Below are 111836 nucleotides of genomic sequence, written 5' to 3'. Positions count from 1 at the left end.
ATGAAAATCTTAATAAAAAGGCTAGAAAAGGATTGAAACTCGAAAGCACCTCTAAATTTACTTATCAATTTAAAAGTATGTTTCGCTCGTATTATAAAATTATCAATATATTTAAATTTCTTAACCAAGTAAATATATATTTTTAAAATTTTTAATAGTTTGAGAATAAAATTAAGGATAATGCACAAGTACCCTTACACTTATGCCTGAAATCTCAAAGACACACTTACACTAGTAAATAGTAGTGTTACACGGGGAATTGTTATTTATGGTGTATTGTATCATATTATATTATTTTAATAAATACATTATTTGGATTGATTGTATCGCTTTTCATCATTATATAGTTTCATCCCATAATTTAAAGGATAAACCTACCAGAAATGTAAGACAGGTAGCAGAGCTACGATTGAAAAGGTAAGCTAAGAGATTGAAATATTATTAAATAATAAATAAATTCAAAATTAAAAGAAAATATCAAGGTAACGACGTGATCACACTAAATGAGACATCACATAGGTTTTTTCGTTACCTAACTATGAATTTGAGCAATACAATACAAACACTAATCAAAACAAGCATCGTACTTAAACTAACAATATGATGCAATAGGTAGCAATCATCCTAACAAGGACAATGATTAAACGATGGGAGTGCATATAAACTAGCGTTTTGCACATGTTGCTAATGATAATAGAGTAGCAGAGAAAATTACCTAAATGTATGCTGTATTTTACTTTAAATGCATAACTAGAGGATTTTCTGTTTTGTTATGGGAGCTTTTTTTATTTATTTTCTTTACCATGTTTTTCAACATGCAAGTACAACTGTACAAGTTTCAAGAGTGGATGTGTATTGGATTCAAAGGTATTTGCGACAGCTAAATAAAAGAGCAAAGGGGATGGGAGGCAAAACCAGCTACTCTTTGGTCAGAATTCGCAATTTTTCGACCAGGAGAATAAGCTTCACATCTAGATTCTGATAATACAAAAATATAATAGCAACTTACAATGCTCCATATGCATAGACATTCATTCCTCTGCTGAGAAAATGGGCCACAATTTAAATGTTCTTCAAATTAATTACACCTCTCATAACATCCATAGCACTTAGAGTTGCACCAAACACACTACTTTTACCAAAACCATGCGGCCACACCAGGCCTTACTACAGCTCACCCGCGTCGCATTGGCCAACAACTTCTCTCTTCTACCATGACAAAAGCTATCACCTAAGACTGGACCACCAGATATCCTGTCAAACAAAGACAAGACTATCTGGTAAGGTTGCGGTTCATCACAAGCTAAAAGACCTAAAACCGCATTTTGGCCCTCTCCATCAATCATAATTGGCATTCACTCTGCCAGATCCACCTTGCCTACCGTGGAAATTTGTACCTCCGCGCCTTGACTGAACCTGACCCCTCTCTCTGTATCTTTTTTGGTCGACACTGTGAGAACCATCAGCTGCCTCTTCAAAATTACTTGGTTTGCTATTATTGTATTGCCCAACTGGCTGGTACTCATAGTGCATGTTGTTCCTCTGCCTTTCTCGACCGCCGGAGGTGTTGTGCTGCCAATTATCTTTAACCGAGAACAAATTTTCATGAGATTCCTGGGTCCGGCCAGAACGATTGTTTTGGTTTACATTCCTCCTTAAGCCTGAGTTGCTCCGCTCTTGCACAGCTTCGGCACTTTCAGCAGGAGCAGATTCAGCTTTGATAACAGGACCTTGGTTAGGGGAGTAGGGGCGTCCCCTAAATGAAGCAGGCTTCCTCTCTCTTCTTGGATCCAGATTTCGAATGTTTGGCACCTCTGAAACAATTTTATCTTCAGATGAAAATGAATCTGCTTGACCTGCACCTATATCATGGCTCTCCTTCTCACTGCGTAGGGGGATACTCACTTTATCATGATGATAATCTCTCTTATTTCCCCGATCGCCTTCCATAGTAATATGTTGGGCTCCAGTAGACACACCTTCATGTTGATTATTAACTGCAAGCATGTGGGACTTTGGCTGCCAATGTGGAGGAGTGCGATTGCCCATGCCACGGCTTTCCTTTGCTGCAACTCTTCTGTCCATCTGGTTTATTTCAGTTGCTCCTGACAGAGTGTGATTTTGCTGATGCCCCACACTGTTGTTTTTGTATTCATACCCAAAATTTCCTGTGCTTCTGTGACCCTTGGAAGGGTACCGTTTCCCTTTACCCCTAGTTCCCTCATCTGGTACAACAGGAATGGTGGTACGTTGACCTTCAAAATCATCTGGCATGTTCCAACCATCTGATACATCAAACTCACTGGAACACTTGGACTCATATCTCAGAGAATCTCCATCAGGCTTCAAAGACTGAGTCTGATCCAAAGACTTGCAATCGTTCTTGCTGGTGTCCAATGCCAATTCAGTTGAACCCCTTTGCCTCCACACTCCATGAGCTTTTCCTTGCTTATTATTGTGCTTTCCATCACCATCCCTGGACTCTATGGAGAAACTCTCAGTTGCAGATCCAGTTGGTACAGAACATCCAGCGTTTTCAGTTCTAGATTCTGCCCTGCCAGTTGTCCCATCTGGACCGGGAGAATTGCCTGACAACAAAAGTGGCTGTTGACTACTACCATGCTGGGCAAGTTCTTTGGCCACCGGTTTGGGAACGTATCTCTCCATTTCAGCTCTCTTGCTTTTTGAATTACTCTGCACCACGTTATCACTCTTCAGAGGACCAATGGAATTAGATCCAGTTTTCTGACTTGCTTCAGCAACATCTTCAGTTTTGCTTTGAGATCGCACAGGTGCCCACACAACCGTATCACCTCCCTGAAACTTATCAGTATGAATATTAGAGTGCTGATTTCTCTGTGTCCTCCGAGGGTGCTGAGGTTTCCATTGATTAACTACTCGACCATGACCTTCTTCTGTAGGCAAAGGGGGACTCTGGTCAGAAGGTTGCACAACATTGTCACCACTTGCTGCCTGATTTGAGCTCACATCCAGAACCAACTGAGAAGAATTCAACTTCTCCTGTTGAGTACGAACTTTAACAGGATTACTATCATTTGGCACCGGTGATGGAGAGGCAGGGCGAGGCAGCACAGCATCAAGCTTCTGCTTGTTCTTGTTGGTCCTATTACCTTTCCTTCTCGGCTGCACGGAAGAGTCGACCGCAACCTTGGCATTATTGACCATGTTTAATTCAGCATTTAAACCAACTTCATGAGCCTCCGTAGATTGAACTTTATTAATAATAACATCAGTAGGGCCCTTAGATACCTCAGTAATGCAAACAGGGACTGATTTTTCATTGATATTCTTAGGTGTCATATTTGGCCTTTGCTTGAAGCTAGTACGCTTATGCCTGATGAGACCCCCATCACTCGACTGACAAGTCTCTTTTCCATGAGAGGCAGAAACCCTATTAGCATCTTGCTTGGATAAAAAAGCCTGGGGTTGTGGGATGGCTATTTCTGACTGGACCATAATAGAAGTGCCGAATTCTAACACAACAGGTGGATTAATATACTGACTGTCCTTGTTGAGCATGCGCCCACTAGCATCAATTACGTCACCGTGAGCTGCTAAAGTTGCATTGCGTGCTTGAGGTTTGACAGTGGACACCACTGTTTCAGGAGCTGAGGAGCCTTGTAGATCTTGCTTGATAACATCGGCGGGCGAATCCTTTTCAGTCTTCTGACACGAAGCATCACCTGCCTGCATACGACGATTCAATTCCTCTAATTTAGCAAGAGCTTTAGCTTTCTGTTGTTTAATTCGTTCTTCCTCTTCTTTCTGCAACTGTAAGGCACGCTGCCTGGCCAACTCTTTCATCTTTGTGCGCTAATTGAAAACAAGTAGCATATATATACATAAGATAAAAGGGAATAAACAACTAAAGTTAAAGAGAAAAAGTAAGCAAACTACCTGAGCCTGGGTATCTGCTGAATCATGCAATTCTGACAAGGATTCTTTTTCAACACTTGCGCTTATATCAATTAAAGCTTGCTCAACAGCCTCAACTTGTGGACCTGACTCACATGCTTGAACACTAGAAGCAGGTTCTAAGCATGTTCCAGAAGCCACGGCAGATGAGCCGGCTGCAACAGGCTTCTTTCTCCAACCATCATCATGACTATCAACTTTGGGTTTACCAGGATGATCATTTCTGTTTTGCGCACCGTGATATGGCCTCCTGCAAGAAAGATGTTTTTAGTAAAGGAAATAGCAGATCCATGAAGTACCACACACAATATAAACAGCCACCTTGACATGGCAGCTATTGAATGACCACCCTTGTTCCCTGTGGTTACAGAAGTATGAGTTCTTTCCGATGACATAAGACCACCTCTAGCTTCATTTACTGAATTGGTAACCTTAGAATTCAGTTCTGACTTATTCATATCCTCTTCTGATGAAACATAAGACGCTTCAAAACGTCCATCAGATGCTCGTGCTTTTGCATTTAGACCTTCAATCTTCTGCATCAAGGATGAATCTTTGGCAGTCACCGCAGGGGCTGAAACCTTTTCAGGAGCCAAGGAAGATGGAGGCACTCCACCAGATGATTCAACATACCCTGATTTCTTTGCCCAACTGCCATCAGCTACCTTCATTGTATTTACACTTTCAAGTGAATTCGCATTTGTGGTATCTGAAGAATCACCTCCTCGATCACCATAGCTACGCGGATAACAGTTCCCACTCCCTGTTGTTCTCCTCGACTGTGATTCCTTCTCACTGCCATGCTCACCTCCCCACTCATGTTTCTGCAATGATCTCTGAGAGCTTCTATCATGATATGGGCCATTGGTGGGTGCAGCATGTTCCCAAGTCTCTCTTTCATCTCTTGCATCATGCTTTAAAAGAACTTTAAATGGCCCTTTAGCATCATCAGGACGAGAAGACTCCAGTGCCTCTTGCATTGCTTTGGTATTAGAACCGTGGCTACCAATCCTGGCATGAGAATTGCTCGGATCAGGAGTCGTTGGGCCTGGATATCTATTATAGACTGGAGGACCAGGAGGCATGCCCATAAGAGGAATTTCCCGTTCATTGGAATTGCAATAACCCATTGGCGGTCCAAAATAGCCCTCATAGGCCACTGGACCAGAGTAAAAACCAGGTCTAAATGGCATATTTGGACGAATATAAGCATCAGCAATCTGGGGTCTATACATGTCTCCGCCTCTGGGATGATGCCCTCTGGATCCAGGCCCTGGAGGAGGACCTGGCTGTGAATTTGCAATAGCAGGAGGTGGCATCTGGGGTGGGAAGTAGGGGAATGGTTCAATTGGGAAACCACCGGGAGGAACTGGAGCTCCATAAGGTGGCCCTCCGGGTGGCCCTCTATACCAAAGAGCAGCTGGACTATTCATAGGAGGACCTCGCCATGCATCAAAATGCTGTGGCGGAACATTAGGACTGTGATACTGGTGGGGATCCCCTTGCCATTTCTCCATACCATGCTGAGGAGGATCCTCAGCACTTCGACCATCTCTTTTCCATGCATCAAATGATCCACCCTTCATATCTGCACTCGTAGAATTACCCTACCAGCATCAGAAAGCATATTCCACGAATTTTCTGTAGCAACTGACAAGAGTACCAAGTAATGATCACTTAAAAGTTTCAACAAAATAGACAAACCTGAGTGAGAAGCAATTGTCTTCTCTAGGGGCTGTGCTACTTTGCCAGAAGCTGAGCTAGGACGGCTACAAGAACCATGATCTATCAAAAGAAAATGAACAAGCAATCAGTTAAGAGATCAATCCCAACAAAATAATCTGGCAAGGTTTCATTGCAGCAACAGGATAAACACTACAAAAATATTTTTTTTCCTTTTTTCTTCCTTTTCCTAGGGTTTAGGGGGAGACGGGATTCTTGGGATTGAGACGTAGGTGTTGTTGAAGGAGTGAGGGGATTGAACAAAGGAAAGAATTATAATGTTTTAACTAGAGTTTATGGCATCACAGAAATGGATGCTTTGAAGATTTAAACAAATATGGCCTGTTCTTAATAATTGCCAGCAGAATCACAAGTTCTAAACTCCAAGTACACAAACTGCCAAAGAAACCAGTAAAAGATGAAATGAAAAAATCTATACAAATTCATTTTAAAGAAAACATATCATTCCACAAAGCATAGTATAACAATGATATATGGGTTGGAAAATCTTAAGGCACCAGCAGTCACCTTGTGACTCGGTAGTCTTCCCAGAAGCATCTTTATCCGACCCAAGAGTTGGAAAATCCCCAGAAGCCAGAGAAAAGCCTTCATTCTTAGTTGACAGTACTCCCTGTATGTACAATTAAGCTCACCAATCAGCAGAGTGACACAATTTTTATTTGGGGAAGAAAAGAGAGAACAAGCAGAATTACAGAATAGAGAGGAATAAAATAGAAGAAAAAAATGAAGAGAACGTCAATTATTCATTATATAATTACAGAACAATCTTCTTAACACAAGCGCGTTGATCTTCTTGTAGACCTTCCTATTTGTTTACCTCAACTGATTAACTCATTCAACTATTAGATTGCAGAAATAAAATTTTAAAATCAAGTGTGAGAAAAGGAAAACTCACTCCTCTTACTCTCACTCTGTGTCCCCTAAAAACAACATACAGAGGAAGCACAATAGGAATAAAAGATATTTGGCAAAATATGTGGGGCTTACTCGGTTGGGTCATTCACCACTTAAAGACCATTTCTTAGCTTTTTATAAACTATCAACACAGTCGCAGGCGGAATTAGAGTTTTAGAAGGATCACAAATGACAAAGAGGTCATGTGTTTCACTTCAAATGCTAACAAACATTGTTTTGGATAACAAGAAAATAGACACTATCAGTTGGAAGGGTCATTGCAAGGGTATTTGTCAGTAAAAAAAATTGTTGCAGTATCTTGAATTTTAGCAACAACTACTGAGAGTTATGGCCTTGCAAAAAAAAGGTACAACATTGCACCTTTAAAGCAAGGGCTTATCCAGGGGGGTTCCCCATGTTGAACCCATGCTCCCCTACCTAGATCATATATAGCAGTATTATATTTTTTTTAAAAAAAATACTTAAATAAAGATGTGTGAGCCCATGCTCAAAGTTATATTATGATGATTGGCTGCATCGCTCTAAGTGAGGTTAGAAATTCAAAACTTATATATATCTTGTTTTTGTTCTTGCTAAAATTGTGTAACACCTCTATAAGTGATTATCGGTAGCACTTTCGGCATTTGAATTAATAATTTTATCTTTTGCTTTGGTCTTTCAAAATTCTCAAGACTGTCATATTGGAAACTCGTCAACATTTTAGAACTGTAAACTTTTCGTATGATTAAACCAAATGTGCATTTAAAACTATTCGTATTTGATGATATAGCATACTGTGATGGGTTCAACCGATCTCAATAAAACATAATATATATATATATGTGTGTGTGTGTGTGTGTGTGTGTGTGTATTAATTTTGGACCTATAAGTTTAAAAGGTTCAACTGGTCAGTGATAAGAACCAAGGTCAAACCGGTAAAATTTATATAGTAGATCCACCTTTTCATAATAGTGCACCCATCCCCTCAAAATTCAGGATAGGCCTCTGCTTTAAGGTCTCTTGCTTCTCCTAGATAACGGCTAAGGAGGCATGCCTCAAACAAACCATCTCCAAAAGAAGGGTTTTCAATTGTGCAGCAGATGTCCATTATCTGAAGAACAATCTGAAGTCACCCACATTTTTTTGCATTGCAAGGTTACAAGTCAGTTATGGAATTTCTTTTTGTCAATATTTGGTACATCATGGACCATGCCAAACTCCATTACAGAAATGTTGAAGTGTTGGACCAGGGAGGGTCTGTGCAGGAAAGCTCAAAAGACCTGGAAGACTATTCCTCAAGTTATATGGTGGTCAGTTTGGTTAGAAGGAAATACCAAAATTATTCAGGGCCATAGAAAAAAAACATACAGAGCCTTAGAACTTAGATGTCTTTTGTTAATTTCTTTTTGGTGCAAACTAGCTTTCAATCCAGAATTTAGAAACAATAGCTTATCTGCACAACTAGTACAATAGCTTAGTACATTTCATACAATTTGTCCCCCCCACCCCCCAACAAAAAAAAGAGACATTTGGTAAAAGAACAACTAAGAGATATTCATCACAAAGGGAACAGAACATCAAATAGCAACAAACAACGTACCAAACGCTCTGCGGTGGTTGTTGCTCCCCATGCTACAGGATGTTCAGAAACAGGCTCAGCAAATCGTGAAAGCTGCGAGCTGCCGGGCCTTGTCTCTGCACTGTGTGGGCGTGCCAATGTCGATGGTACTTTGTTTGATGATAATGGCCCAGAAGCTGACAAAGGCCTAGAACTGGTACCCCATGCACTAGTTGTAGGTTCTTGTGTTCTATCACTACCAGCAGTTGAAGGTCGAGTGCCACTCCCAGATGAAGGGCGTGATCTAAGATGACTTGGTGAGCTTGATCCACCATCAGCATTTGGAGAGTGTGTTGAGGAACCCCATGGATTTGACGTAGAGGAAGATGTACGGCTACCCCAGCTCAATGTACCCCTATGTCAAAAGAGGAGAGAGGGGCCTAGATCAAATCAACAAAGAAACAACACATACCAGACAGCTCTCCCCAAGGCAGGAAACCCGAATAAGTAACGCACAGAAGTGCCAATGCCAGCGGCAGGCGGACACCAATATAAGAAGGGCTTGAAAAGAAAATAAGAATTGAAAAAGAACACAGGTACTCACTTGGGAACAATTTCAACATTTGGGTCCAAACCATGGTTCTCTAACCTTCAAAAGATTCAAGTACATACAAATTTAGAAACACATATAATTAGATCAAAAAACCAAAAGTTCAAATCAGCCAATATTTCATACCGCTGACTGGGTAAGTTCAATGGTTTTGGGACAGCCACTTTTCCAAGGACAGTCATGCCACCTCTTCTTGCAGAAACCCACCTATAATGATGGAATTAAAGGGCAACTTAAGGAAATAACACAACCACACCAGTAAAACAATGTCATCACACCAACTTCATTGTATGTGACACAATCTAATAACAACTTAGCAATTTGATAACACCATAAACTACAACAAAATGCAAAAAAGGTTAATTTGTCGTAGAAATCAAAGGAAAATTTTAGAAACCTTCCACTTTGACCCCAAAAAAGGACTTTACAATATATTTGCAAGTTTTAACGCCACACCATTGAAACATCACCTTTTGAGAAATTTTTACAACAATTGTTCAATAGACTGAAAATGTCACACTGGGGCTCATTTCTAGCCCCTAACTAGAGAAATCCACAAGCATCATGGTTTTCCTAAAAACATGTAGAAGATTTGGAATTTAAGCAAACAACAATACCAAATTTTTTGGAGAGAACAGCTTATGCAGAGGAACCTTTGTAAAAGAGAATTATGACTTTTGGAACGCAAAACTTAACAAGGAAATTCGGATCACGAAAAGAAGAATATGAGATCCTCCTCAAATGGGTTGGTCTACATTGCTTTGCATTTCTGACCTTAATATATTCAATATTTGATTAAAAAAAAAACCAATACTACCGGTCTGCACCATTAAACATGTTAACAAACATAAAAACCTTCTTCACAATATTTGGCCATTGAAGCGACATATTTCCAGTATATAAACCACTTTAGAAACTGACCTACTCCATCATTCTATTTATTTGATAGTATTTGACAAGGACGAATTTTAAGATGCCAATTTCACTTACATATAAGACTAGTGATTGTATAAGAGAATCTTAAATGTGATCATTGAAAAGTTACTGATCCTGAAAAGTTATGGCCATGACAATTTTGTTCTTTCTTCCAGATCTTTTTCACTTTATTTGAAAATCAGTGGGCATGAAAAATGGATTTAGAGAACACCCAAAACCTTGTTTTCACTTTTACTATATTTTCTTTTTCAAATTTCTCCTAACTTTTTAAATTTATAAAAATAGCCCCATTTAATAATATATTTCATTTTATTAGGAACAGTTCATTTAAACAATAAAATATTAATTGCAAAAACTATAACCAAATACAATTCCATCTTCAGCTCCAATTTCAAAAATTTCAAATGAAGTGAACTAACATTTCTAATATTATGTAGTAGCTCGTATATGGATTTAATCTATGACATTATGTAACTACCCATTATGAGACATTACTCTTTTAAAGAAAAATTGGGGTTTTCAAATAAATTAGTCAAGTTGGGTGATTTACTAGTTTTTACAAATTTAGGGGTATACACCATGTTTAGAAGGAAAAAAAAAACTTAAATTCTAAATAGTCTTTGCAAAAAGTATGGTCAAACAGAACTCCAACTTTTGAAAATTCCAAATAAAGTGAATATTCTTTTGTTTTCATGGTCGAACAACCACTTAATGAATTGAAAATTGTATAAAAATGGGATACTTTCAGTCTGTCAATCATCTTGGAACGTCACAAAATGAAAAGAGTATCACATAAAGGACCATGGTCATAAAAAAAGAGTCATATAAAGGACTATCAAGAAATTCTTTTATAGTATAATTTTGTCCATAATCAGCATAACAGACAAAGAGGGCCAGAGAGAAAAAGATGGAAAAATGTATAGTTTTGGATTTATAATGGTTTTTTAAAAACAAAATAACAGAGGGAGCCATAAAGTTAACTAGGAATGGAGAACAAAACTCAAATAAAGCAACATAAGGAGCATTTATGGAAAGTAAAAAAATTCTTGTGAGAGAAGGATCTCTTCATACCTTCTCTCCCCTGCCAACATATTTGAAGTCATTATCCAAATATTGATCTACGTTCATCCAAACAGCTTCACAACCTAATTCAGCTAGAATCTGGAAAATATTTGCAACAGCACCTCTTTCCATTAACAAGAGTCATCAAATTAGTAGAAATGATACCAAAAAATATTTTCAAGATGAAACGTTACACCATAAACTTCAGACACAATTTCTACTTCATGGAAAAAAGTGGACATACGATTTAGAGTGCCAATGCCCAAATCAATTGGATTTGGGAAAGTGGTGATAAAACACACATATCGAATGTTTGTCCAAAACTTCAGAATCTGCTTATACTGAAAAGTGTTTTTCGGAATATACTTCGTAAGTAGCAATTTGTTTTTTGCTAATCAATTTGAAAAGCACTTTTGTCAATATTAGAGCATCAATTTGTGTTTGGCCAAGCTACCGGAAAGAAAACTTTTTCAGCCTACCAGTCAAAAGCACTTACTTTTTCCTTAAAAACTTGGCTAAGCACTTCAACTCACTAAAATAAGCACTTTTGGTTCCCAGAAGCTTTGGCCAAACAGGCTAGACAGTTTCACTAAACAATTTCCTTCTATGGGATCTCCAAGAGAAACTTAACTTTTATTAAAACTACACTACTGTACAATGGTGGCTACAACAACGAAAGAAAATGAAACATAATAAGATCCAGGTATGACAAGTGATGCATTCTGATTTGTGTGTACACGATATCAAAGATAGATATTCCTATATGATATTCATCATTTTTCTTTTCCCTTCTTTTTAAGTACAATACTACAATCTTGGCTGATTATTACCCCACCCCCAAGGATGTTTGGCTGCACATGGAGTTTAAGGAAATAAAAAACACTTGCCACACGTAAACCAAATGTAACCATTGTAAAATGCCAAAAGATTGCTGAAAGGACTGTTTTACCTGATAACCCACAGGCTCCAAAAATCATTAACCTCAATTGTAATTGCTTTAAATTTTGAGGTTAAGATAATTAAACTCTGCCTAATCGACTATAAATTATTTTTAGATTACCTAAAGGTATTTGCATATTCCCAGGAAACCAACTATTTTAGGTCATTAGGTAACTAGATAAGAGCAAAGCCATTCTCAAAAAGTTAACTAGATAAGAGAAAAACTAACCATAGTAACAACTTTAAGCATTAAGAACTGTATCAACCCGGTGGACACATCTTTAAATTATTTTCCTATTTTCTAGCATAACTCAATGGCCTTTTTTTTAAGTAAAAATTAGGTTAACGTTTACATATATTCAGTTATGGAAACCACATAATGGTTTTGGTCCCTAACCAAGCTTCAATGCATATTTCCCTCTGTTTCCACAAATAAATTAACATCTTACAACAAAATATGTAACAGAAAGTCAGAAACAACATAGGAGAATATAGGAGATCGATCTAGCCACTTTTTTATCTCTACTCAATTTTGCTTTAGAAATTTTTCAAGATTATTCCTTTCAGAAATCTATATATAACATGATTTTATTCCAGGCAGTGGAACGAGATGATACAATATCACCACAACATGCACATGAATGAGAAAAGCATTTCTTACTGCCTCCCATCTCAGGCTACATAATACATACCTTTCCTAAGCTTAACTATGCCTTGCACAAAACTTTGGGGAAACAAGTGATGACAGGCTTATTCCTTAAATTACATATTAATTCCTAAAAGCCAGTAAGTATCAAGTAAAAGTAGCTGAACTTCTCTCAACTAGATGATTGGCTTCACTACCAACCAGCTTAATACAGTGTTCTTTGGAGTATGTTGCCTTCTCATTTCAATTATGGCGTCAAAATCAAAGAAACTCCAAGAAGGTGAATTGTACAAAATCATTAACATCACATTTAGAAAGTTTTGAGGTATACAATACAAGTCTTAACTTGAGATACTCTGAACATACATGTGAAGAACAGCATACTAACAAAAAAAAACAGAATATGTCAAAACCAAAGAAACTCCAAACTAGATTAACCGCATATTCAATTAAACTTAACTCTATCTTGCACTTTATTTCTTTTCTTCCTTTTTCCCCCTTTCGTTGTACTTCATTTCTTTGCTTCCTTTTTTTCCCCTTAGAAGAAAAGATAAGGAAGTTGGGTCTCATAACAAGCAAAAGAGCAAGGAAAGAAAACCCTTGCTAGTGAAAACTAATGGCCAAGCTACAAATAGAAATCTCCACATAAACATAATTCTATCTGTAAAGCCTAGTCCTTCCTCTATTATCACGTTAAACAACGAATACAATCCTCTCATAGCATAAAGCCTAATACTTTACTGAACAATAATGTTACTACACTGTAATTAGAAACCCCATCAAATTCCTACCAACAACCCTTTTACCAATTGCAGCTCCAGAGATTAATTTACACATCCAAACGAAAAACACTGTTCCATAACCCACAACAATGACGCCTAGAACACACAAAAAATAATTCTAAAAACCAAACGTTTACCTCCACAAAATTCAGTGCAATTACAGAGTAGTTACACAATGCTCATAGCTCAGGACTCGATATTTTTCCCTAAAGGCAGCACACTCGATGAAACACATAGTGTAAATATCCATATTCCTAAATCCCCTAACCCTAGAATCCATTTTTTTCTTAATAATTTCATTAAAATCTCTTAAAATCATGATAAACACGAGAGAATGCCGAAAAATCATATTTTTATAAGAAAGAACCACCGATATAGCTTACCAAACGAAAAAAAAAGAATTGAATCGGATCTGCGAGAAGCTCCGATCTGCAACAGGTAAATATAAGTGTTTTTGTGTATTTTAGAGAGGCGATGATGAGTGTGTGTGAATTTGTTAGTAATCTTTTTTTGGATTTGAAGGGGAAAGAGATCGAAGGAGGAGAACAGAGAGAGAAAAGGGGGAAGTGGAGAAGAAGGGAGAATAAGGAAGAAGGGGAATATTGATTTTTGATTGAACCCCAAAACAAAAGGATGAGTAAAGTCTTTAATTAAACTAACACGGGTCCACTGTTAAATTTTCGGATTCACGTTAATCTCTTTCTTTTTTCTATTATTATAAATCTTTTTATTTATTACGTCATTCTAACTTTCACCTCATCGCGTGATTTATGGATGGAAAATAAGTTTTTTTTAAAAATACTTGTACTTTTCATATTCTCATTTGTTTGCACTTTATGAATATGATCAATTATTTATGGATGTTAAGATTTAAATATTTATTTAATCTGAATAAATTTTAATTATTATTATATTAAACAAAAATTTAATGTTATCCAATAATATTTTTGTATATGAATAATTTCATCATTATTTTATTCACTATCGTTAATCACTTTTGTCATCACAATGATCATTATCGTTGCTAAACGCTATCAAAAAGAGTCACCCCACACCTACCATCATAGTCATTGATGTCATATTTTCTATTAGGAAAAGGCGTAAATTTTCTCACAAACTTATATCGAAAAGTCAGTTTCACACTTCAAGTATTATGATGACATATTACACATTCTTACTATTTGAAAGTAAATTTAATATCACCTTGAAATGCATAACACCACTCTCACAGTATGTAATGTGTTACACTCGGTGCCACACCAGCATCACGTCAGCGCCACGTTAGAAATTATAATTCTTTAATTTTTTATTTTATTTTCTTTATTATTTTTTTAACTCTATTTTACACTAATTAATTCCTAACTAATTATTAAAATTCTTTAATAATCATATCTTCTTCCAATCTAAAGTCTTTCTACTTCTATCTCAACAAGAAAAATTATTCATTTGAATTTATATCACAATTCTCTTTGTCTTCTCTGGCGAAGAATAACCAACGACCACCACCACCACAAACGTACCTCCATAATGTCATCCCCTTTTTTCCTAACAACTTACCCATCCCCGATAAAGAACAACCACCAAACAACTACCTCAGCCACCCAAAACACTAAATCGTTCATTGACAAACACCAAATCAAACCCCTTTACCTTATCCCTTTCGATATATTTAAGATCCATAAGCTTCGTTTCAATTAGCTTCCCCCCTCAAATTTGAGTACAAAAGATATTTTTTCAAATTCATGGCATCTCTAGAATAGATTGTTTTATCTTTCGACCCATTTATAATCCATGGTGTTTGAGTAAGCTTTGTATAAAAATTTAAAGAAGAATTAACATAAATTAACTTTACTATCAGAATCACTATCAACCATCATCATTATTAGCTGACATCAACCATCACTGCCATCATTACCACAAACTATCCCTCATTAGTGAACATTAGTATTTATTTTTTGTCAAATGATTATATTGTTTAGTAAATTTATATATTTTTTATCAACAACGTGGAGTTAAATGCCGTACAGGAACAACACGCATGGTAATGTCAAAGTTCTTTATCAAGGGAATTACAGAATTTATCACACTTCCATGAAGTCCCAAATTTGCAGAACACGAACATGATAATATATGAACATAAGAAACAACCATTAATGTCTCTCTGGTCTCTATAACGGGAGATGTAAAACAACGATCCAAGAAGCTTCAAGCTCACACTCATAATCAGTATGCAGCAATTGGATTGGATTCGCAACCATTCGCTCGAGATCCAGTGACATCCACCCACACTTCATTGACACGCCCAATAATCCGGAAGGGAGAATTATACTGCGCTATAGAGTAAGCATATTCACTTGTAGAAGCAGTGGAGTTTGCCCATGGAGATCTACTCAAGCTCAGAGCCAGTTTCTCAGCTTCTTTAACAATGTTGCTGTCTCTTGCAAATCCTGAAAACTTCCTAACAGCAATGCAATGGCTGGTCCATGGATCAGGTTGAAGGTTTAGCTCCGGAAGGGGAAGAGGTGGATCGGCCTGGAACTTATCAGGCAAGTAGAACTTAACAAAGTATGCCGATGAGTGAAGAGGACCAGCTCCTGGGACAATGCTAGTCAAAACTGGCTTTGTCATATAGATACGAGAAAAGTTTAAATTTGCACCTTGAATGAACTGAAACAACCTGTACGACAATGAGCGAACATATAAACGTAAGCTTTCAATTTATCCACACATGAACTCTGCTTATACCAAAGCAGTCCTAAATTCAGACAAAGTAGGGTAGCTGCAATAGGTAGTTGGACAACATAAAAATAGTGAAATTATGATAGATTCTCTGAATACTATGTTCGTGCCTACGTATTCACCTAGATATACGTAAGCCGAATCAAAACAAAGGATTTATATGGCTGATTCATACCAATTGAGATTGAGTCTTAGCTGATTGATTTATATTTAAGAGAGACGGAATTTTTCTTGTGCATTGTTCTGTTCAACGGCTTCAACTGTATTTGTTCATATTTGCAACCAAAACTGAGTTTAATCTACTAAAAGAAACATCTGTGAATCTTCATACAGCACTAGTAGAGCCACAAACCTACCTCTGCTTGCATTTACTAGAAGTCTATGTATCTGGTAAGCCAGGAACAGCTTCTTATTAACACTTAACATTAAGCAACTAGTTCAGACTTCAGAATGACACATCTGACACACAGTGCTTAATGATGACCAACCATCTAGAGTTGTCCATAGCCACAAAAGACCTCCATGATCAAAGTCCCAACCCCATAAAAAACTATATGACTTGACAGACCCTTGCTAAATCTCCAATTGTCAAAACTTCCATTCATTACTGTTATATATAACCTAGAATAGCTGTAGCAGCCCAATCGCTTGAGAAATAGAAGAAAGAACATTGAACACAGTTGACAGTGCGTTCGAAGAGAACCTAAGAGTCAAATCAACATTAAAAGACTTTAGTAGTCTTTAAAGGTGCTTAATCCACAAATAACTCTGTCTACTGCCTCTTATACTAAGAGTTGAGAAAATTACATCTAAGCATGATTTCTTTGTTTGATAACTGCTGTGTTTGAGACAGTTGTGTCCGGACCAGCTTGTACCTACCTCAATTAATTCCAAGAACACCTGCTATCTCCCATGGACCCAGTGTCCAGACCATCTTGTGCACGCATTAACTAATTCCATGAACACCTGCTCTCTCCCATTCGAGCTGGTGTCAAAGACCAGCTTGTACACACCTCAATTAATTCCACGGATACCTGCTATCTCCCATTCGAGCCGGTGTCAAAGACCAACTTGTACACACCTCAACTATTCCACCCACGGATACCTGCTATCTCCCACCAATATATATTTCGGGTAACTCTATCCAACCACCCAGATTTTAACATATGGGAAGAAATCACCTACTGTTTTTGCCTCCAACAGCCCTCATCTAGGTGTCTGCGACTATCACACAGGAAATTCGCAACTGAAATATCCTGAATTTGACTTTCTATACCAAAAATATTTCCTGAATTTACTCTCTATATTCTCTTAAGGTAGTGACTACATTGATCACTAGGCCGCACCACAGGTTGCTAGACCTAAGATTGAAATGTATTCTTGATTATATAATTCTGTTTTGGTACATGCAAATCTCGCTTACAAACTAGTAAGCAGCTTATGTATAACGAATGATGACTTAGGAAAAGCCTATAAGATTAGAGATCAAATTGGGGATCACCAATAAGTTAAAACCTGCAAAAAAGCCATCAACTCTAATTTCGAAAAGCTATGGGTAACTCCAATCACTGGTTAGTAAAGAATAAGAAGAAACAGTGAACAAATGAAAAAAAAATGAGGAAAAGGGTACCTGTGAAAACCATTTCTGGTTGCTTTTTCGAAGGATATTTCGTTGACGGGTGCCACCATCCATACCGACTCTCTGTAATGTCTGATTTCAAAATCTGATTCTGAGTGCACTATTCTGTACTCTGGTGATTCAATTGCTTTGGAGAATTCCGCTGAACACGCAATAGTTATTGCAAATACGATTATTAAACCATTCTTCAACCTTGACTTTTCCATTTCCTTACAACAGAGCTTACCCTTTCAACAGTAACGAACTGATGATAATATTAATGACTTGTTTGCTTGTTTCAAGGAAACTTCACTATGGCCCCCCTAACTAAGATTTAATTGCAAAATCATTCGGTCTCACAACTTGTGAATTTATGATTTAGCCCCTAAAGTTCTATATTTCATCACTATTCTACTGTAATTTTTTTTATGTTTTACTAACCATCTCAACATTTGACATTGTTCATTTGAAAATTGAAATCAACACATTTTGATACATTATTATACGTATTTTAGTTTTAAAACCACAAGATTGAAAAGATTGTTTAACTACCTTTTTTTGTTATGTTATTTTATGTATTAAAACAAGAGAAATGAAGTTTTGGAAGATAACTCCTCATACAATATTGTATGCCATTTTCTTTCATAAAGGAGCACCATCTCCAGATGGCCTTTTCATCATAAAATGAGCTGTATGGCCTGTATTCTCATTTCTCAAAACCATTAGGTAGTGATATGACATTCTGAAGTGAGCATATGAGTAAAAACAACAGCATTACTCTAAGAGAGTGAGAATAGTTTTGCTTAGTAGCAAATGATATAAACAAGTACCTTACCTTAAAATGTCATTCAATTTGCAGTAGTCCTTCTCCCTTGGGAAAACTGAGAAATTCGGTGTTTACAACTTCAAAACTCGGTGAATAATGGACTCTCGCCCTTCTACCCTAGTCAACTTCAATAGCAAACTTGGTTCATAACAGGATTAAAGGGTGACAAGCTTTATGGTTGAGCATCGGGACTGGAGCCTCATAACAGTAACTTTCAAGGAGACTTTTATTGTATATATGAATCGAACCAAGTATACATTGTATGAGCTTTTTTTTGGATACATCATTAATGTTGTAAATGATCGTAACTATAACACAGGGATTTAGGAAAGATTGTCTTCAATTCAAGTAAATTTGAACGACTAGAGTAAGATTTCACTAGCCTATTCCAACATTGAGCTTGTCATCGTCATCTTGGACAAGCTTCTACGTATCAAGTACCTGTCTTTTCTATTTTTACGGTATATCAAACCATTGGTGTAACAGTGTTCTTTGTCTTCATTTTCTAAAGCTAGCTGGGAGTGTCTCTTCTGTAAAATACTCCTCCCTGACCTCTTTTGCTGAGCAAAATCTCACCTTTGAAATTGCAAATACAAGTGTAAGACAATATGATATCAGCAGCTGAAAATATAGAACTATTTTTGTTCTGTCAAAAATAAAATGAAGATTACGTAATCAAGATATATATAGTCATTTCTTATGTTGTCCAATTTATTAATGGCAAAGCATAAAAGGTTTGAATGACATAAATAACTAATCATGAAATGGAAGTTATGAGAAACTGAGGACTATTGCTTCAAAGACGCCAAATCATATGGATATTTTATGCTTGCTTTAACCTAGAGGCTCACTGTATAATGGCTAAAAGCAGACATAACAAGTGAGGTTACAGGCAGTAACTATACTATCTCAGTGTGTCTGTATAAACACAGGCATAAATAGCAACCATGACGAGCTGATGCATAGGGGAAATAACTTCAAGAACTTGCCTAGTTCTTCGAATAAAATCATAATGGACTATGTTTACTATATAGTGAGGATATAAGACAGGCTTTTGGATATAAGATTTATAACTCAAACCAAAACAATACACGTGAGAAGTCATTTAACTCCTTAACTGATATAGCATGGAAATTCTTACCAATGAAGCGTATTGCTTGAGCATGGGTTTGACAAGCTGCCACAGTGGTTTGAACACAAAAGGAGCGTCAACAAAAAGAACCTGACTCACTCGTCTTGGATAATAGTAGTAGAATACATCAAACTGTGTTGGAATGAATAAAAGGAACTCAGCAGGCAATTTTAAACTGTTCAAGATTCTGATGAAAAGTGCTAAATGCTACATACAAAAATACAAGTAAATACCATGAGGAACACCATTAAGTTTCTCACACTGAACTTTCAAGCATACTTTTTCATGATGTATCAGCATCATGAAAGTTGAGTTTTACTTGACAAAGGTGATAAAACAAGTATTGTATCAGCATAGTTTAGCCACAAAAGAAAAAAGAGATAGAAGGTGGAAAACCTTACGACTTAAAATCGTCCTGAACTAAGGTACGGAGAGATAAACCATGCAAAATATGTAAAAGAGCAACTACAAAGGACATTACCAAAAAAGTAAGGAACTTAAGATCTGCATTCTCTGTTCCAAACCCTCTCAGATCAAATATACCAAGTATATCTTGTTTGCCAGCAGGAAGTCTACTCAATGCCTTCTCAATTAGAAAGACACATAACTTCTCATCTTCATCGGGATCCTGCTTCTGTGGTACCAAATTTTAGTGTATAGATTAGAACAGCTAAACAGGATCTACAGGGTAAAAATTTTGTTTCATAAGAAATCTCTAGTTCCAAACATTCTATTTCTTTTCCACCCAAAATCACAAGTTTCGATGAACACTTTATCCTCCTTAAGAAATTATAGTAGTTAGATAAGTTTTATATTTCCAATTAGTACAATTGGAAGCATTCTGAAAAAGTACTTCAATAAATATAAAGAATCAGATCTAGCTAATGGTCAAATTCAGAAGTTCCATCATAGCAAAATCCACTCATGCATGAATTAACTAGGAGAAAGTACAAATGCATGTTTCATTGTCTACATCATTAATACTTCAAATTTCACTCACTCAAGTTAACAAAATTAAAAAAATTCTTCAAGCTTTTACTTAAACAATGAAATCAGGCACGTAGGACCTAAGAAATTCTGATCAGTCAAAATAGAGGTGGGTTCAAAGTTTAGTTCTCTGAATGAAAAGCAAATGGTAAAGATACAGCATTTCTGGTGTTACTAAACTAGTTTTAAGATAAGCAGGGTCACATTGTTACCTGAGGAAAATGCTTTGATGCGTCCACTATCAAGACTGGTCTTCCATTGACATCAAAACTGTCATGCACATATGCTTTTCCAGTTTCAGCACTATTTTTAACTGACTCTTCTGACAAGTCTGATACACCAAATTCATGACGCCATCTCTGATATGAAAGTTTGGGAGATACATCATTGTAAGTGTCCCTTCTTACTCTTGAAGCTTACAGTAACTATTATAGCATTGTAAATATTCAGCTCAGATGCAGCTCTTAAGTAATTTCATGATAATTGAAATGAAGGATTGTCACAGCAAAACAAGTCTACTGGCAGGAAGGAGGAAAAATACTCCCATTCTTCTCATAACCATGAGGAAATGAAATGTTTGTAGTAATCCTAGGCTCTTAGCAATACAGTGTCCCATGTTTTATATAGCCACTTCATGAGAAATTCTTTTGACACAGTGTGGACAAGTCAATGAAAGGCAGAGGAAGAATAAATCTATTCTCTCCACCTTCAGAAACCAGATGGAAGGAGGAAAATAAATCAGAGAAGAGTAAAAAGAAGAAGATAGCTGATGCCTTATGGGTGAAGATATGATGATGTGCTAATCAACATTAGAGAAGCTACATTTTATTTTCCTTTAAATAAAAAAGTCAGAGTATGACAGTCAAATTATCGTGATGATTCAAGTAACATAAACAACATAATTACAATGGCTTTATGCAGCTTGGAAACAGCATCATCAACTGAGAATTTACGATCCTTCAAGAACCATAGAATCATCTCCTCATCGTCTCTTCCATTTCTTCCAACAGGGAGATCTGCATATTCCCTTTTAAGTCTCTCCTTTACATCCAACACTAACTGCAAAGTACAAATGTGGCACCATCAGATTTTATCGCAGCATTGTTTGTGTGAGAAGGGCATATATGCTGAGTCTCATGAGATGGAATTTAACTAACAAATTGTCTAGTATTCAACTAAGAATTTTTATTTAAAAAGGGGGGGGGGGGGGGTTTATCTCATATTCCAGTCAAATTCAGTACAACATGATCAGAGTTACATAGTCTCCTTTTTGAACTGAGTTGTGGAGAATCCATAATTATTCATGGAATCGCAAAGTTTGATTACACAGTCAGAATGACCTTTTGGATTGAAATTACTTCATAACAATTTTCCACAGATTTCATGAAAAATAAAATAGTTCAAGAGCACACACTAAAAATATCAATAGAAAACTGAAAATCATTGCATAGAAATCAATCCCTTCAGTTAGAATCTGAGAATAAGATGTCAAAGATTTGTCCTGCAGGCACTCGAGCGAATTTTCAGTAGATAGTTAATTGAAGAACAAACAGAGAAATCTATGCAGTCCAACACATCACTCCTTTCTATTCAACGACTGCAAAAACCTAATAATAGGTCAACTCCAAAACATAATATTTGATTTTACTGGAAACACAAATTCCCGATAAATTGAAGTATCAAAGTTAGTGGTTGGGAGACTACTTACACCTTTTGCGATTTGTGAGGGTCCATATTGAGGCAATTCCGAATACGTAATCTGCTATATCCAGTGGCAACAATCGGTGTAGCTTTGACAAGATGACGACCTAGTAATGGAGGTCTAAGAACCAACTGGAATGACATTTTCTCAACTTCGCTTTTGAATTCCCCTTCTTCTTCTTCTACATAGATAGAAAGAGACACAGTTATATATGTATGATGCCACCTATTCTGGCTCACCCATCTTTCACATGTGATTTTTGTATTTAATTATGAATTATGATACACTAGTCTATTACTCATTGATCCAAAAAAATAAAATACTAAAATATTATTTATGAGCTTCCTTTATTTGGTAAGAGTATATTTTTCTCCGTAGATAGTGTTTATTGTCCACAAATTTGATGACAGGAGCTCAAAAATGTGTTAGTTAATATGAGGTTATAATTCAGAGTAAATATTTTATGTTTTTTGCCTTTGTATATTGAAATATATAAATAAACTCAAATATAATCGAAATATGTAAATGCAGGACTTATTTGTATATCAAAATATACAAATGCAGAACTCATTTATATAACAAAATATACAAATAGATTCAAAAATAATTTTTTTTTATGTATATGCATATCGAGATATACAAATTTATAGTCATAAAGTTTGTTGAGGAGCGTAATTATATTAACTATAACTATAATATACAAATATAATTTTTATATTCTTCAAACCTAAAATTAAACTTCATTCACAAAAGAATTATCGATAGCTCAAATAAAATATTTTCCAAATTTTTATAGGGTGCTTCAGAACAATAATATAAGAATACATATTCATAATATCACTAAGAAAGAAAAAACCTATAGCAAAATACTTACAGCTGAAACATAATTGAGAAATGAAATAAGATATCTCTTAAATAATATCTACTGGTAGAGTATGACTAGAGCCACAAAATTCTTTGATTTGTCTTGTCAAAACAAGCTGCTCATACTATATGATTTACAAAAAATAATTAAATAAATATTTATTTGAAAATCAAAATTTTAGTTTCTTTTTGTAAAATATCCTTAATCGCTTTGCAATTGATTCTGAATAAAAAAAAAGATTATTCAATTATCTTAAAATTTGATGATACTTAATATTATTATAATTAATATTTTTTGGATAGTGTTATATTTTTTAATATTAATTTTAATTCGTGAAGTGAATTCCACTTATTGTTGTAGAATTTTTGTGATTTTTTTTTTATGGATGCCTTTTAAGCCTTATGGAATATGAATTTTTAAGACATTGATAGAGGGTACAAACCTTCCTGTAGTTTCTTTAAGTAAACCATTCTTTAGGTTGTCAAAATGAGTTCAAAGGTAGGTAAATTGTTCAATGTATTCAAAATTTTATGGATTGAACTCGAGATAATTAGAACTGTGTTCAATTTTAATCTATTTAAATATTAATTAATTTAAAAGAATTTTTAATTGAATCTAATTTAATCTCTAATTCCAATATGTTTTAAGATTATTGATTTGCATTGATGTAATTTAGTTCTACATTAATTGTAGGGAAAAACGTCTGATATACCCTCAGCTATACCCCTTGTTATCAAAATGTCTCATATATGCCTCTGCTTGTAAACAAATGACTCACATATACTCTTTTCCTCTAATGGAAATGAAAAAAAATTATTTTAATCTAAATTATTTTTATTATTTTCTAAAAAATATAATTTCATATGAGTAAATTTAATTCTCGTCAAACATATTTTTTTTGACTTTTTTTTTGTTTCAATGACTAATTTATATTTTGATAATCAAATTTATTTATGTTTCACTAATATTCTTGTAAAACTTATTGTACAATACACAGAAAAAATAGTTTAATTCTTTTTAAAACTAAGAAATGAAAGAAAAAAAATAGAATAAGAAACTCAAATAATTATAATAAAAGAAGTCAAAAAATAATTTATGTATGAAAAAATTTAAAATATACCTTGAACTTTGATAGAAGAATCATATATACCCCTAAATAATTTTTTAAAAAAAATTAGAAGTAACAAATATAAATTTAAAACTAATTTTTTAACTTCCGTTAAATGAAGAGTATATGTAAGTCATTTTGTAATAGCAGAGGCATATGTGAGTCGTTTGTATAACGGTAAGGGCATATATAAGTCACTTTTATAACAAAAGTATATGAGCTCCAAATAACAAAGTTGAGGGGTATATCAAACTCCTTTCCATTATTGTATGGATCACTATCTTTTTGCATCTTCTAGGATTTACCTATCAATTTGCAATTATTTTTTTTTGAAATTCAAATTATGGTTATAAAAGTACAATGTATTAAAATTATTGAAATTTAGCTAGTCAAATTGAACGGGTCATGACCTAACTCAATTTTTAACCCATTTGATCTTATTCATTTGAACTCAAAGTAAACTCCTGCATATCATTACCCAACATGTTTTCTATTTCAAACCAATACTTTTAATATCTTTAATTTTAACCCCCGCTCATTTGACACCCCCAACTGCACTACATCCTTCGGTGATAGTGGTATCATGACCCAAACAATTTTTAGTTTCAAACCATTTTAATATCTTTAATTTCAATCCCGCCTATTTGACACATCTAACTGCACTTACACTACGCTCTTTGGCGATAGAAATCATTTAAATCAACATTGGTCTATAATTAAAAATTTAAAATTAAGCTTCATGAGTTTCTCGCTTAGCTCTGAAATGCATGAGTAATGATTTTATCATTGAAATTATTTACGTAAGAAAATTAATGAAATACTATCGAAACAAATATGTATTAAACTATAGAGTATCAGATAAATCATTATAGCTCTTAGCATTGAACCTATCCTTACATACCAACATGGATTGTGGTGCACTGGTCAGTGTTTCACCCTTAATTAGAGGTTTCGGGTTCAAGCCCTGAATAGTGCGTGATCCAAGTTTAGTCAGCCCTCCAATGTAAGCTTCCGAACACCAAACCCAAAAAAAAAAAAAAAACTTATCCTTACATAAATCTTAGGGCTGCTGCAATACATACATCAAGATAGTAATGTATAATTTGCACGTATAATGTCATATACGCTTTGCTACAGAGTATGATACCAAATATTTCGACTCTATGACGATTAATTGTAACTTCAAAGAAGCTCTAAGAAGAGACTTGCTTTGGGATGAAGGCCTGCATCTTTGAGTGTTACTCCCATTTGATCCACACCATACACTTTCCTTGGAAAGTTTGATATCAGTCTGTAATTTCCAACTCCAGGCAATCCTAGTGAATCGACGTACCTAAATATTGCTTGAATCTTGTCTGTCGATGAGAAGCTCTGCTCCCTCCTCTCACCATTTGGAAATCGAATTGCAATCTGCACGAATTCATCAAGAAAGTTGAGTATACCAATCATCAGTATGTCACGGATTTTAAGTTATATACACTGACATGTTACTTGACATTTATTCTAAGTTAACAATCATGTAATTTACGCTACCCATATATATAACTCATATGCAACACCAAGAGATGAGAGTACTGTGCTATTACCTGAGTCATTTGAGTATTTTTTCCTGCAGTCGCATTGGTGGACTCTTTCTTCATACTAGAATGGGATTGATTAGGATTTTGCATAGTTACTTTGGCAAAGATAGAATCTTTTTTCTTGCTAGATTGGGATAGTGGCGGATTTTGCGTAGTTGCTATGGTAGAAGTAGCTTCTTTTTGCTTACTGGATTGGATCTGTGTTGGATTCGGTTTAGGTTTCTCTTGATTTGATTTATTTGGAACATGTTCTGGTTTTGAATTACGCTGCGAGGGCATTATGTTCTTGAGTTTTTCTTTCTCCTGAAAAGAAGTGAAGGAAGTTGGTTTGATATCGAGTTTTCTCTCGATAAGAAGACATGTAGAGCTAGTAATATAATAAACAGAAATGGACCTCATCAATCTGAAGAGATGCAATGTAAGCTACATCTTGTTCTTCCCTTAGTCGACGATCCGCCCTTAAATTTTCTTGTTCTCTGACCCTTCCACTGCCAAAAGCCAATCCTTGTTCTTCCATTGTTCTTTGTAGTATCTCCACTAATTCAGCTGGAGAAACTGGACCTTCCAACTATTCAAAGTATGTGAGGAGAAAAAAGTGTAAGTACCATCTAAAGTACATTACCTACTTCACAAAAAATGTTTTCTTTGATAATGGTGGCGTTCATGGCTAGTTTACGGAGATCTCGACTAGTTTCACAAGATACCTAACGCCTCCCACCAGCAACAACAACTAGGTAACTTTGTCAATCAAGGCTAAAATAGATAGAAAGAAATCACCTAGTTTATTGTCTTGGAAATTGAACCTAACATCTCATAGTACCTAATCTACTCATTGACCACTAGGTCACACCCTTGGTGCGCTTTGCCTAAATTCTAGTTGAGTCTTGTTATAGATAGATATCTAAATTCTAAGTCATTTCATCAATACTGAAGCAGGGGAAATTTCTATTCTTCTGTTTTATTTTTGGTTGTTAGATACATTAAGCTCCCGCTATGTATAGGATTTGGGGAAATGGTTGGACCATGTGGGGTCTATTACACATATCCTCACAAGGTTTGTTTCTATATTTCGAACCTATGACCTCTGAGTCACACGACAACAACTCTTACCGTCTTGGAGTTATACACAAATAGGAGGACAATACAACAAAAAATGAACTGAAATTGAAAATAACACTCTAGTTAACCTGTTGCAGCACAGCTATGCTATCTCCAGGAGCAGGAACTACAAGGGCACAAAAAGGGAAACTTGAAGCCCTTAGACTTGTAGCCATCTGCAAACCCTCTCCTCTATCAGCAAGTGCACCCCAACAAACATAATTTGCATCAAGAAACTGCACCACAAGATCACAACACAAAGTCTCACTGCAGAAAGAAGGGGTAAAAGGGTGGTGTGGAGAGTGAAAGTACACAAACAAGAACTTATGCTCATCCTTTGCTATCTTTAGTGCATCCATAAACTTACAAGCATAGAAAAATGGATGTTGAGTTCCATATTCTTGCTCAAAATTGTTCAAAAATGCCCATTCTTCTTGGACCACTGAAGGAGGAAAATCAAATGAATCTTGAAAAGGGAATTCATAAGGGTGTTGATAAGGAAAATTAGGATGAGGTAATTGTTCTTGATGATTTCTTCTTCCTCCCATTCTCATTAAGTCCAATCCTTGATCCATTACTCTCGAAAATCCTCCCATTATACTACGAGGAAGACTCACCATCCTTCTAACAATCCCATTATAAGATTGTCCTGTTGATCTTCCACTTGAAAAAGACATTACTAATCAAGAATATTGTTATTGTTTTTGTGTACTCACAAGAGAGAAAAGATTGAATCTTTAAACTCAATTTGCAAAGAGTGAGTCTTGTAAGTGTCAAATGGTTTAAGGGGGGGAATCCAAGAAATAACTTTTACTGTATCAAATGAAGGGACATAATTTCTTCTTGATGTTAGTCAAAATTACTTTTGGGAATTTTTGCTTTTTATCAGACTTTAAGAAAAGTAAATTCTGGGAATATTTTCTTAAGCCAAAATTTTTCATTTTTTTGTCTTCTTTTACATGATTTCAACAAGGGTACTTTGTACTTGGAATAAATCTAGTGGTGATATTTTTTTTTTGTTATAGAAGGAGTAAATAAAAATAGTCTTTCGGAGAGATGGCCGAGTGATTGATAGTTTCGATCTTGAAAATTGATATAATTTTGAATAATAACTATCTTGATTTATAGAGTTTTTCTTGACGTGGAAAGAAAATTCTCCTATAGATATTAAATAGTACTATGGCATTTTGTTTGTCTCCATATCAAGATTAGATTCCAAGTTAGCTCACTGTACTACTCCTTTCTTGATCAACAACCACATTTAAAAGAGTAATTAAAGCAGACTTAAACATCTTTTTAAATCTCCTTTGATCTTTAGCTTATCTGTTAATTAAGATGTTTACCAAAAAGTGTTAACAGTGCTAGAAATTTGACAAATATTCCCATCCTTTACGGTGAGAATAGATAAGGTGAGACAATTAACGAGCGTATAAGAATAATATTGAATATGATATATTAATAAATTCAGAATATATAGTTTGTTTTATTAAATGAATAGGGTGTATTAGAGAAAACAACATTGAATAGAATATATTAGACTAGGATTAATTTTGGTATTATTACTAATGACATGGTTAATTATGTACTATAGCCAGTAGTATTGAAGAGAAATTTTTAGATAAATAGTATCAAAGTTGATTAATACTTGTATTATTTATCTAATCCCTCTTCCCAACCTACCCCTACCATAACATTTTACTTGTACAAGTATTATTAGTGCGGTGTAAAGTTTGGGCGTGAGGAACAAAGTGTTCAAAAGGAGTAAAAAATATGATGTGACAAAAGTATAGTTTGACAAATGTTATAAATTAGCTAAAGATGTCTATGGACTATGCAAACAAATATTTTTAAAAGTAGAATAAAGTATGAAGGTTCTTTGCAGGATATGTATGGAAAAAAGTGAGAGAAGACTTTGAATGGACAAAAGAAAAAGAAAAAACATGGAATATGAAACAAGGCCAGACACGTAGTTTTTTTTTTAAATATTTATTTTAAAGCTCGATTAATTTATATTCACGTCATATTGAACTCTATAAAAAGGTAACACTTCCTATGAAAAAAATAATAGCTAAAATAAAACTTTTAATTAAGAGAACACCACATCCTTCGATGGTGACACGTAGTTTGTTTTTTTGCCAGCTTGTTCTGTTTGTGATGAGTCGATAAAATATTAAGATGGGTGTTCTTGTCCCTTGGAAAATGTCACACGTGAAACAGTTGGTTATATTATTAGTTTAATTTTATTGAATTTAATCTTTTATTAAATCCTTTATTAGTTTTTGAATAATATTATATTAGTACATAAAATATTATATTTAAAATTAGTTATTACTAATCTAAGTTATCATTTAACTAATGTTCATAGTCTGTAAGGTTATTTTTTTTAGGTTGGCTGAACCCTGTTGCTATGAATTTTTTAGAGTTTACATTTTAAAAGGTCACTCAGCATTTGAAATAAGTCACTAAACTTTATTTTGGTATTAATAATATCATTCTAACTTAATTCTTTATATCAATAAAATCACTTAATCAATTTCTTATTAAAAACAATTTGCACCACAAATAAATTATTTTTTAATTATGTTCATGATTAATCTATTAAATACATGACTCGAAATTACTAATTCATTATGAAAAAAATAAAAATTCAAAATAAAAGAAAAATTTATCAAACTTTGAACCTAAAATTATCTAAACTGCCATCCATACATGGAACCTCACATTTGTTTATTTTTAAAACAATTAAAAAAAGAGATTCACACAAAAAAAAATTTGATTAAACCCTCACAACAAGTGTGGTTACCGTCGATTGAAGTAGTAGTAATTTATCAATGAATTATCGAAATTGATTAAACTACCGGTGCAAGTTCGGCATAAGCACTAGTAGTACACCAAATGAAATCTTTTATTATTTTATTTATAACACGTAATAAAATAGGAATTTTAAGTGATTTATTTATTATTTTAATTGTAATAAGATATCTTTAAAAAAAGAAAGATATTTTGTTTTTTAATGATAAATTTAGTTGAGTGACTTTATTGATATAAATGTCTAAATTGAGCGATTTTATTGATATACGCACTTAAGTTGAGTGATTTTAATGATACAAATAAAGTTTAATGACTTTGCTAGATATTTTTTAAAAGTTGAGTGACCTTTTAAGTTATTAACTTAATTTTTTAGGCATAATCAAATATTCATGATTGATAGTTAAAACGTAATTTTATTTGGAAAAATTGTATATAATAGCAAACTAATAACCTAAAATAAATAGAGTAGCTAGGGTTTGATTTAGTTGTGCTTCATAGCAAACGTTAGCTAAAGTTTGTCAGGCATCTCTCTCCCAAAAATCTCGCTAGCCACTCTCCATTCTCGCTCGCCTTTCTTGCTTTATACACAGAAGTGTATAAATTCTGTTTCTGTTTGTATAAAGCGAGAGAAAATTGTATATATACATGCAAAAATATATATCTCCGTGTTATACACTTAATTATACAATTTACAAACATTTTACTTCAAATATTGCAGAGAAAAAGGCCGACGAATTATACAATTGCGAATTATACAATTGCAGTGAAATACAATTTTCTCTAGCTTTATACAACAGAAGTGTATATATCGTGTTTCTGTTTTTGTATAAAGCGAGAGAAAAACATATATCTTCTTGCTATACACTTATAATTATGCAATATACATACATTTTAAATTTTTGATTCAACTGTATGCAAAACAAATTTTATAAAAATATCGCAGCGAAATAGACAGCGAATTCAATAATTATGCATTATACAATCGCAGTGAAATAGGATAGCGAATTATACAATTGCAGCGAAAAAGGCCAGCGAATCATACAATTTAGGCCAGCGAATTATACAATTGTATATGTATAGCGAATTACACAGTTTTATGTTTGCTATGGAGCGTAATTATGCAAACTTTGATATAGCATACAAATATGATTTTTTTGTTTGCTATATGTGAAAGTTGCCCATTTTATTTATCAAATAAATCTATAAAAGTATTTGATATTAAATGTAACTGTAATCTAGAAATGGATCGAAACATTTGGGCTTCAGGGAGTTATATAAAGCCCAAAGATCCCGTGAGTCCTTTTTTAACAGATTAAATTGAAGGCCCAATTTCGTATTTTTGAGCTCAGGGCCCGTTTATGTTCCACATCAATAAACACCGGAAAGCAAAGTGACGCGTTTGGTTTGTTTTGATTTTAAATTTTATAAATAGGTAAATTTGTTACGAGATCAAAATAGTTTTTCTTTTTCTGGTTCATACCTCAACGACACATTCAAACATTGGTGAAAATACTCTCTTTTTTTAGCAAAATAAAAATATCATAGCAACATTATATTTAAAATTAAAAACTCTCTACATAAATAAATACAAGCAAAAAACGTTATGCTTTGCTTTAAACTTTTAACCACCCTAATAAGGTAACAAATCTATGCTAATTCATAGGCATGAAAAATATATTGGTGAAAATATTAGAAAATTTTTACATATGAAAAAAGAAGAGGAACTTTTGTATATAGTCACTTAAAAACAGCCTAATTACGACTCGTAGTTATATGTTATAAGGAGGAGAGAGACGAGCGAGAATGAGAGAGAGAGGATAAAAAGTGGGAGAGAGGTGAATTGTATATGTATATCAGCTAGATAATTGTATATTATACATATGTATTGTATATACGGCGAGTGGGATTGGGAGAGGCGAGCGAGAATGGGAGAGGCAAGCGAGAGAGGGCAGAGTGGGAGAGAGGTGAATTTTATATGTATATCGGACATCGGGTTAGATATACATATGCATTTGTATATATGACAATTGAGATTGGGAGAGAGAGGAGAGAGGCGAACGAGAGAGGTGTATATATGACAGACATCTCATTTGTATAACTCACAGCTACGTTTGTATAGTTCAGTATTTTTGTATAATTGAATAATATAACGTCTAAAATTATACAAATATAATAAAACTTAAAACAACGCATCGATACAAACATAAACATATAAACTTCAAATAATTATACAAAATATATTATACAAATTACATTATATAAATTATATTATACAAGTTACGAAAACTATATGTTTATACAAATTTTAAAAATGCATACATAAAAAGATTGAATGTATTAGTGACAAAACTGAAAAATCAAAGGAATCATCATCATTTAGAAATGTAAATCATCATATACAAATACAAATCAAATAAAGAATTGTTAATTATGAACTATAAAAATATAATGAATTATACAAATATAACTAATTATACAATTTAAAATCGATCCTCATAATTAATATGGTAGAAAATAGTGAACTATATCTATAATTATGATACCTAATTAAATAATATAAATTCATAATTTTCCAAAAAAGAAGTGAAATGGTCACATCACATTTAGGTTCTTCCCTTAAAGCAATATTGGTGGTGTTGGTGCCGGCCGCTTTATTATTTTTCTGCCAAACTACCGTATAAACATTTAATATAATTTATTCATAACTAATTAATTAATTAGAAAAAAATTTATTCGCACTAAATATTTACATTAAGTTAATGTAATTTTTATTATTATATAATTTAATGAATTAAAATGAATAATAAATTTAAATACATGATATATTTATATTGACTTGATATAAATATGTTTGACTTTTACCCTCTCTGTCCTTTCCTTTCTTCCAATGCCCCTTCTATCACCAAAAAAATGAACTATACTTCAATATAATATTTATGTATGAATATTATTTTAAATATTTATTGCTAAAAATATAATCAATTATAATTTCAATTTCGATTCTAATTTTATATTTTTTAAACAGTAAAATAAAGTAAAATTGGACCCACTGCCAAGTATGTACTAAATAAATTGTTTAAGACAAATATAGCATTTAAATTAAAATTATTAAGTTCGGTCAAACTCGCGTAACAAGAAACTTATTTCTTCCTCTAACTGCATAAAAATTGATCTTTAGCAATAACTAATTGAAGGTGATAGTTCAATTGCTGCTATATATGTATTTTTAGTGGTAATTAATATTCTTTGTATATATCTCTAAAGTCTTTAGCGAAATTAGATCTAATGACAGATAACTAATGCCGATAAAAACTTCAGTACTTTTTATTAATGTGTTTATTTATTACCGCTAGAAATTACGTTTGAGGTTGTGGATATAAACACAGCACACGCGTTAATTTGGCTCAACACTCTATCAAACTCTTTGTTCCTATATTCATGTAGGCCTTCCCTACAAAGCTACTCAAAAAAAAATTGTTTAATTAAGTGTAGCTTAGCCAGCTACCTCTAATTAACTTTGAAAACCTTTGAGGATATGCCTTCACTATATTGCAATTAGCAAACTCACATTGTATAAACAAAATTTTGTGAATAAAGTTTACTGCATGCACAAGTTCTAAGAAGATATAGACCAATGCTCATGAGTCATGAAATTTGAACAACTTGTTAAGTAATAAATAATTAAAGAAAAATAAAGAATAATAATATCAAGGCAATGTGAGTGGGGAATCTTATACAGGGCATGCAACTTTATAAAAGTTGTAAAATGATGATAATTGTCCTCTAAAAGATGGCTTAAAATCTCAGCTTACAAGTTTGAAATTTTAGAGGTGACATTTCATAACAAAAACCTATATTCTCCCTTCTAACTCACAAAAGTTCTTCCCCCCTCAATCTAGAAGCGAATACATCATCACGACTCAAAATTCATCTGAATTCAGTATTTGCAGTACGCAACATAATTTTATGTAGTAAAAATTCACTTATAAATCGTAAATTCTGAATCTGTCACTGATCGTCGCTAACTATCTGATCTCTCACTTCTCCCCCCACACCTATTGGTTTGCCTTAGCAGCCAAGCTGGCAGGGGTGTGGATGGGTCTCACTCTTTTCTTTATTTTGATTGTGAAAAGAAGTGATTTTTTTTTTAAAAAGGGTGAAGTGGGAAGCAGCAAGTGCCCCAAAACCCCATAAAGATGTTAAAAGTGTGTAAAAGTATGTCCTCCATACCTTTGTGCTTCCTATACCAAATAGTGGCATACCACATGCTATTTCAATTACCCCCACTGTATATTCATTGCCTCTTTAAACTTTCATCATCATCATCACCTCTTTAGTGCACTCTTGCAAATGCCAATCATCTTCCTTAACTTACTTTTTTCATTAAAAAAAAATAATTTTTTTTGTCTTCTTCCCCTAATAAAAAGATTAATGCCAACAAAACTTAGATATAATAAGATTTGATCATCATGAAGCCTAATCAGGGTTATGAATAATGATAAACCACTTGATTGAAAAAATAATTGACCTTTTAGGCATATGGCTAGGATCTAACAACTAAAACATTTATTCTTTTCTAGTTTATCCTCAAAATTAAAGATGTCTCTATGATTAATAGTTACACAATTATAAACGAGTAAGCTTTAGATTATAAATTTTAAAGGGTACTGTTCTTTCCTTCTTAAACTTTATATTCGATCAAATAATGTTACATAATCAGTAATCTTACAATGTTTTAGAAGTTCTTAGAACTTTTTTTTAAGATATTGGCGTGTCAGTTTTTTTTATTGATTAGTAAGAATTTATTCGACTTAGCTAAATGAAAAGGAGTCGCTATTAGAATTTGTTTGGATTGATTAAAATACGGTAAGTTTTAATTTAAAAAATGAAAAATGAAACTTAAATAACTTTTAAGTTAGAAAAAAGTAGGAGACTCCTACGTTTTATTTTAATTTTTAACTTATTTTAAGTTACTTTTAACTTTTTCAAACACTCTCAAAAGCCAAAAATAAGTTGAATGTATATTTGACCAATTTTTATATCAATCTAAAGCTTTTAGTATCAAATGTAGAAAGTCATTAGATGTGTCAAATTAATGGAAAAAAAGGATCTCAAAAATACTTTAATTTTAGTCGAAATTGATGTTAAGATATTAAATTTTATGGAGGATATTTTATCCTTACACTATTTAATAGTGTATTTAAAAGTATATATATGTCCACGTGGACACATTGCTATTCATAATGATGCAATATTTATGATGTCCACTTGGATACATATATACCTTCAAAATACATTATTAAATAGTGCAAAGGAACAAATAATCTTTTTTATAGTTCGATATTATTACAATAATTTTGATTAAAATTTAAATATATTTCAGACATTTTTTCTAAATAAATAATTAGTAAGTGCTAAATCTATAGAAATTTATTTTGTGTTAATGTATCCATAAAATAAAGTCCAGTTGCCCTATCTTTATTTTTAACTTTATTTTTTTACTTTTTTGTGGCTCAAAAGACAATATGTTCACTTTTTTTCACTTCCTTATGGGACTATCACTATCCCAACCATCTGGTCAGATTTATCTATTACTTAACAATTTCATTTATTCCTTGGTTGAATGAAACATTTTGTTTGTTACTATTAATAAACTTTTCATATTTCAGAAATTATTTATTAAACAACATGCATAAAGTGAAGGAGAAAAGTTCGACAGTAGACTGACAAATAATTTACAATATTTCAACTTCTATAATAATGAAATGAAATAAAATAAATCCCTTTTCTGATATCCAATTTATTCGTTTTTTCTACTGTTAATAAACATGATTGGAACTTTTCATATGATTCCCAAAATCAAACAAATTCCAAAAAAGTACTAAAAGTCTATAATATTTAACCAAAGTTTTATAACTATACGCAATTACAAAGTTTTATAAAAATAAAGGTGGTCTCACTGTTCCTCAACCTTTAAATCAATTTTCAATTTTGAACTTTAATTAAGTCCCACGTTAAAAAAAAGGAAAATAATTCAAATGTACATTAATTAGTCAAGATTCATTAAGCCTAATGGAATAATTACATCATTGTTCATGAATTTCTCAAGTCAATTTTTGATATGAAAGAGAAGAAAAAAACAATCCAAAGTGCCTGGGGCCAAATTTGAGACTTTGAAAAGTTGAGTGTGTAAACGCATTTTTATCATGCATTGATTAAAAATCAATGGTAGGACCTAGGATGGTAAATTATTAATGAATTTAATACCGACACGATTCGCATATATAAACCAATTGTAGGAAATATTTGCCATATTTGTAATAGAAATTCCTAAAAGAAAATAACTTAAACATACATTGAAAAATACGATAGGCAATTTTTTTAAAGACAACTTTTATATATAGCAAATAAAAAATTTATATTTGTATGCTATAGCAAAGTTTGTATAATTGCGCTCTATAGCAAACATATAAACTGTATAATTCGCTATACAAATACAGTTGAAGCAAATTGTATAAAACAAATTGTATAAAACAAGAAAAAGAAAGACACTTGAGCAGAAAATTGTATAAAACGAATTATATTATTACAAGTGTATAGAACGATTATATACAATTTGAATTTGTATAAAATGAGAAAGAGAGAAAGACAAAAGAGACTTGACAAGGAATATACAATTGAATCGAATTGTATAAAACGAGAAAGAGAGAAATTAGATACAGTTTGAATATTGTATAAAACGAGAAAGAAAGAAAGGCAAAAGAAACTGGGCAGAGGAGTATTTTTATTGTATAATAATAAGTGTATAGGACGAAAATATATGTACTTGCACGTGTATATACAATTTTCTCAAACAGAAACACAATTTATACATTTCGCTTCTGTTTGTATAAGTGAGAAAGACGAGGGTGACAAGCGAGATTTGGGAGAGTGGCGAGCGAGATCATACAATTTTCTCTACTTTATACAATTAGAAACAATTTTTATACACTTGTGTTTGTATAAAAAGTGAGGAAGCGAGCGAGAGATTGGAGGAGAGTGGCGAGCGAGAGATTGGAGGAGAGTGGCGAGCGAGATATTTGGGAGAGAGGCTCCTGACAATTTTTTGCAAACGTTTTGCTATGTAGCATAATTAAATCAAACCTTAGCTACTCAATTTCTTTTAGATTATTAGTTTGCTATTATATATAATTTCCCCCCTTTTTAATCCAATTAACATGGATTTGCATAGCCTTATTTTAAGCCCATTTAGGCATTCAAATTTGTGAAAATTTTCAGACAACGTAACGTTGCAAATATGTAATCAGTCATGAAAAGAAGTTAAAAACTTTGTTTTTACTTAATTATTTTGGTGGTTAGTGTTCTCAAAGCAAGAGCAGGTTGACAAGTGAGATATCATAGTAAAATATTTTACCTTGTTTACTGCACAATAATACTAAATAATAAATTTGTTAAAATGGGACAAAAATATATTGTGCTGACAACCTACGAAACAAACAAGAACCTTGTGCATTGCGAACATACATATTACTACGCTAAATAAATATCGTCTTTATCTTAATTTATGTAACATTATTTTAATTCGATATGAAATTTAACATTTAAAATTTATTATCTAAATTAAAATTTTGAAGTCTATGATGCAAAAATAAAAGATAATAGTAATGTTAAAATAAGACAAAAATATTTTCCTTCCTTCATCACTGTGATATGTTGTGTTGGTGGTATTTTTTTTCTTCTTATTTTATATAGATGTATTAAATGGTGATCATAATTACGTTTGTAATAAGTATATCATTAAATGCAAAATTTGGTCCATTAGAAAGCGACCCCAATTTTTTGCAAAATAGAAATTGATCCAACAATTTCTGACGCTTTGCTTAAATTCTTGTTATTCATTACTGTTACATATAGTACATGGTAGGTTGTCTTTCCAGACAGTCTTTTAAAATAAATAAATAAAATAATTTATATATCATCAAAAATAATATATTCAGTGTAATGTCACATATAAAATTGAGAGAAAGTAAAAAATTGTGTTTTTAATCAACTCATTTTTTAAAAAATAATTCCAAAAAGAGAATACAAAAATAAGAGCAATAACAACAAAAGAATAACGTGGAATAGGAGCAACACACGTAAAGATAAAAGAACTTTAATGCGAGCTGAATAATGTGATAATCGAAGCACATAAAAACACGATTGATCAATCACATTGAAGTACAAAAAGTATAAGTGATAATTTAATCATAGAACAAGAAACTACGAGAATAGTGTTAATACACTGCATGACGGAGCTAAAACTTTTAATAAGGGGTTCAAAAACTAAACACACGAACTCATCAAAGAGGTTCAATATTTACAACATATATATAAAAAATAAGTTTAACCAGATCTTTCTCACCGAAGGAGCTTCGAATGAACCCCTAACAGAAGACTGGCTCCGTTCCTGAATAACGGTAAGAATGAAGGTTCATGTACTACCACCAATCCTACCTCAGCGAGAGAACACTCAACTATCAACTAACCTTCTGTCTTAAATCGCAATCTCTAACCCCATCATTAATCCATTTCTTTCTTGAAAACCAAGTGAAGCAACAATAGAAATCCATTTATTTCTTGAAAACCAAGTGAAGCAACAGTAGTAATGATTCCCCTTTCCCCACAGAAAAAATAAAAAGGAAGAAAGAATATAGAATACTATTCTCTTTGTCGTCGTAATTTATTTGATACTTTTTATTCTTTTAAATTTAAATTAGATAAATTTTGACAAATATTTTAATTATATTAACGTACAAATATTATAATTTATATTATTTTTAATATTTAAATTTTAATTTAATTTTAAAATATAAAAAAAATCACAAAAATCGTGACAGAATATATAATAAATCTGCTGAAACACCAAAATCTCAGTTTGTTAATATTTAATCAGTATCATTTGAGTGCCTGGAACTCTGTTAACACAGCTATTAGAATAAAGAACTGGTCCTTACTTTTGACTAGAAACAACAGTAAGTGGGGTTAACACTTAATTAACCCCCAACCCCACCCCCCTCCTTGTCTATTTTAATACAAATTCAGCCTGCGTGTCAGTACACAAAACCAAAGAAACACACACAAACATTTTAAAAAAAATAAAATCTATACAAATAGAATTATTTTTCTCTATCAAAAATAAAAATAAAAATTGAATCTTGAAAAATGTTGTGTGTGTAACCGTGTTTTAACTTACTCTTTGAATCTTTCTTCTTGTCTTGTACTCTTCTAAATTGTTTTGTTTCTTTTAGAATATGGAAGATCAAACAACAAGTATTTCTTCCATGGACAAAATTCTGGAATAAATCATCTTGTTGTGTTGCTTCTCATTACAGTAGAAGACAAGTTCAATACAACAAATATTAACAGAAGAAACAATCAGAAAAGGACATTCCATAAATCATGAATACTTCTTCTTCAATCATTTTCAAATTTGTTGCTTTCCTTGTTATTTTTTCTTCATTTAGTACTCATGTTTTGTCTACTCTCCAAGCAAATCAAACATTCAGGCCAAAGGAAGAATTGTTGAAACTCAAGAAAATAAAGGGTTATCTCAAGAAAATCAACAAGCGTCCTGTCAGAACGATTAAGGCATATCTTCTTAATATAATACTCTGTTTCTTTTTCAAGATTGTAAGAAAAAAAGATTTGATTTTTTTTTTTGGTTTTTATGATGCAGAGTCCAGATGGAGATTTAATAGATTGTGTTTTATCTCATCTTCAACCAGCTTTTGATCATCCTCAACTTAAAGGAATGAAGCCATTGGTAATTTGTTCAGAAAAAAAAAACATTTATTTTTACTTTTTTTTTTATAGTTATAAACAGAGTTGGAAGAACAACTTTTTTGATCTTTAAGAATCTTTTGATGCAATGTAGGAACCTCCAAAGAGGCCTAAAGCTAATGAATCAATGAATATAATGGAAGAAAGTTTACAACTTTGGACAGTATCTGGAGAATCATGCCCAGAAGGAACTGTTCCTATTAGGAGAACAACAGAGAAAGATGTATTGAGAAGTAATTCATTAAGAAGATTTGGTAGAAAAATTAGAAGAGGTGTTAGACATGACACATCAAGCAATGACCATGAGGTAATTTTAATTCTTTTTTTACAGTTCCGCATACCTTAGAACAAGGTAGTGATAAGTTTTGCGTATAAAGTCTAATTCAAAGATGTCACATTCAATAAGGAACAGATATTGCTTGTAAAAGCAAAGTAGGATTAAGACATTACAAAAGTTAATGTAAAATATGTCTAAAGGTGAAAATGAAGAAAAAAAAAATTGATGTGTGTGGTGTATGGCAGCATGCAGTAGCATTTGTGAATGGAGAACAATATTATGGAGCAAAAGCAAGTATTAATGTATGGACACCAAGAGTTACAGATCAATATGAATTCAGTCTGTCACAACTATGGGTCATTTCTGGTTCATTTGGTAATGATCTTAATACCATTGAAGCTGGTTGGCAGGTATGTACATTCATAAGCAATACATTTTCTAAGTCCTATGTACATTATTTTATCACTTTCCTTCTTAAAGTAGAGTCTAACTTTGTTTGTTCCGCTTTCTTAAAATCATTAGATTAAAAATCATTTTAATATATTTAATGTATCTTTTAATTTAAGAGATTTTTCTTAAAAATGGACTCATAAGAAGAGAATTGCCTTTTGGGGCTATGTAAATTTCAACTAATTCATATTGAGTACTTATTATGTTTCACCAATATATGTACCAAACAATTTTGCTCAATTTTTAGACAAATAACAAAAATCAACAATATTTTTCTTTTGTCTTTGTCCAGATAAATATTTTTCCTTCTTTAAAAAATTAAATCGTACTAATATTTTCTTGTTATAAATTAGACTGAATTTTTATGTTTGTTAATTTTCAACGAGTTTTTTTTTTGACTATTTTTTTTTAAAAGTAAAATACATATGATCGAAAATTTTCTATTTTTTTACATTGCTTTAAGTGCGATTTGAACCTACTTTAGTCTATTCAATTACCCGTTAAAGTAGTAGAAATCATTATTGCTGCTAAGCTGTAACAATCACTAGTACAAACAAATGATTAATTTTGAAAGTGAAATATCGACTAATTTAGTTGTCATAACAAACTAACATCCATATATCATAGTAACAGCTAATATTCTTTTATTAGTCAACATAAATTTTCAACTATAGTAAATATTAATTATGTCCCATGTTCATATTCAGGTCAGCCCGGAATTATACGGAGACAACTATCCTAGGTTCTTTACTTATTGGACGGTAAGTATTTTAAATTTTTCTTCGTATCTTAATATGTTAGTGTATAAAATTTAAATTTAATAATGTAATTTCGTAACGCAGACGGATGCATACCAAGCTACAGGATGTTACAACTTATTATGCTCAGGTTTTGTTCAAATAAATAATAGAATTGCTATGGGAGCTGCAATATCTCCAAGATCATCAGTTAATGGTAGACAATTTGATATTGGCATAATGATATGGAAGGTAATATTTTTTTTTAAAAAAAAAATTTGTAATATTTATATTCTTTCATTTTTTTTAATTAAAAAGTATTTTTAGCTGTTTTGCACTTCCCCCACCCACCAAAAAATGTTTATCAAGTACGTTTTCTTTTTTCTTTTAGGCATGCGTATAGGGACATTTTTGGTTGAGCTGACAAAAACGTAATAGTAATATATATTATATTATATTCCTCTACAATTTTTTATTTTTTTTTTAAAAAATAAAAATATTTAAGAATAGTAAATTGCAAGATTCTCCAAACATTGCTGAGTCAACTTCCCATTTTGCATCTTCAATTTAATATTCTATTTTCTTGCTAGCTGACATCTAACAGCTTTTAGGTCCAACAGTTTAATATTTTGGAACTATTACACTTCTTGTTTCCACACTTGTTTCATTTTTTTTAAGGGTCTTATGTATTTTAATATATTAGGTCATAGACACATTGATTAACGGAATAAATAAAATAACGTTAATAATTGTGGTATTTTATTTTTGTCTTTCGGCTCCGCTTATACTACACTAACGACTCGAAGACCTGGGACCTTGGCATAGTAACGAATGAAGGGAAGCTATTCGAGTTTTCTTTGTCAGCGCAAATTATGTAGTGGTTGACTTTATAAAGCTCTCCAAGACTCGATTCCCTCTCCCCTACACTTATTAAGTGGAAAATAGTTAGCGACTTCCTTCTCTAGTAGACATTAATGATATTCGTGAACCTATTACAGGGTCTCTACGGTATCTTTTAAATAATTCGATAACTAGAACAACTAATTAATTTGTCTTGTGTGTAGGATCCAAAGCATGGACACTGGTGGCTAGAATTCGGGTCGGGTCTATTAGTTGGATACTGGCCAGATTTCTTGTTTAGCCATTTAAGAGGACATGCAAGTATGGTACAATTTGGAGGTGAAGTAGTGAATTCAAGATCAATGGGGTATCACACTTCAACACAAATGGGAAGTGGACATTTTGCTGATGAAGGATTTGGAAAAGCTTCTTATTTTAGAAATTTGCAAGTTGTTGACTGGGATAATAACTTGATTCCTTTGTCAAATCTTCATCTATTAGCTGACCATCCAAATTGCTATGATATTAGAGCTGGAAAAAATAATGTTTGGGGTAATTATTTTTACTATGGTGGTCCTGGAAGAAGTTCAAGGTGTCCATAATGGAAAAGGAGTGCAATTAATTTCATTTTGGTCTTGTAGAGTGTCCTATTTTTAATTTTTTGGTCTTTTGTGTCCCTATTTTGACCTAGGATTTTAGAAGGGTTTGGGTCATTTCTATGATTCTTTCACATAAAAATCTTGGTTTGCTTAGAAATTTACTTATTTGACCATTATAAGCTGATGTAAATTTTTTGGTGAAAAGTTGATAGTATCGATTTACAATCTATATCTATGTTATTTTAGTTTATTTTTTCGTCAATTGTGTGTAGAAAAATTGAACCACCACACCTACCATTGGAACTTGGAAATTCAAAGTCCAAGGTGTATTAACCAAAATGATTTTAATAATCATGATCAACTTCTTTGCACATTCTCTCAATTAATTTTAATATCGAGTAACTCTATTAAGCAAGACTTAACTATAAAAATTGAATTTGAGACTTCGTGGAGCTAAATAGTAGGTTGGGGAACTCAATTACCCAATGTATCTGTCTTCTTCTGTGCCAGTGAGATTACAGATACAGAAAGCTAGAAAATTTTCATTTTTTTTTCAAATAATTTTTCTAGTGAGATAATGTTGATAGCAACGTTCATGTAGATATTGCATGTGGGAAGCATAGGGAGAATACAATTTAACTGGCCTAAGTCTTTTAAGTTATGATTTATGAACCTTCCCAGGCATTATAATAATCAAATAATACATATTTTTTTATTTTTATAAGAGAAGTTAGAGGCCTAGTCAACCCAACAAAAGCATCCCATAAATGAAGACAATCCAAGTTCACTAATCAAGAACATGGTTTTTATCAAGAAAATAATATAAAAAGACAACTTGTAGCAGGGATTTGGTTCCTTTGTTTAAAAAGTCCAAGTCAATTTTTAGGTAAGCTGAAGAACGTCATACTTGTGGATCATGCAGTCTTTGATTTTCATGTGCAGTAAAGTAGTTAAAATATATGTAGCCAGCCACAGTCAATTATTTTTGTCGGAACAAACTTCTAACTATATATGCACAAACTTCGATCATATGAAACTTCAAACATCCGTCAATAGTTAGGCAAGCCTAAATTCAAATAAACTGTTCCAAAGTGGTAGACGTACAATTTTCAAAGTTCAGACCATGACTAATACAAGTAAAATGCAGGAATATTTACTTCTCCAACATGTTCAAAGCATTTAAGAAAAAAATAGTAGTAGAATCATCCTAAAAACATTCAATTTTTCCTTGAGAATCAGGCGTGATGTCCTCTATCGATATGCAAAGAACATGAACTTCTTGCTTCATATATGTGTACAGATATTCCTAACAAGAAAAAGCACCACCTCGTTTAGTCAAAGCATCATTGATAAAGGCAACGAGGTCTTCAGAACTCTGAACTTGAGATCTAACAGAACTAGTACACTGCAATAATGTAGGGGTCGTCTCATCTTGGTCATGTATCAGTTCATATGTTTTTCTAACAGCTGCACAGAGCTCTATAAACGAGTGATCCTCCAAGTTTTTCCTCAAGTCAAGTAAAACACCTTGCCTGTCCCCTGTATTTATGGGCTTCATTTTCACAGCGACGTTTCTTATTGATTCGAGGTTAAAATATATATGCTGCAGTGCTTTTGATGGTTTCCGACTTGTTTCATTCTTTACATGGGCAAGTGTATGTAGTAGGACTACGTTTGCAAATGCAAAGCGCACAATGAAGATGAAGAAGTCATAGAAATTCATTCCTACAAAAGAAAAGGAAAAAATAGCCGGATTGTCAAGACTCAAGATGCTGGCGCCATCAATCAGAACTCAAACTATAATAATAAGACTGTTCAAACTATCCAAGAACTAAAAAGAGAAAAGTGAAAAACAGACGGCGGTAGATTTTATAAAATATAAGTTTTTTGATAGGTCAAGTAGATTTATATATGAGTAATATATTAGTATAATAAGATGATTACTGTTCTCCCTTCTTTAAGTGAACTCGCAAAGAATTTCAACAGAAGATAACAAAGCAGTCATGTTAGAAGACTCAGCTAAGCCAAAATTGTAAGTTCGTTACACAATGCTGTACACCCCCCAGGACCCCACCATTATCTCGCTATGATCAAGGGCAGACCTGTATTAGCGGCAAGATTTCGTTGGCAAAGCTCCTCAAAGTCATCACATCCCTTGAGGTCTTCAATGTATTCACTAGCCTCGTTGTAATCTTTTAAAAGCAAATCCCACTAATATCACATATATAGATATGATTAATTTCTGAGGAAAAGATAATAACTATATTCATGTAAAGGCTATTAAGCAAGATTTTATAGCAACTTTACTTACCACCCAAAATAAATTATATCCATTGAACCAGTTATGATTTATGGATATGGTATCCTCCTGCAATTCATGTAACATACTTTGATTCAGCAGAAATACAGGCCCTAGATCCTTAAAGTAAATACGAGAAAGTAGTATCTCAAATGCAATTTTCAGCTTAATAACATGTAAAGATTGATCCTATCTTCCTTCCAACAGCCATATACGAACAATTAAAATGATCCTTCTTTTACCAGAATCTATTGTCAATTGTTATGAGAAACAGATCCAAGTCAACAATGTATCCCCTTATAGAAATATATATGACCTGTCCGTGTTAAACAGTTATGTCCAGTATATGTGGAAGATATTTAATCTGAAACTAAAGTAATTCATCTTATCTAATATGTGATGGATGTAACTGGGATAGTAATCACCTCACTATTAGATCCCTTTATGGAACTCAAGATTAAAACCTTCCAAGAGAGCAAATTGCAGTTGTACATGTTTCAATTTTAGCACTAAACCCCATAAGCCATGGGTCAGCTTTATAGAAAGCACTAAGCAGTAAGCAGTGTAATAAAAATAGGAAGTTAGGATCTAATACAAGGTAGACTACTCAAGTTTTTCAGTTGAATGAAAAGCTGTAGATAATTATACGCTATGAAGAAACATAGGGAATAACAAATAAGATACATTTGATTAAAGCAACAATACCAGATTATGAACTTGATGATACCATCCACTGGGAACAAAGATTACTTCATTTTCCTCCTGGGTGCACTCCCACCAGACAGCCTGAACTCATGATGGAAAAAAATGAACACTTGAATCCCAAGGAAAAATTGCCAGAGAGACATACTTCATGGAAAAAGCAACTAGCGAATTACCTTTTCAAATCCAGGAAATTTTGATTGAGAAACTTCAGCAAAGATGTCATATACGGAACTTTTCATATTCCTGAGTAAACAAAGAGTATAGATTATGTGAACTCACCGAAGATAGCAAGCATCATTTGTTCCACTAACATCATTTTACCTGTTGAAGTAATTCACTTATAGCAATACAGGGAAACTTTATCACTTTAAATCAATCATAAGTGCCATTACAAGTTAATAGTTATCAATGAAAGTATGAAAGGAAACACATAAAACGTGTAGATTTGAATTTTGTATCATTTTGTAATGCATTGATCTAGGAAACTGATAGTTATACGTGTATGACGTTCCTATTTTAGTATTCTGTGACAGCCATCTATAGAAGATTGTGAATATATGTAAAACCAACATATAATATGTGCAAACTTCTTTTGAGATACATTTCTGTGTTGATATGGCGCATCTGCTAAGACCTTGACATCAGAACTTTCAGGGTTCCGCAGAGTACATTTCTTTCTCAGTCAATCAGACAATTTTTTCCAAACATTCACAGTTTCAACTCAGTATCATTTCCAAAGTCTATGGAAAATGTTGACAGGAAAAGAAAAGTGGTCTGAAGAAATCCATGGATAACAAAAGAATGTACTGCACCTGTCAAAAACCAAGTGTTGTTGACTTGGAGACAGAAAATACCACTGTTTTTTTCCACAGACATTTGCAGACCAACTGTATGACCTGAATACATCAGCATGAAGAGGTGTCCATGTTCCTACATCCATTTCAAAAGTTTGAAAACTTCCCAAAAGTATTAGATATTTGATTAAAACAAACTAATTTATTGCTAGAGCCATGAAAAATAACAACCGTGTCTTACAAGAAAGAAATTACCGCGACGATGGTCAGACCTTTTGATCCCATGTATACAAAACGATAGTCAGAGCAAGTTATATCATTTCTCTCACTATATGTATCAGGATCGTTATGCATATGAAATTTGTCAAGATAGAAATTCAGCCAGTCATCTGAAAAGTCCATGGGAGTTCTGTATGCAATATACTCCGGATATTCCTAAAAAGAAGTTTGCGTTTTCAAAATTAGCTACTATGCTGAAAAAAAAGAGATTTATCAGCTGACTTAAATCCTGAACAAACATTATCATAGCGAAAAGGAGTACAAAATTTCTGCAAGCAAAGCTTCTTAAAAATAGAGTCTCCCTCCACAATATGTTAAGTGCGGGGGTCAAACAATATGCTATAGCCATATATCGACCTGATTGTTAGGATCATAGATAATAACTATCCACAAACCATTATTTCAACACTCTTCATTCTACTTAATGTGTGCTGATAGCAATTAACAAAACTCATCTTTTTATTTGGACAGCATTTTTCTTTCTCCAAGAATAAATTATTAGTATTCCACTATTTCACAGCAGGAGTAGAGCAAACTTTACGAAATCAATGATCAGTAGCACATATATCAATTGCATCCATATGGCTAATTTTCCTTCAAGAAAGAGTTCTAATACAAAAAAAAAAAAGATTCACAAAAGCATCACAACATTGAATTTAGCTATTTCACATTTTAGCGGACCCAAAGTTGATACCTTTACAAAATGCCAATCCTTCAAATACAATAAAGACCCGCCACCAGCACCACCATCATGAAGCCAGCGATCAACAAATTCAGAAACAGTCATTTCTATTCTCTTCTGATCAGTGAACTCTCTAGTCCCACAATCTGCAACCTGCAAATCACCAGTAACTGACCACAAACCCAAAAACCTAAAAAAAAAGTCGAAATTAGGGGTTTTAACGAATTGGGTCGAAAAAAAGTAATATCTTACCTGAACTTTGGATTTCCCAAAATGGGTAGAGAAAAAGTGAAGATTGGGTTTTCCATTAGGTGAAACCCAGTCTTTGCAAGCCCTCCAATCGTCCATAAGTCCTGTAAGAAGCACAGGTTGGTTCTGGGACATATATTTCTCGGCGAACTCACTGTAAGTTAGTTCTCTACCGTTTACTTTTTCAATTCTCCCTCCAATTTTCAAACCCATTTCTATATCATTCAGTTATGGATCTTCCCTCGTCGTTTCTTTGCCTTATGTTGATGATATGAATCTTTATTCTTATGTAGTATTTAGTATAAGCCCTACCCTCTTATTTTATTTTATTTGATTTTAATTGAAATTCGATCAAATTCAAATTACATTTAAAATTATTCCTAAGAAAGGTTGTGGTTAAATAAATCCAAACTCGACACCTCTAACTAGGACAATTTATGGTTATAGTTAAAAAGTCAAAGTGAACCACAATTCGAATCAAACTAATTAAAAGAAATTAATATTTGATTTGATTTGATTTTGGTTTATTGGAAACCAACCACAAAAATAACCAAAATGAGGGATAAATTATATAATACAAATTTTATAATTATTTATATACTATTCATAAATAAGATACAAATATTTTGTTAAATTTTAGTGATGAACTTTCATATAGCCACTCAAAAATAGCTAAATTATTCCATAGCTATAGTTTGATAATTACAATTCAAAACTACATGTTACCCGTTAGAGAGGACAGAGAGTGATAGAGTGGTAGAGAGGTGAATTGTGTGTGTGTGTATATATATATATTACCGGTTAGATAATTATATATTATATATATATATATTTGTATATATATGGCGAGCGAGAGAGGGCCAAGTGTGGGAGAGAGGTGAACCGTGTGTGCGCGCGCGTATATATATATATATATATATATATATATATATCAGTTAGATAATTATACATTATACATACGTATTTGTATATTTGGCGAATTATACACATACAAACGTGACTAATTATACAAACTCAAAGTCAGCTAACATAATTAATGTATAATGTTAGTCGTGAGTGGTAATTATAACAAAATATAGCTATCATGAGTAATTAAGTAGTATAAATTTGCATAACCGCATAATTTTCCCAAATTTAGTTAACTTAAGTTTTTAACTTCATCATTTTCTCAAGCTCAATACTTAATTTTAGTCCAACTATTACAATCTTAAGTTTAAATCCATCAAAATTAATTACTTTAGTCTTTAATTACCATATCTCACATAGAATAGTTACACTTTATTTTAATTGAATCACTTTGTCTGTGTAATGATAACTCTAATATTCTTTAATGAAAAAATTACTTACATACACATCATTAGTTTATTTATTTTCATTATTTCCTTCCTTTTTAAAGCATTACTAAAATTCCTTTTTTTTATTCCTTAAACCCAACTCCCGAATACATAACCTCCCATCCCTAACCCACGTTTCTCTCTCCAATATATCACTCTTGAAATCGCGCCATGTTTTCTCTCTCGTGATTATATCATTCTAATTTTGAATTTCAATCTTATTTCTCTCTCCATACAAGGAATTTCTCATTCCTTCTAGATATTGTTTTTATTTTGTTACTTTTGCTCATAATTGATAGTTTTTTTTAAAAAAATTCAAAGTTCTGATATATTTATGCAGGATCCTCCTTCATTCAGTTTAGATATTACCCAGATAATGTCATCCGACACTAATTGTGTTTATGAACATGAAGACATAGGTTCGACTGAGAATAGATCGAAAAAATTGCATGATCCCCTAGTTATGGTCGATGATGAGAAGGTGAAGAAGGATGCGCTTTCTTCTTCAAAAGCAAAGATTGAAAAACCCCTAAAAAGGGGGTAGAAAAAAGTATAACCCCAATTTTCCGTTCGAATCTAATTGAGGCAATGAGTTCCTATCTGTTGTTGTTTTTTTTTGTTGCTCAATCTTTGAATCAATTGTTAATCTTTAATCAAGTGTTAATTTGAATCTTTTTTCTATGTAGTTAAAAATTGTTAAAATTAACAATTTCATCTTGTATCCAATTATTTGTGTACAAATTTACTTCCCTTATTTCATTTTAAATTTTCATGCTCATTAAAAAGTGTAGTTTAATAATTTATCTCTATAACATAAAAGTAAAATTGTTTGAACTATCATGTAGATTTTGTGTATTCTTTATAGTGAAAATTAATTATAATTTAAATTGAATACTTAAAGTGACAATTCTTATTTTTTTTTTAAAAAGTTTTTTAGAAAAATTGTTTATTCGTGATGAAAATAGTATACTTATTCATTGTATGTTTTTTTAGATGTTATATTATTTAAAAAATAATTCAAAAATTAAAGACTTAATTAATAGTCTCATATAATATAAATAACACTAAAATAATTTAAAATTACATTATTGAAGTGACAATATTTTCTTTAAAAAAAATTATTAATTCGGATAGAAATAGTAACTTGTCAATAAATATATTTTTAGATGTTATATTATATTAGAAAATTAATTGCATATAATAAAGACTAATGAATGATATAATAGAAATAATACTAAAATAATCAAAAAGTGAAATAGAGAACTACTATTCATCTCTCTATAAATGGAGATAGGGAGTAATATATAGGGGGAGTGAAGAATTCATCTCTATTTTACTCTCTAAATATAAAGAACAAAGAGTAAAATAGAGATGGGTTGGAGATAATCTAAAAAAGAAAATATGTTAGAAGAAAATTAACAAAGAAATTAAAAACTGTGAGGTGTGAAAAATACTATTTTGCAAAAGTTATTGTTTGTATATTATTTTAGTGATCACAAACAATTCTATATCAAGATACTACAAAGCCAAAACATATATGCAATTGAATTCGCTACTTTTATGAATGCTTTGTATTTTTATAAATTTTCATAATAGTCATGTTATGTTCTTTCATTAGTAGAGATGACTTTTAATTTCATAGAGTTATGTTCCTTCATAAATAAATAACTTTTTTCTGCCAAAAGACAATTATAATTGGAACAATCACTTTAGTTGCTCCCTTCTTGAAAAGACATCTTTTGTTACTTCCAAGCTATCTAAACATACAAAAGTTTTCATTTAAAATTTAAATATTAAATAAATAATTTGTTCAAAATAAATTACGAAAAAATAAAATTTTAAATTTAACTAAAAAAAAGTACTACGAAGTTACAATTAAAATTTATAAAAGTTAATTATTACCTTATATAGGCATGACTTTCAGAATGTAGTAATTTTTTTTAAAAAAATTTGAATTAAATAACGGTAAAACTATAACTACATTTTAGAACATTGAGTTAAACTACATAGAATTTATTATGTATCAATAAAATTTTGAAAACAAAAATCAAGGTGTTATATTATAACAAATGACTAAAATTTTATGATTTTGTAATGAATTAAAGAGATTAAGGTGCAAAACATTAAAAAAATAGGATAACATGTAAAGTATATGGACAATTTTCAAAAATGTCAAATAAATTATTATGTAGTAACACAAATAACTCCAAAAAAATAATAATAAATTATATATATTAATTGTTTGGAATTGTGTATTTCATAATGTAACAATTCCTCACAATATTTTATTCATATTTACTTCATATAACTATTTTATAACTATATTTTAAATTGTCAATCTCATTGCAATTAACGATTCCTTTACATACTTGAATGTAGATAACTTAAATAAATTTTATATTAAACAATAAAGTTCAAACTGTCTCCCGATAATTCACATAGAATATGACTCAAGAATTGATAAATGAATTATAGTGGATGCAGCATACTTGAATGTAGACAAACTATAAGGCCACTTGTTGCTTTTCGGATGAGGAAAAAGTGGTATTGCATCTATTATCTCTAAACACCAATTTTCAAGTAATTTCCCAGTTCACATGTATATCGATTGATTGAATTAATAGAAAATTGAAATTGAACTTGCTGTGAATTGAACTTGCTGACTGCAGTGTGCAAAAGATCAGGAGAAAAAAAATTGCACTTATCATAAGCAAAATTGAAATTGAACGGGACAAGAAGAGAAGAAGTAAAAAAGAAATTGCACTTAATAAAAGCAAAATTGAAATGCAAGCAAAATTGAGAATGAAATGTAAGCAAATTGAGATTGAAATGTAAGCAAAATTGAGAAATTTGAGAAGAGAGAGGAGCAAAAAAATTTCACTTACTGTAAGCACAAAATCGCAGAGGAGCAAAGCCGGAGAAATGCAGTGGGGTGAGAAGAGAGGTTATGTAAAGTGAAAGTGAAAGCACCTTCTTCACGTTGTTTGAATTGCATCTTTTTGTTTTTATAAATATTAGGAGTAGATTTTTCCGTGTTAAACTAATTTTATATGGTTTGATATTTTAAATTTTTATTTTTGATTAGAGTGCGTAAATCAATTGAGTTGAAGGAATTCAAAATTTTAAAACGATGACTGATAATAATTGAGTTCTGAAGTTAATACTTGTACATACAAAATGAATTTGTTAACACAACTTCAAAGTTGAGTTGAAGGAATTGAATTTTTTATGGGTTCCAAATTTTAGAACGATGATGTTGAGTGATAATAACTGAGTTTTGAAGTTAATACTTGTACATACAAAATGAATTTGTTAACACAACTTTACAGTTTGAGTAAAAATTAATGGATTCGATTGAACCGGTATGACTGTGTTTGGGTTTCTATCTCCCCGTAAGTCGGTAGCCATAATTTAATTGACATCAATTTTTCATAAATTGTTTCAGTAATATCTCTTTAATATCGCATCAAGAATGTAACCCGGTGATCACTAAAATGATTTAAATTGTTCGATCTCAATTTCTAAACTGAACGGAAGTGATTTTTTTTCAACTTATGTGTGCGTAAGATGGCGCGGAGAGAAAATATCTCTTTTAGTTACCTTGTATTTGAAAAAATATACAAAAATATTCGAGGAAAGTCGTCGCCAGTTTGTAAGAGTATTTTTGAATAGGGGATTTTTTTTGGGAAAATTGTATATAATAGCAAACTAATAACCTAAATTAAATAGAATAGCAAGGGTTTGATTTAATTGTGTTCCATAGCAAACATTGGCAAAAATTTGCCAGGCGTCTCTCTCCCAGAAGTCTCGCTCGCCACTCTCCCATTCTCGCCTCTCTCGCTTTATACACAAAAGTGTATAATTTCTGTTTCTGTTTTGTATAAAGCGAGAGAAAATTGTATATACACATGCAAAAATGTATATCTTCATGTTATACACTTAATTATATAATTTACAAACATTTTACTTCAAATATTGCAGAGAAAAAGGCCAAAGAATTATACAATTGCAGTGAAATACAATTTTTTCTAGCTTTATACAACAGAAGTGTATATATTGTGTTTCTGTTTTTGTATAAAGCGAGAAAAACATATATCTTCTTGCTATACACTTATAATTATGCAATATACATACATTTTAATTCGATTCAACTGTATGCAAAGCTAATTATACAATTGCAGCAAAATAGTCCAGCGAATTATACAATTTAGGCCAGCAAATTATACAATTTAGGCCTGTGAATTATACAATTGTATATGTATAGCGAATTATACAGTTTTTATGTTTGCTATGGAGCGCAATTATGCAAGGTTTGCTATATTATACAAATATAAATTTTTTGTTTGCTATATGTGAAAGTTGCCTTTTTTTTTTTCATTCAACTTTTAATTTAACATTTTTTTGTATATATATATTTTACTTTTAGTTACCTTGTATTTAAAAAAATATACAACAATATTTGAGGAAAGCCGTCACCAGTTTGTAAGAGTATTTTGGAATATGGGATTTTTTTTTTCATTCAACTTTTAATTTAACATTTTTTTGTATATATATATATATATATATTTTACTTTTATATTCTACTAATGAAATTGTGGGACTTACAGAGAATTCAAACTTGTCCAGTCCTTCTCTCACTGGAGAGTCCAAAATAGCCTGCCAGAAAGTCCAAAATTGCTGATTTCTTCACTGATTTCTCAGAGTTATAATTTATGAGATTTTAAAATGCTGGTAAGTTATCTACTTTTTGCCCTAATCATTTACAAATTTGATGGTATCTGCTCATGTGTATTAATCACTATTCACAAAATTACTATTTGTTTTATGCATATTTGGCTTTTTTTCCTGAAAATTCGTCCATTTTTAAGTTTGGCTGGTAATTGATGTGCTTTAGCTTCTTCTTTTTTTTTTTCACTTGTTGCTGTATCTGCTAAGTCTTGTTGGTTTTCCAGTTTTTGGGCAGTATCCTAGATGCAAGAGGCGACTGATATCTACTACTTGCTCAACTTCAATTTGTAAATTGTTCCAGTTGCAAAACATGATTCTTTACGAAAGGAAGATTGTTTAGGTGAAGGAGAATATACAATATCTAGTGAGGTAGTGTAGTAGAACGACCCACCTCCTAATGTAGTATATGAACCGTGCTAACAATCTCGACTGATTGACAAACCTAATAATATGAAACAGAAATGAGATGCTTTGCTAGTGTTGTTAGCTGAACCTCTTTCTCCATCTGTTCTATTTTACGTTATACACTCCTCTTTGTAATTTGTCTAAGAAAAAAAAGCCAAAATTGTTTATTTAGAGATAATTTAACTTTAAATTTTGCATCTTATAGCCATACAATTGTGTTCAACTTGTTATAAACTACCAGCTTCAAAAGTCTTTTTTCCCCTAACAATCAATGCATGCTAGACTGCTGCTACTGGATTTTAGTCTCCACCTCCCCCTTGATCTAACTTCTTCCATCCGTTTGGTGAAGAGTCTCTATTCAAAGAAGGACAAGCTTCTTCACATAGTAAGAGTAATGATGGAAAAATTTGGTTACTAGGAGTTAGATGGCTTGGCCTGAATGTATCTACCGTATCGGGTCGACTGATGTTTGCATCTTGCATCTTTTCGGCAAGTCTCGACTCTTGTGTTAAGATCAGTTGCTAGAGACCTTAATATAGTTTTATCGTTGGAGATCTACAGAGAATTTAGATGATCAAATCTACTGTTGCAAAGGCACAAGTAGCTAGCTACCTGTGAAAATTGTGACTAGATAACATAACCAAGAGATGTTTTGAGAACAAGAGCATTCCCTTCCAAAGTATAGAGATGAACTGTTTAGCAACCTTTACTTTTGGTGTATATACTCTGTACCTAAGGATATAGGGGATATTACCCTATTTTTAGACAGTTGATTCTGTAATTAGTCTCTTGTTTTAGCTTGTTACTGCCTTTTTGGAGGTCTCGAGCATACCTTAATGTTGAGGAATACAACATAGGTGGTGATAGATTTTGTTTTGGACTGTTCCTTCATACTTTTGATGTAATTATGTAGGTGCACAAGTACTCCTTTTGTTTATAATACCAGTTAACCTTTTCAAAAAAAAAAAATGTGTCACAGAACTTAATGAACCTATGCAGTTTATGAATAGCATCTTTCTCTGTTTCACTGTGTATAATTCATTTATGTGGACTTAAAGCAGTTTGTGCTATTAGTGTAATTATCATACGTGATATGACTGCATTAGTTTTTCTTGGTTAGATAATCTTTTGAATTGTTGAAATCAGTGAAAAGTCAGTTAGACTAGCATCTTGTTTCTTGGACATTTTGGGGCTATATTTACTTCAGATTATGCGTAAGTCAGGTTTTTCAGATTGAAGTGCTTTTATCTTTATTTTCTTAACACTGACACAGATGTTGATTATCATGATGTTCCAGGTACTTCTATTAGATCAATTGAAGAGCAGCAACTATTTATCCAATTCATTGGCCAGCTATCTATAGCAAAAATCAAGGTCAGGTTCTTTCTTTTTAGCCCTCCTGCTCCTCCTCCTTTTCCTTCTTCTCGTTCGTTGTTCTGCTTTTTTCTCACCACAATTTACTGGATTATATATCTTCGTCATGTGATATTGTTTTTGCTATTTTTATCAAAATTTGTGCTATTGTTGTTTGTACAATTTTGGGACTGTTGTTGAATTTAGTGATCACTGGGAATTTGATTCAGCTGAATTAATCTTATTTGAATAGTGTTACATGCTCTGTATCATTTTTTCCCATTCTTGTGGAATCCATATCAATGTTTTCTTCTCATCTCTTTATTTCTTTTCCATTATTAGAGTATATTAGCCATCAATCAGTACATGCTCTTTATTTAGACTACTAATATTTAATATATATATTGAACCACATGTCGCTAAGTTATATTTTTATCGTTTTAATCCATATATCTAGTAAATTATATGTAGGCAATATTTAATCTAATGTTGAACATATATATATCTAGATATATAATAATATAAAAGCGAGTACAAAGAAAAAACTTCAAAATAACGATGTTAATGGGATAACGTTGTCGACAAAACTGCTGACATGTACTATTCTGAATAGCTCAGGGTTCAGCAAAGAAGTTGGGGCATTAATAATGCTAGCTGTTGCTAAAACAGCGTCCAGGGTCTCCGTCGGCCTGTCCGTCCTCTCTTCTGTTTCAAGAATCACAACTTTCTCTGATATATCATCGGAATGATAATCCACAAATTCCGTAAAATCCTTTTTAGGGTCATTGCATATGACATTTTCACCACTCCTTCCGCACCGCACAATCAGTTTCCCCTGTAATGCAGTTTGCATCACATTCAAACTGACTCTACACCGACAATGTTGTTTGTGTGCAAGATTCCCAAATTTTTCCTCTCTAAAATCAAAGTAGGCACAAGTATCTATGCCGTAAAGAAACCCGTCAATGTAAATATGTCTGGCATGATTCATAAAACAATCTATCGGAATACTGATTGATCTCCATGAATTGGTTCCTAGAGTTAGAATCATATGCTTCATTATTCTTGGGGAATTAGGTATCCTAATAATATGGAGCAACTTGTATTTTTCCGTTACCTTATCAAATCCCAAATACAATCTAGGATCCATTGAATTCTTCCTCACCCCTTCCACAGACACAGGTAAAGCCTTAAACTCCCTCGTGCTCACATTGAACAAATAAACTTGACCGTCTTTAGAGCTATACAGACAGACAAGGCCATTGCAGTGATTTGAGCATATAAACATATCTTCAAAATAAAAACGTCTTGTGAATTCTAAAGAATATCTTTCTAATCGTCTTTGCTTCTTTTTCTTTTTTGAACGATACGATTTACATGGGTATAGTTCAAACAAAAGACGGGTAAGGCCTTGAGAACGGGCTAGCTGCAATTTGGAAAAATTGGGATGTTCTATCCAAGTGTTCCAAGCTTTACAAACACATTTGAATCGCACGATAGATTTCACCGGAAGCCATGATATAATCTCTGATGTTATGTATTCATTACCATACTTCTCCATGATTATGGAGAAAAAAAGAGAACCCTAGAACTATTTATATAGAGTTTGGCAAATTTACACGTATTGTTTGAACCTAACCTAAATCAAAAAAAGGAATCAAAAGACCGAATATATTACAACTCATACTCCTAAAAACAAGGCTAAAAATTAAAAAATAATTATTACCTAAAGTCGCATGGAAACTTTTGAATATACAAAACTAAGAAGAATTCCTAAAAAGAAAAGTCACTGCGTAATAAACTGGAAAAATAGTGAAATTAAAAACAATAGTTGCTTTTGTATGGTAAGTTTTCCAACTTTAATATTCTATATAAGACAAATTTAAAAATTGAGACCATAACATTTAAATAATTATATACCATATATTCTAATTTAAGATCATAAATTTAAAAATCTCTCTTTATTTTTAAAATTTCAAACAAGTTAAACAAAAAATTAAATCGGAACGGAGGAACTACTAATTAGCAGTTTTAACATCTTTTAAAATGAAGATTAAATGTGAAGCTTAAGTTTTCATACATAATAAAGAATAAATCTCAATTATCAATATTGATGAGGTAAACGAATTTAACAAACGCATTTAATATTTTCTAATTTTTTTCATTATAAATGCACTTTAGTCATATGAGTCTAAAGAGCATGTATTGATTGCTAATACACTTTATAAAATATTATTTTTATACGTTCTGCGAATCAAACATTAATAACCTCAAAATTTTATAAATAATTATAAAGAGAAACTTACATAAATATACTATAAATAAAAAATATTTATCATTTATAGTAATAATATATTTTTTTTATTCTATCACCTTTAATATATTTATAATACACTTTTAATTCATATTACGAAAAATAATTTATTATTCACATATAATACAATTTTATTAATGGATAATATATTTATCTCACGTTTTAATACACTTATAATTCAATGTGTCAACTTCTTATCAAACATGCATAATATATTTTATAAAATAGTTATAATACATATAAATGCATACTTAATTCACTTTTAATAAATATTACAGATTTAACATAATATTGCTATAAATAGTAATAAATTAAAAATATTTATTAAATCAGTAATTATTTATTAAAAAGCATCTATCCAAGTAATTTTTCAATCATAAATATATTAAACAAAATTTAGTAAGTCACAAAAATTGGCAATGGAGAGTTTGGGCTTTACAGCATGCATGTCATGTAGGTTGGGACCAAAGATGAGCTCGGTACAGTCTGTTAGGAAAAGAGTATCGACGATACACAACTTAAGATCCCATAAATCTCTTAAAAAGAAAAAGTTATTATTTAATTTTTTTAAATAAAAATTTCATGAATACATTTTCATTCCCTCTCCAACATATCCCTACCCTTTTTGGATATATCTATCTTTCTCGGGTACATCTCTTTCATTAAATAATGTATTATTTACAATGTATCAAATAATCAAGTAATGTATTTGAGATAGGATAAAATGTAATTGGCCCTCAAATGTATAGAATTTCTGTAAAATGTCCCACAAAAAAAAAAAGAACTCAAAAGCTCGAGAATTTCTACTTTCGTGAGATTAAAAAAGAAATAGGAACTTCAAATTACAATGAATAAGAAATTTTATGGTAGAATTATAACAACATTGAATTAAAAATTGAAATATTTTTTTCTTTTGAACTTGAATTGATGTATTTGTTGAAAAATTATGAAGCATTTTATGTGTTCATGGATTTCAAAAGGCATGTGTAATTAATTGAGCATTTAAATAATATTAAGAGAGAAGTACTGAAAACACTTTAAAACTCGAGTTCTTAAAACACCTTTTCACTTGATCAAAAGATCTTAAATGCAACCTCTATCTCGTAACGTGAGTAAATTCTTTTGAAAAGTTTATGCTCCCAGCTACAAAAGTTTAGAACCACTTGGTATAACACATGGTAGATTAGATTGTATCTTTCGTTACTCATATAGAGTTTCACATTTGAGACATTTTTTCACATTCTTATGATATCAATGTTTTCTTCTTTTATGGAAGACATAGTTTCAAAATAAAGACTGTAATTGAATAATGTTGTCCACAAAACTGATAACAAATGTTATCTAATATAGATAAGGGGGCAACAATGAAGTACTAATTCACTAATTTTGTAACAATCTTGTTAATATCAAATTGACATCGAAGAGTTTGCTCTACTAAGTTTTACCTAAATCAAAAAGGAATTGAAAGACATGAATATGTTAGAACTCATACTCCTAAAAAATTAGTCACATGGAAACTATTGAATGGACAAAACTAAAAAGAAAAGTAACTATCTTAACAAACTTGAAAAATAGTGAAACAAAAAACAATACACTTTCAGTAAACTATTTTTTTTTCTTCAAATTTACAAACATTCGACGTTACAAGTTTAAAAATTGAGAATGTAACATTTAAATAACGGTACATATTTAAAAATCTCTTTTTGTATTTTTAAAATTTCAAACTAACTTAAACTAAAAATTAATTAGAACGGAGGAACTACTAATTAGCACTTTTAGCGCCCTGAGGTATACTCGTAATGGCTGGTTCAAACATGACAATTTTAGTATAAATTATTTGATAGCATATAAATATTTGCATATAAAAATTAATTATGAGATAATATGGATATTATTTTGTGAAAAATTAATTATGCAAAATTTAACCATAGAATAATTCACAGGTAAATACTTTCATTATACCTATCTAGAACATTTCAAATTGATATAAGTGCGTCTTTAATTTTAAAATGCACCTTTTAAAGAAATGGATTTATAAAGTTGGGATATTTAATTACGGAGCCTAGAGGTCCCCGTAAATTAAGTTGTCTGTAGATATATTTTGAAGTTGAAATACTAAGTTTTCATATTCTCTATGTTTTATGAAAAATAATTTATTTTTAATTTGATATAGAATTTAAGAGTATAAAAAAAATTAATTTGTTTAAATTAAAATTAAATTAATATACAAAATTACTCTTTGATATGGAATTTAAGAGTATCATTTTTTTTTAAATATTACAATTTTAAATTAAAATAAATATATAAAAGTTATTTTAAAAAAATTAATTCTTTTTGAAATATACTAAAAATTTGAAACGGAGCGAGTATAATTTATGTACATGAAGCTCTCAAAGGTCACAAACGCTGGTACAATATGCACAGACGTGTCAAAAGAGCAAAAGGGAAACGATAACTATGAGCGGACAGGTGAAGTGTGTGTTGAAACGACAAGTATACAATATTACTCATGCCAACTTTTTCCTTGTGCAACTTTGTTTAATTTCTTCACCCATTTCTAAACCTCTGTAAATTACTACTCTCTCATGGCGGACCCGAAATCTTCCACTTCCGACTCGTATGTTTTATTTTGCTTTTATGTTTATGTGATCACAAGTTTGACGATTTACTGACTGTTTCAATTTTAGGAAAAACAATAAAAAGGATTTTGCTACGGCAATTTTGGAGAGGAAGAGATCTCCTAACCGCCTTATTGTTGATGAGGCTATAAATGATGATAATTCAGTGGTATCTATGCACCCTGCTAAAATGGAAGAGCTCCAGCTGTTTAGAGGAGATACTGTATTGCTAAAGGTTTCAAGTTATTCAATTACTTATTTGTTTATTGTAACTACTAGTTGAGATGTAAAAAAAAAAAACAAAAAATCATTGTAGGGTAAAAAACGGAAGGACACTGTTTGTGTTGTCCTTGCGGATGAGCAATGTGAAGAACATAAGGTCAGATTGAACAAAGTCGTTCGGGCGAACCTTCGGATTCGTCTTGGGGATGTTGTATCTGTGCACCAGTGTCCTGATGTTAAGTATGCGAAGCGTGTTCATATTCTTCCTATTGATGATACAATTGAAGGCATGACTGGCAACCTGTTTGATGCCTACTTGAAGCGTAAGGGCCTCCATTTTGTATTCAGACTCTTTCTCTAGTCAACTTCGAAATGTATTTTCATAAATAGTTGGTGTTAGAGTAGGAACTAACTGATAGTTTAGGTGTGTTTTTGACTGTTTTCTCTTTTGATTATCTCATTTAACAGAGTATTAAATATCTGTTTGCATTTGCTATGGTTGACATACCAGCATACTTCTTGGAGTCTTACCGCCCTGTGAGAAAGGGCGATCTCTTTGTAGTCAGAGGTGGCATGCGCAGTGTTGAGTTTAAAGTGGTTGAGACGGAGCCTGGAGAATATTGTGTTGTAGCACCTGATACAGAGATCTTTTGTGAGGGAGAACCAATCAAGCGTGAAGAGGAGGAGAGACTAAATGAAGTTGGATATGATGATGTTGGGGGTATGAGGAAGCAAATGGCTCAGATCCGTGAGCTGGTTGAACTCCCTCTGAGGCATCCGCAGTTGTTCAAGTCGATTGGTGTGAAACCACCAAAAGGTATTCTTCTCTATGGTCCCCCCGGATCGGGGAAAACCCTGATTGGAAGAGCTGTGGCAAATGAGACGGGTGCCTTTTTCTTTTTGATTAATGGGCCTGAAATTATGTCCAAATTGGCTGGTGAGAGTGAGGGTAACTTGAGGAAGGCATTTGAGGAAGCCGAAAAGAATGCGCCATCTATTATATTTATTGATGAGTTAGACTCGATTGCTCCAAAGAGAGAAAAGACACATGGTGAAGTTGAGCGGCGAATAGTTTCCCAACTTCTGACATTAATGGATGGACTCAAGTCTCGATCACATGTGATTGTCATGGGGGCTACCAACAGACCAAACAGTATTGATCCTGCTCTCAGGAGATTTGGAAGATTTGATCGGGAGATTGACATTGGCGTACCAGATGAAATAGGGAGGCTGGAGATCCTACGTATTCATACTAAAAACATGAAGCTCGATGATAATGTGAGCTGCTTTAAGCTTCTCCTTGTTGCTTCCTATGTTTACCTAGTTTTCCAATTATGAACAGTTTCATCAATTTTTTGTTGATGCTGTCACAGGTTGATCTAGAGAGGGTTGCAAGAGACACACATGGTTATGTCGGAGCTGATCTTGCTGCCTTGTGCACTGAGGCTGCACTGCAGTGTATCAGGGAGAAAATGGATGTTATTGACTTGGAGGATGAGACCATTGATGCTGAAGTGTTGAATTCAATGGCTGTGACTAATGAGCATTTTCAAACTGCTCTGGGTGCTTCAAATCCATCAGCACTAAGAGAAACGGTGAGTTTTGTTTTTTCCTAATTGAAGCATTCCTTCAAGTAGGAGTTAACTGTTTGTTGTTTTTCAAAGTATATCTTTCCTTTTGGTACTTCTTGGTGACTGAGTCTCCTGGTTTTCAGGTAGTGGAGGTTCCCAATACATCTTGGGAGGATATTGGGGGGCTGGAAAATGTCAAGCGGGAACTTCAAGAGGTATGTGATTACGAAATTACGAGGCATGTATTTGAAAATTTTGATTCCATTACGGACTTCTTAGGTGTTGTTGATGGTTCCATCGTCATCTGTATATATTGTTTGGCCAAAACTTGGACAATAAAGAACACCTTGATAATTGTTCTTGTTGATAAGAGAGCCTAACAATTCATTACTTTAGGTTAATAGTTTCAGCTCCGAAGGAAAGAAAAAAAGATTCTTCTCGTTGGGGTGGAGGTGGTATTTAAATTCCTCTCATGTGCATCTTCTACTGTTCTTACTTGAAAATCCACTTTGCTTGCGGCAGACTGTTCAGTACCCGGTCGAGCATCCTGAAAAGTTTGAGAAGTTTGGAATGTCACCCTCCAAAGGGGTACTTTTCTATGGACCACCTGGTTGTGGCAAAACTTTACTGGCCAAGGCTATCGCAAATGAGTGTCAGGCTAACTTTATAAGTGTGAAAGGACCGGAGTTGCTTACGATGTGGTTTGGAGAAAGTGAAGCGAATGTTCGGGAAATATTTGACAAGGCACGGCAATCTGCTCCATGTGTACTGTTCTTTGATGAACTCGATTCCATTGCTACGCAGGTACTACCTCAAAAACTGAAGCCTGATGTAGACTTATCACTTCATTTCTGTCACAATTTTATATTTTCTTGATCCAATTTTGTTGCATATGTCCCTCTTTTAGAGAGGAAATTCGGTGGGAGATGCTGGTGGTGCTGCTGATAGAGTACTCAATCAATTGTTGACGGAGATGGATGGAATGACAGCAAAAAAAACAGTTTTCATTATTGGGGCAACAAATAGGCCAGACATTATTGACCCTGCATTGCTCAGACCAGGTCGTCTTGACCAATTAATTTACATCCCCCTCCCGGATGAAGCTTCTCGTCTTCAAATCTTCAAAGCATGCTTGCGTAAGTCCCCTGTCGCAAAGGACGTGGATCTGTCAGCTCTAGCACAGTATACACATGGTTTTAGTGGTGCAGACATAACCGAGATTTGTCAGCGAGCATGCAAATATGCCATTAGGGAAAACATTGAAATGGTAAAGATGCTTCTTTTTGCACATTAATAATGGTACCTTCCAAAATAATATGTGAATTGCAGCTCAGTCGGTCATTTCCTTTCTTTTTTTTCCGATTTGGTAATAGATGGATTTTACTCCCGTTTAATTTCTGAATGACAGGATATTGAGAGAGAGAGGAAGAGGAGCTTGAACCCTGAAGCCATGGATGAAGATGACACCGATGAAGTGGCTGAAATAAAGGCTGCACACTTTGAGGAGTCCATGAAATATGCTCGAAGAAGTGTGAGTGATGCTGACATTAGGAAGTACCAGCTTTTTGCTCAAACATTACAACAATCACGCGGACTTGGAACTGAGTTCAAATTTGCTGAGCATGCAGCTAATGCTACACCAACCGGGGCAACAGCCGACCCATTTGCTTCTGTTAATGCTGCTGGAGACGAGGATGATTTGTACAGTTAATAAGTGTAAACACTGAGCACAAGGATGCTGGGGATGCTGGAAAACGGAATGTTAGTGTAAGTAGAATAACTAGGTATGTTACCATGTTGCAACTTTTGTGTTAAAAGAAATTTCGCCTGTGGATGTTATGTAATGTACTAATCTTATAGGCTATAATAAGAATTGAGATGTGTTTGTCTACGTAGATTGTTCTCATGATATAACTTGATATTCGAGTCCTTTATTCCCACAAACTAGATTAGGAGTGTTCTCATGATATAATTTGATATTTGGGGTACGTAAACGAGGACAAATCACATTGTTTTGTATTGGTCAGTTTAAGCTGTCTAGCGACATTGCTCCATCTCTTAAGATTGAGAAAGGAAGCGGGGGCCTGTCTTATATAAGGGGTGCTGCGCTATATTCAGCGTCCTTTACTTCCATGAGTCGTGTTTGTCCTCCAATTACTTGTTTTTATTTGTTATGATATGTCATGTTCTTGTTTTTATTTTTTTATGATACATCCTGTTTTCGAAATTGGTTGCTGTATCGAGGGTTCAACATATACTACATATACATAAACTCTCCAACTTTTCTTGCTCTGCCCCTAGGTACAGTCACCATTGCAATTTGTATACCTTCTGAATAACAGAAGTAGCAATATAACCATCTTCTAGCTATCTAGATCTTGAATTACATAAATCTCATAATAATTTTAACATGAAATCACAATTTATAAATTTTTTAATTACAATAAGTCCTTAAAATTTTAAAAAAATAAATACAATAATTGAAACTCGAATGCATTGATATGTAACTCGAATATACTAAATATTGTCTCGAATACGTTAAATACAAGCTCAGATACATAATATGTAGCCTAGTTACATTAAATACTGGTTCGAATAAATTAAAGAAAATAAAAAAATTTTGAAATTTTTAAAAGTAATAAGGAATTTTGGAGATTTTTAAAAGTTAACGGAGGATAATGAAAATAATCGAGGAAAAAAAGAGTGTATTTCTGTAATTTGTCCTAATAATTTTGAATCCACTTCTAAATTTGGACTAATTTTTTTTTTTGGAATTCTAAATTGGGCTTACAGAATGCATGTCAAGTATGCTGGGCCTTCTTAGCCAAGCCCACTTAGGGAGATCACACCCAGATGTTGAAGCTCGGTCCAGCCCACAATCTATTAGGATGTGGAGTTGTGGACCAACATTTCTTCTTACATTTTTTTCTAATATATACCAAAAAAAAAAAAAAAATCCTATACATGGATAGTTTGTTGAAAATTTATTTCTTTTGAATTTAAATTGGTAGATGAATTTTGTAGAAAATTTAAATATTTCATGTATTTATGGATTTAAAAAGTAGAGTTAATACATGATAACCTTTAAATTTACCAGTAAATTTTATTTAAATACTCAAACTATAACTTGTTTCAATTGAATAGTAAATTATACCCATCAATCTCAATTAAAACAAGATAGAAGTTTTACAACTTATTAAATCTAATATCTAATTAACGTAGATGATATAATTAAACAAGTGTGATACTATGAGGTCACTAAATTACTCATGGGTGACGTGGTAGAGCACAAACCGTTATGTACAAATGTTATGGAAATAGTAAGAATTGTAAAGTGACCTTCATGGATTTCTTAAGTTCGGCGGGAATCTTTTTGTACTCGGGCTATTTTATTTCTTTCGTAAAAATCAAAAATTTCGCTAAAAATATTATAAGAAGTGTTTCAAATATAATACAATAAAGAGTAATATTTGACATGCGAACTTAATATATTTTCTCCATGGAAGGGTATTCAAGAGAAAAATTTAGTTATAGTAATATGATTAAAAGTGGTTTTTTTTAAATTAATATGTTGAACAGTGTTTTTTCTGTTAGTCTTGTGTGCTTCCTCACGTGACCACCCACTCTTTCATTTGAATCCATTGGCTTTTTTTTGTAAAAAAAAAAAAAACAAAAACATTTCATTTAATTTGATCCATGAAATATGATTAATCAAATCTTTGGCAGCAGATTGATGTTCTACTAATTAAACGTGTAGCCTGTAAGTCCATAGTTATCCAGCACGTATTCAATGTCTTTTATTGTATATGCACATCCAATTAGATTGCAATAAATATATATATACAATCTTATTGAATAAATATATACATGTACAAAAATGCATTTTACGAATTTGTATAACAAGAGATATATGTTATTCAGGTTTTTAATTGTATATAGTATATACTAACACTTATTCAATGTTTTTATTAATTGTATATGCATATTCAATACATTATATTCGATAATTTATATATAACTACTACAATATACAAAATTATAATCACATATGATATTTTCCCATCTATATACAATCCCTACTACCAGCTATTAAAACAGACATGTATATATCAATTTTTATATATGTATGTAAACTTAATAGGAAAAATTACATAAATTAATACATTTTAAAAAATAATTACTGATTTTAGCGATACTTTTTGTTTATTACCATTTATAGCAATACTTTGTTAAATCTGTAATATGAATTAAAAGTGAATTATGTATGCAATATATATGAATTATAATTGTTTTTTGAAATATATCATGTTTGTTTGGTAAAAAATTGTCACATTGTATTATAAATGTATTAAAATGTGTGATAAATGTATTATTCATCATTAAAATTTGTATTATATGTGAATAATAAATTATTTTTTGTAATATGTATTAAACTTGTATTATAAATGAATTAAAAGTGATCAAGTGAGATAAAAATATTATTGCTATAAATGGTAAATATTTTTTTATTATAGTATATTTATGTAAGTTTCCCAACTTAATATATACTAACTTCAAAAATTTGTATATAACTAATAGAATATACAAATTCTAATCATATATTCAAATTTTCCATCTGTATAACTAAGTCCAATTACTATTTTGTATATATATATACAAAAACCAAAAATAATATAAACATGCAATATACTATATACAATTACTCACATGGAATATACTATATACAATACTTAATTTAATGGTTTTTGTATATTGACAACTAATTAACAAAAAAATTGTATCTAAGTTTGTGTTTAAGACACTACCTCATGATTATGAAGTTCTTCAGATCCGACTTCACAATCATTTTCCTCTGATTCAAATAGTACAACTTTCCTCTTTCTTGTACCTTGTACAATTTTAATGCCTCTAGCTTTGGCATTTTTAATAACTTGTTGAACTGTCATAGGGTCATTTTTTTTCTTTGATCTCAGCTCTTCCATGGTTTGTTCTTGTATAAGTTGTTTTGATTTTCCCAAAGACCCTACATTAACCCCAAATTCTTGAGTTAGCCCCATTGAAAAGGATGGTAAAATGTCAACAACATTGACATGCAAAGGACTACTTCTGGTAATCCTCAAAGATGTAGACGATTTGTTCATTGTTTGACGAATTTTAGATAGAACAAAAAAACGATTATTTCATCAAAATATATGGAAAAAAAAACAGAACACATATACAATTTTTAGATAAGTTAAAAAAAAAGGTAAACAACTAAAATTAAGGATAACTTACGAAATTGACTTCAACTCAGGGAGGAGACTTCAACTTCAGGAGGGATTACTGAAATTTTGGACAAAAATTTGAAATTCAAATCTGATATTGGAGTATTAAATGTAGGAGAAGACCTTAGAATGAGGAAAGGAGAGAAAAAATTAATTGTGAATAGGAGAGAGAAAATTAGATTGTGTATAATTATATACAAAATTAGAAAATAAGATTTTTATACAATTGGTTACATAATATGTTGTGGGCCCCCATTAATTATAGCAAAATAAAATAAACTATAATTATATAATGTAAATAAATTAAACTATACCCCTAATATATAATTAGTTATGAATGTTTGTCATTTCATATAATTTTCCCTTAAAAGAAGGGAATAGGTACTTTAGTTAATATCATGTTTTTTGTCAAAACAGTGACAATGCTTCTAATGGTTGAAATCAGACACTTGTATTCTGTTTTGAGGGTTAATTTCACATACAGTCTCTAAATTAACTATTTATAACATTAAAATCGCAAAATTAACTATTTATAACATGTAATATATAGTTTTCTACAAATGACAGAAAAAAAAAATCAAATTCCTAAAATAAAAGATGATTCGATAAAAACGTCTTATAGTATGTGGGTTCGGCATAAACTCTGTTTTTTGTCTTCAAATTGGTAGTGTTTACTCACTGATTTATAAGTTGTGTTGTACACACACATATATATATCTGTCAAGTTGAGGGGTCCTCAAGTTGTTTTAGATGAGAACATTTCACTTGATTGGTTTGGCAAAAAACTTAATTCTTTCTATTCTAAGTCTTGGACAATAGCGTTATGGAGCCATAAGGGTCATCCTTTCAATCATTTTCCCAACCTTTCTATGCTCCATAGGGGGCGGAGCTAGGGGTGCAAGAGGTTTAGATTTGTCGAAAAATTACATTGTATAACAAAGTTAAAATTATTTTTATGCTTTTTAGTTGGTGTACTGTTGTTTCTTTATGGACATAATGCATAAATATGACCTTTAACTTGACATCAATTGACGATTATGATTTTTAACTTAGGATGTGTACAAATAGACACTTAAACTTATATAAAATTAGACAAATGAACACATTCGTCCTATATAACACCCTACGTGACAATTTTGAGTCATACATGGCGCCCTACGTGTATTGTGTCACGTGGGACACTTGTGTCTACTTGTTCATTTTATACAAGTTTAAGTGTAGTCTATTTGTACACATCCAAAGTTAAAGGTCATAGTTGTTTGCTGAAACTAAGTTAAGGGTCTGTATTATGCCTTTTTATATTTTCGATCTCTCTAATGATACTGTTTCCAACTACCCTTATTTGTTAGCCCTTCAATTACAAGTTAGGAGATATATCATCACCAACTAGAGATATTATGGTTTGCTATCTTTTTCACTGTCTCTATCAAAAGAAAATGATAAGTGTAAAATAGTGTATCTGTGAAAAAAGGAATGGTCCAACTGATGTATTGTACTTGGAAAAACGTAGAAGAATTATGATTAATTACTTTCCAAGGTGCTGAAATTCATTAACATCTAATGTAATATTGATAAAGACTTCATTTTCTTACATTCATGCACGACGGACTAGACATGTAAACGGCTTGCTAGTAGACATATTCGACAAGATGTTACAGTATACTTGCTCCTGTACAGTTATAGTTCTATCATTACGAAAACCTGTTAAATTATCTAATTTTCGTATTGTCAATCACTTCAATATGCTAATCAATGGCTGCTAGCAGTTTTCTGTTTCTCGTTGTTTTTATTTGAAGGCTGTTTGAATTGATAGTGTTAGTGGACACTGTAAAGTAGGGAGATAAAGAAACTTTGCTGTACAATGGATTTGATTTTCATTTGCTTAACAATTAAATTGACAAGAAGGTTCCCTCTACCTAGCTCTTTACGGTTGCTAATACTATCTAGCTCAAAAGAATAACAGATCTATCATGACTAAACTATTGCTACATTATTACTGGTTGCTGGTGCTATAGCTAACGGAGGAGGATGAGTGAGTAAGAGAGCAATTAAAAGACCCTTGGAGCCGTAGCAACTGTGCTGGAGTGACGGATGAAGAATAGGAAAATGATGGAGTATCAGACAATTTTGAGGAGTTGTTCGATGTCTTTTTAGCTTCACTTCCTGTTGCATGCTCATGGATAATCTCCTTGAGTAATGCCACCACATCTTTCATTGTTGGACGATCTTCAGCCCGATTACTAGTACACAACAGGGCTATTCCAAGGGCTTGAAGCATTTCTTGAATTTGTGTATCAGGATGCCCTTGTAACCTTGGATCAATTACGTCAACTGGATCTTTCTTGCTCTTTAGGTGGTCGCGAACCCATTGTATAACATGTTGTCCATCAGGGAAGGATGGGTCGGCTGGCTTTTTCCCAGTAATGATTTCTAGCAACACAACTCCAAAGCTAAAAACATCGCTCTTCTCTGTAATCTTTAGCATACAAGCGTACTCTGCAAGAGACAAAACAGTAGAACAGAGTTTAGTCCTTTTCATGCCAGATATTTATCACCTATTTGATCTTGATGTTTTTTGAAACATAACAAAGGCATTGTTTTTGTTGGGCGATTATTTTTCACATATCGCAATCGGACAACAAGCTATGGCCAAAGGGGTATGGAGACAGCAGCAATGTGTCCATGCTTGGCTGTGAAAGTGTGACCACTAACTTTGGTTATGGTTTTTTTTTTTTTAAGAGTATTCCCCATCCTAAGTATATCTAGTGGGGGGCCATACACAGGCAAAAAGATGGGGAAATAGCATTGTACCTGCCAAGTATGTCATGACAAACTTGGTTTTGCACATAGTTAAAACTAGCACATGGCTTCACATGCATATATTGTCAAAATAGTGACTTAATTCCATCCATATGGAAGCAACTTAAATTGAATTCTCCTCCTTGCTCTCTGTTTGCAGTACTTTATATCTGTTCTCTTCTGCTACCTCGCATTCAGTTCTTTTTTTTTTTTTCTATAAAGGAAAAAATCCAAAGGCAAACTTGGAGTCGGCTATAGGAATCCTCATTCATTTAAGTTCACGGCACATCATCATCATAAAGTAAAGAAAATATGTTACAGATATAAATAAATAATACTAATACAAATAATAATCAGGAAAAAGTTTCATACGAGTCTTATGTATATACATTGAGAAAATCATTCTTATGTTTATGTGTAATTTTACGACGTCCTCTCTAGTTCCGCTAAGTAATCAATGAAACCTCACATGATTGCAGTACTAGAGGAGAATTACTCTGACGACTTAAGTAATAACTAGTTGATTTTCGAAAGAAATGAACTTGAACTAGGAAGAAGAGAAACATTTACCTGGGGCAAAGTAGCCATAAGATCCAGCAAACTGAGGATTTGCTGTAATTGAAGAATTTTCCTCCTCCATGAGTCTAGCAAGTCCAAAATCAGCTAAACACGGCTCGTAACGATCACCTAACAAAATGTTCTGAGCCTTGACATCGCGGTGGAGGATGGGCGGAACGCAGTCGTGGTGCAAGTAGGCTAAGCCCTCAGCCACCCCTAATGCAATCTTGAATCTGGTTTCCCACTCAATTAACCCTCCAAAACCTTCATGTAAAAATGAACCTAATGTACCATTTGGTAAATAATCATAGAACAATAGCTTTGTCTTTCTATTTGCTGCCCAGCCAAGTAATTTAACGATGTTCCGATGTCGAATTCGTGCCAGCGTGGCAATCTCCGACGAGAATGCCGACATTGAGTGCTTGTCCGATGCTCGGAATCTTTTCACAGCGATCGTCAATCCTGACGGGATATTCACCTTATACACAACTCCGGACCGACCACGGCCGAGGACGTTGCCAACGGTTAAACATTTTGCGACGTCAGTTATAGATAAGTCGAGTTTTTGGTATACTGTGACCTCCCATGGTGGGCCAAGTTCAACGTCATTGTCGCCATCTAGATCGTAATCGTGGGCCTTGCGGTTCCGTATTTTGCCGCTGAGGATGATGTAGAAAGCTGCCATAAGGAGGGCGCAAGCTGCGCTAAGCAACACCACCATCGCCACCCTCGCCGCTTTGGTACGACGGACACCGCCGCCCTTGTCGGCGGAGCACTGGTTGCCGGGAAAGCATAGATCTGGATTGCCTGCAAGTACACTGAGTGGGAGCTTAGAGAAGAATGAGGTGTCAGGCACGTGCCCCGATAAATTGTTGTGCGAGACATTCAGAACCACGAGATTTTGTAGGTCCGCGAGAAAATGTAGGTCCCCCGAGAGGTGATTATGAGAAAGATCAAGCACTCCAAGCTTGTCCAATGCGGCGAACTCTGCCGGAATTTCACCGGAAAGCTGATTCCAGCTGAGGTTCAGTGCAATTTCTAGACCAGGGATTTTACCAACACTCGCCGGAATCTCGCCGGAGAGTTGGTTACCACTCAAGTCAATCAACTGAAGCTTCATGCAGGAACCGAGTTGAGTTGGAATAGGACCAGAAAACCTGTTCTTACCCAGAACAAGTTTGGTGAGTGAAGTCAGTGAACCGAAACTCGGACTCAAAGTGCCTTCAATTAAATTATCGGAAACATCAATGAACTGGAGGATAGCCAGCTGATCCAAATTCTCCGGTAAATTCCCACTGATTGAGTTGGAATGCAAGTCTAGAAATGTCAGATTCCGGCATCCAGAGATCTCCGGTGGAATGATCCCGGTGAGGTGATTAGATCCGACATCAAGGAAATTCAAGTTCTTCAATCTCCCAATCTCCGGTGGCAGTGATCCGGTCAGCTTGTTATCATTTGCCCGAAGTCGAATCAGCGATGAACAGTTCCCTATCTCTGGTGGAATGGGACCAGAGAGATTATTCGACAGTAACAGTAACTTGTTCAGCTTCTGAAGATCGAATATCCCTTTAGGAATCGAACCAGTTAATGCATTCTGCGACAAGTCAACAGCCTCGAGATTATAGCACGAGGAAATTGAAGAAGGTATTTCCCCTTCAAGGCGATTTTGCCACAAGAACAGCAAAGTTAAGTTGGACAAGTTTCCGAATTCCGATGGTATGGAACCAGTTATCTCATTGTTGTCGAGCTCAATGTGAGTAAGACCAGTGCAGTTTCCTATCTGTGCTGGAATCCGACCTGAAATCTGATTAACACTCAGCTGTAACTCTTGCATTGAATTCAATCTCCCAAATGATTCCGGTATGCTTCCGGTTAATGAATTCATTGAAATGTCAATGACTTGTAATTGCTGACAGTTGCCAAGCTCCGGAGGGATTGTTCCAACCAAATTATTCTGCCACAAAAGGAGGTTTTGAAGGTTCTTGAGGTTACCAAGCCGAGCTGGGATTGAACCAGTGAGTGAATTCTCATAAAGATAAATATTTTGGAGCTTGGAGCAATCCCCGAGCTCCGGTGGTATTTGTCCAGAGAGCAATGAGGTGTAAACAGCAAGCGTTTCGAGTCTTTTCAGCTGGCCAAGAGAAGAAGGTAAAAAACCAGAAATGCTAGTTTCTGCCAATCCTAACATAACCAAATTACTGCAGTTGCCAATTTCTTGAGGCAATGGACCTTCAAGATTCTTGTTTCCACCTCCTCTAATAATCTCCAACTTTTTCAAATTCCCAATACTAGTTGGAATTCCACCACTCAGCTGATTATCATAGAATATAAGCCACACCAAGCTAGTGAGGTTACCAATGTCCTCAGGGATGGATCCGACCAGCCGGTTAGAATTGATATGAAGTTGCTCCAGTTTTGGCAAGTGAAAAATTTCAGTTGGAATTTCGCCTGTCAATGCATTGTCACTCAAGTCCAAGAACTTAAGTCCCTGAAGCATACCAATCTCTTTTGGAATTACACCGCTAAGATTGGTTCCCGACAAAACAAGACTATTCAACGACACCAATGAGCTAAAATTGGACGGAACAATCCCAAGCAAATCCACATACTTCAATTCCAATTCAACAACTTCCTTATTGAAGTTGCAAGTAAGACCAAACCAACCACATGGAGTTTCATCAGTAGGATCCCAATTACTCAACACATCTAATGATCCATTTAAGCTTGTTGTCTTCCATAAAAGAAGAGCCTGACCTTGAGGGTTGAGAGCAGAGGAGGTAGTAGTAAAGAGAAAAAAGAAAAAAAGGGTCCATGAATAAACAGGCATTAGATTAGAACAACTATGTGAGTGCTACTACAAAGTTCAAGATTAAACAGAGAAAGGAAGGGTTGTTCTTGGTTTTGGTGTAGAGGTTTAAGCCTAGGGAGGAGAGACAAAGAGAGGAAAACCAAATCATGTCTTGTGGGCTAATGGATTTTATGTAGGTTACATATAAAAATTTGAAAAAGTTGCCAGAATCTCCGGATCCAAGAACAGCTAGGCCATTATGTAAGAGAGAGTGGGGAGGAATTTTAGATTTTTTTATCAAACTTGTAAGTGGTTTTTTTTCTTTTCTTTAAAAATGCCAAAGATGGTGCTTTCAATTTTTTTTAAAATTATTTTAGCTTGGTGTCTTTGAACTTCATTATCACTTGACATGTGACCTTTTTGGCTACTGTTATAGCCAATATTTTATCGCGCATTGCGATTAATTTTATGAAATATATGTCATTTCTTAATATAAATACGTGTTATATAGCTATCCTTTTGGGATGTCACTTTGGAGTTAGTAGTAACAGAATTTAATGGACATTATACTATATGAAAATTTGACAGTTCCATCATTTTCAGCCAATGGGTATTTACAGAATTATTGGCATCACTTCACACTTTGTCTTGTTTTCTGGAACTCACTTCTTGCTTTCATTTAATTTAATTTAATTCGACACCTTTTTGCGGAAAAAGGGAAGAAAAAAACATAAATTTGTTTTTTTACTTTTACCAATGACAAGAAAACAAAAACGTTACAACCGAAAGAACAAATATATGCGCCAATATTGTGACATATTGTTCAAATAAAAATATACTCGATAAAATTTTACAAGTGTACTCAAATTTTATTTCTATCTCGTGAGGTGATGATAATATTCTTTTAAATGTGAAAATTAAATGTAAGACTGGAATATAGATCTAGATCTAGATCAATTGCAAAACTCTACTGAACACTTAAATAGATTCTTTATAAAAGCTCCAAACATAATAAAAAGATTTGTTATACCAAATTAGCTACAAATTTTACCTAAAGATTGCCAGTTTCAGTGTCAGTTTTTTTGCAGAGGAGTTTAAAAATTCCACTCACTTTATTAGTTGAAGCATTCATTACTGTTACAAATACAAATTTAAAACACCATCACTTCAAAAATTGATTGTAATTACTAATTAGGTGGGAAAAAAAATAATAATAATTAATTATTTTGAAGAAAAAAAAAACCCATTTGACTTAATTAATTGCAAGGAACCTACAAAATCAAACTCCCTTTATTTAAAAGGAAAAAAAAAATTCTGAACAGATCTCTTTTATTTCATTTTTTGCCCTTTTTTTTTTGTTTCTTTTAATGAACGTAAACAAGTGATCACGTGGTGTCGCGTGATAGCTGACTACAGCAAAAGAAATACCGTACATTATTAATAATAAATTAATAATAATTATAACTATTGTTATTTTTTCTTTGACATAATTATAATTTTGAATTTGTTTGTGGGAAAAAAATATATTGTAATTTAGTGGCGTGTTGGTTGTCTCGTGACTAAGGTCACAAAATGAGATTATTCAAGTGTAAACTATCTTACAAGGATGTCCATTTAGGAATCTAATCATGTTCTTGGACAGGCTTTATTTATTTTTTTATTTTTAAAAAAATTTATGGCAAATAAGAAGAAGAAGAAAAGACAAGCAAAACCCCATGAAAAAGCAAGATATAAAAAAATTTCACTAGTGAAATTAATTAATTAAAATTAGTTCTAATTTATAATTTGCCACAACTTACCTTGGACATTAAGCTATGCTCTTATCCTAACCCCATGCTAGCTTGTAGTTCGCTAAAATACAACAATAACATATTCAGTTACTATACAATAATAATATAGTGAAATTTCATATGTGGAATTTTAGGAGGATAAAGTGTACGAAAGATTTACTACTATCTCATCGAGATTAAAAAAAATCATCTTTGCAAGACTCTTGACTCAAGTGCAGCAAACTCAAATATTTAAAAAAAAATATATATATATATATATAACATAAATTAACAAGGGAAGCGATGCAAAATCTACCAAAAAGTAACAAGAACATTAAAGTAATGTGATAATCAAAACTCAGTAAACAACAAATCACGAGAAAAAAGAGCTACAATAATACAATTAGTGCAACGACAAACACCAAAAAACCTAAAAGGAGAAAACTCTATAGACTACTCACTTTTTATCTTAATACAGATCTTTCATATTCTCTTATCTAATATCATATCATCGATAAAATATGATTGAAATATGTAATAAATATCATTTATTTTAATTTAACTAAAAGAGAATCGATTCGGATATGAATTAGTGTAAATTTTTGTATGCGGAATGAGTACATCGAAAGGAAGAGACATTTTTGTTTTTCTTCATTATTATATTTCTAATAGAATATATATATATATATATATGTAGATGATTTGATAAGTGGGGTGAATTGTGTTACTAGAAAAGGAAAAGAAAAGGTATGGTGGATTAATGAATTTTTTTTATTTATATATGGGACAATTAATAAAATGGGTTCCATCCCAAGAGAAGATATTTAAAATCTTTGATGGGGACTAAATATTATACATATCCCCAACTATTCCATTGTTTTTAAGTTATGGGAATTTGTTGTGTCACATCTATAGGCACATCATGTGTGTTTTGAGGGGCCATTTTTTTTGTTTTGTGTATTTCTATCATTTCATAAAAATAGTCGTTTAATTAATTAATTAATTAATTATCCTTACAACTAATGCTATTAAGAAGTTGTAAAATACACATAATGTGCATGATTATTAAAGATTTAATGATTAAGTGGACATAGTCAGCCGACATGAAGGGATTGATCAAAAAAGACAAGAATCATTAAGACAACTATAACTGTTCAAAATAAGCCTGCAACTCAAGTTTTTATCATATCTATTGCGGCAATTTTAAGCTTTAAATTTAATTAATTAATTAATTAAAGGGAAAAATTTAATGATGACAAAGTGTAATTAATTAAGAACCACACAAGAGATTTGTTTATAAATGCAAAATGATTGTACATTGGAAAAGAGTTCAAAAGTAGCACATGCACGTATAGGAGGAACTTCTAGACTTGTATCATGATTTCTAAGAAACATGAATAGAAAAAGAAAATTAATGGAAAAATAGTTTTGGCCAGAAAATTTGATCAAAATTTGTTTAGAATGATAAAATAACATATGATATTATGTTATTTTGTTTTTTTGAATATTTTAATTTTAAATATTAATATAGTTTAATAAAAAATAAAAAAATAATCAATTTATTTTAAAGTAGAAAGAATATTATAAAAAATTTAAATTTTTAGTCAAATTCTGATCTTAAATTTCGAAATTTTAAAAGCCCATCACCATCATAACTAATGTTTCTATGGGTTTATTAAACACCTTTATTGTGTAGTCGAAGCGTATCTAAATTTCTTATATACAAGTTTTATTGATATTCATATTCTTTACATTTTAGAAAAGATAAATAGACATTTAAAATTATATAAAGTTGTATAAGTAGATGTATATGTCCCACATATGACAATTCGCGAAAGATATACTCGAACTAATTTATAATATGACATGCAGGACATATATTATGTTATGTATAGTATGTATGCATCTACTTATTCAATTTTATACAAATTTAAACATCTACTTGTGCACACTCAAATAAATACTATATGAGAGTGCACATCTAGATATCTCAACTTCATATCAATCGACAACTAAACACTTCAACTCATTTCACTGTGTCTCTTGGATACATGATATTGACGTAAGACTTATATAAATATTGAAAGTTTCTAAATAATAATCAAGTAAATTACGAATGTTCAATTGACACAATAAAAATAAGTTGATATATCATAAGTACATTCAAAATTAAAGTATTTTAATATCAGGTAAAATCAAATTTAAACGAGGGTAACTTGTTTATATATTAGGTCTAACCCCAGCACAAGACTTTTAGTTAATTAGAAGGAAGAAATTCCAACTATATATATATATATATATTGTACTATGCATTTGTATTGTTTAACTACAAAATAATATAGCACCACCCACCAATTGGCAGTCGTATTAAACTTGTGACCAGTGTAGGGACATTTTTTTTTTCATTTTTTCAGTGTTCACTATTCATATTGAATTCTGATTAAATTTAGATTTATGTCGAAAAGTTTTATATTGGAGCAAAATACTCCCCAACAAACGTAACTCTATACGAGAAAGGCTCAAATCCAAAACTTCTTAATTAAGGATAAATGAGTATTTACCATTTTATCGAAATCTTCGCTAAAGGAACATTTCTTTTCGTTAGCCTTTACGTGGAGTAGTGTAATATTTATTGGACATTAAGAACCTCATTATATACACCTCCGTATGATATTTTTTTCACACATTACTCAAAAGAAACAGAAAAAAAAATCAATTTTTCACGATAATTAGGTTAAAAATATTTTTTTTAGCGATAATTAAGAATAGCAATTGATATTTTTTATATAGTGATAATTCGTACCTTTATGGTGGCGAGTGCTCTAACTAAAATGAAAACAGCCTGTATTTTGAGTTTTTCAAATTCTATTATTTAAAATCGAAAAATTATTTAAAGTAGATGCAAGTTTTTCTTCTTTTAAGAAAAAGCCTAAAATCGTTCAATTAAAATTTGTGACAAATGTTTATAATTTGGTTGAACAGACCACTAAATTACATTACAATTTATACCAAGAAGTGTCACCAATTCCTTTTCTTATCGTTTGCTAAACTTTATATTAAGTTTCATTAATTAAGTCGAATTATTGGATGCTTTCGTCAAGCAAATCCATTTTTGGTTCTACTTTTGGTGGAATCTTCACCCAAACGTATGTTTTTCTCCATAACAAATTATCAGTCAAAAAGTGATTAATGACAGAACAATAATTTTTAAAAAAAAATAAAAGCACTAACATCATTTTCCATTCAATTACGTTTGTTAATTAATATATCGTCATTGCTAGAAATAAAGCACTTTTTTCCATTGCTTTAGTCATAAATTCCTTAAAAGTTTTGGTTATGATTGGAATATTGGAGTTGTTAGATCACCACTTCATTTTTAAAAAAAATATTTTTTTACGACAAATTTGACTACTAAGTAGAGATATATTAATTAGTGTGGAAATCAACATGAATTATCTTCCTCCTTAATCAAATAATCCGAATTCAAGCTCAAGAGGATAAAAAAAGGTCTAGTTGAAACTTGGGATAGCCACCTCAGAAATATTCTTCGCTAGTTATATGAATATCAATCATCGAACAACAAATTAACGATAAAAAAATATCGTTCAGGAATGTATGCATGCATCACCCTTAGACACCAAAATCATATTTGAAAATTTTCAATTAGTGGAGAGCCTCTTTATGCTTTTAATTAAAATATAGCTTTTCTATTATAATAAATAATTAATAATGTCTCAAATACGTTGTGTTATGCTCCTCTCGAGCTTAGCATTTAAAAATTGTACCAACTCAACTTTTTCGTGTTTTTTTTTATTATATTAAACTAATTATTTTCTAATTAAAAGAAAAAATGGAGGATCAAGTCAAGAACGGTAATGAATCAAAGTAAGGTATATATATATATAGTTGATATGCTACTTTAATTTTTAGCAATAATTTAACTCGTCATTTTGTTGGTATTTAGGGTGTAAAAGGTGTCTTCACTTAATTAATTATTTTAACCTACCTTCTGTCTCTGTGTTTGTTGTGGGGGAGGATTATTGTGCATGTATTTGATTAGATGGAGATTATAAAACAAATCCCAATTAGAAAAGTTTGTATCTCTATAATGGTCCAAATTTTATATGCTTTTGGCCTCATCTTTTTTCCTTCAACAAGATTGGCCCATTATAAGTCTATTGCATGGCTTATTACCCTACAAATGGACGATGCATATATGATATATGAACTAATGAATTAATGAAAAATTGATAATGTGATATATTCCTTAAGATATAGTGTTTCGAGTCAGTTTTCACGCATTTTAACTAATTTATTATATGAGTACTGCTCTCTTGTAGAAGAGATGCTACATTATTAAAATCATCTAACTATTTTATTTCATCGGAATTTGATCAGATTTATCCGTGGATAGTTAACAAACGGTACAATCAAGAATTAATTTTGATTTTTCTTTCTATCAAAATAAATCGATCAAATTCAAAATTTTGCACCACCCTTATGTACTTTACAACCAACCTCCGTCACTACCAACTAGCAGACATCATTTGGTCTTGACCTAGACAATATCCTAAACGTAGTTGAGGAGATCGAAGCAACAAGAATACCTAAATGACATTTTCTTTCGGGGATGTAGAGTAATTAAGTAGATGGAGACGTTCGTATAAACCTCACTTTCGAATATGAAAAAATATGTTCTCATAAAAATATGCTCCAATTTAATTTAGCTGGCAAGCGATCCCAACCCTAAACAAAGAAAGAAGAGAAAAGGACTAAAAAGAATAGAATGACTACTCATCGTTTTCATTTGGTATGTAACTTATTTTAGGTCTTTAATATGCTTTCCTCCAACTTTGATGTTTGCTTTGCTTCTTCTAATTGCATTTGCTAACTTACTCCTTTTAATTAGCTTAGCATCTCGAAATGTTGTTTATTTCCAAGGTTAATGCTTTCGTTAACTTTTGTACTTTCGGCTCTAAAGAAACAATAATTGAGTTAATTAAGCAAATAATTTGTCTCTTTCTTTAATTTAATTTAGTTTATTTCTTTTTCACTTTTCCATGCTTTCAACTTATTCAAAGTCAAAACTAATTTTTTCACTCTTGTTAAATGAAAGGTATAGGTAAACTTCTTTGATAACGGTAAGGGCATATGTGAATCATTTGTATAATGGTAACTCGGTAAGGATATATATTAGCCATTTTTATAAGATATAGGTGAACTCATTTTATAACGGCAGAGTATATGTGACTTATATAACGATAACTAGGTAAGGGCATATATTAGTCACTTTTATAGTGAGGATATATCGGTCTTTTTTCCCAATATAATATATGTATAGTTCATTTGGTAGAAACTCTCTATATTTGTTCATCTCCTTCCAAATATGTGTAGTCTTATTTATTTCTAGCATGTAGTTATGATCCTCAATAATATCCTCTTTTTTGATTGATTTTTTTTGTACTAAACATAAAAAATCATACAACAAAATCAAATAAAGCACTTTATAATGAACCATTTATACTTATAATAGACCAATCATGGAAAAGTTATTATCAAATGCCCAAGAAAAAACCTGAGAATTTTTCAGAATGTGTACTACTCTGAACAATTATGAGAAGTTTGGTAGCTTTATTTATAAAATTGTACCATATACCCTACTATTTATAAAAGAACCTACCAAACATAGAACAACAAACAACTGCTGAATGATAGAGACCTTTCATTCAAATATTTTTGAGATATTCATAATTAGCAAAACTTTATTTTATACAAATGAGAACTGGCAAATGAACTAATTGCTAACATAATATTCCATACTTCTTACATTACCATAGAATCAAGGATATTTCTCACAAGGACAGGGACATATTAGTTTCTAAAACTAGTTTCTATGGGCCATGATTGAAATTTTGCAGCATCGATGAAACAAAGTATTCGAACCAGCAAAACTGGATGTGAAATTATAGTCATTACATTGCAAAACTGTGCCATTCTGCATTTTAATCGAGGTGCAAAATCAGCTTGCAATCAGTTTTCTTTATTGCCAATGTTTCCAGGCTTTGGGAAGTGCATCGAAAGTTGTTTCTCCAACTCCACAAGACTGAAAAAAAATAAACATGAGAGGAAAGATTGTGTCAAAAGTAAACAAATATCCTATGAAGATTGAATGAAAACGAATTTAGATTGGAATAATTATCTTACATCTCATATTTCTGCAAAGCTTCTGTTTGTTTTGCTTTATAGAGATCAGTGTCCTTAGGTACGGCGTTGCTGAAATTATAGTCTACAAAGTTGGATCAATAAAAACCATCAGCAAGAGAATTAGCAAAGGAGAGGACAAGAAGGCTTAATAGGGCGTTTTCTAGGAAGCAACCTTATTTGAGTTACAAAAACTATTCAATAGGAGAAGGATAATAAGCATATTTATGAAATGGACGAAACTTTCACCATGCCCCAACCCATACTCGATGAAACAACCCATTCCTACTGAACCCTCTCTTAAATGGTACATATCATTCCATATTTGTGAAAATCAAGTTAGTTTCTCCATGTCTTGAGAAGTAAATAGCATATTAGCTCCAATAGTATTCCCATCATTGAATGCTAGCTCAATTGATCACCATCTCCTCTGCGCAAAAGGTGCTAGATACACGGTAAACCACCCTCCAAGAAAATCCCAGCAACCATCTCTCTTATGTCAAAACATCAATAACAATTGACAAAGCAGTGTCCTAACCCCAAAATGCAATTTGCATCTAAATTAAACCAAAAAGAAATTAAAATAATCTAAACAAAAAAACGCCTTAAGAATCAACTGCCACCTAAGCAAGCAATATCCAGCTTAAATCATTCTTCAGGTGTCTGGAACAACATCAATGGTTTGCCCACTGCCAACGACCCAACCACCGACTAAACAGGCCATACCCCCAGGACTTACTACTTTCACCATGTCCTTCCGTTCTCCATAGCAGGTAAAAGAACTCTCAAGAATGCCAAACCATCCATAGCCCCCACCTCAAAATACTTTATCAACTAAACACTTTTTCTCAATAACTAAAGATCTAATCACACACATTCTCAAAGAACACTGTAGTATCCATGAATAAATCAAATTATGATTTAAAGAAAATAATTTAATTTCTAATATTCTACAGCCAGTTCCTGACAGTTGGACATGGTAGGAGACGTTCAATATGGCAATAATTATTAAGCATATACCTTAAACAACAAGGATCATGGAGAGTGATAAAATGGATGCAACAATAGACAGATGGGTCTTTGGAGTACATGCAAACATGGAGAAGTACAAGCTAGTAGCAAAGGTAAATTAAGCATGGATTTATCATTTAGGATAGATACGTTTTTGAAGTAATCAAAGATGTTGTTCGTTTCATGTATTAAGCAGGATCTCCGCTTCTATAGGAATACTCTTCCAACACTGACTAACTATACTACAAACTCCTCGGTCCTGATTCATGAGTTTGCTTTGTCTGCAGGGATACGACGGGAAACCACAGAATTAGATTGGTATGAGCTTTTCTCCCTTGCACAAAAATACTTATTGTATACAAAAAGGTATAGTAATGATTAATTAGTCTGACAACTTAGAACGTGCTTATTCTTGTTATGCACTAAATTCTATGTAACAACAGAATTTACCTGTATTTTGAACTGGACCAAGTTTCTTCACATCTTCACTTTTCTTGACTTCTGCCACAGACACGTTTTTGGTGAATCCTGGTCCCTGCCAACAGAACAAATTGTCAATAATAGGTTTAATGCTGAATAAAGCATGAACAGAATTAGAAGTTGACAATGCAGACACAAAACCATGCATGATCAGACATATGGAATTACTGAATTCCTCTTTCATTCAGTGGAGGAAGGAATTGAGATACTGGAAACATGACATTAATGCAGTAAAGCCTACTCAACTTCTGATAAACTAGATACTAGATATTATACCTTCTTCTTCTCCTTTCTCTTCAGAATTTTCATGTGGCATTTTTTTATGTAATGCATCAAATGGTAACGTGAATGCCTTGAATTTAATTGTTCTCTCACATCAGAATTCTCAGTAAGCCAGTCTATAATTTCTTTTGATTTAACCACCTCGTCTGTGTCTAGAGTCTCTAACCAGGAATAGACAGGCTTCCACTGATCAGTACGTTGAAATCGATGATCAAAATTTTCCTGTCATGAAAGGATTCTAGGAATAAATTGCTAGTCATCTACCACAAAGCAAGATACCGGTTGATGCAAAACTAAATCAAACATTGGGCAAGAACAGCTGTGCAAAAGACACAGTAAATAGTCAAGTAATAATTAAACATGTACACATTGGATGAATACTACAGTAACAATGAATTAAAATTTTCAACTGAGACATGGCAATGATTCCTAAATAGGCAATTTTTAGCAGTCTCTTGGACTATAGCAAAGTATAACATTATTATTACAGGCCAATTTTGTAAATGCTCATTGACTTATAGCTCCTGGAGATCTTTTCTCAAGAAACTTATAGTATTGTATACAGGATATACTTTTTTATATTTTTCTAATACACACGCCTCGATATTCCACCTGTTACCTGCTACCTCCCATCAGCACAGGTGTCGGGTATAACTGTACTCATCAACACTTCATTGACCACTAGGCCACGCACTTGGGGTTCTACAAACTACAATGTTTATTTTGCCAATCCTTTTTAACTTAATAAACTAAAAAGACATGCATCTTCCCAGAATAATACAAAAAAACAATCTGGAAAGCACACAGACAGAAACCGTGAATATAATGTATGAAGTGATACACAGTATATTGTGGGAAGTATCATCAAAGTTTTTTTTACATATTTATCAGCTACGGTATCTTTTCACTCTATTCACATTCACCATCCCACAAACAAACTCACCCAACTAGAGTGTGTATCTGGAAACACATACAAAAGCTGATTAGGTAGCTTTTCAACCTGGGAAACTAATAAAGAGATTCAAGTGCAATGTGATGACTACTTCACGAAAATCAAAGGAGCCATAACCACTTGCAACCGCATGTATAGATGCTTATCTGGCATGGCCAAGAATGTGCATAAAAAACAACAGGTGTAATTATAAAGGATTAAGACAACAAGGGATGTTGAAGGGGCTTCAGGCTGTTGAGTAAATGGAGATCAGAGTTTAAATTGGTTCTTGAATTCAGTCTAGGGACAGTTGCTAAGGAATTTACTGGTTTGATGAGGCAGAAGTATGGGTTTCAGAAAGTGCAGTCAACAAAAGACATCCATGTGAAGTTAGGAGGACCTCGTACAAAAATGATAACATAAGGAAATATGCCAAATGACAGAAGCAGTAACAGTGAGGTTGACTATCTTCTATTGTGCATCATGGACCGAAAGTTAATCTGATTATCAGTGTCAGCCCACAAAAGTAACTGACCAGAGTGTCACGTCCTTTGTCTTCAATTAAGTGCACATGCGACAATTGACAACTTGCTCACATTCTTGCACTGTGTAACATCATTCTGTCCCATTCAACTTGCGGCTCTTGAATGCTATAGGATAAATATACTGCAACAAGACACTCCCAATAGAAAAATCAGATGCATATGTATGTACTTGAATGTCTTGGTAAAGTCAGGCAATGCCAAGACTGTCAAAACGGTCTTAATGCCTTCAAATGCCTTTTGACAATGTTCCTTCCAAAGTCATGGCTTGTTCTTCTTTAACAACTCAGTCAACGGTGTTGCTTTGGCTGAATCTTCACTTACAAACGGGCGATAGTAGTTAACAAGGCCAGGGAAAGATCTCAACTTAGATAACTTTGTAGGTGCCTCTCACTCTTGGATAGCTCATACCTTAGCCTCGTCCATGCCTAGCTCGCCATTGATGATGACATGTCCAAGAAGGGTGCCTAAGTATACTACTAAAACTTATCAAGATGGCTGATAGAGATGAAAGCACTTGTTCATGAGAGAGGAAAATGTAACAGGTGCATTGGTTGAGCCGAAATGCATTATCAACCACTCAAAGGCTCCATATCTCGTCACACATGTTGTCTTCAGCTCATCCCCTTCCACAATGCGAACCTGGTAGTAGCCTTTGTGAAGATCTACCTTGATAAAGTACTTGGCTTGTCCAAGCCTATCAAATAAGTCAGTTATTAGTGGGATCAAATGTTTGTTCTTCACTGTAACTTTGTTGAGCGCCCGGTAGTCTACGCATAAACACAATAAACCATCCTTCATCTTTTGGAATAACATCGGCACGCCAAAGGTGTCTTCGATGGATGGATGTGACCCTCATCCAATTACTCTTATCATTTATTTCATAAGCTTCAGACGGTACCACGCGATAAACAATGTTATCAAAGGTGTGCTTTAAGTGAACTTAAGCCCTAAAGCGAGGCTCAAAATGTGTTGAGCGTTTCGCCTCGCTTTATGTGTGTTTTGGTGTTGTCATCAAGGTTCTAAGGCAAGCATTTTCTTGCCAACGAGCCTCTCACGAAGAAGTGACACCAAATAATTGATTTTACAGTTAATCATAATTTTTTTTTCAATTTCTTTGGTCATATATTTGTCATTCATATTTATAATTATTAGTCTTGGACTCAATATATATATTTGTATTCTTTTCTCCCTTTGCGCCTTTTTTCAATAAATCCCGTGCATTATTTGCGCTTAAAGCTCCCACGGACCTTAGAGCTTTTTTGCGCTTTTCGCCTTTGATGACACTGGCAATAAGAAGTGTATACAGGTGGCTTAGTATCTGGCTCTAACTTAATCTTGTGGTCTACCTCATGCCCAGGAGAAAAGTACTTAGGTAATTCCTTTCGGCATAGCATCTTTGTGCTCTTTCACTCACTTCTCTTTGCAAGGCGACAATGTCTCATGGTAACCTATGTCTTGCTCCAAACTTGCAATGGTTGCCATGGACGTCAACGCCTCCTTCAGCTCCTTGACTAACTACATAGCCGAAAGTTGTGCCCTAGAACAAGATATCCACTATTAGGGAGGTAAAGTTTGTCGTACCTTTCCAATTGCCTAATTTTGACACCAACACCATAGGCTACACCATGAGCATTTTGAGTCTTTGTATGCACGGTATTAACGCAGGAGTGAGCTGAAGCGAGCTTCAACTCTAGTCTCTTTGTTGCAGTCTCGGTCATAAAATTATGAATTGATCCAGTGTCCACTAGTGCACAAGTGGGTTTGTTATTGATAATAAAATGCATGTACTGATTGCGATTGTCGTCGGGGTGCATAGATTGCTACTTGACAGCACCACATAGTCCTATCATACCTAATGGTGTTGCGCCCAAACACTCTTTCTTGAAATTGTGTGGCCCTCTACATGTGTAGCATCCCTTCTTTTTGACGTAGCTCTGGTGGCCACTCAACTTCTAGAAATTGAACTTATTAGTATCCTTAAGTCTTTTGGTGGCATTAGTAAGTCTTTTAGCTTTTTCAATGATCCCCTCCACCTTAACATTGCTACTTTTTAACTCATTACCTTTACCTGTCATACATATCATGCCAGAAATCCATCAAAAATCAGACTCTACTATGGCTTTCGTTTATATCTGCGACTTATTGGCATTGCAACTCCTACTTAGCCAATTTTGCAACTGATCCATAAAGTGGAACAGCAAGTCATTGCTGGTGAGATTGGGGATTTGGAGAATAAGGGTGGTGAACTCTTTGACATAGTCGTGTATGCTCCACATCAGCTTGAAGTCCTGAAGTTTGCACCTTGCCTTGTAAAAGACATTATTTGGGAAGAACTGACACTTGAATTGATGCCACGTGCTAATAGTGCATAGACCTCCCTTAGCATCAGCCATTTTTCGTCTCCACCATAGCATGATGGTCTCTGACAGGTTCAACACATCAGTATTGATCTTGGCTTTGTTTTACCTCACCTTTGATGCCAAAAGCATTCTCCAAGTGTCAAACAAAATTCTCTACTTCTTGTGCATTAAGAACCTTTTTGAACACTGGTGGTTTGGGAGACCCAATCTTAGCCTTCCTCGTTACAACAACATTTCTTGTTGTCTTAGTCATGCCAGTGCCTACATGCTCTTCGAGTGCCTCCATCTTTGACTTGACATAGTGAAATCGTGAGCAAATTGTGTAAGAACGTAAGTGAGTTGTCAAGTGTCATACGCGCACTTAGTTGAAGACTGAGGATGTGACCGGAGCCTTTCAATAAGAACCAAAGATTTATGAGCCCCGTAAACCTACAATTCAAATCGTAGTCTAATACTCTAATTAATAGGATTATTTTATCAATATTTTCTAAGTGGAATAGGCCTCCTATATGATATGATGTAAAATTGTAAAGCAATCAACAAATTAACACAGAAGAAAGAGTTGAACTAAATATATAATCAAAAAATCAATAAAAAATAATTGCACCTTAAAAACATCCTTTGATAATGAAAGCATGTGAAGACACACTACCAAAGTGTCAGATTATGAAAGTAGAAAATATCAATCATGAGAGTTTCAGTTATCATTTAAGCATGCAAAAGCTCGACATAGCCTCCTATAGACTATGACATAACAATGAGATAAAGCAAGCTGGAGGGATTGGTTTGAATTCTTAGAGAAATTGTTTGATTTTGCCTAGATGTAAAATTCCAAAGATATTTGTTGATCTAAGAAGTTTAAAAGCAGGTATGATTCAATGATTTTAACTATTTGAGCGCAACATTGGAAAAAGAGAATAATCTAGATCATTCAAACAAGAACATGATTCTATTTCTGTAACCTTGGTGTCAGGGCCAAGTTTGTGCGCCCTTTAACTAATTCCATAAGGTACCTGCCACCTTCTAATGGCACATGTACTAGGTAACTCTATTCACTAAGGCTAAGACAGGTGGGGAAAAATTACCTAGTGCTTTTGTCTCAGTTGGACATGTAACCTGAAATCTCATGGTTCTCAATCAACTTCAATAATCACTAGGTCACACCCATGCATGCGTAATATGAACATGATTTTGAGAAGGAACAAAAATCAAGAACCTGGAAGCAAATATAAAAAGTAATAGGAGATAACTTTTAGTTTTCCGTTTCTTTGTAACACAAAAAGATTTACACAAAAATCCACTTTTAGAGGAACAAATATTAAAACCATGGACTATTTTAGTCGGTTAGCATCGATACCACAACGGTAGGAAGTGACACTCAAAAATTAATATACTTCCAATAAGGATAAAGGTGCACGAAGCCACTCGATCTATACATCAAAAAAGGCATTCAATCCCGTACAAATAAGAGCTAAAGATGGATTTATAAGCCTATTCAATTAAGGAGAATAGAAGATTAAGGTAATTTCAACTAGGCGAGCATCCACAATGTCTTTTTTGAGAAAATATAGTGAATATATCACAAATGATAACTCTCCCGTGAAATTTCAAACTACTTTGATTATATACATAACAGTGCAGAAGGGAAAAGACTTCTTCTTACATGCAGGGTGTGGCCTAATGGTCAATGTATTGGGTTGAGCAACATGAAGTCTTCAGGTTCAGATCCCAGATAAGACTACACACTAGGTGATTTATTCCCATATGTTTTAGATACCTATTGGTGGTGAAAGATGACAGGTACAGGTGGAATTAGTCGAGGTGCACCAGAGCTAGCCGGACACCTAAAGGAATAAGCAAAAACCTAAAAGTAAAATTCAAGAAATATTGTGTTCTTAACTAAAGGTGTCATCTTTGCTTACGAATTAACCAAAGATATCAAAGCAAGTGAAATAACATTTCAATATCCACCATAAGCTACACCAGCATGACATAATTAATTTCAGTCTTCATCGAAATTAGCGACAACTCCGCAATACAAGTGCAAAACAAACAACAGAGAAACGGAAACAAACACCAGCTGTAATTTTCAAAAAAAAAATTGCAGAAAACGAAGAAGCTAGAATAGCAAAATCAATTATTCACTGAAATCAAAAGAATACCATTGTGTCTCAAATTGAGAAGTCGTTGGTCTCCTTGGGATTATTATGATAATTGAGCCGGCTGCCAAATTCCTCAGCTAAAAGTGCAAAACTGAAAGAAGGAACACTGTAGACGAAGCAGAGAGCACTCTATTCTGCTCTTCTGTTCTTTGTATCTACGAAAAGGGTTAAAATTGCCCTATTGCACTCTGAAATAACTTATATTTATATTTAGTCGAAATCTAATTTGATTATAAAAAAATTAAAATTAGTATCATTATACTTTTTTTAAAAAAAAAAAGTGTTCTTGATTAAAATTATTCTAATTTAAATTATTTAATTTGATTATAGAAAAATTAGAATTAGTATCATTATACTTTTGAAAAAATAAAAGTGTTCTTGATTAAAACTATTCTAATTTAAATTATTTTCATCGGATTTAATTTGTAAAGTAAATTCATCCCAAAAAATCTCAAACTCCCAATTCTTCATGTCATAAGTATAATAGCATAATTTACATAAAGATGAGTTTAATAGCTAGGGATTTATACTTCACTTATGAGCTATGGAACACAATATACTCATTCAAGTACATATGTAAATACATATACTGTAATGTTTACTTTAAAATTCTTCCAACAAATTTTTTAACTTTTATGGTAGATTTTATAAAATAAAGTTGCATTTCTAATGTTGAAACAAATTTGATTAGCTTGATATCAAGTTCGACTTTTTTAGATGGCATGTTTCCTCATATAACTTTTTTTTCTATCAAGGCATCTATTAAATTGTCATAGAACTCAGACCTTTTGGATTTGGTTCATCTATCTCGATAGGTAATGTTACATATAAGTTAAGAAGTAAAACATGATAAATATTAATTTTAGTAACAAAAATCTTACTTGTTGAGCAGATTTTGAAGCCTCAATCGGCACATAAAGAATCACAAAGAACCCTAGCTTAGTCTATGTTTCCAATGACCAAAAAAGAAAGCTCATTCAAATATATATATTATTTGATTTGCTTAAAACTCCCTCCTCAAATCTTCGAACTTTTGTGGTAGATCCTAGCTTAATGAATGTTTCAAATGATTTGAAAAAAAATTAAATTTTCATGGCAAATCAATAAACTGAGTGGAAAAAAAAATCATTTAAATATATATATTATTCGATTTGCTTAAAAGTCCATCCCATAAATCTTTGTCCTAGTAAAACAAAGTTGCGTAAGGTTGCATTTCTTATGTTAAAATAAATTGATTAGCTTCATATCAAGGTTGATTTTTTTGTATAGCATATTTCCTAATACAATTTTTTACTCTAGTTATCTATTAGATTGTTGTAAAATTCAATTCCTTTTGGATTTCATTCCTCAATTCCAACATGTAATATTACATATAATTTAGGAAGTAAAACATGATAAAAATAGCTTTAGTGAATAGTTTAAGCAATAAAAATCTTACTTGTTGAAAAGATTTTGAAGCCCCGGGCCGCACATAAAGAATCATCAAGAATCCTAGCTTAATCGATGTTTCCTATGACTAAAAAGAATTGAAGGTTTGAGAATATTCGGGATGGATTTATATATTGCAAATTTCGTAGATATAACAATAAATCATGTTAAAATAATTTAACTTTAAAAATATGAAAATCCACGTGGACGCCACATGGCAAACAGGTGGGGGGGCCAAGAAAATAATAATTGAGGAATAACTATTTATTCAGAATCCAATAATAAAGACAATTTTGTTGAAAAAGTATAATGAGGAATAAATATAATTAATTTTCAAATAGTAGAGAAACAAATTTACCATATTTTCGGTTGAGAGGTAAAATTCTAAAGGGGAAAAAATGCAAATTATAAAACTTCTCCTCTCTAAAATTTTACATATTTCATCACAAAATTTGTCACCAAAAAAAGTAAGCAACTAGTTGGGATTATTTATTGTAGCGTGTAATATTGCCCAAAAATTATACCGTATAATTAAGTAATTAATATATATATATATATATATATATATATATATATATATGTGCATAAGAGAAATACAGCTCAGAAAAATGCACAGAACACGCTATTATTGATTTGATGTAAACAAACGGTGCGGATAAGTTTTTATACTGCCTCGTGCTTACTGATAAGAAGTAGCAATAGCAGTAGCATTTACTAACAACATTTCAAGCTATAACCTGTCTTAACTTACTCTTTTGAACAGATTAGTAACAAACAACTTAGAATACACCCACAAGTTTGTTGAGTTCAATAGAATCTCCCACTGCTTCTGCAATTGGTACAAGACTTTCAAGGTCCCCAATCAACACAGGTGATGTGAAACAACTCCTGTTTGGCTGCTACTCACCATCTTTTGAGGTACGTGTATACATCGAAAAGAATCCCAAAGGGTAAAGACCACGGTTTGATTCTCTCTTTCCAGTAAGATCAAACAAGCATTCCAATTTGCTCTTGGCGTGTTGTTTCTTTAACCGAAATGACTTTAAGGTCAGCAGAGGGCTTGCCAGATTTAGATGCACGAGACCTGATGCAATGCAGCCACAAACACGTAGCTCACTGAAACACATTCTGGTATCCTCAAAGAATGTCAATTGATGAGGTGTCACTTCTGTACTTTGTAGACACATCCAAAAGGAGGATAACCTGCTTTCCACCAAGCATAAGGATGACAAAGAACAGTTGATGTTCAACATGGCTCTTTTACCTCTTAACTGCACTGTCTCACATGTGCAGCTATAAAACATTAGCTGCCTTCACAGTCAGCACTAGTCAACTTTGTCCCCAGTTCTACCCTTGGCTTAGCTGAAAGACCCTTTGCTAACATCTCTTCATCATATTTACGTGCCATATCAACCATACCCTTTTGCACCAAGGCATCAATTAAAGCATTGTAAGCAGACGCATCAGGACTCAATCCCTGTTTTTCCATCTTTTCCCAAAGAATAAAGACTGGTCGAAGAAATTCCCATCTTCCAAATTTCCTCATAAGCATGACATAGGTGTCCATCCTAGGTCGCACGCCGCTTTCAATCATTCTATCAAACAATGTGAGAATCTCTCTCGGCTTTTCAAGGCAACCAAAGAAGCTGTTGTATGTAATGACATTAGGCTCGCAGCCCTTTTGAGGCATTTGATTAAGCACTTTATATGCATCTCTATACCTCCCATTTTCACACATAAGCTTGATCAGTGTGTTGTACGTAGAAACATTTGGTTTGCACCCCAACTCAATCATCTCTTGACAGAGCTTAGCTGCTACATCAACACCATCTGCAATCCCTATAGCGCGGATGACAGTGTTATACGCGATCACATCCAAGTCAATTCCTTTCTTCTTCATTTCTTTGTATAATTTTACAGCTTTCCATGGCTTTCCGCTCTTGCACTGTACATCCATGTAAATAGAGTACGAATACAGATCCTTCTGCACACCCCTTGTGTCCATCTCTTCCCAAAACTGTCTACATTTACCCCACCAACTCATCTTGAACCACCCACGAAGAAGCATATTACATATTTTTGTGTCAACCTTAAAACATGAATATTTCACATCATTCTTGTTCTTGGGGAAGCACAAGTCTTCGGCCTCTATCACATGCTTATACTCACATAAAGCATCAATTAGATTTGAAAATGAAACTTGATCTTTTAAATTAAATTCCTCCATCTTATCAAACATATCAATTGCTTCTTTTACCATGTGAGCAGACACATAACGTTTGAACAAGACCCGGAAAGTGGTGTGGTCAGGCATGGAGGATACACTTCTCATTTTCTCAATCAAGCTCCAAGCTGCATCAAATTCAAAGAACTTTCCCAGAATGTCAATAAGTTGGTTGCTCGTTTGGCTGGTGTGATGGAAGCCACACTGTGTCTCGGCCCAGTTGAAGAACTCTAAAGCTCTTCTCCAGTCATTGTTGTAACAAGAGAGGGTTTCCAGCACGATCGTGGGGTTCAGAGGGTCAGAGGAAGCACTTGTTGAACTTGGGGATGAATTTGGGTCATCATAGTTGGGAAAGGAAGTGGGTTTTGGGGCTTTGGAGGGGGTGGAGTGATAACCATGATGATGAAGCAAGGTTTCGAATTGGACGAGAAGCAAAGAAGAAGGTAAGAAAGTTGAAGATCGAGAAATAACTGATGAAAGCATTCTAGAAGATTAGGAACTAGTTTTCGAATATAATCTGCTAATAACTGTGTGGTTCACAGGACTGCGGGAGGTAACGATGGTCCTGCAAAGTGAATCACAATGATCAAAAACGTTTTGTTAGTTTAGCATCACCTCCGAAAGAATTATCTAAAAATTAAATATTATTTACATTTCTACAGTATTCTATAATGGAAGATTGTATGTTGGCAAATATTTTTATTAATGTTTTTCTATGGATACTTGTAATGGTAATGTAGTGATGTAATCATAAAATAATTGTTTATATGTTGTCTTTCTTATATTTTAAACATAATTTAGCTATCGCATTTTATTTTTTGCCTTTTTATTATTATATACTCCTATATTGCATCTGAACTAAGACATGGTGTGGTTTTATATTTTTCAAACTAGTAAGTACTTGAATTCGAAACTATAGAATAATACAAAATTTCAGCAAAACAAAAGTTCAGAAGTAATTGCAGCCACTAGACCCAGCCAGTTAGAGTTATAGGGCTTTTGCAAAGTATAATAAGCCTCAATCCATTGACAATGCCAACCACAGAAGCAAAAGGAATTTCCTAATTCAATTTAACTATTGATCTTGTGATAATTTGTCAATACTTTTAGGAACTTTGAGGAACATGTGCACTAGTTTCGTTTTTCAGTTGTAACATTATACATACATGAGTTCCAGGCTCAAGTAGAGATAATTGAATAAATAGTTAGGCATAATGGCCAATGGCTCAAGCTCTCAATCCTTTCCAAGATCATAGCAGTCCGTTTCCAACTTAAAACATGAAACTTTACTACAAAACGTGTGTTTTTGGCGTCATGGATGAAGATATATTTATCAGCACATCTTATGGATACAATAAGCTGCAATCTCTTCTTTAAAATGCACAAACAACTAAAAAGATTGGTCTGCAGATTGCTCAAATGGGTAAGGCATAACAAAATTGTTGTGCAGGTTATGCATAAGTAAAATTAAACAAAATGAAGGTCCACCTTGTCTCTAACCATGGTCATGGCAATGTTTGATTCCCCGATAACTAAATAGGGGAACTTGAGATGCTAGGCAACAAAGTAATTACACTTCTGAATACGAAGAGAAAGACGCAATGCGGAGGAAAAGACTAGAGAGAATAAGCTAGGGTCCAGTCAAACTGGAACACCAAACAATCAATCAGAATAAGCAAGAGTCTGTAAAGAGAACCCCCAAAATTCTTTCTGGGACTGTTCAAATCATTTGAAGGTATGAATAGAACAATTTGCATTCAATCAACTATGCAATTATCAGGAAACAAACCTAATTCTTTTTCACAAATTTTACAGGTAAAAATCAAGAAACATTCATTTCTTCTTTAAATAAAATTAAAAGAAAGATGAATTACTGGTGCCCGCCAACAACAACAACAACAAAAAAGAAGAGAAATTAACATCAAGATCAAATCTTTTTCTGATAATAGAAGAATACCATTGAGTCCCAAGTAGAGGAGAATCTATTAGTCTCCAAGATTAACTCCGGAAACTGCAACACAAGAAGGATGGAATAGCCCGACAGGTTCGATGAAGAAGAAGTAGTGTTGTTTTCTAGAGCGACTCCATTACTGCTAAATTCTAAGTACTAATTATTCTATGGAGCTTTTTTGCATTTTGCACCCCTAACATATATTTCTTACTATTTGCACCCTATTCTTTTGTTTATGATAATTAGAACCATAATCTTTTATTTTTCTTACAAAAGAATGAAAAATAATATATTCTCTATACATTGCTTGACAGCGTGATCCGGGGCTGTCAATATTATCTTCATCGAAATTTTTGATTTCATTCTGAGATAGAATCATGTTATAAGATATTTTATTAATTAATTGATTTTGATAATATAAAATTATAGCTACAACGATAAATAACGTTATTATATTATTATTGTACAAAAATATAATAATGATTTTATATTAAACAATAATGAAAATAGATAGTTAGCATATTCATGAATACATATAGAGAAAAAATCACTCTCTACGTGCAAGTTTTTAATTTTAAATACACTTGAAAGTGATTTGTTAAATGTCATTTATTGAGGTTCCCTCCCTATACAATTAAAATGTATCATGCTTACTTAGTAAGTAATTTTGCGTAAAATTTAAACTCATGATAATAATATATATATTTACACTTGTCTACATCTACGCATATATCACTATAGTTATTGCGATGTTAGTCTATCCTAGAAAGTTTATTTTCAATTTAAGAATAAATGAAATCTTTTTATTAATTTCTTTTCTCATCTATGCAATGCTAATCATAGGTGTCTGTATCAGAATGGATACAACATATGTTATTATTTTAATTTTAATTTATGTGATACAAATAATTTTTAGAGAATTAATTAATTTTTAATATATTTTCTAGATATTTAAAGTTGTTAATTATCGTAAATTAGTATTTTCTATGTAATTTTCAATAATATATGTTATCCTCTATATCCCAATTTCTTTTGAATGTAGAATTTTCTATGTCTTTTAATTTTTAAGTTATTAATTATTGTAATTTATCATATTTTTTACATCATTTTAAATTAATTTATATGATATGTTTTGTTCCAATTTATGTGCACATATAAAATTCTGAAAGTTAATCAAATTTTTATATGTCTATTAAATGTGTTGTTAATTATAATAATTTATAGTATTTTTTGCGTAAATTTCAAATAATATATGTTATTTTCTTAATTTATATGACTCGGATAGAAATTTGAAAACCATTTAAAAAATTTTAATTGTTAATTATTGTTACTTATAGTACATTTTACATATTTTTAAAAATAATATTTAACATATTCCAAAAATACAAGAATTTCAAATATTTTAAGTTAATAATTATTACGATTTATGATATTTTTATTCAATTTTTAAATTATATTTTTAAAAATAATATTTAACATATTCCAAAAATACAAGAATTTCAAATATTTTAAGTTAATAATTATTACGATTTATGATATTTTTATTGAATTTTTAAATATTTAATATTTAATAAAATAAAAGAAAATTCACAACTGCACTAGAGAAGCCGTCCATAAAGAGTTGCATGCTTTCAACCGCTGAAACAGTTAGACCCTTAGCAATTCAATATTAGCCGCTCATTAATAAGAGAAATATATGTTTTATTCGTCTATTTTAAAAATAAAAATAAAAATTATTGATAAATTGATAAACTCGTGAAATTTTAGCTTATTTATCGTACAACTTAGGAACGATACAATTGGGTATTACATTACAAATACATGATTCAAATATTTGCTTTGGTACAAGAAATATGAATAAATAAATAGTTTCAACCTTAATAAAACAAATAGCTAATTACATACAAAGATTTGTTTTGTAACTCAAATTAATAGACAAAAGATAGCCAATTATTATAGTAGATTGGTGCAAAATGTCATTTTTTTAGGCTACTTGCTTGGACAACTAAATGTCATTTTTATTTTATTGTTCTTTTTACAATTTAATAAATTTCTTATCAGTAATACGCAATTATGAAAATATTATAATAATAATAATAATAATAATAATAATAATAATAATATATCTAATATAATTTTATTAGAGAAGTTCGGAGAAGGTAAGAAGTATACCAACATTATTTTTATCTTTTTTGTAAAAAAGAAAAATTATTTTGATAGATCCTTAGCTTATAAAAGAATTTATTATTTTTTTATAAAATAATTGCAAGAAGTTTTTGTTCAAAATTAAGCATGTTGATGAATATTTATAGTATCATTCAAGTAAATACAAATTAAGATCGTAAAAACATGAGCCTACGATATAATTATGCCTAATTTCATATCGATCAATGCAAGAATTATAAATAAAAAATCAAAATTTCATTGATACATAGTATAGTCCAAACGAACCCCTTAAAAGTTTTACTCAACTAAGAGCGGCATCAAATTAGCAAAACGACATTAAATATATATTTAAATTTTAAATAAATTAAAACGGACGGAGGAGTTAAATTTTTTATATTGCACGTAAAAAGAAGAAACTATTATCAATCATTAAGCTTTTTAGAAAAGTGTAGAGTATTCCATCATATATTTTCAAACTAAAGTAATGAAAATGGCGGGCTAAGCATATAGTCTCTCAGTGTTCAAATCTCAAAGAAAAGCAAGCAGAGAGCTTTCGAGATTGGGATGAAGATGAAGATCAGCGTAGGGGAAATTACCAGGAATAAAATGGAGGAACTTAGATTGGTTTGTGACAGGGAGATTCCAATTCAACAGCAGAGAATCGATGCTGCCACTCGTTCCTTCAAAAAATGTCTCGATTCAACCAAGACACAAGCACAAGAAACTCTTCAATTACAGTGTATGTTTTTCCCCGCATGCTAAATTCTGTGGCTTTTGTACGATTTTTGCTCGAATTTTTAGTTTTCTAAAGTTAGGGTTTTCAGCTACGCATCATTCTCAAGAATTGTAGCTGGAAGATTATTTCTTTTTCTTCATTTGGTATCTTATTGATTGGGTTATTTGATTTAATTGATTGGTTGCGGCAGCAAAACTTGGCAAGTTAAAAGTTGAGCTAAGGGAGTTGGAAGACAAATTGGTGAAAGCACTTGCAGGTGTGTCACTCTTTAAATTCTTTTTGGTAGGCTCGCCATTATGTATGCTGTTGTTCTTTGCTGATACTCAAACCCCTGGATAGTTGGGGTGGATTAAAGATTTAAACTTTGAGTTCAATATTTAAGTTCTTAGCAGTGCCAGTGAGCCCATTATATTTTTTAAAATTATGGGTTCAGACCTACTATTTATTGCAATTTTTAGTTGATTTTTACATATGCATTTATGTTCCGGATTAGAATTACTGGGTTGAGATGAACTCACAGACTGAACTCTACATTTGCCAGTGCTGGATGGTATTAGGTATGCATTCCTTCAGGGTATAGTGTCTTAGTTTGAACTATTATTGCTTATCTACGTGCTACCATTTCTGATAAAGCTTTCAGAGGGTGGTTCATTTTGCTGTTACTTCACCATAATAGTTATCAATATTGAGAGAAGAGGATGGATGTAGTGTTTGCTTGTGGATTTTCTAATGAAGCATGATTATTGCCGAATAGGATTGTTATGTTCTACAACACGTACAGTTGTACTGAAGAGAGTAAGATTTTAATGACAGGCAATTATGAAGATTTTATTTTCAGTTAGAACAAAATGTCATGGTCTATAAGATTGTTGATGTGAAGGAAATAAATATTTTTTATACAACAAACTTCTTGATCAAAATAGCATCATTTTGTTATTGGCAGTGGAACATGCCTTCATATCACAGTTATTGTGATTATGAAGTTGGGTTGTTATTCTAATCTCATTGAAGTGGCTGGTGAACTTCTCATTGCCTTTTTTTCAGAAGTGAACTTGCATATTGGATGATCTAAGTACTAAGTATGCGAATAAGCTGTTTTTTAAACTCTGAAGATCCTTATAGTAGTGACAATAAGAGCAATAAACACTGACAGTCTGAAGTTCTGAGTAGCAGTGCTTCCAAAGTTAAAAAGGATTTATTGTAGCATGTTTTTGTTATTCGAGATATTGTTGTTTCTGGAAATCTTGTTTTATTGACGGAAAATGGGAAGTACGTGTAGAAGATTCACATCCAAAGTAGCTGCAATATTGTACTCATCACACAATTCTGGAGGTTATTTACTTAATCTGCTGGATCTCACCCATAGTATTTTCCAAAAATCTCTTCTTTTTACTCTCAGTTCACTTGTTTTTCATATTTGAGACTTAAGAGGAATGATTTCAGCCACTAATTACATTTATCCAGCCTGAATATCCTGCAATTTCTGTATACTACTAATATCCTTGGTCCCGTCTGTCACTTCCCTTTTGAGTCGAGAGTCTTTTGAAAATAGCCTTTCGACCATATAAGGTAGGGGTAAGGTATACATACATCCTAACCTCCTGAATCCCTACCTGTGGGATTTCACTTGGTATATTGTTGTTGTACACTTGTAATAATTTCCTTTGGGAAAATTTTGAATTACTCCTCATCCTTTATTTTTCTGTATTACTGATTTTGAATGATCATTTTCTCTATAAAAATTGGATTATTATTGTTTTGTCTCTGTTATTAATTTAAAAAGTCTAACATGTATGTCATGATGTCATCTGCAGCGAAGACCCGAAAAGAGGCAAAGCAGATAGCAATAGCAGACTCAATATCTTCTACAAAATATACAGTAGAAGAACTTAGAGGGGTGGTGGAAAACCAAAGGGCCAGGAAAGATGAATATGCAGCCATAATATCTCAACAAGCTGATGGTAAACTCTATCACTACAAAAGTTTGCCCACTTTTCATGCATTTGACAAACTCATACTTGTTTCATGTAGAGTTTTTCTATGAGAGAAATAGCTTAGAGAGACGTTTCAAGAATCATTTATGCTTAATTTCAATTTTCTAATATTTCATTTAGTCATCGCATGAGATGACTGCTGAAATGATTTATTTTTATATCCAACTGGTTTAACGATCATGAATCCAATTGCAGTATTTATTGCTTCTGTGTGATGTTAGTGAATAAATTTCAAGACAAAAGATATCCTAAAAGTTATTTCTACATCCTTAGTTCGCGAATGTTTCTGTACGGTATGCAAACCAATTCATATGACAGATTTTACGGAAGGGGAAGAGAGAGAATAGATTTATCAAGAAGTTTATATGACCTTAGGCTCTAGTCTTATCACTTGGCCTTGTCTCAGATTAGAGGTGTTTGTGGACTTCCATCTTTCTTCTTTACACCCTCCAGAGCATTTAAAGTAACGTGAAACCCAATTATATTTGAAATTCATCTGAAGTGTAGTTTATCTTTATATGTTGATTCACGTCCAGTTTAATGCAGTAGTAAAATAGAAATGCTAGTTTAAATGATTTTTCCTGGTCAAATGAAGACACCTAATTCTCGCTCGACTTTGGCTTTGGAAAATGATCGAGAGATTATAGTCATCCAAAAAAAAAGGAGACACCTAATATGGTAGGAAGATGGCATTGAGGAATAGTGTTTCTTCGTCTGTTCTTCCTTCGAAAACTACTGTTGTATGTTGGATGTGATAGTTTAATTTTTTATTTATTTATTTTTAATTTGTGGCCCCCTTTTCAAACTCTCCCCTGTAATTCATTGTGAAAGCTGTTATTTTTTGTGAATAATGTTGGTGCTTTTTTATGTTGATAACTTTGTGACTGTTTCTGCTGTTTCTACCTCGGACACCATATCCTGTTGGGTAATTGATCGGTGCATTTCTTCATCTTCTTCTTTTGTTTGTTTGGGAAAGAACTCAAAGCATGTGAAGAAAAGCATAATCAGACTGCTGAACAGAGAGAGGAAATAGAAGAGGCTATTGTGTGGTACAATAAGGTGCTTGGATTACGTATTGAATGTGGCCATGGTATGTATATCCTTCAACTTCTGTACTCATTTAAGATTCTAGAGAAGCAGACTCCGCTTTCTGAACAATATAACCCCGCCACAGGCTCTACTTATTAATAATGGATTTTTCCAGTAAAAGAAAACAACTTTCTTCTATTGTTAGATTTGTCCACTGAGCATTCATTTCCTTTGTCTTCCACAGGAGTGAAATTCGTATTTACCAATATTGATGCCAATAATCAGGATAAGGAGTACTTTTTTACCATACGTCATGAGAATGATGTATATACTTGTAAGTCTGGAACCGTTATCAACTATACATCAGTGAAAATGGTTCTGTACTTTAATTCTTATTTGGCTTGGATTTTTAGTGATTGAATGTGATCCACAACTTAATGATGCAAAAGAGCTGCTCAGAGAGTTAAATAGAAGCAATGGACTGTTCAAGTTCGTCAGGACTATGAGAGAAAAGTTTCAAGCAGCCGTAACACATGGTATGCCCTGTATTTCATTTCTAATGTTATGTTATCCTCTGAGCCTTATTTACTTATATCAGACCCATATACAGCTAATTTGAAATCATAGAGTATTGGCTGCTAGCAAGCTTCTTGAGTACTGTCTTGCAAAGAATCTCCACAATAAATGCAAATCCCTCTGATATCATTTCAGAATACAAACTCTTGTTGCACCCGAAAATGGATTTTTGTTCGAATCATTAGTAGAAATTAGAAAATGATTTTGTTAATGCATTCAAGTAACTAAACGTTTCACAATTTGGAAACTAGATTTATTGTTGTAACCTGGATTTCCTACAGGATCGATTAATTTATATTTAAACCAAGATCATGAATAAGTGCATAAATATACTCTTGAAAGTTAAGTTGATTAATAAATATATTGGGGATGTCTATGATGGTTCTGAATATGTTTATGTTTCCTATGCATTCAGGGACATTTCCTGACATGGCATCTCGTGATCAAGACACTTTCATGATCTCTGTGTCTGCCCCAGTTTCTTCCATTTCAACTGATAGTAGAAGTGAGTTTTTATCCCAGCAGGAGCATCAATCTGATGAACATAACAGAAATTTGAAGAAAGTTGACCGTGCCAAAGGGAGTAGGGCAGCACTCCTATCTCCTGGATCTGCATCATCTCTCCGACGTTCTCCTCGTTTTAAGGTAGGATTAATTTTGATAACTTGTTCAAGGACAATAAGCTCTAACTGATTTCTGTGTTCCTTTCTTTTTTCTTTATACATACACTATATTTCTTAGAAATGTTTGCGTTGAATGCCAGTAATGATTTCCCCCGAGTGTTCTCTCTAATATTCTTAATATCTTTGAGACTTGCTGCTGATAGAAACTTTGCTCGAGTAATTTAGCCTCCGATCGGAGATGAAATTTCTGCTTTAGTTCCCATTCTCTTGCTATAGGGGTGAAATAATTTAATGCACATGTTTTGGAAGGAATCCAGTTAGCATATATGATCAATTAGGGGTGTCAAATGGAGGAGAAAATGTTTGGTCAAGTTCTGATGGGTTACAATGTGTTGAGTCAAAGAACATGTGATTGACCCAACCAGTCGCAAATACTCTTGGGTCAAGATAGGTAGATCAATGGGACATACGCCAACCCACTCAACTCAAAACCTCTTCTCTGTTTTTTTTGTTTTTTTTTTCTAATCTGTTGCTATCCAAATTGAGTTCATAACAAAAGAGTTACTGTACAAGAAAGTGATATTGCCCTACGGTAAAGACTAGTTTTCTGCTTTTTCCCTCTTTTTATGTGCAACAAATTTCTCTTACAGGTTAATTTGGGTAAAATTTGCTAGTAATTTTATGCAAGTCGATCCAATCTCTTGGATGGGTTGATTAGAGCTATACCAATTGAACTCGTAAATACTACTCATCCAAACTATTGACGTGTGGGTGGGACATTGTTACCATTTTTATGAGTCAAAGTTAACACTCCTGATGAAAGTGAATTGTGGGATACTGATGTTGCATAATAAAAGTTGGAATAGGAATTTTGTCATAAACTGTCTGAGGTGGGGGGGGGGGGGGAGAGAGAGGGGGGAAGTATAGAAAATTTGATAAGCAATTCTGGGGGAATGTTATTGGCTTCACATTTCAGGCTCAAGCATATTGTCAAATGCATTCTTTCCTTAATTCCTATGTTACCATGTAGAAATGTTTAATCCCTCATTGACATGCTAAGTATTGTTTGATGATACCAAGTGAAACAAGAAAAACTCACGGTTAACATGAACATATAATTGAGACTGATTATATCCCCTTGGTCTATGTACTGGGCTGTTTAAAAGGTTCACAAGCATTTGTACTTGATAACCTTTTCTCACTGTCGTGTCTGGATAGACACATCTATGGACCAACATACATGCATATGCCTGAGATGATATCAGTGTGCCCCTCAGAAAGGACCTAACATACTGGCAGAGGGCATTTATATGGAAAGATTCTCTAATTTACAACTTTGGATGACTGAATTTTCTGAACGAGACTGTTCATGAACAATGCCATCATTATACTTTCATGTGAATGTGTTCTTTTGGCAGGAAATACCTGGTGTGCAGTATCTTCATTTCAACAATCATTGCATAAATTGAATTAGGATTAATTTTGAGCAAGCAGCTCAAACTGCATGGGTTTCTAATGTGCAAAATTTACTTTTTGGCAGGTCAAAAGATGATAATGATCGCACAGTTTCGTTTGAAGTTGCTTAGCCGTCAAGTTCTCGCGTCATGATAAGCAAAAACCTGATTTTCTTCTACATAAAGGTTAGGGTCAGTAACCGGCAAGTCTAATGTCTACCTGATCAAATGTTCAAAGCCTTGCTGTCTTTGCGAAACGGCTCAGGTGGCTGACTTCATTTCTTATGTCCAAGCTCTGTTGACTTTTCTCTATGATCCATCTTATGACTTTCGAGTTAGTCATTTTCTATCTTTGTAGCTATATATGTTTCCACTTATTTTTTTCTCCTCAAAAGACAGATTCTTTTCCTTTTTGTACATTGTAATGTATCATCAAATGTTTGTAATGTAGAATATAGATCACTTCGATTCTGCATTCTTTTTGCATTCCGTTGATCTCTTATTTCACCAGGCTTGTTTTGGTGCGGCTTTGGAATATGATATACTCAATTCATCTGAGCTTATGCTCTGTGGAACAGTTTTTACAGGTGTGCTGCCAACACTTCTATTCTGGTTTTTGCTTTTTGGTGGTATGTGTAAATTTTCTCTTTAGTATCAATTTGGGATTGCTGTATATTGCAATGTTCAACTTATTTCAGATCACATGCTTCAAGAATTTTCGTCTTTAAACTCTGTATCCAAATAAATATAGATTGTCTTATTGCACATGCGAACGAAAGGTGATGAATTTGATCCCCTTGTATGCGTTGATCGTTTGGTTCATGGACTGAATTATTACATAATTATAGCCGTAAGATTATAATCTTTGGGCTAATTTATTCAGGGTAGTGTATAAGTAATGCTTGTATTAGTTATGCATGAATTATTTTTTATGTATTAATTGATTTGATGTATTAAAAGCAGTAGTTGTTGTATAAAAACATTACTTACAAAAGTATCCTTCACAATTGTGGGTGGAAAAGATGTAGTAAAAGTGTTTTCTAGGGGTAATTGGGTCTTTAACCATGTTAATGTATGTATTAAATCCTTTTGCATTATTAATACGATAATATCTAGAAATCATGATATTAGTAATACACGATAGAGTGTACATAGTATGAAAACGTGTACCACAGAAGAGATTACTAATACACAAAGTATATATATCAAATAATCTCTTAATGATAAAGGATGAGATAACGAACACATGATAAATTTATATCATCCAAATTTAATCTTGAAATATCTCGCGTACCAAACGATTCTCGCTACGGGGGAGATTTGTGGTAGAGTATGTTGGATATTCTGCAAAAAAGTGCCAACTAAAAAAAAGGCAAAATCGTGTCGTAACGCATATAGACCAATATATAATGGACCACTAAAAGAAGATTCTTCATTATTTCCACTTAACATTTGTACTCCATCAGTTGGCTAACAATTGGACAAACTACTATACTTGTATCATATTTTCATCTATCATCATATATTATATGGATATACAACAAAGTATATCTATTTTTATTAATTTAACATGTACAAAAACTAATCTTTTTTTTTTTTTTGGTTTATGAATTTACATGTGGAAGAAATCTTCTATGGATAAGAACACGAGTACCCTTCCAAAGTTTATGAGCTTCAATTTCATCATTTGCTAAAACTGAAGAGTGACTTTCATTACAGTCTGCAAAGTATTTCCCACTCATCCCTTCTGTTTGTGGGCTCAATGCTACATAACATGTGCTTGCTGCACCCTGCCATACCCAAAAATAAAACAAAAATTGACCTCATTATTGTTTTTTTTCTAAAAATAAATAATTTTTTTTTCCGATTTTTGTTGGTTATTATGGAGGGTAGTGGAATAATGGGAAATGTAATGGTAAAGGATAATATTCAATAGAGTAAAAAGAGACAAGTATATGTGGACAAACCTGTGATGTTGACTTTAGAAGCTTTGATGCCATAAAATAGAGAGAATCTGTTTATGATTTTGTAAAATGTAAGTCAGTAAATATAGCTATCGACGTTTGGTATAGTAATTTTTCTGATGTTCGATAAGTAAGTAAAGAATTTCTTAACATGACAAGTTAACAAACTTTTGGCGAGTGGGGTGTGTGGAGCTGGTGGAAAGACCATTAGTATTTTTTTGAGTATGAGAAAAATTAAAAAATATTTTTTGTCGTACCAAACAAATAGAAAAAGGGAAAAAGGCATAATTACCAGTGATAAAGCCTTTGTGATCTCTGATAATTCCAGTTTTTACAATTCCAGGATGGACTGCATTGATAGTTACATTTGCATTTCTTGCCTGTTCAACACCAAATAATTATAATTTCAGTATTGCAATTTGCAACTATATATACAAATATATAAAGACAAAAAAACAATTTATTTATTGGAAAATATATATATATATATATATATAGTGACCAATGAAGGAAAAAGAAGTAATATCATTTTGTGTACAGCACTAATAGTGCAAATAAAAGCTGGCATGATTCTAAATCCAATTCCCTAGTTTCTTACATGTCTTTGAGTTTTGTCATAGAATTTTATCAGTGAGTTGTCTAATCAAATGATATAATTGAGTGGTAAGAAAAACACCTTAGTACAAATTAAAATCCAATTTACATGATTAGATTTGCTTAATTACCACAACAACAAAAAATTATTGGTGAATTGACTATGTTTTGATTGCTTCACTAGAAGGCTAACCACTTTTTACATTGATTATGTTTTGATTGCTTAACTAATTGAACATATTAATCTTATATTTTGATATAACAGATAAGCTTCCCTCTAGATTTAATTAGTCGGAATTTTTCATAGACGCCTAGATTAAAGGTTATACCTATTCCAAGTCAGATCAAAACACTTCATAGGTACATATCTTGATTCAGATGTCTAAATAAATTATTATTTTGCCTTGTTTATTGTATCGTCCTCCACATATATTCATGGTAGATGAATAGAAAACCTAGCTATTATTACGTTATAAAAGAAATTCATTAATTTACAGTCTTATCTATCGTGATGGAAATAAAGAAATTAAATCCATACAAATGAAAGCTCTTAAAATAAAGGTGGAATGAGGGAATTAATTAGTTACCTTTAGTTGTCTTGACAATTCCTTTGCGTGTAAAATGTTGGCTAATTTTGATTGAGCATATGCACGAGTACCATTATAACTGTGTGGAACACGTTATATACTAAATTAGAGTAAGTAATGATCAATCTCGTATAATAACAATAAACTATTCAATATAATCTCATCAGAATTGTCTCAGATTAAATATTTGCTAGTTAAAATGTTAGGACGATTATTATTATACTATACTTACTATTTTTTAGGATTGAGCAATTGGGAGAAACGGAATTGATCTCTTTTCACCCAATTATGAACTACTGAAGTAACATTCACTATTCTTCCTTCAATCCCACACCCTTCTGCTGTCTCCACCATTTTCTCTAATAACAACTCTGTCAATAGAAAATGACCTGCCAAATAATATATGTATCAGAGTCGAATTCAGAATTTAATAGATTTTAGTCTTTTAAGATTCAGATTACTACTTTCTCAAACTTTGATATTTACTTGACATTTTAGTAACTATTTTCATAGATATCTATACTATGTTTTAAAAAAATCACAGTAAAAGAACTTTTATAATATCCAATTATACATGTAACTTGTATTATTTTTCAAGAGAGTTTGTTTCTAATAGAAAAATTATTTCTTTTTCCTTGTTAATTTTCGTTATGCATATATAATTATCTTTCGGAACGCCCTAATATGAAACAAATTTTAAGTGAACTCATAAAGAATATATATATATATATATGGTCCCAAAGTATGGGTAGCTAGAGATAATTACCTAAGTAGTTTGTAGCAAAAGTCATCTCAATTTTGTCTTCAGAAAACTCCAATTTCTGTGAAAATTTCCCTGCATTATTTCTATATGACAAAAATTCAAACCAATCATCAGTCAAAATATTTTTTTTAAATTTTTTTTTAGAAAAAAAAATAAAATAAAATACATACATGAGGATGTGAAGTGGAAGTTGTAAAGACAAAAACTCAGCAGAAAATCTCTGAATTGAAGCAAATGAACTCAAATCAATTTCTAACAATATAATTTGAGCCATTGGAGTTTCTTTTTGTATAAATTCCTTCAAAATTTCTGCTTTTTTTAAGTCTCTTGCTGGTAACACTATTCTTACACCCCTTTTTGCTAATACTCTTGCTGTTTCTGCTCCAATCCCTGATGTTGCGCCTGTAATTTTTACAAAAAATTAAATTAATTAAATAAAAAATTAAATTAATTAACATCATGATGATTTGTCTAATCTTTATATGACATACTACTAAATTAGGTTTCTACATTGGATTCTGCACTAATTAATGCATGGTGATCAAAATATTAATTTATGTAGTGGGGGTTGTTGTTTTTAAGTATTTTAATGTTGGAACTTTACTATGTTAATTAATTAATTAAAGATCATGGCATATGATTAGTATTCAGTATTGTCCCAGATTGAAATCTTATACATCTGACCAACAATTAATTAAGTATATAGCTAACTAGAGACAAAACTATGTCTTTTCTTTCTACAAAAACAAAAAGAGACACTAAAAAGAAGAACAAATTGAATATTTAATAAATTATTTATGATCCCTTAACCCTCACTTTTCTTTTTTTTTTTGCAAAATTAATTGAGAGATTTTCTTAAAATGTGTGATATTGAAAACAGTGAGGTATAAATTTGATAGTGTATGATGGATTTTACTTAGGAATAAACTCTGAAACATGGGCCATGAAAAGTACATAATGTTTTTTTTTTTTTTTGGAGAAAAGATGCTTCTTAATTTTTGGAAGAAAAAGAAAGTGTCTAACAAAGTACTATACTTCCTCTTCATGTCTCTTTACAATTTGAGGATTTATAAGACATTTTTTTGTAAAAAATAATTTAAAAAAATTATAACACATCTATTATTCAAGCTATGTTAAAAGTCTCATACTGTAAAACAATCAAATCCAAGAATATTCCTTTCAAAATTCTCCAAAAAAAAAGAAGAAGAAGATAGAGTTAATGCATGTCGACCAAAACCATGATGAATATTAAATTGCTTATAGTCACATCTCACAATATTTGATTATTAAGAATTAACCACTCAAAATCTTTTTTTTTAAAAAAAAAAAAACATTTAATTCCTCATTTTCTCTAATAACAACACATCAATGAAACAAAAGTTTCAAGAAGAAAAAGAACATTAAAAAATGATATTTTTTTTCTAAAGAATTCTTCCAAACATGCACGGATTATCAAGTACTGACAATTGCCCTATCAAGTCTTGCTTCTGACTTGCACAAATACAAAAATAATTTGTTTAGTCTTAGAACCGTTTCGAAAACTCAAGAATACGACAAATAATTGAGATAAAAAGAGAGAGAGTAATTAATTACCAGTGATAATTGCAGTGAGTTGAGAATTAGAGGAATTAGAGAAATCTTTAGTAGCCTGTTCAGCAGTTGTTTTAGAACCATAACCACTTGGGCCAGCAATGCCAGCCAAATATTTGAGAGTTGCCTTCATTACACCAAAATTTTGGAATTTTGAATAACAATATTGGAAAACCACGTATATATAAAATGCTCTATCAAACTTGTGGAAGTCCATATATATATATATATATACACACACCTACCCCCTAATTAATAATAATATTATCTCTTATAAAAAATATATATAAAAAAATAATATTGGATATTGAGGGTGCACAAATCTTTTGGCTACAACCAATAACAATAGATCCCTATTGTGTAGACTATATTGTCAGGATGAGACCAAAAATAAAAATAAAAAGTTTGACACTGTTCTCCGTCTCAAATTATTCTATCGTAATTTTTAAAGGTTGATACTAAATAAATTATATTTTAAGATAATAATAAAATTTAGATAATTAAATCCTTTGTTAATTAATATTTTTAAGGAGAAATACGATAGATAATTTGAGACGAAGCGTATTAATTAATGATGTTTTTTTGTGAAGCTTTTTTGCATAGCACACGCACGTAATTATGTGAAAGTTTTCTTTCTTACTTCTAATTATTATTGTCTGCCCTTATTTGTTTTACGCTCCTTTATTTTTTTCCTCTCTTTTCAAATCATGTTTACTTTACTTTTTGTGAGAGGTGGAAAATTTGTTGTTTCTAAGGATTTTTTTTTTCTTTAATTCTTCTCATTTTGGTTTTATGAATCTCATATTGATAGTTATAGTTAAAAGGAAGTTATATGTTATGTGTTAGGATACTCTTAACGATATAAAGAATTTTGGAAAATTAGATCAATACGAGTTTAATTCAAAACGAATAACGTAACATAATATATATTAATTTAGAGTACATATTTGGGTCAGGTTAGACTAACAGATATTACCTATGGATTTATTGGCTTCATTGTAGTTCCCATTAATGGAAGCATATTTGATGTCACCAATGGCATTAAAAAATATTATTATTGTGGTACAACTCCATGGGCTAAGGAAGTGCCTTCCTATGTGTCATTTCTTATAGTATATATATTTTGTTTGGATGGTTATATTTGGTGGAAATGATCGATGATATATATATATTTTGTTAATATTAATCTTATCGATTGACCAACCATCTTATGACATTAGTATTCTTGTATTGCATGAATATATTTCTCTTTCTTTCTTTCGCTATATTGAAATTAAAGATTTTTCTTATTGCGAATTAATAAAAAATTTATATTATAAAGTATGATTTTCACACTCTATTTTTATCAAACTAACTCACTAGAAAAATTGACGATGAAAAATAGGTTTTTATTGAAATACTGAAATAACAATATTAAATAACGATTGAACATTAATTTATTTAGTGAAATGTATAGCTTAATGCGTTGGCTTTTTCTTTCTCTCTTTACACGTGAGTGTATATTATATTTATTTATATAAAATATATAAAACAATGCAATTATTTTGCATTTTTTAGCTTCCTTCGAAATGGTAAAAGTCATGTCCAAGAAATATTACTATAAAAAAAAAAAAGAAGGAACAAAGAAATGTGTTATATTATATGACTGAGAAATATGAGTGAACTTTGTATATATATATATCGTACACATTATTACAAAAAAGGAAAATGCACAACTACCCACTCAACCTATGCTTAAAATCTCAGAGACACACTTATACTATAATAAGGTCCTATTACCCACAAGACAGTGCCACATATGCCTAAAAAGAATAGAAAATTATTAACACAAGTTGAGGGGGTAATAGGACCATATTATAATACAAGTGCGTCTTCGAAATTTTGAGCATAAATTGAGGGGTACTTGTGTATTATCCCTTAAAAAAAAAGAAAACTGCACATCTTTTATCAAGAAAAATAAATTAAATATTGTTTTATCTAACTTTGAGAAATTTGTCAAATTTATTGTCTTATGTTAGGCCGATTAATTCAACTACAAATTGTCTGGATTAGCTATAATATGTTAATTAATCGATGAATTCAACTAGTTGTTTGTACTAGTTATTCATCGATAAATTCAATAAGGCATGTCCAGTATTGCATGTGTGAACATTTGAATTAAAGAAAATTTGATGAGTATTTTCATAATTTGTCAAGAAAATAAGAGGCAAATTAGAACACTTCGTAGTTGTAAAGTAGATTATTTTGGACGGTGACTTGTAGTTGAACATATATACTCACACTTTGGAAATTTTTTTCTTGTTTTTGTTATGTTTCTCCTCTTCAATTATAGTAGGCATGACATTATTGCAATCTATTTATTTGTAACTTCAAGCAATAGAAGTGAATAGTGGAAATTACAACATGACATCATTAGTTTCTTAATTATCCTTTTTATCTAGAGTATTTTGAAAATGAGGCTTCCATCACAATATTTCTATCATTTACACAACTTTAATCAATTATATGTATCGCTCGATTCTGAATGAATGCCTACTTAGACATCTCAACAAATTTTTAAAATCTTTTGATTCTAATATATCCATTTTTGATAAATACAAAACCGAAAATACTTACACCATGAATTTTCTTACTTAAGAAATACTTCTACTCAAATAAACTTGTCCCCAACAAGACAAAAAGTCTCTAGAATGTGGTGGTTTAGGGCATGGCCTTTGATTTCAAGTATATTTATATAGTCCTCACACGTGGGCATCAAGTAAAAACATGATAATTTATAGGTTGAGCCAAGAAAATATATTATGAACAATAATTGCATTTCTTTATTTTATGTAGACAAGTTTTGAAAGAAAAAAAAAAGAACACTTAATACTTGTTATATTATGATGAAATTTGAGAAATAGTAGAAGGCAAAAACGAGTGAAATTTCCACTTTAGGTACAAAAGGTCAAAGCTTTTGTTGCGTGCAACCGTGCCATTAATATTATATATATATATATTAGAGTACCTCTTTTTTTCTTTTTTTTTTCCCCTCTAAAATAATATATTATTTACTGAATTTTACCTTTTTTCACTTTGAAAAATGATGACAAATGTTGGAGGTTAGAAGGTCTAAAAAAGAACATTGAGGTTGACTCCTCAACAATGGAGTTATGGA

At 32.5% G+C, this 111836-nt stretch overlaps 13 protein-coding genes and 1 long non-coding RNA gene across 24 annotated transcripts; 4 read left to right on the top strand and 10 right to left on the bottom strand.

Moving 5' to 3' along the window:
- Positions 1-924: 924 nt before the first annotated feature.
- On the bottom strand, positions 925-13774 carry LOC101257353 (protein MODIFIER OF SNC1 1). Of its 3 annotated transcripts, none has more exons than XM_004236181.5 (10): positions 13490-13774; positions 10749-10838; positions 8868-8948; positions 8736-8780; positions 8174-8546; positions 6187-6289; positions 5641-5721; positions 4258-5524; positions 3919-4186; positions 925-3834 (listed from the first exon to the last, which is right to left on the bottom strand). In XM_004236181.5, the coding sequence occupies exons 2-10, from the start codon at positions 10778-10780 to the stop codon at positions 1339-1341; spliced, it is 4746 nt and encodes a 1581-aa protein (XP_004236229.1). In that variant the 5' UTR covers positions 10781-10838; positions 13490-13774; the 3' UTR covers positions 925-1338. The 3 variants fall into 3 exon arrangements, with proteins under 3 accessions (XP_004236229.1, XP_069151659.1, XP_069151660.1); XM_069295558.1 differs by having other exon boundaries at positions 10749-10863; positions 13490-13728; XM_069295559.1 differs by having other exon boundaries at positions 8174-8571; positions 13490-13728.
- A 1374-nt stretch (positions 13775-15148) lies between these two features.
- LOC101258055 (uncharacterized) lies at positions 15149-18344 on the bottom strand. Its single transcript, XM_004236183.5, has 2 exons — positions 17476-18344; positions 15149-15783 (listed from the first exon to the last, which is right to left on the bottom strand). Exons 1-2 carry the CDS (start codon positions 17688-17690, stop codon positions 15330-15332), a joined length of 669 nt encoding a protein of 222 aa, XP_004236231.1. The 5' UTR covers positions 17691-18344; the 3' UTR covers positions 15149-15329.
- Positions 18345-18497: 153 nt separating this feature from the next.
- LOC101258354 (uncharacterized) lies at positions 18498-22559 on the bottom strand. Of its 3 annotated transcripts, XM_004236184.4 has the most exons (6): positions 22119-22559; positions 21315-21467; positions 20621-20767; positions 19903-20055; positions 19431-19553; positions 18498-18865 (listed from the first exon to the last, which is right to left on the bottom strand). In XM_004236184.4, exons 1-6 carry the CDS (start codon positions 22251-22253, stop codon positions 18788-18790), a joined length of 789 nt encoding a protein of 262 aa, XP_004236232.1. In that variant the 5' UTR covers positions 22254-22559; the 3' UTR covers positions 18498-18787. The 3 variants fall into 3 exon arrangements, with proteins under 3 accessions (XP_004236232.1, XP_010318998.1, XP_025885842.1); XM_010320696.3 differs by lacking the exon at positions 19431-19553 and having other exon boundaries at positions 22119-22390; XM_026030057.2 differs by lacking the exon at positions 19903-20055 and having other exon boundaries at positions 22119-22390.
- A 2342-nt stretch (positions 22560-24901) lies between these two features.
- Positions 24902-27846, bottom strand: LOC101258642 (plant UBX domain-containing protein 10). The gene is made up of 4 exons (XM_010320697.4): positions 26851-27846; positions 26058-26231; positions 25670-25966; positions 24902-25493 (listed from the first exon to the last, which is right to left on the bottom strand). The coding sequence occupies exons 1-4, from the start codon at positions 27436-27438 to the stop codon at positions 25266-25268; spliced, it is 1287 nt and encodes a 428-aa protein (XP_010318999.2). The 5' UTR covers positions 27439-27846; the 3' UTR covers positions 24902-25265.
- A 10640-nt stretch (positions 27847-38486) lies between these two features.
- LOC101258936 (protein neprosin-like) lies at positions 38487-42526 on the top strand. The gene is made up of 7 exons (XM_004236186.5): positions 38487-39202; positions 39291-39377; positions 39489-39701; positions 39917-40081; positions 40829-40882; positions 40964-41110; positions 41923-42526. The coding sequence occupies exons 1-7, from the start codon at positions 39014-39016 to the stop codon at positions 42298-42300; spliced, it is 1233 nt and encodes a 410-aa protein (XP_004236234.1). The 5' UTR covers positions 38487-39013; the 3' UTR covers positions 42301-42526.
- Positions 42527-43342: 816 nt separating this feature from the next.
- On the bottom strand, positions 43343-47603 carry JJH1 (anti-PCD protein-like). 3 transcript variants are annotated; one of them, XM_019212577.3, is made up of 9 exons: positions 47309-47603; positions 47069-47209; positions 46368-46530; positions 46114-46231; positions 45475-45544; positions 45302-45382; positions 44609-44665; positions 44400-44508; positions 43343-44022 (listed from the first exon to the last, which is right to left on the bottom strand). In XM_019212577.3, the coding sequence occupies exons 1-9, from the start codon at positions 47516-47518 to the stop codon at positions 43604-43606; spliced, it is 1368 nt and encodes a 455-aa protein (XP_019068122.2). In that variant the 5' UTR covers positions 47519-47603; the 3' UTR covers positions 43343-43603.
- A 5511-nt stretch (positions 47604-53114) lies between these two features.
- LOC138347292 (uncharacterized) lies at positions 53115-55441 on the top strand. Its single transcript, XR_011220080.1, has 2 exons — positions 53115-53370; positions 55070-55441. It is a non-coding gene; the product is annotated as an uncharacterized lncRNA (long non-coding RNA).
- Positions 55442-55602: 161 nt separating this feature from the next.
- Positions 55603-57984, bottom strand: LOC101255980 (F-box protein At3g57590-like). The gene has a single exon (XM_069295255.1). It carries the CDS (start codon positions 56684-56686, stop codon positions 55673-55675), a length of 1014 nt encoding a protein of 337 aa, XP_069151356.1. The 5' UTR covers positions 56687-57984; the 3' UTR covers positions 55603-55672.
- Positions 57985-59807: 1823 nt separating this feature from the next.
- On the top strand, positions 59808-63741 carry LOC101259229 (cell division cycle protein 48 homolog). Of its 2 annotated transcripts, none has more exons than XM_010320698.4 (9): positions 59808-59908; positions 60127-60292; positions 60374-60602; positions 60791-61557; positions 61653-61874; positions 61994-62065; positions 62373-62654; positions 62758-63117; positions 63259-63741. In XM_010320698.4, exons 2-9 carry the CDS (start codon positions 60233-60235, stop codon positions 63559-63561), a joined length of 2295 nt encoding a protein of 764 aa, XP_010319000.2. In that variant the 5' UTR covers positions 59808-59908; positions 60127-60232; the 3' UTR covers positions 63562-63741. The 2 variants fall into 2 exon arrangements, with proteins under 2 accessions (XP_010319000.2, XP_004236235.2); XM_004236187.5 differs by having other exon boundaries at positions 59839-60056.
- Positions 63742-68964: 5223 nt separating this feature from the next.
- On the bottom strand, positions 68965-73863 carry LOC101259524 (LRR receptor-like serine/threonine-protein kinase RGI3). Its single transcript, XM_004236188.5, has 2 exons — positions 70484-73863; positions 68965-69610 (listed from the first exon to the last, which is right to left on the bottom strand). The coding sequence occupies exons 1-2, from the start codon at positions 73296-73298 to the stop codon at positions 69108-69110; spliced, it is 3318 nt and encodes a 1105-aa protein (XP_004236236.1). The 5' UTR covers positions 73299-73863; the 3' UTR covers positions 68965-69107.
- Positions 73864-80730: 6867 nt separating this feature from the next.
- Positions 80731-90574, bottom strand: LOC101259826 (uncharacterized). Of its 4 annotated transcripts, none has more exons than XM_010320699.4 (6): positions 90439-90574; positions 89001-89188; positions 82997-83224; positions 82691-82775; positions 81233-81314; positions 80731-81131 (listed from the first exon to the last, which is right to left on the bottom strand). In XM_010320699.4, the coding sequence occupies exons 2-6, from the start codon at positions 89001-89003 to the stop codon at positions 81059-81061; spliced, it is 471 nt and encodes a 156-aa protein (XP_010319001.1). In that variant the 5' UTR covers positions 89004-89188; positions 90439-90574; the 3' UTR covers positions 80731-81058. The 4 variants fall into 4 exon arrangements, with proteins under 4 accessions (XP_010319001.1, XP_010319002.1, XP_069151355.1 ...); XM_010320700.4 differs by having other exon boundaries at positions 89001-89155; positions 90439-90560; XM_069295254.1 differs by having other exon boundaries at positions 89001-89197; positions 90439-90509.
- Positions 90575-91037: 463 nt separating this feature from the next.
- On the bottom strand, positions 91038-94758 carry LOC101260329 (pentatricopeptide repeat-containing protein At1g80550, mitochondrial). The gene is made up of 2 exons (XM_004236191.4): positions 94610-94758; positions 91038-93217 (listed from the first exon to the last, which is right to left on the bottom strand). Exon 2 carries the CDS (start codon positions 93133-93135, stop codon positions 91732-91734), a length of 1404 nt encoding a protein of 467 aa, XP_004236239.1. The 5' UTR covers positions 93136-93217; positions 94610-94758; the 3' UTR covers positions 91038-91731.
- A 2437-nt stretch (positions 94759-97195) lies between these two features.
- LOC101260628 (kinetochore protein SPC25 homolog) lies at positions 97196-103658 on the top strand. The gene is made up of 8 exons (XM_004236192.5): positions 97196-97508; positions 97696-97761; positions 99320-99466; positions 100476-100589; positions 100773-100862; positions 100942-101064; positions 101520-101749; positions 103268-103658. Exons 1-8 carry the CDS (start codon positions 97334-97336, stop codon positions 103277-103279), a joined length of 957 nt encoding a protein of 318 aa, XP_004236240.1. The 5' UTR covers positions 97196-97333; the 3' UTR covers positions 103280-103658.
- Positions 103659-104588: 930 nt separating this feature from the next.
- LOC101260921 (short-chain dehydrogenase TIC 32 B, chloroplastic) lies at positions 104589-110248 on the bottom strand. The gene is made up of 8 exons (XM_004236193.5): positions 108683-110248; positions 107260-107491; positions 107093-107172; positions 106559-106715; positions 106327-106405; positions 105438-105525; positions 105149-105195; positions 104589-104971 (listed from the first exon to the last, which is right to left on the bottom strand). The coding sequence occupies exons 1-8, from the start codon at positions 108894-108896 to the stop codon at positions 104786-104788; spliced, it is 1083 nt and encodes a 360-aa protein (XP_004236241.2). The 5' UTR covers positions 108897-110248; the 3' UTR covers positions 104589-104785.
- Positions 110249-111836: the final 1588 nt, after the last annotated feature.

The sequence above is a fragment of the Solanum lycopersicum genome, chromosome 3 (assembly GCF_036512215.1).
Source record: "Solanum lycopersicum chromosome 3, SLM_r2.1".
Taxonomy (NCBI): Eukaryota; Viridiplantae; Streptophyta; class Magnoliopsida; order Solanales; family Solanaceae; genus Solanum; species Solanum lycopersicum.
This window is presented reverse-complemented; position numbering and strand designations above follow the sequence as displayed.

Excerpts from the sequence above, each read along its gene's own strand:
- JJH1 (XM_019212577.3), bottom strand. The coding sequence starts at position 47,518 with ATGGGTTTGAAAATTGGAGGGAGAATTGAAAAAGTAAACGGTAGAGAA. Across the intron at positions 47,210-47,308 it reads TTGGGAAATCCAAAGTTCAG|GTTGCAGATTGTGGGACTAG; the intron begins GTAAGATATTAC and ends GGTGATTTGCAG. Across the intron at positions 44,666-45,301 it reads ATCATCAAGTTCATAATCTG|GAGGATACCATATCCATAAA; the intron begins GTATTGTTGCTT and ends CATGAATTGCAG.
- LOC101259524 (XM_004236188.5), bottom strand. The coding sequence starts at position 73,298 with ATGCCTGTTTATTCATGGACCCTTTTTTTCTTTTTTCTCTTTACTACT. Across the intron at positions 69,611-70,483 it reads TTATGGCTACTTTGCCCCAG|AGTACGCTTGTATGCTAAAG; the intron begins GTAAATGTTTCT and ends TGTCTCTTGCAG.
- LOC101260921 (XM_004236193.5), bottom strand. The coding sequence starts at position 108,896 with ATGGACTTCCACAAGTTTGATAGAGCATTTTATATATACGTGGTTTTC. Across the intron at positions 107,173-107,259 it reads CTTCCACTTCACATCCTCAT|AAATAATGCAGGGAAATTTT; the intron begins GTATGTATTTTA and ends TTTGTCATATAG. Across the intron at positions 106,406-106,558 it reads TTGCTCAATCCTAAAAAATA|TTATAATGGTACTCGTGCAT; the intron begins GTAAGTATAGTA and ends TGTTCCACACAG.
- LOC101260329 (XM_004236191.4), bottom strand. The coding sequence starts at position 93,135 with ATGCTTTCATCAGTTATTTCTCGATCTTCAACTTTCTTACCTTCTTCT.
- LOC101259826 (XM_069295253.1), bottom strand. The coding sequence starts at position 90,483 with ATGATTCTTTATGTGCGGCCCGGGGCTTCAAAATCTTTTCAACAA. Across the intron at positions 83,225-90,438 it reads CTTCAAAATCTTTTCAACAA|GAAAATTTTGATCATCGATT; the intron begins GTAAGATTTTTA and ends CTTTCATGACAG. Across the intron at positions 81,315-82,690 it reads TGGTCCAGTTCAAAATACAG|ACTATAATTTCAGCAACGCC; the intron begins GTAAATTCTGTT and ends CCAACTTTGTAG.
- LOC101260628 (XM_004236192.5), top strand. The coding sequence starts at position 97,334 with ATGAAGATGAAGATCAGCGTAGGGGAAATTACCAGGAATAAAATGGAG. Across the intron at positions 100,590-100,772 it reads ACGTATTGAATGTGGCCATG|GAGTGAAATTCGTATTTACC; the intron begins GTATGTATATCC and ends TGTCTTCCACAG. Across the intron at positions 101,065-101,519 it reads TCAAGCAGCCGTAACACATG|GGACATTTCCTGACATGGCA; the intron begins GTATGCCCTGTA and ends CTATGCATTCAG.
- LOC101258936 (XM_004236186.5), top strand. The coding sequence starts at position 39,014 with ATGAATACTTCTTCTTCAATCATTTTCAAATTTGTTGCTTTCCTTGTT. Across the intron at positions 39,203-39,290 it reads GTCCTGTCAGAACGATTAAG|AGTCCAGATGGAGATTTAAT; the intron begins GCATATCTTCTT and ends TTTATGATGCAG. Across the intron at positions 39,378-39,488 it reads TTAAAGGAATGAAGCCATTG|GAACCTCCAAAGAGGCCTAA; the intron begins GTAATTTGTTCA and ends GATGCAATGTAG.
- LOC101255980 (XM_069295255.1), bottom strand. The coding sequence starts at position 56,686 with ATGGAGAAGTATGGTAATGAATACATAACATCAGAGATTATATCATGG.
- LOC101258642 (XM_010320697.4), bottom strand. The coding sequence starts at position 27,438 with ATGTCTTTTTCAAGTGGAAGATCAACAGGACAATCTTATAATGGGATT. Across the intron at positions 25,967-26,057 it reads CATCTCTTCAGATTGATGAG|GAGAAAGAAAAACTCAAGAA; the intron begins GTCCATTTCTGT and ends ACTTCTTTTCAG. Across the intron at positions 25,494-25,669 it reads AAAATACTCAAATGACTCAG|ATTGCAATTCGATTTCCAAA; the intron begins GTAATAGCACAG and ends GAATTCGTGCAG.
- LOC101259229 (XM_004236187.5), top strand. The coding sequence starts at position 60,025 with ATGGCGGACCCGAAATCTTCCACTTCCGACTC. Across the intron at positions 60,293-60,373 it reads GAGATACTGTATTGCTAAAG|GGTAAAAAACGGAAGGACAC; the intron begins GTTTCAAGTTAT and ends AAATCATTGTAG. Across the intron at positions 62,655-62,757 it reads TCGATTCCATTGCTACGCAG|AGAGGAAATTCGGTGGGAGA; the intron begins GTACTACCTCAA and ends TCCCTCTTTTAG.
- LOC101258354 (XM_004236184.4), bottom strand. The coding sequence starts at position 22,253 with ATGTCATTCCAGTTGGTTCTTAGACCTCCATTACTAGGTCGTCATCTT. Across the intron at positions 21,468-22,118 it reads ACCCTCACAAATCGCAAAAG|TTAGTGTTGGATGTAAAGGA; the intron begins GTGTAAGTAGTC and ends TGTACTTTGCAG. Across the intron at positions 19,554-19,902 it reads TTAAGTTCCTTACTTTTTTG|TTTGATGTATTCTACTACTA; the intron begins GTAATGTCCTTT and ends ATTCCAACACAG.
- LOC101257353 (XM_004236181.5), bottom strand. The coding sequence starts at position 10,780 with ATGACTTCAAATATGTTGGCAGGGGAGAGAAG. Across the intron at positions 8,949-10,748 it reads ATGTTGGCAGGGGAGAGAAG|GTGGGTTTCTGCAAGAAGAG; the intron begins GTATGAAGAGAT and ends CCATCATTATAG. Across the intron at positions 4,187-4,257 it reads TCAATAGCTGCCATGTCAAG|GAGGCCATATCACGGTGCGC; the intron begins GTGGCTGTTTAT and ends TCTTTCTTGCAG.
- LOC101258055 (XM_004236183.5), bottom strand. The coding sequence starts at position 17,690 with ATGGAAAAGTCAAGGTTGAAGAATGGTTTAATAATCGTATTTGCAATA. Across the intron at positions 15,784-17,475 it reads ACCAGAAATGGTTTTCACAG|GTTGTTTCAGTTCATTCAAG; the intron begins GTACCCTTTTCC and ends ATTGTCGTACAG.